This window comes from Anguilla anguilla, chromosome 12 (genome assembly GCF_013347855.1).
Source record: "Anguilla anguilla isolate fAngAng1 chromosome 12, fAngAng1.pri, whole genome shotgun sequence".
Lineage (NCBI taxonomy): Eukaryota > Metazoa > Chordata > Actinopteri > Anguilliformes > Anguillidae > Anguilla > Anguilla anguilla.
In genome coordinates this window covers 10,485,822-10,607,717 of record NC_049212.1, presented here as the reverse complement: position 1 = coordinate 10,607,717, position 121,896 = coordinate 10,485,822, and the positions used below count along the sequence as shown (strand labels likewise).

General features: G+C 44.5%; 6 protein-coding genes and 1 long non-coding RNA gene across 13 annotated transcripts in view; 4 read left to right on the top strand and 3 right to left on the bottom strand.

Moving 5' to 3' along the window:
* The first annotated feature begins 6,959 nt into the window (after window positions 1-6,959).
* Window positions 6,960-13,897, top strand: mmp13b (matrix metallopeptidase 13b). The gene is given in 11 exon segments (XM_035384376.1): window positions 6,960-7,292; window positions 8,092-8,196; window positions 8,198-8,331; window positions 8,985-9,133; window positions 9,578-9,703; window positions 9,826-9,981; window positions 10,505-10,625; window positions 11,218-11,351; window positions 11,877-12,036; window positions 12,303-12,406; window positions 12,887-13,897. Coding segments are annotated over 10 exon segments (1,224 nt in total). The 5' UTR covers window positions 6,960-7,292; window positions 8,092-8,157; the 3' UTR covers window positions 12,988-13,897.
* Window positions 13,898-20,114: 6,217 nt separating this feature from the next.
* Window positions 20,115-39,661, bottom strand: LOC118210100 (alkaline ceramidase 3-like). The gene is made up of 11 exons (XM_035385971.1): window positions 39,505-39,661; window positions 30,818-30,928; window positions 29,867-29,919; window positions 28,949-29,001; window positions 27,748-27,829; window positions 27,277-27,312; window positions 24,131-24,189; window positions 23,893-23,994; window positions 22,814-22,918; window positions 22,297-22,342; window positions 20,115-21,943 (listed from the first exon to the last, which is right to left on the bottom strand). Exons 1-11 carry the CDS (start codon window positions 39,602-39,604, stop codon window positions 21,890-21,892), a joined length of 801 nt encoding a protein of 266 aa, XP_035241862.1. The 5' UTR covers window positions 39,605-39,661; the 3' UTR covers window positions 20,115-21,889.
* A 12,764-nt stretch (window positions 39,662-52,425) lies between these two features.
* On the bottom strand, window positions 52,426-60,508 carry tsku (tsukushi small leucine rich proteoglycan homolog (Xenopus laevis)). Of its 2 annotated transcripts, none has more exons than XM_035386258.1 (2): window positions 60,238-60,508; window positions 52,426-54,376 (listed from the first exon to the last, which is right to left on the bottom strand). In XM_035386258.1, the coding sequence occupies exon 2, from the start codon at window positions 54,368-54,370 to the stop codon at window positions 53,303-53,305; it is 1,068 nt and encodes a 355-aa protein (XP_035242149.1). In that variant the 5' UTR covers window positions 54,371-54,376; window positions 60,238-60,508; the 3' UTR covers window positions 52,426-53,302. The 2 variants fall into 2 exon arrangements, with proteins under 2 accessions (XP_035242149.1, XP_035242150.1); XM_035386259.1 differs by lacking the exon at window positions 60,238-60,508 and adding an exon at window positions 59,526-59,836.
* A 9,654-nt stretch (window positions 60,509-70,162) lies between these two features.
* On the top strand, window positions 70,163-86,358 carry gucy2f (guanylate cyclase 2F, retinal). The gene is made up of 19 exons (XM_035385727.1): window positions 70,163-70,977; window positions 72,023-72,324; window positions 73,043-73,397; window positions 74,328-74,412; window positions 74,581-74,677; window positions 75,144-75,269; window positions 75,390-75,470; window positions 76,449-76,625; window positions 76,995-77,151; window positions 78,688-78,837; window positions 80,205-80,353; window positions 81,461-81,624; window positions 82,366-82,558; window positions 83,116-83,290; window positions 83,708-83,806; window positions 84,479-84,573; window positions 84,744-84,829; window positions 85,388-85,454; window positions 85,858-86,358. The coding sequence occupies exons 1-19, from the start codon at window positions 70,233-70,235 to the stop codon at window positions 85,876-85,878; spliced, it is 3,324 nt and encodes a 1,107-aa protein (XP_035241618.1). The 5' UTR covers window positions 70,163-70,232; the 3' UTR covers window positions 85,879-86,358.
* A 3,895-nt stretch (window positions 86,359-90,253) lies between these two features.
* serpinh1b (serpin peptidase inhibitor, clade H (heat shock protein 47), member 1b) lies at window positions 90,254-96,150 on the bottom strand. 2 transcript variants are annotated; one of them, XM_035384184.1, is made up of 6 exons: window positions 96,023-96,133; window positions 94,982-95,025; window positions 93,196-93,821; window positions 92,738-92,836; window positions 92,061-92,293; window positions 90,254-91,510 (listed from the first exon to the last, which is right to left on the bottom strand). In XM_035384184.1, the coding sequence occupies exons 3-6, from the start codon at window positions 93,785-93,787 to the stop codon at window positions 91,208-91,210; spliced, it is 1,227 nt and encodes a 408-aa protein (XP_035240075.1). In that variant the 5' UTR covers window positions 93,788-93,821; window positions 94,982-95,025; window positions 96,023-96,133; the 3' UTR covers window positions 90,254-91,207. The 2 variants fall into 2 exon arrangements, with proteins under 2 accessions (XP_035240075.1, XP_035240074.1); XM_035384183.1 differs by lacking the exon at window positions 94,982-95,025 and having other exon boundaries at window positions 96,023-96,150.
* Window positions 91,693-93,202, top strand: LOC118209058. The gene is made up of 3 exons (XR_004761671.1): window positions 91,693-91,888; window positions 92,006-92,515; window positions 92,704-93,202. It is a non-coding gene; the product is annotated as an uncharacterized LOC118209058 (long non-coding RNA).
* Window positions 96,151-96,274: 124 nt separating the features above from the next.
* gdpd5b (glycerophosphodiester phosphodiesterase domain containing 5b) overlaps window positions 96,275-121,896 on the top strand; it is a 78,833-nt gene continuing 53,211 nt past the window's right edge. For 2 of the 5 annotated variants that reach the window (XM_035384181.1, XM_035384182.1), the window contains exon 1: window positions 106,567-107,011. The gene's annotated coding sequence lies outside the window, so the exon portion shown is untranslated. Of the gene's footprint in view, window positions 96,370-97,182; window positions 97,286-106,566; window positions 107,012-121,896 lie in introns of those variants that run through there. The other 3 variants (XM_035384178.1, XM_035384180.1, XM_035384177.1) reach the window with 3 other exon arrangements.

Below are 121,896 nucleotides of genomic sequence, written 5' to 3'. Positions count from 1 at the left end.
AGTGTTGATGCATTGGGGTATTTCCACATGTTCTCATGCTGAAGATGCGCCCATAACAACCAGTCCCATAATACACAATACTAATGAGCACATTCTTTGCAGATATGGAGTTGATGAGGTCTACTTTTTCAGCCATCTGATTTAAAAAAAAAAATAATAATAATCCAATTTATGATGCTTCAGAACTGTGGTGTAAAGAACGGGTTAGCGAGCCTTCCTTTACAGAGAGGGGATGGATAATACGTTAAAAATGTGACTGAAAGCATACATTAAACAGTTTCGCTGACTCTATCTAGACCCCATGCAATTCCAACTGTGACCAGTAGGCCCAGCAGAGCTGTTAACCCCAAGATTACCGACGGCACAAGGAGCGCAGACATTTTATGATAAGGTGAGGGGCCGGGAGATGGAGCGCTGTGAGGAGATCACGTTGAGCAACGACACATTAAAAACGAAACATTTCTCTTCTCAACGTGTTGTCTGGAAACATTATAGTCTGTCCACTGACACTGATGTCTCCTAAAGTTCAGAGCCTCTGCACAACCCTATTGTGTGTACGTAGCTTGTTTGCACATTGAAAATCTGTCTATAATGCAGCAAAGCTAAGAGCTATAATAGAAGGCTTTTTTGCCTACATGCCTCCTGTAAGTATATGGCTGAGCCTGACATGGTATGTGCTAAATGGACAGTAATGTGTGCTGCTAGGAGCCAGGAGTTCAGCGCTCATGAATTCCTGTGAAATCGCAGGTCTCTACCTAATCACCAGAGCTGGAGAAATCCCCTTCCATGCAGGCCTGCCTTATAACTGCTACACAGCCTGTCTTAGCTTGACTTGCGCTCCCTCATTCAATCTAATGGCCGTAATGCATTAGAAGGACAAAACTTGTTGCTGGAAGGTGGCGGATTCAGTTCCCAACCTTAATTGACTCTGACCGGCACATCTTTAGTAATAAAAATGTTATATTGGGGGTGTCCAGTCTGATATGGCCTGTACAGTCCATATCCTGATATGCCTGATATGCGTACAGGTTTTTCAGGTAGCCTGGCATTATGACACTTGATTCAACTATTTAGTGAGTGAGTGTAATGGGGCTGAAAATAGTTAAAACTACCATAAAGTATCACAGAGGGGTATATCCAATAGACATCCACCAAATGTGTATTCAAAGCAAGGTCCATAACTACAATAACACAAAATCTGTATTGAAAAAACCCTCAAGATTGTATGAGTAACTTGTATGGGCTAGTGTAGCCAAAGCTTTTAAAAACCCCACCCATTTCTTATGAATTGCATCATTCTTAGGAAAAAGTGTCCTCTATTGTTGTGTATCCAGGGAGGGCACACACATGGGGTAAATGCAGTATGCTTGCAATGGAAACGGAGGCTTCATAACAAAACGAAATGAAATAACGATAACGAAAGGAAAACTATAGATTGAGGGGTAATCCAACTAGTCTTGTTGGCTAGCCAGTTAGGTAGCACCATCACAAAGGGATGTAGAAGGGGGGAGAAAGAGCGGGCTGGGGAAGGAGGGAGATAGGTGAGGGATACGTTTGGTAGAGGGATTAAGAGCGAAAAAAATAGCAAAATAACTACAGCTAACTGTGAAAAATCTTGGTTGATAATGGGAACAATGATTTTCTATGGCAAAGGAGTGTTTAGCTCCGATTCAAAGAGATTGATTTAGCAGGACAGAATAATTTAATTTCCCTCAAACTATGGAAGGAGATATGCAATGAGACAAAATTTTTTTACTGACCATTACATCAGGTCCTTTATGACATCATGAAGGACCTGGACTAGGGGCCGTCTGGATAGTGTAGAGGTATAAGCACTCGCCTACCACCGCAGAGACCCAGGTTCAATCACCGGCAGCAGTACTTCCGGCTTGGTCAGACATTCCTAGATACACAATTGGCAGTGTTCGCGGGTGGGAAGCCGGTGAGGGTATGAGTCGTTGATGATTGCATTAGCGACTCCTACTGGTTGGTCGGGGCGCCTGTTCAGCAGGGAGGGGATCTGGGGGAGATAGCGTGAACCTCCGCACACATTAGGCATTTCCAGTGAAACTCCTCACTGTCAGGTGAAAAGAAGCGGCCGGCGACTCCACTCTCCCCAGACCGACAGAGGATAGCGCATCGACCAGGACCGTGATACACACGGGGAATTGGTATAATGACTAAATTGGGGAGAAATTGGGGCAAAAACAAAAGGACCTGGACCCAATAGCTCAGAGCCCGGTAATAAATTAATAAATGCTTAAACCGATATGAGTCAATATTGCAATGCAATTGATTTCTTGTACTGTTGTTGATGCTTAATACATGGCAAGCCAGAGGAGCTACGAGCCAGGGACAGTCCTACCTGCTGAGACTCTCACTCCTTTAGCTACGTTTAACTATGCACCACCCTGTAACGTTGCCAATCACAAGGGTGGCATGACCAGCATCACTGCACATACACTGCACACACACACGCACACACACTGCACACACATTACACATATACTGCACTCACACTGCACACACACACTGCACACACACACGCACACACACTGCACACACATTACACATATACTGCACTCACACTGCACACACACACACACGCACACACACTGCACATACACTGCACACACATTACACATATACTGCACTCACACTGCACACACACACGCACACACACTGCACACACATTACACATATACTGCACTCACACTGCACACACACACGCACACACACTGCACACACATTATACATATACTGCACTCACACTGCACACACACACACACACACACGCACACACATTACACATATACTGCACTCACACTGCACACACACACGCACACACACACACACACACACACACACACACACGCACACACACTGCACATACACTGCACACACATTACACATATACTGCACTCACACTGCACACACACACGCACACACACTGCACACACATTACACATATACTGCACTCACACTGCACACACACACGCACACACACTGCACACACATTATACATATACTGCACTCACACTGCACACACACACACACACACACGCACACACACTGCACACACATTACACATATACTGCACTCACACTGCACACACACACACACACACACGCACACACATTACACATATACTGCACTCACACTGCACACACACACACACACACACGCACACACACTGCACACACATTACACATATACTGCACTCACACTGCACACACACATACACACACACACACACGCACACACACTGCACACACACTGCACATACGTCTTTTAGCAGGACAAGCCCGCTGGCTGTGATGTACTTTTTTGAAGTACTGCGCAAGGAGCCAGGTCTGTCACTGTAAAATAGCAAATAAAAATATGACATGACTTCACTGAACTCCAGTTCTACTCCTATTTGTAGGTCTACTCCAGTTCTACCCCTGTACATTTGCGCACTTGCACACTTGCACACTTGTACATTTGCACACATTTTTACTTGGTATGAATTTCCATTTTCCTGCACTAGCTCAGTGATTTTATTGTGTTGATGTTGTCGTGATGTTGTCCTTTTGTATTCTTGTAGTCTTCATGTGAACCCTGGCTACAAAAAAGGACAATAAAGATAACCTTGAACATTGAACCTTGAACACAATGAAGCCGTGAAGATGGAGCAGATGTGCCGTCTGTCGCTTTATTTATTTCTGGAAATGAGGCCAGTCAGGCAGCAGACTGCAGTGCAGAATTATCCGGGGCTGAGTCAGACTGGCGTGGATGTTCGTCACAGCCCCGCTCAGTCCGTCGCCCTCATTAAAGCGTTTACCCTGCTGTGATGCGTACGTGTGCGGCTGCTAGTCAGCTCACCTCCAGGACTGTTAAAATGTTACGTAACATTCATATAGCGCCTTTCATCATTATCAATGTTTCGTTTTCCAGTGAAAGATGATTCACCCCCAACTTCACCAGTATTTAGCATCCTTCTGGTCATGCACGACAGCCATTTTGCGCTAAAATACTTACCGCAGTGGATTTCCGTGGGAACGCACACTCCGTGGGGACGCTACAGAAACTGTGAGAGGCCGGGGGACACTGTCTCAGGGCTGTATGAGGCACTTATTAAAGCATCAGATAAACCCCACCTATTCATATGTTATGGAAAAAAGACTTGAGAATTCCAGACAACAAACTTGATTGGCAAAATCATAATCACCAGTTGATGCATCTAAACTTCATCCACAGGACCCATTTCACTCCGCTTAATCTGTTCCATTTGAATCAAAGAGAGACTCCTATTTACTATCTCTGTTCAGGTAACAATAGGTAACCTCCTACATACTGTGTGGGAGTACCTGGGGGTCTCCACATTTTGGGTGGGGGGTCTTCGGAACCCTCTCTACCATAGTGGAGAAGACTATACTGACGTCCCGAGAGCTGCTTCTCAATGATCGAAAATAAAAAAATCATCACACAAAAAATCTAAATCTCACTACACATTAACCGAGGGATTGATTTGTAATCCTGTTAGTTTAGGGGAGGATTAGGCAGCCAGATTAAGAAAGCCAAGTTTGCAGTTTGGTCAGACCGCCAGGGAACCACAGCTCTGTGATAAATATTATGGGTTCTGTATTGACCACAGTTAGTCAGCACCTTGGTTTAATGTCTCATCTGAAATACCGCATTTCCTACAGCGCAGTGTCCCCCATACTGCTCTGGACTGCATTGGTTTCAGTCCAGTCATCTTGGCCACTAGCACCACTTCAGCAATAACATCATTTCCACTGGTGTCTCGTCCAAGTCCAAAGTAACCTTCATATCGACCTGGGCGCAGGGAAACGCCATAGGATGGTATGGCTGACGCAAGTATTTAAAATATTTTCTCTATTCAAAACAGATCATTTTCTGCAAAGATCATTTAAAATTACTAAAATACAAAATGCTGTCTCTCAATGGCGGGTGAGATATTGGGGTGAAATTAACAGCTTTCTACATGAAGAGTTTAAATATAATTTGGCTACACTGTATGCTTCAATGAAATGGAAAAATAACGTACAATTGTACTTGTTTTTGCTGTACAGATAATTTATCAGGGCTGCTTTATAATAACTGATGCTACTGTATGTGTCAGGTCCAAACACTATAACCCAGTGTCCAGACGACAAATATATGAACTATTACTACAGAGACTGAAAAGGTAACATTAACTGCCTCTGGCAAAGTGAATAGTACAGACCAATATTTAAATAAAATATGTTGATAAACCGTTTGTAATGTTTGAACAGATCTTTAATAAAAAAATAATCTCTTTTACGGAGCAGAACACACACAAAGATGGCTTTTGTTGACCTGTCGATATCAATGCTGAATATTCTTTTATTTTAATGTGTTTCTATTTTTACCAGACGTTGCCAATTACTGTATATCCTGTTTTCATTGTGCTTTTCTGTTTATGAACATTCAGCTAAAAGTTGATGTACGAGTGAAGTTTACTCTTATCATTTTACATCTTATAGATGTAAACTCACTTGGCTCGGCCAAGTGAGTTTACATCTGCCATCGCTTAGGAAAGACTGTTTTCCATAGAATTTCACCATTTCACCACAGTGATCCCCCCGCCCCCGCCCCCCCCTAATACTAATAATTTTCCCCCTTTCCCCACGCTGGCTTTCTGTATCAGAGCCAGGAGAGGAAGTGGCTTTTAGATGAATCACTGATGTCACTTGATAGGGAAGAGAGGAGGGGAAAATCCCCGTTTCTCCTATAAATACTGCGAGCGGTTTTCAAAACTGCTACAAGTGGTGACAGAGCTCCCAGGTGACAGGCGCCATGGAAACGACCGTCCTCATCCTCCTCCTGACTCTTGCGCATTCCTTAGCCGCACCGCTGCCTACTGAAGAGAGCGGCATAGAGACAAAGGACTGGCTTTCAGCAGAGGTAAGCTTACAGGCTACCCGAAACCTGCTTTACTTTATGTGGTATAATCTAAAGCTTGTGTGCCTACTATGATATCAACTGTGATATCAACTTATCAAGTTAATACTAAATTTTAACTTCAATTAAGTGCAATAGCAAAATGCAAAAACAAGTTTTTATATGAATACTGAACCCATCAGACTCACCAACTGTGTTTGTACAGAAAAAAACCATGCATTTTATTGAGAGTTAATGTTAAGGGCAGATTAATGTGCGTGGAGTCCATGCTGTGGTGTAAAAAGAGAAATTCAAATGTCCACAAATTAAGCTTGGAAACACTTTATTAAGGTCAAATTAATGGAATATTAGCAAAATATTATCAATGATTATATTGTGGTTTTCTGTTACTATCCAAAAGTATACATTATTCTTTCCTCTTGAATGTTTAAGACATAGAGTATAAAGCAGTTAATGGCTTTTAAGTGCCTGTGGTAGGCTACATTTACGTGTGAAAGGTGAGTGACATCTCTTTTAGCATAGATATAGTAACAAGTGTAGATTTTTAAATTAAATTTGAGGCAATGGTTAACTAATTGGAACTTCGTGTTTGGTGTTACCAAAAATTATTTATTTGAGTGCTGGATCCACTTAGGTACTTCCATGAAATTCTTAAAGGTAGCCTGCATGTCTCCCTATAAATTAACATTATGTTCATTCATTTTCTCTTTTTGACTTGACAATGACTGCAGTCCACAGCACTTTCTTTTTTCTTTCAGATTTGATTCGTACATTAAAAAGGCGTCATATTTTCATTTCTGAAATCAATGGAAGTCTATGAATAAGAATAGTGAATCCAAGGTTCTGCTTTAAAATGCCTTTGAGATACAAAAAACAATCACACAAAACAAACGCTAATGTTTGTGAAAACTTGTCATTTTGAGGCTGTGTGCGCAGTTACAACCATATCCACTATGAACTTTCCCCTGAGAGGCAGCGACTGAAGCTACCTGTTTTACGTGTATCATAAAAGCCAACACCCCAGCACTTTTCCGTCAGCACAGCTGGGATGCTTGGCAGGTTTTTTAAAAGACTTCCTTTGCTGAGACGGTGAAACAGCGAGGATGAAAGACCGCGCGTTGACACGCGGCTCAGCAGCGTGAAAGAGAGCCGCGGTGTTTACTCACCTGCCGAAAAAACCCCGGCCGCAGGATCACTTCCTGTGGAGCGCTGCTTTTAGCAAAGGCCCCGGGGAGGGAACTAACCCAACATCAGGGCACCCAGCACCGGCACAGCTGTGAGAAACGTCAGGAGAAAACGTGCGGTTTGGGGTGAACTGGCTGTTTATCTTTGACATTTATGACTTCGTTTTCGCATCATAAAAAGTGAGCGCTATTATTTTTTTCCTTATACGCTTTCATGGCAGACACATTTTTACATGAATACAATTAGTATATGCCTTTGACTTCTGACAAATATGTGCAGATAAAATTGAATTTGAATGAAGTTATTCAGGCTGTGTGTCTTTCTCAAGGGTGAAACAGCAGTGCACATGGGTACTGAACCAGCAAATGTTTGGTTAGCTGCCTAGTTCAGGTATAATTAAACCACACTGCTATGCCTGGTCTAAAATGTGTTAAGGCAGAAGTGTCCAGTTTTATCTGAGAAGGGCCAGTATGGGTGGAGGCATTTGTAGCAAGAATCTGATTCAATTAATTAGTCAGGTCTTCAATCAAGACCTTGATTAGTGGAATCAGATGTTCAGTGGTGAGCTGCAGCTTATGAAATAAAATGAAACCCCTCTGGCTTAGGTTTTGTAGTACGGGTGTGGAACTCTGTTCTAGAAGGGCCAGCATATACACAGGGCACTGTTTCCATCATGTAGCCTGGCTCAGTTAACAAGTTCACTGCAAACAGAACACAAACGCTGGGTCACTCATGGGTTAGACCAGAGTAAACATCTCATGCAGGGACAGTCTTCCCCTGTCTTAGCTAAAATCTTAGCTAAAACCATGGGTAAATTAAATGTGGGCTAAGTAAACATTTAATGCTGCAAGTGGGCCCTGAAATCCAGAAACAGATCCCCAAGCCCCCCTGGAACAGAGCTCCCTGCTCCTGTTGTACAGGTAGGACGCGGTGACCGGTTGTGATGCGTTTTTTTCCATTTTTCCATTTCCTGTCCAGAAATACCTGCGCAGGTTCTACAACCTGCCCTTAGGGCTCCAGGGGGCTGGAAAGGCCTCGGACACCATGAGGCAGAAGGTCCGGGAGATGCAGGCCTTTTTTTCGGCTGAAGGTGACGGGGAACCTGGACTCCAACACCCTGGAAGTGATGAGCATGCCCCGCTGCGGTGTCCCGGATGTGGGAGAGTACAACTTCTTCCCCAGAAACCTCAAATGGCCGAGCACGAACGTGACCTTCAGGTAGGGCCGCCCCCTGACGCCGTCATCGCCATAATCGCAAGCTCAGAAGAGCTGGAAAAATTTCATCAAAGCGTATTTGCCATCAAAAATATTTTTACAAAAGTTTGCGTCTTTATCTTTACCTTGGAATGTGAAACCAGGTGCATTGGTCCAATATCAATAACCAAGTAGAAAAATACACACTACTGTACAGGCTTGTCCGTTTTCATCCAGCTTTACACACTATACCAGTGTGTGTCTTTAGTATTATTCTACTTGGCCCATCAAAAATATTTGAAATAAAAACATGATAGATTGAATGAATGTTGCAGTCCGGGGGAATGCACGCACATCCAATTCCAACAGGTGCAGGATAAAAAAATAGTTAGTAAGAAGAGAGAGTATATCCACACACTGTTCTTTCTGCTCCCAAAGTGATTTAATGGTACAATGTTTCAACCAATGATGTACCTGACAAAGACCTTTGAGGTCGAAACATCAGAATAGAACTGTGCGGATATACTCTCTCTTCTTACTAACAGATTGAATGAATGTGTCAGTTGCACCCCCAAAAAACATATTTTCTACAATATCACTATCCATGAGTCTACTTTTTTTTGATGATTTGATTCTGCACGTCCTCCTTTTGAAACATCTCTGGCACCGTCTCGCAGGATAGAGAACTACACTCCGGACCTGCCGAAGTCCGATGTGGACAAGGCCATCCGCAATGCCTTCAACGTCTGGAGCGAAGTGACCCCTCTGCATTTCAAGAAACTGCACGAGGGCATCGCTGACATCATGATCTCCTTCGGCGCGAAAGGTGACCTTGCTGCCGTCAACATTTCCATTATCTGCAACAAATATTTATAATTATTTTCCTTCTAGCAGTCATCTTAAATCACTCAGTGATCTACTCAGCTTGCAGTTTCTCCCCCACCCCTCCACCTACGTTCCTCTTTCTGAGAAAGCAGGAATGAGACAGCCATTATGACTATAATGTCCAGTTTTTCCCTTGCATAGACGCAGTGTGTACAGGCTCTATCCCCACTCACACATTTAATTTACCAGATAAAGAAGGTGATTACACTGAACTCGTTTGACCTGAGTATTGGGTCTGAAGTGTTCGCCGCTGATTTTAAACACGAAAATGGAAAACTGTCTCCGCCGCAGTGCGCCTCTGCATGAGCCAGAGCGGAAATGGCGGTCGTACGTATTTGTGTTCTCGTCGTCGCAGAAGTAAGACTGTTTGTTTCGTTGTCTTTAGAGCATGGAGACTTCAACCCCTTCGATGGCCAGAATGGGCTGCTTGCCCACGCCTACCCCCCCGGAATAGGGATTGGTGGGGATACTCACTTTGATGAAGATGAGAACTGGTCAAAAGACTCACATGGTAATATATATATAGTTGACTTATTTTTGTTTTGTATACAGTTTCTCATAGTTTTGAACTTTTTATTTATTACAGTCTACATAAATATGCAAAAACCTTCTCTTATCCCCCCCTCCCTGTAGAGTACAACCTGTTCTTGGTGGCAAGTCATGAATTTGGGCACGCCCTTGGCCTGTCCCATTCCACGGACCCAGGGGCGCTGATGTACCCTGTGTACTCCTACGCCCCTGGGCGTCCCCTGTCCCAGGATGACATTAATGGGATACAAGAGCTCTACGGTGAGTGTCCCAACAACAGGCATGTTTTCACTGGGTTTCAGCCAATGGGCATTGGTCTGTGACTTTGCCTGAAAGTTAAATGTGGTGATATTTCCTTTAATTCATCATCGCAGCGTGGAACGTCCTGAACTGTTTTTAAAGAAGAAATTCTTACATCTGAATTTATCAAAGGTCAAATTTAAGAAAAAATGTGGACTGAAATAAGGACTAAAACTCCACATGTTTGGTGCTCCCCTGAAATTTGAGGGCGCCTTGTTTTTCTAAGATTTGACTTGGGCAATTTAACAAACATCAGAAAATGTGACCCATGGAAAACATCCAGCTGAAGGTGCAAAGGAGGCAGCAAATGGATGGAGTATAAAAGGCCGCACTCTGGACGTCCAAACAAAACCTTCTCTGGGTTTGCTGTTCTCAGAGAAGAACCAACCACTGCCTCTTTCGCAAGGGAGGCATGTGCAAAATAACGGGGAGTCCATAATCTGACTGGAGGCATTTCTGAGGTGTAATCTCCATTTCAAAACAGGTCCAAACCCCAACCCTCCACATGTCAAACCCAAGCCCGTGGCACCAGAAAAGTGTGACCCCATGCTCAGCTTCGATGCCGTGACTGAACTGAGGGGGGAAACGGTCGTCTTCAAAGACAGGTAACGAAACGTAATTCTGTAATCTGTTTGAACGATCACGCGATTATAATGATGTTTAAGCCAATTCAACTAGATTGTCGTGCAGTGTCCTGTGTGATAGAGTACAGTCTCACGTGATCTCGGTGATAGATCGTAATCCCGTTCCAGTGTCCTGTGTGATAGAGTACAGTCTCACGTGATCTCGGTGATAGATCGTAATCCCGTTCCAGTGTCCTGTGTGATAGAGTACAGTCTCACGTGATCTCGGTGATAGATCGTAATCCCGTTCCAGTGTCCTGTGTGATAGAGTACAGTCTCACGTGATCTCGGTGATAGATCGTAATCCCGTTCCAGTGTCCTGTGTGATAGAGTACAGTCTCACGTGATCTCGGTGATAGATCGTAATCCCGTTCCAGTGTCCTGTGTAATAGAGTACAGTCTCACGTGATCTCGGTGATAGATCGTAATCCCGTTCCAGTGTCCTGTGTGATAGAGTACAGTCTCACGTGATCTCGGTGATAGATCGTAATCCCGTTCCAGTGTCCTGTGTGATAGAGTACAGTCTCACGTGATCTCGGTGATAGATCGTAATTCCCTTTGATCCATTTGACAGGTTTTACTGGCGCATACATCCTCAGCTTCCTGACCCTGACCAGATGCTGATCAAATCCACCTGGCCCTCCATCCCAAAGAAAGTGGACGCTGCGTATGAGAACCCCGAAAAAGACCTGGTCTTCATATTCAGCGGTGAGTTTTAGGTCACCCGATCCTGACCCAGGAGGGCCACAGTGCCCAAGCTTTGTTCCCTTTAAGATATAAACCAATTGATTCATCTCATCACAGGTTTAATTTACAAAAAGTGCTTTCTGAGATAAATTTTGTGACCAAATCAGTTAATCTTCCTTCCCTAGTTGTAAGAGTGTTAGCAGATTAAGGAGACCTTGAGAACTTACTGGAACATGAACCCAGTGAGATGGAGTCCTGTTTCTGCCACAGAAAAAAAAAAGTTTGCTTAATTGCGAGAAATAACATCATAATTCTGAGGGGAAAAAAAGTCAATTGCAAGAAAAAAGTCAGATTTCCGAGAAAAAAAGTCGCAATTAAGCAAATCTTTTTTTCTTTGGTGGAAATGGGCTTCCATAGATCAGCTGAGTAGCATATATTTGAATGACATTTGAATCTTTGCGCATTTAGGAACTCCCTGCCATTGTTGTGTATGAAAGGCCCTATTAAAACTCTCCTGCACTCCTCTCCCATGCTCCTCTCCCACAGGAATCAAAATGTGGGCGCTCAACGGATACAACCTGGTGGAGGGCTACCCCAAATACATCCACAAACTGGGCCTGCCCAAAAGCGTTCGCAAAATCGATGCCGCTCTCTACGTTCCGGACACGGGGAAGACCCTGTTTTTCACAGATGAGAAATACTGGAGGTGCGTCTTCCCCCAGAATCTGAAACTCACCCGCGTGCTGTCGGTCACCGTTTCCAAATTTGCGATTTAAAGTCTGGGAAGGAGATGGGCTCCACCAATCGGCAGCTGGTTGCTCGATGCGCGTCTCTCGATTGGTTCATGCGAGTTGGTGATCGACAGCACGCGTTAGCTTCATCTACGACGGGGCTAATGAAGACTCGTTTTCTCGCCCGTCTGAACGCCGCGTAATTAGCCGCGAGGTTTAACGAGCTCTGCTTCGTCTGCAGCTACGACGAGAGGAAAGGACGGATGGACGTCGGCTACCCGCGGGACATAGAGGACGACTTCCCTGGCATCGGCGACGAAGTGGACGCCGCAGCATTTCACTACGGTGAGAGCAGCAAAACCACGGGGGATACATATCGGAAGATTCTAGAAATCCTAAAAATGACTCCATTTCAAATACAGTCCGCATAATGTGTACCACAAATCCGTATATAGGAAAACAAGAGAGAAAAAACTGTCCATTATTAATTTATTCATGAGAGAATTGCGCAATCAAAAATAAGTGCATTGTAATTTGATTGTACATGTCCCTCATAAATAAATACAGTGTATAAATAAGGGAATTCTCGATTCTTGCATATCGTTTTTCAATCTACAATACAAATTATTGTGTGTAGACTAGTCAGATATTCCTTTAACTTCTCACATCAAGCTGGACATTGGCTCTGTCTAATCTAGTCACTACATTTCCATCATCATAAAAAAAAATTGTTTTTTTACTGTGCATACCTACGTATAGCCAGTGGCAGCTCCGACAGCGCATCCCTGCAAATGACTGGTTTTGTCTGTCTGTTCTCCCCTGCAGGACATTTGTACTTCTACCACAACGAAATCCGGTTTGAGTACAGCCTCAGCGCGCGGAAGGTCATCCGAATAACGAGGGCAAACTCCATCTTCAACTGCTGATTCGCTCCTCCAAAGAGACGACCCTCAGTCCCGGCACTTGACCCCATCTTCAGAGATTAAAGCATTCCACTCCGCTTTTCTTTTTCCCACAACGAATGAATTTCTCTCTCTGACCAGGCGTGGACTGCTGAGAAAGCTACATTTATTTCATTTTTATTTTGGTACAAACAGCAGGTCTGATTAAGTGGGTGATCAGAGATCTCCAATGTGGTGAAGTTTCCTTAATATTATTTAATTTGTTAACGTAATAATTTATATTCTATATGTGTATTTTTGGTATGGCTGTTATATTTAAGTTTTGCTATATTTTATTTTATACAGTAGAAGGTTCGGTACTTTGAAACTGTGTCTAAATGCAAGGCAAATGCAGTGAGGCCTGATGGGAAATCAGGTGACTGAACAAAGAAAACAAGGCATTCACTTGATATCAGGATATCAGCCCCTGATATCAAACTAAAATCTGATTGAAATTGGTCACATGATATTGTCAACATTCATTTTTCATTACTAAGACAACTGCAGCCATTTAAATGAATTTGTACTATTTAAGCCACTGACAAAATTAGCAAATAATTGCAGTTAAACTTCTTTATGAGTTTGGCGGTGGCTGAAATAAATGAAAACCACAATGCAGTTAAATAAAATAGAGCCTTGGTGTCATGAACTGTGAATGTCTTTTTTATTTTCTACTGAAATGTTTAATATTATATAATGTGCGTTGAATTGTATTTGGTGGAAGGAGCTATGTCAAATAAAATGTTTTGAGAAGCATATTTTAAATACCTTTTATTTAAAATCATTTTTACATCCAGCTATCACGCATGACATCATTTCACATTGTGTTCAAAGGCTTCAGTGGCAGTTTGGAATGAGAGCTTTAATTTTGATTGACGGGTGTCTTTAGCTAATGAGAACAGGTCCAGATTGGCGAGTGGGGTCCCCCTTCAATTAAAGGTCAGCACAATAGACTCATCCCCTGACCCATTAAGCAATTAAAAGTTCCCATTTAAACTGGTCAAGACATACTGTGTATGCACTTAGATTCTGAGTGAAATGTGTTGGTTTTGTAAAAAAAGATACACATTGGCAAAGGGAGAGTGCACAAGGTACTAAATGTTGGGGTAACTGTGACAGTTTTTTTTTTTTTTTTTGAGAAAAATGGTTTTATAAAGATTTTTTTATCTAAATTAAAACTTAGATTTCTCTATTTTGAGTTTATGACGAAGCTAATAAGCAACAAAGACATTTTCATTCTGGAGGGCTCAGGATGTAGATAAACACAAAATTGTGGGTTAGTTTTTCTGCATCATGTAGTGACAGAATCTTTCATATTTTACCAATATTTCTTGAAGGACAAAGGCTGTCCAAGAAACATTCTTTATATGTGTTTTAAATGAGAGAATTGTATCAAAAGGAACTCTAAGATAATAATCCCATTGATAATAGCAACAGACTCAATATAGGTTTAATGCTGTATATAGTCAGGCTTCTTGTTGATGCAGCTAACTCTATAACAGCACAAAACATAGCTGTACAGTTTACAGAAACAGTTTAGGATATATGAATTATAATATGCGGTCAACTCTGCGGTGCGCTGTTCGCTGCATCCTATTGGCTCCCTGCCGGCACTGTGAACACCAATAGCACTTGCTTGGGGGTCTGGATAGGCGATGTGTTCCTGTAATCTGTGAACTGCTCCACAGGTCCCTCTGAGAGTCCTTCAGCCTTCATGCTCTCTCCTTACGCCTTTCTGACTGAACACCGACAAGGTGGAAAACTACTTTATCCTTCCTTTACAAATGTCAGCTTTGATCGTGCTTCCTGAATGGTGCACACTCTGTGTACAGGAAGACAGATTTCTTCAGAACTGTGAGCTGTGTGTGTTTTTACAATGAGTTCAGTGGGGTATAAAGATAGTTCTTATGAAATCCGGTATACATCCAGAGTGACTGTCTTTATGACATCAGTCGTGACAGGTAGATCTTCTTTTTTCCCTTTAACAAATAAATACAGTGAATGAAGGATATCCACATGAACAACCTGCCTTTTGGAAAATATGGGAAAAAATAATTAAATTTAAATAAAAATAAAATAAACATCTATAAAAAAAGCTATAATATGCTTATTAGGAATATTATATCCAGTGCCCTCAAGAAGTATGGTAACGGTAGAGTGAAATGTATCTGTTTTTGCTGTGTACTTCAGGCATTTGGATTTGAGATCAAAAAGTGACGCAAAAATAAGTCAACTGATGACTGACAAGAGTTAACTGTTGATCGGGTGTTTCCTTTCGTCCTTGTTTTCACCTGTGGAGATGGAGACTTAGACCATCATGAAGACCAGAGAACTGACTGTGGCTGAAAAACTACTCATCCGTAAACTGAAGAACAGAAGAACGCAGCAGAAGAATTCATTTAGAAGGCTCGCTCGTCCTTTTTTATGAACTTTCAAGATGGCTGTATAACGACAACTCAGTTATACTCAATTGTAACTGGTTCTGGAATTTCTCAATGTGGAAATCCTTCAAAATATCATATCTATTAAATTGTATTTGTGTTACAATTAATATTTCAAAATATTTTAACAATATATTGTCCTATAATGCAGTTATTAATGATCATTTAACCCTAAAGAACTAGGACTCACATTTTCTCTTCTAATTGTTTAACTAATTCAGAATTCCCAGGATGAATGAATTAGCTAAAGGGGGTGGGGGGGGGTGGGGGGGGGGGGGGTAGTTTTCCTCTAAGGGAAATACACCTTGGCCAGCAGATTCCACAGTAAGAAAGAAGCAACAGCTGACTGCGGGAGTTCTGGAGCATGTCCAGGCTGGCGCCCGCCCCTTCCAAACTGACAGACTGTTGCAGTCATGTTGCAATAAGGGGTTTTCCCTAAGGTACATTCACCCCCCTGAGCAAGGCGCACGTATGCCACATTTCACAGCACTAATTGTAACAGGATGGTGACTACAGCGCAAACACGGCCATAATTCTTCCTGGATTTCCAATGACTCATTCATAATGGAGTTTAATTCAGTCCGATGACAAAATTACAGATACACCTGATTGGCCAATCCTGGAATGGGATGGGAGATGAGGTGGCTTGTTCAGTTACAGCACAGGGGTCCAGTGTTTGAACAGCCAGTAGTCAGGTTAAGGTTGGGCCAACAGTGTAAGCCTGAACACCATGTGCACTCAGAGAGTCAGCCACGGCATTGAAGATGACAGAGGATGTGGCAGCTTTCCTCTGCTCCTGCTGTCGCCATTTGCATGTGTCATTCCCGGGACGACATTTTCAGACAACCATCTCTTCGCATTGGAAATGCACTCCCTGAAAGCAGTCACAATGAGCCAGACCTGCTCCCAAACGTATCACAATGCAGGCTTTTGGGTCGTTATCTTTCGTTTTGTCTTTGAATTCTTCATTGTCTACCAAGTAGTTCGTTTTAGTGGCCGAGTGTCCATACATCCACCAATTAGGAGCCGACTGATTCCCCCCAGTTCTTAATCGGTTAGTTTTAGTTCTTGCCTTCCTTTGTGTAATCATTTGCAATGCAGTGCAATGTGAATAATGGAGGGCACCGTAATCACTCGAAACACGATGAGTGTAACAAAGAAAAATGAACAGCTTGGTAAAATTCTGGGTTAGCAGTTGTGGTCAGAATGAAAGCCAGTGTACACAGGAGAGTTTGAGAACCGCTGCCCTGAAGTAAGCAAAAAAGAAAAGAAAAGAAAAAAGATAAAAACAATTTAACATGCTTCGGTTGGCAGAAATTGTGCGTGAAGGGCAAAATTGTGATCACGCAGTTTTGAATTTCACCAGTGCAGCCGGGGATTTTCGACTGCGGTCCAGGGAGGGGCCCAGCCACAGGATGAGAACAATGGCAGCATGTTTTCTGTAGGAGGCCAGTGTGCATGTGTGTGTGCGTGTGCGCGTGTGGGGTTGTGTGTGTGTGAAGGTGTGTGTGTGTGTGTGTGCGTGTGGGGTTGTGTGTGTGTGAAGTTGTGTGTGTGCATGTGCGTGTGCGTGCGGGTTGTATGTGTGTGGGGGAGGGGGGGGGGGAACCGTGTGTGTGTACGTGTGCACGCGTGTGTGTGACTTTAGTTTCGCCAAACCAACCTGTCACTCACCAATTTCCATTTTCATGGTATACTACCGTTAAAAAATAAATAAAATAAAAATATATTCAAATAAATAGACTGCTCACAAAGTTCTGTCAAACATGAATGATTAAAATATTTAGCACATAACAAAAGATACCACTTTGTACTGGAACACGTTTCTAATGCATAATAATAAATAAATATATTTTGTCCTATTGCAAAACAACTGTTTGAATTTGTCTATCATCAGTGATTTTGCAGGTAGATGTTTAAATGAGCATAATACTGTGATATTTCCAGTCAAATTCATATTCACAAAATCTCACACCAGCCCACGACAGCTGTCACATTCTAAAGACAAGCAGCTCTCAGATCAAAGGCAGAAAGTGGCTCATATACCGATTTAATACTTAAGGGTTTCAGGGAAATGACTTCCCAAAGAAATACTATGGATTTGGCCCTCTGATGATGACTGGTGTAAGATGGCTTTTTCAAACAGACATCAATTTTCTACCAGTGTACTACACTGCCCCCTGGTGGATGTTTATTAGTTAAATCAGCAAGTTCTGCAACCATTCTCCCACACTTTACATACTTCAACATTAATTAATCAGTAGCCTACATAATAAAATGACTAATGTCGTAAGATAATATGTACTTAAATGACAAATATGATAAGTGAAGTTCAATAGGAAATGTCAAGACTTCGATAAAAGAGAAATTAAGGAGGGTTAATGGTGACTCAGGCTCAAAACATACCCTACGTAAGTACGCAAACACAAATGACAATGCCGGGCCGACGCACTGCAAATGCACGGCCCGGTAGCACATACTCAATGTGCGTTCTTATCTCCCTGTGGAGGTAATAAACCCGACTCCTCAAGTGGGGTATCCAGGACAGTTGCGAAAGACTGACCGGAAGAATGCACAAATGGAAGACGACGGCTTGTTACCAGCTATACCGCCTTCTCGCTGCGATGCTTGATATTGTAGCTAGCGAGAGCGTTGCGTTAAATTCAGGTGACATGAATGCAACGATGCACGAAATCGACTTTGCGTAGCTCGAAGTGTCTGCGTTCGCGTACTTGCGTATAGTAGGCTATGTTTCGAGCCTAAATCTATGGAAATAAAATGATAGCCTACTTAAAACAGAAACATGGTACGTCATTTTTATTACACTTCAATCTGAAATCCACAGTTCGTTAATCGCAGTTAATACAGCCATACAACGTTAATTTAAAAACGTTTAAAAATGATACGTTTACACAACACAAAGCATGTCAGTCTAACACACATCTTTACAAAAGACATGGCTGTAAAAACAACACTTGTCAGTACCTTGGCATGAAGAGAATCTTTTCCTAGTGAGATGCTGACTCCAGTTCGTCATAATAATGTATCAATCATGATCAATGGCAAAAATGAACATTAGTTCAGACACATAACAAACGAATAGGAGGCGAAGCGCTGCGGGATATGATTCAAATTAGAGATGGAAGAACCCGCAGTAATTCACCTGAAGTTAAAACTTTACAAGCAAGACATCGGTATCAGCACGCTTTCAGAATGTTCCGATACGCTTCCAGAGGGATCTTTAAAGCGGCTGTGATGCTGCAAAAACAGCTACTTCCTGAAGAATATTCGATATCAAAGACCAAGGCAACATTAATGACAAATCAAAGGCACAAAACGCTTTCCTCCGAAATGAGCGATTATATGAAAAATAGAGGAGGGGTGCGCCACTGATGGTAAATGACAGAGTATCGTCTTCATTTGATCCTCGTACTACTAATGCATGTCCTTCAGAATCGAGGGTTCAGATACAAAAGTTATCAGCACACCAATGCTGTTGCGCAGCGTTTGTTGGACGGCGACGGCGATTCCCATCACGGCCTCAAATGAAATTAGGCTACAAACACATCGAGCTTATCATTTGAAATTTTCTCATTTAATATTTTCCCACTAATCTACCGATTTAACCCATTTCCCCAAAAAAAAACAATAAAAAAAAAACATCCTTAGTTGTTCCAAGTCATCGTTAACCTTGTTGTGCACTCGTATGGAAACAGCAAATTACATCCTGTCCACAGGGCTTGTGCTTTTCCCCAACAAATGTTTTAGAAGGTACTGGTTTGCACTGTCTTGCAGAACCCAGCTCAGTCTGAATAAACGAATGTACCTGGGGTTTTCCGGAAGAGTCCGGTAAAAGATTCAGATTCACGGTGAAGCCCCGGTGGGGGGGGGGGGGGGGGGGGGGGGGGGGGGGGGGTAAATGATACGAGCAGGTTTCTGACAGCAGCCTACAGCTCGAGAAACTGCACTGTCCCCTCCGTGACTCAAGCTGACTGAGGGGACCCCACGGTAAGAGTAGTAGGCTACTCCGTCACTTTACCCCTCAGGGGTAGGAAAGGCACCAGCCGGGGCATTTCTCAGAGTGGACGATTCAGTTCTTTACCTTAATCTCATTTAAAAAGGTCAGGCTGAAAAATCTCCACCTGACATTTTCGAATTTAAATGCGTTTCTTGAAATGATGTAATTGAAATGGAATGGACTCATACAGTACCAAACAATTCAAGACTGAAAAATCTCCACTTGAACTTTTCGATTCACAAATCGAATTCAAATGCGTTTCTTGAAATGATGTAATTGAAATGGAATGGACCGGGTCACGCACACAAATCAAGATAGCCTACTCGTGCGCATATACAACCTTACAGTCAACGAGCATTCGGCTATAGCGTCAGCGGGAAAGATGCGTATCCGTCGCGTTAAGAAACAAAAAACCGATTTTCTGCGGTTATTTCATTACATCCCAGAATAAACAGGCCTCAGCGGACCAATGGGGGCGAAGGGTAACGGACTTCAGAGGGAATGGGGAGCTGCGTGGCAGTTCGGGTGGATACCTGCTAATGGTGTACGGGTCACCTTTAAACACAAGAGTGTGTTACACGTCAAGCGCTGCACCACGTGCAGAATCATTACAATACGGAAGGAAAACAGGGAAACTCACAACAACTTCCAGAGTTTTGTTCTATAAAAAGGCAACGGAAATTACAACTGAAACAGCAACATTATAGTATGAATAATTTGCGTTGAAATAACACGATTCTGGGAACACAAATCAAGCCAATAAAAGATTAATTTAGCATTAGATTATCTGACAGTGTCAGTGGAATAAATTAAAACATGCCTTCATTAAGAACCTACAATAAAATGTTTGGATCCGCTAAAAAAAAAACAGCTAATTAAATCAAAATCTCAAATTTGAACTCCTAGATTGCAACAGCTTAAATGTATGTAGCATACATCAACTCATCTGCTACAGTCTATAATACTTTTGTATTGGTTAGCAATGTTGCAATGTTAGCAATGTTGCAAGTTAGGCCCTCCAAAATCACTTCAAGCAAAACGTCTTTCTAAATGACTTCACAACTGTTGACTAAAGGGACAATAGAGAACTTTGTAGCATTATGAACATCCCACCTGCCTGGTGAACAACTAAACTTCTACCAGTCGTAGTGTGGTACGACTTACTTCATATTCCCCAATATGTGCAGCTGACAAGTGGTCCAAAAAGAGCCGTTGAATGTGCTTGAACTTATACAGGCAAGCAGGACCCCTTTTGCATTGCAGCCATTAAGACAAATATGAAATGGCACACACACAGACAAAAATCCCTTAACCACAAGCGCAAATGTTCCATTTAGTTGTTTTGTGACCAGCACAAAATACAACCAGTGCTTCCACTTAGAGAATTAATTAGTGTGAGTAGCAACCACCAGGACAGCGATAATTCACTGACCAACTGCACACTTTCAGTCACGCAGCAAGGCATGCTGGTATCTGGAGTAAATGTGTTCCTTTCATTTACGCGCTCAATTTTGCTTTTCATTCTAAAATTCCATAAACATTGACTACATCAGAGAAAAAAGAAAAAAAAAGGAGCCAGGTTTAAACATTCCAAAGCTGTCAAGATTTCCAGTTTTGCCCAAATCACGGCAAGCACGGGGATGTCCGTCACACTACTGGCCCCAGGTATAAGTGCTCGATGCCAAATACCTCATTAGTTTTTAATATCCCCTGTTAAAACATATCAAATTACATCACTAACTACTGTTTTACTTGCATAGTGTTCCGTGGTCTTGATACTAAACACGCAGGCTACCAATAGCAAGCTTGCTCTAAAGTCCATTTTTCACTAGCATAACAACTAAAACCACCCCGAATGCTCCCGTGTGCGTGTTCTGCTGCGGAGTGGGGGGGGCGGGAGGAATGATCGAGAAAATGAAATGTGATCTTACACATATGCAGTGAGCGGGAACATCGGTCACTCGGGGGGGCACCGGGTTTTTGTACGACAGGATCACGAATCGATTTAACACCATGCGCAGAATTTGGAGGGATGAGGCGGGGGTTATGGAAACAAAAACAAGAAAACAGGGTGGTTTGAATGTAGTGTTAGGCCTACACACACACACACACACAAACACGCACACATGCACACAACACCAGGCTTGCTGCGAGCGCATGACTAAAGATGGAGGACATCTCTGGTTTTTAGAGTGCAAGTTTCCAACAGATCCTGACCCTGGCAAACCGCTGTGCTCCCCGTTATCCGCAGTCGGCTAAACGCTACGCTCGGCTAATATGGGAGCGTCCCTGGGGCCGTCAGTCCGAATCCAAAGCAGCCGGGGTGGGGGAGACCGGCCCGCTCCCCCCGTCCGGCCCGGCGGCTCGTTACCGGAGCGACGGCGGCCGTGCCCTCCACACGGGCCCCCCCTCCGCCCCCGCCGCCCGCTCACGTGGTCTTCTGGGAGGCTACACGAATGACAGGCCACACCCCACAGAGAAACTGCAAAGGCAAGCATCACACGCATGGATCAGCACACGACATCACATCCACATACCATTACATCACATTGACTGATACTCTCATCTCATCTACAGATCATCACATTCACATCACATCTCATTCGCAGATCATTACATCACATTCATATCACAATCATTACATCACATTCAGTGATTCTCACATCTCATCTACAGATCATCACATCCACATCACATCTCATTCGCAGATCATTACATCACATTCACTGAGCCCCCTCAGGCTCTCAGCTCCACAGGGTGCAAAATACTGCACAAACATCCAACCACCACTTCCTGGTTTTCAGAAACGTAAAAACAAAAGCAAAGCCTGCTCACCGTCACTTTCGGCCTGTGTTTGAGGTAGGTAGTCCTCGTCTGGAGACTGTGGACCGGGGCACAGGACATTACAGTTAGGCACATGCGCTCAATGTTCACCACGCCACGTCGGAATCAACTTTCCATTCTCACAGAAGGGCCACGGTCCTACCTGAACAGCTGTGCAAGCTTCACATTTCATTACGTTAGCAGATGCTCATTACATTACAGGCATTTAACAGACGCTCTTATCCATTTATACAGCTGGATATATACTGAAGCAATCCAGGTTAAGTATCTTGTTCAAGGGTATGACGGCAGTGTTCTATCTGGGAATCGAACCAGTGACCTTTAGGTTACAAGACGAGCGCCTTGCCCATTACACTACACTGCTCTTCGCCACATTAACTTACACTCTACATTGTAAGTAACTTTACACATGCACCATAGCATTGGGCTAACTTAAGGCATAAGCCGTCACACGCTATCAGTGTTTGTCAGGCTAGAGTGTCAGTGTCTCTCACTGTCCGCTTCTCACCTGAAGAGAATGTGCAGGTAGGATCCCAGCCCTGTCAGAATGTGCCACCAGGCATGCAGCTGTGTGACTGCCCCGACAACAGGGGGCAGTCTCTGCCTGGCACTCCTAAGAGACAAGAAGGGGGGGGGGGGGTTACACAGGATTTATCACCTGTTGTACAGACACATTCATCTGTTATTCACCGAAAACAGCTGGACACACTTACAAAAAGAGAGACAGAACAAAACAATTCGGGTGAAGTGCCACTGTGGATTTGAACTAGCAAATCCAACAGCGCTGCTGGCTGTGACATGCTGAAATGCAACGCTACAACCGAAAACGATACAGTGGAGTGGAGGGTGCTACTGTCCAATACGAGTGACAATGTCAGCACCCAGAACTAAAAGCAAGAGTTTCCAGAGTGTCAAATAGGGACCCCGTCATACACAGAGTTGTGCCTGGATTGAGTCAAGACCACACCTGGGTCAAATACGTATTTGTTTTGGATTCAAATACTTTTCTGTGCTCTGTTGATCTTGCCTGGTGTAATTGAGCCTGCCCATATGACCAGAAGGTGGAGTCTGCACTTTTTGAGAGTATTTCATTGGTTCCAATACACCAGACAAGATCAGTAAAGCGCAGAAAAGTATTTGAATCCAAAACAATTACAATTATTTGACCCAGGTCTGGTCAAGACCTGTATGTGACTTTCCCCCCTTTTCTCGCCAGTTCTGAATGCCCGACCGAGCTGGCTGAGTAGGACTCTGCTGCAGATTCAAGCGAGTGAAAGAGAAGTCGGCTTTTCATCGAAGAACGCGATGTCAGCCGCCGTGTCTCATCACACGCAAGTCGAGCTCGCACAGACGTGGGGCGGAGGATGTGTGGCTCAAACGATTTGGCGCAAAGAGACCCCATCATCCTGTGGACTGAAACCCTCTTGTCGCTTGCTGATGCTACACTCTACCGTGCGTGGCCCTGTGGGGCCGCTAGCCGCAGCGAGCATTAGCATCGCGTCCAGATGTAATACCATACTGCGCGGGACCGTCCAAGCAAAAGAACAACGCCTGAACAGACGGGAATCTCCCGATTGGACATTTTACCTCAGCGTGTCACAGAGATGATTGTCGATGTTCCACAGCAGGAAGCCAATCATGAACACACTTAGGGAGGTGTAGGCGAGGGGGCGGAGCCATGGATACACCCTGCAAGCAAATGATAAAATAGCTTGTTCTCAACAGAGGACTCGGACCCATTTCAGCACACTTTACAGTCGACGGAACTGGGGGGGGGAAAAAAACATAATAAAGATGGTGGTGTCGCTAACACGGAGACACTTACCACGTAACGATGAACACAGACCGCAGCACTAAGCACCCGACCAGTATTCCATACATCACCTAGAGGGAAGGAGACACCAAAAACACCAATCCAAATGTTTATATATTACTTTTTTCCTTTTTGGTTTTATGAGGACAAGTCAGGCATGCCAAAATCAACAGGCCCAGTTTATTATCACTTTCTCATAATTAGCAATTTATCAAACTGTCTGTGTGGATTTTTTTCCCCCCCAATTTCTTTATGCTCAGATGATTCTGATTTCTTGGGCACTGGCTTCCTCTGGCACAGTCAGGGTATTGATGCTGCACTTATAAATGCAATTTAGCCCTCCACTGAGCCTCACCTTTCGAATGGCTTTGCGCTCAAACCAATACCAACTGCTGCAAACAAGGGAGCAACGCTCACAGCCTCCACTGCACGACTGCACTGCGTTAATTAAGATAAAGAGTTGGGGTATGTTTCCGTTTTTTTAATATATTTTTTTAAATAATCCCCGTGTTTAAATGTAAATGCGGACAAAAAACACGCGCTGTTTCGAGGCAGTGCTATGTTTAAATCGTGCTCAGCTGCAGATGTGTAGAGGCGACGCAGCTGTCGGGGATCGTGAGCACGGGCGCATCGCGTTCACCGCCGCCGCCGTGGGGGGGACGTCTTTACGCCGGCGAGCGGATCACGGGTTCAGTCAGCTGACCGAACCGTGAGCCTGACGAGCGGCGCTCGCGCACGGCACGTGCTGTCACTGCACGACGCGTTCGGGAGACGTTCTACCGCACAGAACGATGCCATACAGTCACAGGCACTTTGAGTTTAAACGGCATTGAAGGGTGTAAATGGGGGGATGTAACAGGTGTCACGGAATGAAATGCGAAACATAGATGTGGAGCATCCCCACAACTGGGGGATTTGCTCCTTGTTTCCTGTTTTCAACGGTGCTGTAATGTACAGCGTTTAACCTGTTTGATTGTGTGGACGTGAAGTGCATGACCCGGACAGTGTTTACAAATGTCCAGACACTAGGGGGCGCTACGTCAATACTGAAACGAATGCACACAAATCAAAGGTTTATACCTCAACAATTCAATTCGCAAACGACTTGCTGTTGAACTGGAAACACCTCTGAGCATCTTTGGTTGGACTACTCGTCATGTTTCAAGGAACACATGAAACCAATCTACCAGCTGCTGTGATGGCACAACCCCACAACAAAGAAAGGGATCTGTGTCTCAGACTGATTCAACAGGCCTGCCACACAAACAGAATGGCCTCAGACAGGCGGTAAACAATAGCAGCATTGTATCCCCGAGTCACTCCGTTCTTATCTGGAACATTCATCCATAAATCTACAGTGTCGTCATTCGGAGTTCTTCGAAAACAATTAGAGGAATCAGCCCTTGTGGGTAACTTGGCTAGGTATTTTGAACTTCTCGGTTTCAAATTAAATTTGGTCTTCAGCCGCAGAATAAAACAACACTAATTTAACATGAATTAAGAGCAAAGCGAATTCACAATAACGAACACGTATTGTACAACGGCGGCAAGTTAAAAACAAATCAAACACGCAGGCAACACTATGCTGTAAACGAAAGCTTTTAAATTGTTCCTATTTGCAAGAATAAACACCTTCTAACAGTGATAAAAAACGATCACGAGTCCCTTTTCTTAAAAACACACAGGCACCAGGGTGGCGCCGGCCAGGACACGGTTGTACACGCGCGTTACTACTAATGCATACCATAACAAACCGATTCAGAATCTGGCTCCCAGGAGAAACCTACACTCTTATTGGTCACTGCATTGTACACTCTTGCGCTGTAGACCTGGTGGCATGGGGCCCGTAATTCTTTTAGGAATTTAGGAAATTTATTTGGGTTAATAGGGGTGTGTTAATAAGTAAATAATAAGGATTGATGAATGGTGATGTGCTACATATTTCTCTCGTTCTCTCTCTCTCTCAGCTCCTCTCCTCTGTACTCCACCCACCCATCCTTTGCCTGGGTTACTCCTATTAGCATGACTGAACAACTCCACTCCATGTGAGTCAAATCAAGGGAGGCCCTATTCTGAACCAGCCATACTGCGGCATTCATCACTTGGGCAGATACCATTTTATACACACGCAAGTGATCACTTGTCACAAAACTTCGTTCTAAACATTTTCCATTATGTAGCTTAACAGGAACATTAAAAGCAGGTTATATGTTAAATATTTGTTTTGAATTCATTTTAAATATGCTAGGACGTCTGGGGGTGGGCGTGAAAAAGAACAGATGCAGGGCAAGTCTACTTGGTCACGATTCCAAATGCTGTGTGCACTCCTGAGCAGTTTTAATATTCGTTTTTTTAAAAGTAGCCAGGCTACAGGAGAAAGGAGGACGTGATGAAGAGTTGCCAGCGAGAGAGATGCCCCGAGCTCGTGAACCCCCGGCTCTCGCGAGAGCTTCCCGTTCCCGAAACCTGAGTCACAGCCGGCCGTGATGGGAGACAGATGTGCGAGGACGTCATAGGGCCCAGGCGGTCCCGGGGGAGGGGGGGGGGGGGGGGGGGGGTCTTTTCCTGGAAAAAACGCTATCTGGACCACCGCCGCAGCAAAAGCAACGCAACCGCACCCGACAGCACGCACGCAACCCCGATAGGAACACAGCTGCCACGCGACAGTCTGAGGACAGCGTGCCGGCCACACCGAGGAACACTCCCGCCCCACGTTTCATTAAAACAAGAGACAAGAATGTAATTAATAGAAAAAAAGTTTTTAAAAAAGTTTCATTTTGGCATGCGTGGAGTTTCTAAGGCAACCAAGCAGAATATTTGATTTTTCAGATGGGCTGATAAACCTTAGTAGATTAGCGGCCTGTTTTTATGTTTCAGGAGAGTAGCACTGGAGTGAATCAAGATTTATATATTTTTTATATTTCATAGTGGGTATTGTCACAAAAAATACATGAAAATAGATACTGATTTCTTTGGTGTAAGTGTTCACATAATTCAGTAATGCTGAAATGATTTCATTTCAGGTGATAATAAGGCCTAGCTGGTTTAAACTTTCTCTGTTCTGCCACTACATCAGCTTGGGCTCAGAGAACCAACGGAACATTGATTTTAACCACAGAGAAGATGGGTGAAAATTGCATTCTGGGAACACTACTGACCTGATGGAACACCGGCTCCTTCCACTGTAAATACACCTGCAAATATTCCAAACAACAATTTTAGATAATCAGCAATGGACCCTTCCTTTGAACATTCTATACGTACATATAACAGCACCTGGGAAAGCATCTTTTCTAAAACCACAATAAACACATACGGGTGGCAGAAGCCTGGAGTTTCATTACACCCATATACGCAAAAGGACTTTTCCAAATATTTTCTGTATGAATATATAATGTAAGGCAGAGAAATCGTGTCTGTTCAAAAAAATGAAGAAAAACTGGAATCTTAATGGTTTAATTTCATGAAGTATGAACTATTTTTTGTCAATCTCCCATCGGCAGCAATGTTTCATAATCATAATGGAACAACAGAGCAGAAACTCAGGCATTTTAGAGGCATTTTATTTGTTTTTATCAACCCTCCCTAAAACCACACTTATGAAATGTAACAGGAAAAAATTCACTTACTACAGTGACGGCAACACTGAAGATCAATAAGATGACTATGGGAAAATAATTGACCGCGTTTTCTTGTTTGAAACATTCATATCTGCAACAAAATTGTATGAAAATTAAGCACTCATAAACAATTCATCACCATTCCATTTTCAGCTAAATCTGTACCAAGACATTCCGAGGGGAGGTTAAACTGCTATCTGTGGCGACGCAGGCAGTATCAGTAGGTTCGATCCGGCAAGACGGGGCTACACTGGACCACTCCGAGCCCGTGAGAGAAATGTACGCGATCCTTTTAACAGAGCCCTGCGGAAGACCAATAGAAACGCTTCACTGAGTGCCCCCAAATACCCCCGGTAGAGAACGATAAGACAGGCACAGCCGGGCACTGTTTTTTTTTACCGGAGAAGTTAAGCCGACTTTCTCTACCAACATCACTGCGACTGAGCGATTAACCAGAGAAAAACTGTCATACAGAAACAGTGATGTTTTATCTGAGTCTGGATACGTATGTGTTGTTTTCAACTCATTTTTCAGCCCGGGGCATTGCAGTTGAAAACATATCCAAACAACTATTGAAAACAACTGCGCATGGTAGTTTACTCAAGCAAAATGATGTTTCCGGAAATACACGCCTTCCGGTGACACCTATTTCCTTTGGGCACTGAGACGTGCGCGTGGGTAGTGGCGCGGTTAAGCCAATTAAACCAACAAAAACAAACAGGTCGCGCGAGGCATCTTTCTCAGCTGGTGACTCAGCAAGCACCGCAGACCGCACGCTCTGTGCACCCAGCGTACTGTGATAGAGGAGCTCATCAAACCAGCGGCAGGAAACCTGGGGTTACCCGACTCATCGCAACATTCCCTAAAATGACCATTCTATGACCGCAGACGCTCACCTAAATGACGGTTAACTCCTCACACAAGGGTCTAAGATAGCCTGTAATGGGGCCAAGTAAATCCTCAGAATATTGTGATATGGTAAACATGTCAAACAGAGTTAAAACTCATAACATTTATTATGTGTGTAGCATTATGCTCGCGCACACATCCATACACACACACAGTGGTATTTCATCCATATTTGCTCACCCCAGGGTACACAGACTATGTAAGCAGTTGTATAAGTAAATAAATAAATGCATGAATAATATCTCTGGCTGGCCGGGCTGAGGGATGTGGAGAGGTTGTGCAGGGGACAGGGAGCACTCACAGGCAGTACACAAAGACACAGCAGCTGTAGATCATTGGCAGCTCGTCCAGTAACTAAGAGCAACAGAAGAGAAGGGGGAGGGGGGGGTGAAGCACATCGACATGTCAATCTCTGACCGGGGGGCCTGACAGAATATCTGATCAACCAGACCTGTTAGTCTGTTCTCATCGATCAAATTGATTATAGAAAAGCACTCAAAGACTGCAGAAAAGATCTCTAAACAGTTTCCAAAGAAAATGACAAATAAATGTACTTATAAAACTAATACAATTAAAAAGACTGAATAAAATTCAGTGTCAATTTTTTGGGTATTTTTGCTTTCATCGTCTCAGATTCCTGTGGTGATTTGTAAGGGAAAGTTTCACCCAGGCCACGTACACTGAACACCAGCCAGTCATCGGCCAGAAGTCACTCTTGACTCCCGAAGGTGTGAATGCCCTTCATCCACTTCCTGGTTTTCAGTTACAGCTATCAGGTGCTAATTAGATGTGGCTCTTCTCCCAGGTGGTAAAAGAAATATCACACCGTTCCTATACGTTCAAAATGGATTGAACCTCATCTCCATTTCCCGAGCTATGCTCTTAAACGTTTTAAGCACACTTAAACAATCAAATGCTTATAGGCTGGGGAATTAATTCAGCCCACGCAATGCATAAACCCCTAGTCCCCTTTACGAGTATCAATGCGATTGCTTTCTGCAAACGCATAAAGAGGAAATCAACACCTGTTTGACTTTCAAGTGTTCTGCAATGTGTGCAGAGAGGTCATCAGCTTTCTGAGAGCGAGTTGCCCTTTTAAACGGAAAAGCTGTGATATTACGAATAAATCCTGCGTTTTAATGAAGATCCCTGACAACCAAACTTCCGAGCACGATCTGCCTTCCTTTGTTAGTCTTAGACGCGAGGGAGCGCGACCAACCTGCATCTCGTACTGGAGAGTCATGTGGAAGCACCAGGACCCAACCCCCACAGCTGAAAGCATACAAAAAAAGAAAAGAGAAAAGGACAAATCAAAACCAGCCCTCCTGACTCAGCGACCCAAATACATTTCCGCATGCGATCCTTATCTCCCACGAGCAACACGTAACCATGGGGAGAAACCGGGGAAGAGATCCTGAGAAACACTATTTACAAAGCCACACCCTGGCATTGGGGCCCGACACTGCAGCTCCAGGTCGGACCCGTTGGGTGTCGTAACGCAGCCGCCTTGGCAGCGCTTCACACAATTACACATCACTCTGTCATTATTTACACAGACAGAGTATGAACGGGGTGCCTTCCTTTCTCGCTTTCAGGTTATGAGGCACTGAGAAAGGGAGTCAGTTTTCAACAAGAAGACCTACATTCCTGAAGAGTGATCTCTCCAATAAAACAAATCTTCCAATAAAACAGTTTGACTTCACTTTTATACGGACACCCTAATGGCATAACACTGCATATTTCTAGTGTTTAGGAAAAAAAACATGAACGGTTTAGTTTACAGACGCTTGAACGTTACAGTATCAAGTCACTACAATATCTGCAGGGCAATGAAATGAACAGTTTACTGTATCGCTGCATAGCCCTGGGGTACAGCAATAAAATGAACACCACATTGAGTCCTATCTGGGAACACTGATTACTCAACACACAGTGCATTACAATCAGGCCTGCTCATCTGGGCATGCATAACTAAGCACAGAACACACACCTGTATACACACACACACATACCTTTACACAGCCATTTACACACCAAGAGAAGAATACACACCCATACACACACACCTTTATACACACTTTTGCACACCCATTTATACACCAATAACACAACACACACCCATACACACTCCCGTTTACGCACCCAGCCAGCATGCTTTTGCAGCCCTTACCCGCGAGTCCTAAGAAAGCGAACACATAGCGGATTTCCAGGCCGTCTTTGAGGGTCTGGACGGCACCGTAGATGGGAGGTAGGATCATGATCAGGTTGCTGACGGTGTTCCCTGCAGAGGGAAACAGGGCGTCAGAGCAGAGTGAGTCACAGAAGAGTCACAGCACTACAGGCATCACGACCGTGGCAAAGGCAACTGTGCCCAAAAACAAAACAACATATTACTGTTGCATAGGAAAAAAAGAGTCAAAGGTTTGCTGTTCTAGCTTCAAATGTATTCATGATTGTTGGGAGTTTCGTACACAGCAAAATGTTGAATCAAATATTATAGAGTACATATGTTCCCTATTGGAACTGGACAGATGTACTGTGTATAAAAGCTTGCGAACGCAAATGCACCCCCTGAATAAACCCAGGCCATTTGCAGGGATTTCAAGCAGCCCAGTCCGTAGAGGTGCATGTCCTGAGTACAGCCATCCTGCGGTCCGCAAACCGCCACAGGGTCTCACCCTAAAATCGGCAATCAACTAGTCACACCCAGGACGCCAGGTGAGGTGTGCTCTGGACAACGGTGCACTAAAGCATGCTAAGTTTCCTCTGGTTACTGCGGTTAAACCCCGCCCCCCTGACCACTTTCCAGGCTCGTCAAGATGAGCAGCTGTTTCCAGCTGCTGTGAGAGATGCTGCTTCCCTGGAAATGGTCTCAGGTCCAACTGTGTGTGTGTGTGTGTGCGTGAGTGTGTGTGTGTGTGTGTGTGTGTGTGTGTGTGAGTGTGTGCATGAGTGTGTGCATGAGTGTGTGTGTGTGTGTGTGTGTGTGTGTGTGTGTGCGTAAGTGTGTGTGTGTGTGTGAGTGTGTGTTTGTGCATGAGTGTGTGTGTGTGTGTGTGTGTGTGTGTGTGCATGAGTGTGTGAGTGTGTGTGTGTGTGTGTGTGCGTGAGTGTGTGTGTGTGTGGCTGGTGGTGTGGAGAATAGTCTGGTTTGGCTGCCAGGAGTAGGGGGTCAGGAAGATTCCAATGGCCCTTCAAAAAATATAACTATATTGATTTTTATGGGGTGGTGGGGCCCAATATGAGATCTTTTCATGGGGCCCAAAATCTCTGGTGGCCCCATGAAAAGGGTGTAGTACAGCCAATTATTCCTAATGGGATGGAGGTTTTGCAAAGAAGTTAATCAAATGGAATTACTTCCCCCATTTCTGAAGCTCAGCATCCTCTGACTAATTCATTGGCTACAGTTCTACAGAGGCCAACATAACAGAGGCCAGTCTGCTTTCTGCACAGCCGTGTCCTTATCTGAGCAGCCCTGGCTGCGTGCGATCAGCTGCCACTGTGCCACTTTGCTGACGCTCAGGAAACGGAAATCTCTCCCCACCCTAAGACAGGGGTCACGTCACGCCACCGGCAAAACCAACGCGACGAACTTCAGCTCCTTCTCAGCGCTGGATTGCTGCTTTAACCACAGCGTCACCAAACCTGTACTTTTAAAAGGGTTCTGCTCGCTCCGGGTTCGAGTTTGTGTCATCGTTCCCGCTCAACGCCAGAAGGCGGTAAAGGACTAATTCCGCACCTGTCAGTGATGTAATTGCTGTTCTCACCTGTGCCACATTTGGCTGCGTCTTTAAGTTGGCCCTGTTCTCTCCTTAGTTACTCAGTCCCAGAGTCTCCTACCTTGTGTTTGGTTGCTACTGGCTTTTGTCATTTGTTTCTCAAGTTTCCGCTCTTTTAGTTTCCCTTGAACTGCCTTCTTTTTTTTATTATTTATTATTAATACCGGCGCTTATTTTCGTTAATTAAACAACTGTTTCACCGTTTACCCCGGTTCTTAAGTTTGTGCCTCTGCACTCGGGTTGATGGCCTGGGTCCCCGCATTAGTTCGTAGGCGCAGATCCACGCAGGAATGCGCTCGGAGATTCAAAGGGGCGAGTCGGTCGCCGCTTTTAATGACACCACTGCGCGCGTAAACACAGCTGCGGAGACCAGGCCACGCTGCTCTGGCTGCAGTCAGCTGAACTACACAGCTCTTTAGCGCTGGCCGGGTGCATGTGACCCACTTCAGACTGTAATTACTTCTCAGAACCAAGAAAAAAAACAAGCTTTGTGATCCAGGGCACCCTCGGCAATATTAGCCTACCTGAGAGGCTAAATCAGCCCTGTGTTGGCATGAGACGCAAATCCAGACGGCGCTTTAATGTTGTGGGCGCACCTGCGCAGATGGCGTATCGGTTTCCCAGCGAGGGATACGGAGATCCGGGCTTCGCGGCTCAGTAATCCCCTTTCCCTCTCATTTACCCAGGCCAGACTCATTCTTCTGAGCGTTACGGGAGATCAGCACTTATCCTAAATGACAGCGTACTGTTAACAGCCCTCCACTCTTTGTGTAACGCGATACATCCAACGTTTAAAAGAAAACTGCCTAAGTTTTAGCACCAAGTGAACATAATTTATAGCCTAATACGCTTGTGTTGTTGAAGAGGGGTTTTCCACAATGCAGACCCAGCCTATCAGCGTTACACAAACCCCATTGTGAAATAAAACTTAATATGTAAACACGGTTGGAGGAGAAACAACATAACCTGACCTTATAATACCTTAGGGGGGCTAAACAACATGCCTCCTCTTCAGTAACACAAACGCGCCCGAAGCTCATTATGAATTACAACACTCTAAACTCTTGAACCATTGAATTATGGATTTCCTCATTTTTATTGTCATAGCGTATACAAGCGCTAATATTAACGAGACACCGCGTACCTCCAGCCACGCAGCAGAAACGCAGTGGAGCTTCGCCCGGAGGAGTGAGCTCCAACACAAAGCCCGCGATTCATGGGCTTCTCAGGCCGGCTTTTAGGAATGCAGGTACCCCCGGCTATCAACGCATTAGCTTCCCCTCTCTAGAGCTGGATGAGCGAGGTGACCCCTCTCTACCTCCACTTTAATGAACTCCTCCGAACAAAGATTACAAAGAATTTACTCTCCAACTTCCAGCCTTTCAACGCACTACCCAGCAGAAAAATGTCGTAACGAAATAGCTTTTAACTGGCCAACCCAATTTTTCCCCAGTCACTCAAACTCAAACCAGGAATTCGATTTTACTCCGGCTTATACAAATAATATCAAAATGACACTTAATAAAAAATAAAGATGATGAAAAAGAATAATAGTGAGGTTATGCATTTTTAAAAATGGCAGTCCTACCACTAAATATGTTATTATGACAAAAATAATGCCTGGGTCTACTGGATCAAAAGGGTAAAAAGTAAAAAGAGCAAACACCAGTCACTCATTAAATCCATCATAGCAACAGAGACTTTCTTAATGAAAAAAAAGAACAGAACTGGAATCTTTGGTGTGACTCCCCACCCCTGGCCCCAGAGAGGGAGAACTTCCCATCAATCACCTGCAGGTTTCAGGGCTGCCATTTGCTAACCTCATCACCTGTTTAGACAGGACAAGGGTCTCACTTTCATATGTAATCTTTTCTCGGTGTCCACTGTTTCTGTCTGCCACACTGGTCATGTGAGGCCCTTGTTTTACACATATCATCTAGCATCTGGCCAGTGCACTGTCCACCAGGGGGCAGCACTGACCCTACTGAAAGGCAGGGTGGCACAATCCCAGTTTCTAACCACTGCCTAAACACTGGGCCCAAGGGCCAGGCCTTGGTGGCCAGCCCCAGTGCCGCATCACAGTGGTGGAGAATGCAGGCACAGGCATGGCGGACCGGCACATTCTCCCCCTCCTCGACCACTTTTGTTTTTTTTGGTTTTCTTTTCTGAGAACCATGCCGCACCCAAGGCACCACACCCACAGCAAGCCCAGGAGATTCCCTCCAGGCAGCACCCCTCCCTGCCAGCACTCCTCCCAGTCAGCCCTGTACACGGATGCAGAAGCCTGCCCGCTGGCCTAGACTGACCTCACACGTCTAGCTGCGGCGAGCTCCCCAGCCCCAGCAGGGACTTGGATGGGTGGCCCGCGGTGGACCTCCATCCCTGCCTGGGCCATGTGTAGTACGCCGAAGACCAAATGGAACCCCGGCTCTGGGCTCTCAACGATTCGGATGATGAAGAGGTCTAGGGTGAGCTGGACGGCTCCTTATGGTGTGAATGGTGTGGGAGCCTTTGCCCTGCCAGAGACCACTGCTCCTCCGCCCTGCCCAGAGGGCTGCTGGAGTCCAGTGGAGGTCCCCTCTCCTGGTACCGCTTCGGGCCGCCATGCCGGGCCTCCACCGGGCAGCCAGCTGCTTCCACCTGGCCTACCGGTGCCAGGAACCCAAGGAGCACTGGTGGCTCTAAGCTAAGGGGGAGAGTGTGTGGTGCCAGGAAGGGACACGGTACATTGTCCACCAGGGGGCAGCACTGGCTGCACTAATAGGCAGGGTAGCAGCTGAGGCTCATTGTAATTAGCAGCCCAGCTGCTAGCCTGCTACCCACTACCTAATCACTGGGCTTCATAAAAGGGCCCTGCTTCTAGGCCTAAAGAGAGTTCTTTTTTCTGTTCTTGAAACTATTAAGGCGGTAAGCTGAACATCTTTCCGAGCTGATCTTGTCTGTTCGCCATATGAACACTGGCCACCCCAATTCTGCATCGCAATGTGTGATGTCATAGTCACAGCTATTCATGCCTCTTTAAGAAGTCTGGACTTGTCAGGGATGGAAGCCATTTGGTTTAGCAACATCCGACTGGGTGAGTCACCTAACTTCTAATTATACTGGTCTTGTGACCAACTCACTGGGTATGTACACACACGTACATGATGGCAAGGCAGATTCAGCCCTGCCCTATACCAAGCATTAGAGATGAGTATACATACAGATGAGGGACTGACACATAATATGGCCACCATATAGGCTACATCTTTTTTTTTTGAGGGCCTTGAGACAACCTCTGGAAAAGAGTATCTGCCAAACTATGTTAGACATTAATTAAAGAAGATTCAAAAGTAGAAATGGAAGAATTAACTGTGCACAGCTGATACTAAGGCCCTAATGATGGAATGCATCTGATTTTATTTTATTTTTTGCTTTTACACTGTCTGAATGCTAAAGAATGTTGTCTGTTTTTGCTGATGTTGTGAAGCCAAGGGCAGGTTTCCTCATTTTGTGGACGATAATGTTTCTATTCTAAGAAAGTTAGAGGAAATGAAGTCGTTGAGGCACAAAGGCGAGGGTTTTGAGGGTGACCTGCATGGGTTCCCTGTGGCAACTGGATGTGTCTAATCACACCTGGCACAGGATGGCATGATCACGAGCCACTACAATACCCGAGCCAATCGCAGCCGAGAACCCGGCGCCAAGCAACACCCTGGCACCGCAGGGAGGGTCGGACACAAGGCCAAGGGCACGCGGCAGGCTGCCTTGGTTATAGAATGTGTGGTAGCAGCTCACAATATAACAGACGTTTCTTCCGTCACAAACACAAGGCCCTGATTAATGAGACGCTGATGTCACAAAAATGGCCCAACCCATTTTGGAGTTTTGTGAAGCCTCACTCTCCCATTGCTCCCCTCAACAATGAATCCTTTAGCAATATAATCAACTGACCTTAAGGAAAAATTCCATCTGTACACACTGGCAGAAGGTAGCACTGGTTCCCCTAGCAGAAAGGCTTCTCTTAATAAAATCAGCCATGCCCCTCCCTCAGACCCTGACTCCAAAGCACCCTGCCTGGTGAATGCCATCTCCAGACATGGGTCAAATACGTATACTTTTCTATGCTATACTTGTCTGGTGTATTGGAACCAATTAAATACTCTCAGAAAGTGCAAACCCTGCCTGCTGGTCACATTGGCAGGCTCATTTACACCAGGCAAGATCAATAGAGCACAGAAAAGTATTTGAATCCAAAACAAATAGTTTCACTTTAAGTGAAATATTCTCTGGAAAAGGAACGTATGGGTCCTTAACCCTGTACAGATTGCTTAACATGTAGGCTACACTGAGATGCAGCTGAATATTAAATGCAGTTTTTTGGAGGGGGGGGGGGGGGGGGGGGAGGTCAGTCAGTAGGCAATTCTGAAAATGATCTCCTGAGAATACATTATATAGGGTGTGTCCCGGTACTCAAAATGTATCTTTCTTCCCTCCTCTACCACCTGGTCCCATACGTGCCCTGGAAACCCGCCTCCTTCTGGCAAAGGCTACATCGATGTACGCTACGCTACCGCCGAATTATTTCCACATATCTGGGTTACATCATCGTGCTCACGCCCAGAGATTGCCTCCTCGTTCTCTCTTTTCCTCCACTTGTCTCCTCTCCTCCACATACTTCCGGGTAGGAAACGACTGGTGTTAGGGGTGGAGTGGTGGAAAGGAGGTGAGGAGTGAACAGTAACAGGATACTCCCATAAACTGATCTGCTGAGGCAGATTTATAAATGCCCAGAAGGTCCAAACACACTCTTTCCCTGGATTTCTTTATTTTTTCCTAATTGAACATCCCTTAGTGACTGTTCAGGCATACAAACCATTCTCTGTCCTGGAGGTCTTAGCCAGGAGCCAGCTCTTGTTAAAATAAACTCTGACACGCTTGGCTGAATTGGCTCCATAGAAGTTTTACAATACGTAATATTTTAGAAATATTTTAGTTAAGGTTAAGATTCGCTTGCGGTAACATATATCCATAATGTAAAGTCAGGGTCTCTTCACAGCAAAAATAAATCTGATGATAACATAAATGTTATAAATGTACTACTAAAAATGTACTCCAACAGAGTGTAATGTATTTCCCTGCTGAAAATTCCATCTTAAACTGGTCAAGATGCTTAAAGCTGTTTTAGACACTCTAAGCTGGTCAACTAGCTGTTCACCAGCTGACCAGTCTATAGCTAGTCAGCTAATCCACCAGTTTTTTACACTCACTTCACCTGTTAGTAGCCACTTCAGAAATCATTTAGTATAGATTCGGCAACACTAAGTAATTTGGTATCATTTTTTTTTTTTTTTTTTTTTTAAACGCTTAAGCAGTGGTTTTCAAACTAGGTGCAAGGGATCCCTGTGTGTCCTTGTTTTCGTTCCAAACACAATCCCAGAATTTTAACAAGCGGTTGTTAATTTTTCTTAATCACGCTTTTCATGTTCTGAGGGATTATTCAACCTCTGAAACCTGGTGAGCGTGTGGACACATGCTAGCCATTTGGTTGATCATGAAGAATTCAAACTAAGTCAAAGAAAACGATGACGAGTCAACTCTGCATTGTGTTAACACAGGTTTGCAGGTTTGGCTCATTCATTTGCAAAGCAATTGGGAGCCAATTGATTAATCTCCGTGTTTAATAAGGATAAATTCAAACATTTCTACCTGTCTTTATGTAATCCTTTACAAACTAGCACAATGTGAATATGGGATTTTTATTCTTCATGGCATGCACAGCCATTTTTGACACAATGTGGCTCAAGGGAGTAAATAATTCCTCAAAAATTGAAAAGCTTAATTAAGAAAAATTAACAGTTTGTTCAAATTCAATGCAATTGTGGTTGGAACGAAAATCCAGCATACACATGGGTCACCAGGACTGAGTTTGAAAACCACTCCACTGCCATTAGCTAATGATTTAATAGCTAAACAACAACAGCGGTGGTTATGAGCTTTTCATTGTATACTCATTTTCACATAGTTTCGAAAGTAAGTACGAGAAAGGTTGCCCTGAAACGCAAAATTGTTGACCATCTCTCGTGTAGCGGATTTTCACATGCACTAGTCTATAGCTAATTAATTACCGTTGGGCTAGCCACAATTTCGTTCATTAGTCTAAGTGAAAAATAAATTGTAGGGATATGTGAGCTCTTATCTAGAAAATACAGTCAATTGTGGTTAATGACAGTAATCTAACACTGATCCAATTTTACACTGCAAATGTTTTTAATATCTAAAACTACAACACCTGTAGCCAGATAGCTAAAAAGTGGCTAGTAAGTTGGCTAGCGATAGCTGACATTAGTTTTGCAAAGTTTTATTCCGAACATCGGTGTTTTGTAACTTCTACTTAGTTAGTCAATTAGTTAGCAAGCAAGTTCTCTAGTTAATAATACATTTTGTGTTTCTTAACCGTTATTCTAAAAGAAAATTGCCACAAGTCTGTCGTCCAACAACGTTAGCTACATTTTATCAATAAGTGCAGGTTACAAGGCTCGATTAGCAAACGTTGTCTACTGTGATGTTATTCTTGAGAATGACAGCTAGTGCAACTTACTAATGTTAAGTTAGCTAGCTAGCCTGTTACTAATGTTAAGCAACCGGCAATGCACTCAAGTCAAAGTTGGCTAGGTAGAGTTCAGCTAAGTCGAACTGTAGTCCAATGTATGCAGCTGCTGACCGTTTCAGGGCGTTTATTCAGCAAAGTACGTTAGCTAACAAGCTAGCCACAGATTTCAACCCAGCTAGCTTGTATTTATTCCAAATAGATTACTTTCATTTCGTAAAGATACAAGCTAATTAGCTGTAGCAAGCTAGTTTGAGTACGACGCAGTTTCGCTGTACAGTTTCCTGAACCAACATCGTTGCAGCTAGCGAAGGGACCACATGCAGAACGTGTCACTTGCTAGGTAGCCGGTTAGCTAGCTAACTGTTCCCTGACAGTATAGAGGCCCAGTGCTTACAGCACCACACGTTTGGCATGCTTGCCTTGTTTACGTAGCTAGCTGAAACAGCTGATTTCACTCATCACCGATTATCTTGTTGGTTTACTCACAGAATTCGGCGATGTAAAATGAGACGATGTAGTTGTCCTCGCACCAGTCCAATGTTGATGTTGGGCGGCCCCAGTACCCCGGTCTGTCCGAAGGAGCCATGATGGCGAAAACGGTAGTCTGGCACTAGAGGGAGGGCGTTGAATCACTATGAAAAATAATTTTTCTGAATGACCTAAGAAGTACTGGGTGGTACACCTCACCTTAGGTCAGGACACAAACATCTAGCGTTTCCTTTGCCCATTGTTGTGTTTATTCACTCTTAATGAAAGGAAGTAGTCACAATACTGTTATTCACATATGCACATTCTAGTAAACTTACTTAAATGTTACTTAACTTTTAGTTTTATTCCATTTTGATACATTCAGATGAGTATATTCAAAGCTCTTTTTGATACATTTCTGTTTATGCATTGTATTAAACCAGGACCCATTGGTAATATTGAGACCCACGTCCAATTCAGCCACCCCACGGTCAGGTCCGGTTCCAGAACAAAATGACTACATTAGAAATAGATGGGGGTGCACTACAACCAGAGCCGGGCCGAACAAATAACAGACATAGACGGCCGCTTGGGGCCCCATGACCACCAGGGGAACTCATAATTATTCAAAAATATATGTATTGTTTGTTAGGGTCTACTTGGCAACCTTGGGACCAGAGTAATAGGGAGAATGTGGTTTTGTCCATGCTACCTTGCTACTTGGTTAAAAAATAACTTCACTTGAAAGCCAACTGTTTTCCAAAGTAGGCCCAGTTAAGATACCAAATGCCACTAGGATATGTAGTGGAGCTATTATCTTCATTATATGTAGTTCCACAACTCCCCAACACTGGAAGAGTCTCTGATTGGTGAAGTATGGTTGTCACAGAACTGTGATGGTCACCAGCACTGCTGCTCTCTTCATGTACATGTAGCCATGGAGACGACAAACGTAGTGCGGCTGTATTTTTGTCAGTGAGGACAACAATATAGGTACACTACACCAAATTGAATTATTGAGTCATAGGGCCTACACGCTGCACAGACAGGTTGTGATAACAAAAAAAATGTATGTGACAACTTGTCCTAAAATTGGAGAAATATGAGAGAATTGTGAACACGGGGAATTGAATTTAATAATTTATTCGCCTTTTGAGGAATTTCCTAGCACACAGTGCTACACAGACAGCACAGATACGTACATAAAGCTTGCAGCTGAAATTTTGGGCTGATGAGGGTAGGCTGGTGCATTTGCAGTGCCCGAAGTTAACGTCTTATTGCGCAATCAGCGAATGGTACTGCCTAATATTCAAATTTTGTGTATGAAGAAGAGCTAAAAGTTATAGTTCAACAACAGCAAAAAAAAAAACAACTCCCGTTTTGTGCATTAAATACACAGTAAAATGTTCAGTATTAATTCAACACTTACAGAGTTGATTTAACACTGAACATTGTGTTTCTTCATTGGATGTGGAGAAATAGAAATCTTCTGGTGTCACTTAGGAGTGTAGGCTGTCCAGCACTACGGACAGCGCAGAACAAAACGACTGCCCTGTGTTCCAGCTGTGGTGGAAAATCGCTGATTTAATTTATCCAGATGGGAGAGAGTGTAATGTTGCAAGGGGCTCGATGGAATGGGAACATGTGGGAGGTTCTTGGTCATCTTTTATTTCCCCCAGAAGCGTAGTTATTTCCATGGCTGGGTGTTTATCACGGAAGTGCAAATGCCACGGATTCCATTTTTTGTTTATTTATTTATTTATTTTTTGACAGTGCCCTGAATTTTGCTGTGAGCTCTGTTTGCTCTGTTTCTAACAACGTTCTGTTGAAGGCAAAAAACATGCTCTTTCCGTGATGGACAAACAGGATGCACCAGCCTTTCAATGCATAGCTACTTGTGGCAACTGCCCACTGATTTGTTTGATACTTCAAGCGCTTGTTACTGTTGCTACAGCTGCACATGTTATTTCAATCATTTCCCACATGAAATCTATGGGTTAATTTCATGAATTATTGTTTTCAAATAGGCTGTGATTTCTCTTTTTTATTTCAGTTTTCTGAAATTTTTAACAACTTTGCCATGACTGCTCCATGACTTCAGTTAATATTTTCCATGTCAAACACCCAGGCTTTATTGTTTGGCTGCAAAAAATAATTAATAATAATAATTAATATTAATAATCTGTATCATTGAATTCTTGCTCAGGAAGTTGAAATAATGTGATTCTTATAGCAAAGATTCTCTCAGTGCATTTTCATCTTGCTTTAGCCTTGATTTACGCCTGCTATTTAGAGGCAGATAAATTCCATGCAAAAATCGACTCATTAATTATGCCGACTTTTGTAAATTTTGACTTATAATATCTCACCGATTATTACCTCCCTTGACTCTCCCTTTAATGCATATGCATATGCATTAAAGCAGTGGTGTCAAACTCGTTGCCATGGAGGGCCGTGTGTATGCAGGTTTTCATTCCAACCAATTAATGCTGCCTTAATTGAGTCCAATTACTCATTCAGCCATATGCGTTTAACTGCATTGAAGCACAGAATATAAGAAAATTTTTATTTAGACAATGCGGGTCACCATAGACGTCGGGTCACCATTGTGCACAAACCTGCATCCCTAATTCAGCAAATAATTTAACTAATTATATAATCAAGATCTGAGGCTGGAATGAAAACCTACATACACACGGCCCTCCATGGCAACGAGTTTGACACCACTGCATTAAAGGGTGAGGCGCACGTTGCAATGACTCGTGTGGATCACACGCATCCTGGGCTTGCAGCCTTGTGCGCCTCTGTGATGCCTAAGATGCATGTTTCTGGGGGAAGACTGCGTAAACACAACAGTGCTAGTTCAGTGCCAGCGAGTCAGAATAGTTGGCAGTTAAGCTGTCAGCTTGTTTCTCTTTAGCATTGAGAAGCTTAATGCTCCTAGGCGCTAATGAGTCTGCTGTTCTGCTGGTCTTAGTTCTGGGCCTCGGGTACAGGCGGCCCAATGACATCAGCGCACATGCCCAGTTCACTGTGTGTGGAGTCACTTACAGTATGATCCTCCTTACAAGACTGAGAGTGAACTTCTCTGTCAAAGAAGTGATATATGAGGAATGTTGTTCCTCCTATTTTACCTGCCAGTTTAATTATTTTATTGAGTTTATTTGTGTTCTGAATTGAGAGAACTCCACCCCATGCCTGAATGCTGAAGGATAGGATACTGTGAATAAATTAATGTGTTAAAGAACTAAACCAGGAGAATGTTAGACTGGACTGTATTGAACGCAGAGGAAAAATCTGCAAATAGAATTTCAGCGTATGATTTTGGCACTTGTAGGTAAGTGTATAGTATGTAGGACTGTTACTGTCACATCCTCATCTCTTTTAACCCGATAGGCAAACTTTTTAGTTGTTCCATTTGCATACACTTGGCTTCTTGCAGTAGATGTTTCAACATGATGCACTCATCCGGCGATTTAAGGGAGTCTAATGCGTTGAATGACACCTGCCTAATCAAATATTTAGCCTTGAAAAACGGCAACATAAATGGCTATTCTAAGGTACTTAAGGAACTTTCAGTTACAAAGAAGCATGAGTTTTTTATCGCAGATTCGCCTGGTCTCTCGATGGAGTCGATTGCTGCATTGTTTTTGACTGAACTGAAATGAGGGTGTGGTGCTTGCTTTTTACCCTCGTGGAACCAGCTACGCCCATGCTACAGCTGCATCCTCTTGTGTAGGATACTGCACCTATTTGATTTGGACCCGTTTCATTCGGCTCCTGCTATTGGCAGAGCCCCATCACAGCAACCTTTGACCTTTAATCCTAGCAGCCTGAAACGCACGGTGACGTGTCAATGCTGGAACATCGTTACCTCATACTGGATGATCAGTTAAAGTCACTTCACTTTGCAGACTCCATTTAAGAGTTTACAGTTTACAAGAAAGTCATGTCATTTGTACAAGTGTGTCCTCCCATTTTCTAATTTAATTTATGTTTTCTATTAAAGTTCTAAGTGTGTATTTAATCTTAGTAATGTAAATATCCTAAATGGAGGCATGCAGTATTAGTGTGCCAGTCTACAATCTACTCAAGGAGCGCATTACCCCAAAGGCAGAAGTCATAGTAGCACCTGGGACATTAGCCAGGAAAGGCGTGGGTAGAGTAACTAAGGAGTTTGGGAGCGTCGCGGTCAACAAACAAGGGCATTGGCATTCGGGGCATTAGCTGGCTGAAACCTGATTGTGCTGATTCTGCCCTGGCTGGCTTTCAGAGGGAAATGCATTTATAATCGCAGAGCCTGAAACAGCTAAACTATATGATTATGCTTTATGCACCTACAGTGCCATGAAAAAGTGTTTGCTCCCTTCCTGATTTCCTTTATTGTTGCATATTTGCCACACTGAATGGTTTCAGATCTTTGGACAAAGTGTAATATTGGACAGAGGGAATCTGAGTAAACACAAAACACATTTTTAAAATTAATTTCATTTATTTAATTTAAAAAAAGTAATCAAACACCCATATCACCCATGTAAAAAAGTAATTTCCCCTTGTACTTAATGCAACCAAAGGCCTCCTGTAATTTGATATCAGTATTTAACATTTCTAGGAAATTTAGCCCACTCTTCTTTACAAATCTGCTTTAATTCATGCAAATTGGTAGCTTTTTGAGCATGAGCTGCTTGTCCTGCCACAGCATCTCTATTGGGTTCAAGTCAGGACTTTGACTAGGCAAAAACTTTAATTTTGTTTCTGCCATGCACATGTGGACTTGCTTTTGTGTTTTGGATCATTGTCTTACAGCATAATCCAATTACGTTTCAGCTTGCAGACACATGACCCGACGTGCTCCTTGAGAATTTTCTGGTACAGAGCAGAATTCATGGTTCCTTCAATAATGCTAGTCATCCAGGTCCTGAGGCAGCAAAGCATCCACACACAATCACACTACCACCACCACGTTTGACTGTTGGTATGATGTTCTTACTGTGAAATGCTGTATTTGCCTTACACCAGATATAATGGGACCTGTGTCCCATTATGCCCAGTCTCTCTCTCATTGTCCAGTCATCAACACTGACCTCAGCTGAGGCTGAAGAGGGCTGTGGATCTTTGGATGTTGTTCGCGGATCTTTTGTGACTTCCTGGATTAGTTGTCACTGTGCCCTTGGAGAAATTTTGTCAGCCCGCCCACTCCAGGGAAAATTCACCACTGTTCCAAGTGTTCTCCATTTCAAGATAATGGCTTTCACTGTGGTTCAGTGGAGTCCCAAAGCCTTAGAAATGGCTTTGTAACTCTTTGCAGACATATATTTCAACAACTTTCTTTCTCATCTCTTCTGGAATTTCCTTTGATCATGGCAAAGTGCTCCTAGAAACTTTGTGGTGGCTACTTCACTCTGATTGTTAGGTTCAATGTGAGTGAGATTTAGATTCAACAAGGTTGCCTGCAATCAAGCCTGGCTGTGTTAAATCAGCTTAACCTAATTATCAATTAAATTAGCTTAATTGGTTGATTGAGTAACTTTTTCATATGGATGTTTGATAACTTTTTAATTAAATAAATAAGAATACATTTAAAAAATGTGTTTTGTGTTTACTTAGATATCCTTTGTCTGTTTCTTTTTGTTAAGTCATTCAGTGGGATAAATATGCAACAATAGAGGAAATCAGGAAGGGGCAAATATCTATTCACAGCTCTGTATATGAACCCTTAGTTCCAGTTGGTGCAATTGATACGCATATGCTTTAGTAAGTGGCAGAGATGGTAGGCTTCTCTTTTTTAAAAATGACCAGTGTAAATTACATTTATTTATGAGTGGAAACTCCCTTCTAGAAGATCGCTATATGGGACAAGCTACACTAACTTCTCTTTTTTCCGTTTTCGTGGAACTTGTAGATGATTAATTTGCGGGCAAGATTTCAGTTCACGTTGACTCAACAATTCGTGGCAGAGGAAGAATTGTGCGCAAAGTAATGAACACCGTGTCTCGTCTTGCATTATTAAAGACCGCGAGCGTGTTCAACATGTCCCACGAGAGCCGAAGAAAGAAAGCGGGCTGCCGCTGTGACCAAACCACTTCAGCAGCGAATAACTTTTATGTTCGCTCGCCGCGATTTACGAGACTAGCAGTCGCCTTTAACCTTCCCCTGACTGGTCAAGGAGAATACTGCTACAGTTTCAGTTTCACAGCAATATGCGTCACATGATTGTAAAACCTCACTCGGTTAATTTTATTTAAACTGAAATTCTCTTGTTGATAGGCTATTGGTAGGATGTCCTGTAGTTACTGAAGTATTTTATCGACCAATGCTTATTCCCAAACTTAAAACATAGAACATAAGTGCCTACATTAGTATTCAGATATTAACTAGCAATTTTGTTGCAATACTGAATTGTCCTAGCAATATGCCATGTATTGCTGAACACAGTATAATTACTAGAAATTGCCTAAAAGAAAAAAAAAAAACGAACATTTCCATAGTTGTCCTAAAAGCATAAACACAGCATGCGCTGGGTTCATGTTGAATGAACTGGACCTATAGAGTGAGTTTCAGGATGTTTATTGCAAGCCAATAGGCAATATTTTAGTAATAGGATAAAAAAGAATAGTTGCTGAATTTGAGAAGTGTATGGTTTGTTGTGCAAGCAGCTGGAAGATGACATAGTTGGTGACTGGGGATTGGACAGCTCAAGGGAGGAGTTTTTGGCATGGAGTCTTTAGCAGGATGAACTGCTGCCCATCAAGAATAAATCTTGTATTTTTATATTGGAGAAACATCGGAGGGGGAGGAGACGAGGGGGAGAACTGATGCAGGGGCCGTGGTAGATGAACACGCATCACTCTCTGGTTTGCAGTAGCAGGAGGGAGCAGTGAAGGAAGAGTGTCACACTCCTCTGTGCAAAAGTCCAAGCGTTTGCAGACATTTTCTTATGTTCTTTAAAAATTTTGGCCTTGCCACCAAACTTTCGGCACCACCCTTCTGGACCACCAAATTTGCCAACTGCCTAATTAAAACAGGAAGGAGTGAATTTTTTTTCCTTTTTGCCTCCTGCCCATATCTTAACTTCCTAAAGTTCAGAGATGGTTTGAGGATGACAGAAGGCCACCAAAGACAAAACTAGCTTGACAGTTCCTCCCATTTGGCACCAGATGGAGACAAAAATCTTCGTACCGTATACTGTACACTGCCAAGGAAATTGACAAATATGGTAATGCAGCTGTATAAAGATGACTCCAGAGTGATCGCTGCTTGCTGTGGTCTGTCCTGCATGCAGCATTCCAAAAAAATCAAGCCCGTCTGGCCTGCACAACAAACCGCTTATTGTGTAAAACCTTGCTTGATGCCGTCTAGATCTGATGCGCGTTTTAAACCTTTCCTGTTTAGCCATAAGCTTTGGCTTTGTCTGGGAACGGAGGAAACCTTCTCTCGCCCTCCTCCGTGTGTTTGTCAAAGTTTCCCTTGGAAAAAAGGACACACCAGAGAGAGGAATGTGTTGGCCAGTGATTGGCCCGTCTTCCGTTCTTGTTATTTTTTCTCTCTTAAGATAAAGCACCTCTGTGGGGGGTGGGGGCCGTGCAGTAGGTCCAGCAGTACCCCCCCCCCCCCCCCCACACCCCCACACCCCCCACCCCAACTTCCACCCCTTTGCTTTTAATTACTTTTATTTCTTAAAGGATTTATTTCTCGGTGGGTTTCTAGAAGAACTGTCTGCTGCTGATTAGAGTGGGAAGCTTAAAGGAAGCACGCGGACGAGCGCTGGCAGAGAAATGAGACAGAGAGAGAGCCAGGAGCGCCGGGAATATTCAGCAGATTCCAGCGTGCCTGCGAGACGCGGTGCTGAGGTAGAGCTCGCGTGTGTGCGTGTGTGTGTGTGCGCGTGTGTCAGAGGGAGCCCCGCGCTGTTGTCTGGGGTGCACTTATTATGGTTCATTACATTCCTGGGTTGATTTTTATAGTGCTTCCTGACAGAGACGGATGTCCTGCAATATCCTCCCCTTCTCAGCCCAAGAGTGATGTGCTTGGTGGCGTGATCCGAAGGTGCTGCTAGTCAGGTTTGTGAGTGTGAGAGTGTGTGTGTGTGTGTGTGTGAGTGAGCGTAAGCGTAAGCGTGAGTGTGAGCTCCCCTCCACCCCCCCACCTCCTCCAATGTGAGCCCCAGCTCAGCTCCACACCTTGCCTGGAGTCATTGACTCTCGCTGGGGGGGCCACCCTGGGGCTAACACACTGGGGGGCCTCATGCGTGATTGGCTGATCCCTCCCTCCTTCCCTCCTTCCTTTCCTCCCTCCCTGGGACTTCTGAGAAATCCTTCAGCCTTCAGTTGCTTTACTTTTTCTCTTTCTGCCAGCACACCCCCTCTTTACAATTTTTAACTGCAGTTGTAATTTTGAAAAAAAGAAAAAAACATGATGAAGCCTCTCTGAGGGAGAGATATAACAAAGATGTAAAATAAGTAAAAAAATTTTTTTTTAAAAGAAATGAAAAACAACTAGAGCAAAATCTGTTTAAATTTGAAGCAGTCTCAACCGAAGAGGTATATCAGGCCCAAAATAGCATTGGGCCTCATTCACAAAAATTCTTCTTGCTTTTGTTCTTAATAAAATTTCCTATTTAAAAACCAGCATGGGATTCATGAAACATGTGCGGGGGCTTGATTTTGTGCGCATCCCAGGTGTATGCATGAGGATGAATGTCAGCTGTTGGTAAATTGAATGTCTGTGCCTGTTCATGTTGATTTGCATAAGACAACACCCCTCGGAATCCCGTACACCGTAAGGCATGACAACTTCAGGGTCACGTGCAAACATCAGCCACTCATCGCTCTCCGCAAACACGTCTGCGCCGTCCCTAAAGACATGCTCTCGCCCAAAGTCAAATAATCCAGAAGCAATAAATGCACCCTTGCTAAATGTTTGGCTACGCACCTGTTGGTCTTATGATTATCAATCATCATTAATCACTTTTATCAATAAACAAAATGAATTGCATGCGTTCCCATCAAGGTTATTATTGTAAACTAAAAGACGAAAACTGTTTGAAAAAATATTATTGTATAATGAAATAAAAATAAAAATGAGATGAGAGAAAAAATAAAAACTAAACTATTGAGATAGTTTAGTTAATATACTGTATTTAAAATCAACAGCCTGTTATTTAATTGTCATATAATATTCATATAATAGCTATTGATAAACATTTTGTTGTTATTATGAGGTCTGTAACTACTTAAAATGATTTGGAATGAGTAATAAAGCATTCTAAATAGAAACATCTAACGTGTATGCCTTCACGCCTGGTTCCCAGCATCCATATATTTTTCTTATCAAAGAACATATTCAGATAAGATAAAAAAAATTATGAATGGTGAAATGTTCGCAGAAACGTTTGTAGGCACAGTTTAGGATCAAATCTGTTTTTTATGCATGTTTCGTAAATGAGGCCCAATGACTGCAAAAACTCTGCTGGTCCTGACAGTTAAGATCCTTGCCTTTTAAGACAGCTGCAGGTTTTATATAGCTGAGCCCACTACCTATTTCTTTTTAATCTGAGCCTTACCTTCAACTCCATTCCCACATTATGGAAATCTTCTGTTCCATTACTTAAGAGTCGTGGCCCCTCAGATGTTAATAGTTATCTGTCTGGGCCAAAGTATCAGTGGATCACAGTCAGGCTTTAGGTCATTACAGCAGTCATGCTGGCAGCCAATGACATCATTGATAAGAAGCTGCACTGTGCAGCATTGGTTGTTGAACTTTTGACTGTATGGATCTTGCATAACTTTTATGAAGGATAAATGGCATTGGCCTTAGTGATGATGCAGTAGACTGGTTCAAAAATAATCTGTCAGATAGAACACAATGTGTTCATGAGTCTGAGTCTGAATGAGTCTAAATTTTTAGAGATCACTACAGGTGTTCCCGAAGGCTACATTTTAGGACCTGTATTTTTTTCTAAGCTGTTAGTGATCTCCAAGTTGCTTTTCAAACTCTTGAAGTATGTTATGTGGGATTTTTGTAGATTCTGTGTTTGTAAACCCCACTCACACCTTCTTAGTCGTCAACCCCACCCACAGCTCCGTTGAGGACACCCCCACAAGTACTACAAGCAAAACATCCAGTGAAGAGATGAGGTGGTCAGAGATATTTAAAATAGCATTTTTAGCAACATGAATGAGTCCATATAGATGGTAACAGTAATTATGCAGTGTTATAATCATCTTTGCAATGAGTGCACCCCTGAGTGCATGGAAACATTGTACGGTAGCAACTCTGTAGTGCCGGTGCAGCTATTTAATATTTTTCTTCATTTGGTTTTTAGCTATTCTAGGCCCTGTTGGATAACTGCACTGAGTAAAACTCAGAAATGTCCCAACTCTGGAACATGGACTGAAAAAGAGCTGTTCTGTGTTTTGCCCCAGGCAGTTATCCAGCTAACCCGGTAATCCAGCTTCCTGTTTAGTTAGAATTGACATGTAAACATGGAATCGTGTGTGGAATAAGTAACATTAGACGGCCATAGGTCTATCATAGCTAGCTAATGTACTTCTAAAGTGAATGACCTTTTCATGAAGTTATGCGTAGCTTTTTAAAAAGTTGTTAGGGGCTTTGTTAGTGAAGTTGACACGTACTGTAACAGGTCAGGGCTCTGTGCAGGCCAGTCAAGTTCTTCCACACCATCCTCACCAAAACCATTTCTGTATGGTCCTCGCTGTGTGCCCATGAGCGCTGTCATGCTGGAACAGGAAAGGGCCTTCCCCAAACTGCATAGAAGCATAGAATTGTCGAAAACGTGCTTCTATGCTGTACATTAAGATTTGCTTTCACTTTCACTAAGGGGCCTAGCCCAAACCATAAAAAACAGCCTCAGACCAAGGGGTGTCAGGGATACTTTTGGTCATATAGTGCACATATTGAAAACTTTGTGGGGGGGGGGGGGGGGAACTCTAATTGGGTTTTTATTTTCATTTGAAGAAAAAATAAAAAGAATTTAGTCCAATCTGCATTCCTGTCTGTAACAGACTATGGTGATATCCTGTGCATGCTCTCTCCTCTTTGATAGGCAAGATTGATTCCATTAATCATCCATCTTTGCACTTTATTTTTTAATCTCATACTCATCATTGTACTGTTTATGAGTCATGTGATTCTACCTCATTGGAGCTGCTTTGGGATGCTTCTTATGTAGGCCTGCCTTTGTATCTACAAAGCTATTCTTGGCAAGCTTCCTCTTTATCACTGTGTCATGCTTTCGTGTTCTAACTGCTGCCACATGAGGGGGTGGGGAGGTCTAAGACAATTTCTAATTTTTTAACGAATAACTCAAGGGTTAAAGTTGGCTAAGTCAAAGTGTCCCAAGTCCCTGGCAGTGACATCGATACCAGCGTTTGACATGTCTTGTTTGGAAAACGACAGCAGGGATAGTCAGAGTGTAGGCGCTGCCAGGTTTTTCTAAAGAAAGTGAAGTAGGAACGGGCGTGGCAGAAGAACATGGGAAAGAACGTCTGATGAGTCAGCAAATAACCCTCGGGGGCAGTCTTCAAGGAGGAGGGAAACAGAACAACGTGAGAATAGACGTTTAATCTTTCGTATTAAACATTCTGTTACATACTGCGTGATAATGCTGATGTCCGCATACAAAAGTCGCTGCTCAAAGTGTTGGACAGTTTGTCTGAAGGAACTCCGTTGCAGACATGAAGCTGATTGTCGTATCAGGGTTTCAGAAATGGCACGGCTGCCGAGAAAGCAAAGATGACAGACAGCTGTTTATTATTGCCTTTGTTTTCCTTACAAATATTACACGCATGTGGTTTTTCTGCCAGCAGAAAAGTTTTAGCACAAGGGCTCAGGGTGTAAATGTTTAATTTACCAGTGTTTATTTGTATTGGATTTTAAAACTGGCTTCAGATAGCAAAGTGTCATGTCACGAGTTGCATATGCTGCATTGTTAAGTATGGGCTGACCAATCCTCAAATTATATTTCGTAAAAGAAGTAAAAGATCCATTCTGTTGCCCTGTTGAATATAAAAGCCTGTGTAATATACAGAATTTGTTTTTTTTTCTAGTAATATCCAAAATCATCTTTTTACTTTCTTTCCAGGTGTTAAGTCAGTTATTGGACATACAGCAGCCTTCGGACAGCCAAAACTTGAGACCACATTTGAACAAACAACTGTTCTTGTTCAGTGAAACTTAAGATAATCCAGAGGGGAAAAACTCACTTCACTTTGTCACAGCTAGCCCAGGGTGCAATATCCTTTTCCTCAGAGAGCACAAGGAGGTCTGCTGTGGCACAGTTCACTGCAGCCTCTGACAAATATATGACCTGGACCCTCAGTTTTTGGAAGCAGTGGCCCCATTCAACATTGGTTAAAAAAAGCTAAGCCTCACAGCCTCTCTGTCTCTCACACACACACATACACAAACACACACACACATACATACACAAACACACACACACGCACGCATGCAGTGTACACGGAAACACACAGGCACACACATGCGCACGCGCGTGGACACACACACACACACACAGTATACACAGAAACACACGCTTGAATGGACCATCAGTAACATGACTGTGCTCTAGGAGAGCAGAGGGGAGCAGCAGATTGCACACAGTAAAGCCACTGTCGTGGAAATTGTTGGCTATGAAGCCGTACATATAAAAACCTCTCACCATATCCACCTTTTACAACGTTACAAAGGAATTCCAAATCAACCAGGGGACCCGAAGCGATTTTAACTACGTAAAAATGTCCTATCTGGTCCAAAACAGGCCTGTCTGCCCCCTACACCACAGCCACATGTGATTATAACGGTGTCTGCATTATTCTTGCAACACACTCCATAACCACATGGAAGCTGCAGTGTGTTAACTACTGGTCATTCTCAGATGGGAAAACAAATAAAAACATATTTAGTCCTTCACCTACATGTGGCTTATTCTGCTACGCTTACATTACCATTGTTTTTTTTTTTTCTTGTACAGACCAGTAACCCAATCATTTGTGAAGGAACACTTGCAATATTAACACAGTCCTAAGGCTGGAGAAAGGGTGCAGTGGTTAGCGCTACAAACGGGTATAGGTATGCTAAATGAACGCAAGCAAGCGACTCATACACCGAGTGCTCTTGATATGCCGTGCTTACAGTCGATGCAACTGTAACAAAAATGTTCTGGAAATGCCACAGATTCTTGGTGTTTAGTGCATTATTCACAACTCCCGCTCTTAAACTTGCTTCAGTGGAAATACGCATTTCACTTAAAAAAAGGTTCTGTTATTCTATTTTGGAAGGATTGGTTACATTGATCAAAAAAAAAAAGTTTTTGTGTGTGCACACTGCTCTCCATTGTAGCAAACAAGTTTGATGAACTTGTCAATAAATTAATACTGTTACAGTTCTGGGCTTAATAAACAAACATCAACGTGCGTGTTTCACATTAAGAAAAATTGTGTGCAACCGTGATTGCTTGACATTCAATATTTATGACGTGGGATCCCCTTCCTCCAGAGCGCCCATAATGTGTATTGGATGATTTGTTTTCTGGGTTCAGTGAAACCGTAACTCTGAGCAACACCAGGGAGGTGTGTTGGCCTAAGGGAATATGTGCAAAGATACATTTTTTTTTGTCTTTGTGGAATTACGCATAAACGTTACATCACACAAGGTAATGCTCAAGTTTTGCAGGAATGGAACAAAAAAAAAATAAGTTACTTTCTTCAGCGTAAGAGCGATTTGGGGGAAGAAAAAAGGCACAGATCTGGGTCCCTCTCGTTAGCGCGACCCCCCCCCCCCCCCCCCGTCGACCTCACAAGACGACGGCGGCGGGGGCGGCCACGTTGCAGGTGAGCACCTGGTCGCTCTTGGCCTGGCCGAGCTGCCTGTGGAACTGGCCCTGCCGCTGGGTCTTCCAGCAGTGCACGTCGGCCCCCAGCGTGACGCTCCTCAGGCTGGGCAGGTGGCTCAGGATGCTCTCGGGCAGGGAGGCCACGCCCGAGCGCGACAGGTTGAGCTCCTGCAGGGCGCCCAGCCCGCCGAAGACCTCCGGGTCCAGCTCCGTCAGGCGCGGGGCGCCCGACAGGTCCAGGACCTGCAGGTTCGGGAGGCCCCGGAAAGCCCCGGGCCGGACGGCGCGCAGCTCCTCCAGGCCGGCGAGCGACAGGTGCGTCAGCTCCCCCAGCCCGGCGAAGGCGCCCTCCCCGAACTCGGCGACGGGGTTGGCGTCCAGGTTGAGGTACCGGAGGCCCGTGCCCCTCAGGGCGTCCGGCACGGCGCTCAGCCGGTTCCCCGCCAGCGTCAGGCTCTGGAGCTCGGGCGCCCCGCCCCCGGCCCCCCGCGTCACGGCCGTCAGCTGGTTGCCGGACGCGTCCACGCTGAGCGGGCGGCCCCCCTGGCCCTTGGCGGAGAAGACGGCGAGCCGGAGCTCGGCCAGCCGGTTCCCGCTCAGGTCCACCTCGGTCAGCGGCAGGCCGGAGAAGCAGCCGTCCCGCAGGCTCTCCAGCGCGTTGTTGCTCAGGTCCAGCGTCTCCAGGTAGCGCAGCCGCGAGAAGGCGTCAGCGTCCGCCGCGCCGATCAGGTTGTAGCTGAGGTCCAGGCTGACCAGCGTGGTGTAGCCGGGGCCTGAGAGCAGGGCGGCGGACAGGGAGCGGATGGCGTTGGACGAGAGGTCCAGGTGGGCGGTGTCCAGCGGGATGGGGACGGGGCGGGCCGCCTCCCCCAGGCCCAGCCCGGAGCAGTCCACCCTGGTCAGGCTGAAGCTGTCGAACAGGCCAAAGCTCTCCACCTCGCAGCGGCAGCCCGGGTGGCAGTTCCGCAAGGCCCCGCCCACCTGCGCCAGCAGCAGCAGGGACACGCCCATCCACAGGAGGGTCACCATGGCGCCCTGGCGGGGACAAGGGCAAAGCTACAGCGTTAGTGCCCTCAATTCCATAATCAGAGCTGCACCGTACAATTCCAACCAACTAACGACAGCAACACCAACAGACATTCATGCAGATGTACAAATGTACGTAATTCAGAGCAGTATGTAGAGCTGGTACTCTGCTCTCGGTGTAAAAGCGACCCTACATCAGTGACTAACACAAGTTCCTCGGATACACCAAGACTACTAAAGGTCTGCATTATATAACAAGCAATAAGACGGTGAACTGAATACACAGCAGGCACACCCACCAATCCCAAGCACGGTTGAGAACAAGTTCAGCTGGCTTAAAATTCTCCGAAACATAGTCTGGTATATGACTTGTTTACAACTAATGTTCCGCGAAATTTATAGTTGGAGCAGGTTTTGCAAACTGTTTTGGAGTCTGAATGCAACTGTCGAAATTGTCATGAACCCCATTTATAAAGTTCAAAGCAGGAATTATCAACACTTAAAAATTCTGCAACTCTGGACCAATAGAACACAGTATTTATTTCCTGCGTTTTGGCTCTTTTTGTGTATAAAAAATGCAGCACCTCAGACGTGTCGGACAGAACCTGGAATGGTAATGTCTTAGACACGTATTACTCAGTGAGACCCGATCGTGATGCGTGAACCCAGCCTCTCAAAGCACGGCAGTCGGACGCCTGGGCGGAACGCTGCCGGGGCGGAGGGTTCCGGTTGGAGCGTTCGGAGCGGGATACTCAGCCGTGAATCAGTCGGCGAGGCTGATGTAACGCTCTCTGGGAGGGCAGAGGGCGAGGAAATGCCACGCTCACACCGGATACTCCCCGCGGGTTCCAGCCGGTTCTGAAACTCTGCGCCCTCACTTTAAAACGCGATCGCAGCGCGTTGCCATAGCGCCAGCACAAACACACGGGTGGAGGGTGTATTTTCCCCCGTTTGTTTAGTTAAAACAAAAGAAAAACAGATGTTCTGCAGATTTAGTTAGTTCTCGTTGCTGCTTCATGAACATCTACGTGATCCTGTTTAATTCTCTCTCTCGCTCTCTCTCTGACTGTAGTATAGCCTGAATTATTCATGATTGCTCCGTGCATCTTGATCTTTTTTTAATTCTTCTCTTTCTTTCATTATTTCATTTGTGCCGTGCAGTGGACATCCTTACTCTGGTACCTTTTAAAACATTTCTTTGTTTCAGTTGGGTCCAGGGGACTCAAGGCACGGTGTAAAAAAGGCCGTCGTTGCTGAAGCCCGTCGTTTGCTGTCCCGCCCGTTCCCCCGTTCGGTTCTGCCCTGCGCAGGTACTGGGGTCAGCACTCTGCTTTTCAGCACGTCCAGCAGAGAGGACATCTGACCCCAGGGCACTCGGCCAGCTCCCCAGACTGATCCACGATCAGTTTTATACGTCTGCGTGTCCTCGAATGACCTCGGGCAGAATGAACCATGGCGTGCTTGTACCTGCCCGGAGGTAAGTGCAGCATCGGGGGGGGGGGGGGGGGGGGGGGGGGGGGTGTGAAGCTCACAAACGGCACCTCCACACCCTTCAATTCTCCACGTGGCAGGGACAGTTTTTTTTATTTTTATAGACTTGTTAGATCTGTAACTGAATTTCACTCTTCTCTGTAAGTCATGCACACAGACTCTTCCCACAATGCTTCTGAGCCCTATTTTCCCATCATGACTCCCCAGGAAGTTTAACCAAATTCTGTTGATCAAAGTACACCCCACTGCTTTCTTTACAGTTTTCCCCCTATGTTTCAACACACGTAAACTGTGGTGCAGTCTTCATGGCTAAATGGGAAAAATGCAGAAATTCCCAAAATAAAAAGATTAATAGAAAACAAATGAAACCCCACAATATTTATGCGAACACAGTACACACACTGAACTGTTACTGCACACTGCAGTGCTGTTACTGCACACACTGCACTGTTACCGCATATACTGGAAATGTAAAAAGCAGCTTTCCGACTGCAGTCAATTAACCTCTCTCTCTCCCCCCCCCCTCACCCTCTCTCTCACTTGCTCTCTCCCCCCTCTCTTTCTCACTCTCTCTCTCCCTGTCTCCATCAAAAGCATGACCATGCGCTTTTCTTTTACGCTTACTAACAGCTTGCTTTTAAACCTCCTATGACACTTTTTGACCTGGCAGAAAAAAACAGTCTGTACAGAATACGTGAAAAAAGGACAGAAAGCCTTAACAAAACTCATTTTTAGGCTGATACTTTAGAGCAGTTTTGGACAGTGTGGGCACAAGGGACTATGTTCAAAATCGATGCTTTACTGGTGGTCAAAGTCTGCCTCCTTCCTGACCTGTTCTGCAATCCCATCGGAGAAGTCTCTCACATACTGTTAATCATGCACTGCCGTGTACATAAGCCATTAACTTATGTAGCAACAAGTTGCATAATATAAAAACCAGCTAAAAAAGTTTTTCTGGACTTTGTAGCAAATTCCATGTATTAATTCCACGTCAGGTTCACAGAACACTTCAATCTAACATAAAAGGTTTTATGAAACAAGCAGTGTGGTCTCCTGTAGAGGTGGGGCCTTGTTTGTCATTTTATAATCACAAATACAGCTAATTTTGTAGTTTTGACTGAAATGCATCAAATGCCATTGAAAGAACACTAGTAAATGCTCTGTTCTAATTCCATACATTTAATTTCTTTCTCATTGACTGATTTCAAATGGTAAATCGTTCGAGGCAGAGAGTCACTGCATCTTGCTTTGTGTCTGTTTCAGAGAATGGCATAATTTCTGCTGTGGTCTTGTCAGATGACCGGCCAGGCAATGATTCTTCCATAAAATTTTGTTTTTCTCCAAATCAAAGAATACTTTCATCAGACAAACTACGTCCTGCATTCTGTTTGCGGTCGTTACACCTTTTTAATGCCTTGGTTGGCATTCATGACCGAAGCAGCTTCTGGAGTTTTGGGATCCGTGGGCTTTACTTCAGCAGGAGAAATGGGGGGCGTTGGTTCTGTTACTAAAGTACAAAAAGAACCTCGTCTTCACCTCTGCTTTTTGACCAGTGAGTTCCACCATCATCTTACCGTATCTTCATCACTTTTGGACCTCTGTCCTCAGACGCTGACCTCTCACCTGTGTTATAAGGGGTCATAAACCCAACAGGTGTTCCCACACAATCACTCTCCTTGACACCTTGGTCGGCTCTTAGATGTTTTGACCCTTTGCTTTAATTGGCTGGTATTACACCTAGTCGTCAAAGAAACACACCATTACACCTTTTGCAACTGTCGCTATTTTTAACACCACTTTTCTTCCGCTCAGACTGTTGTTACTGTGCAATTTCCACCATTCCTCCCCCTCCAACAACCAGCACTTCTCCTGCCTTTCCGAAATGGCTTTATGCTGGACTTAGTCCTCGTACAAAAATCTGAATAATGCAACTTTTCTTAGGACTGGTGTTCACCACGGCCTACTCCTTGGACCTCTCATTTTCAGATTTGCCAGGTCCTTCATTTATCCTCACATTTTTGTTTGTTACGGACAGTGATGGTACTACATATTTTACAGCTACTGTTTCTTTGTGACCGGTCTATGTAAGCAGCAATCCCCTGGGGCCAAAGTGCTTCCCATCGGAGACGGGCTCTTGGCCCTTTGATCATTGAGAAGGAAAAAAGTAGAATTCAGATGCATAAAACTTGGGACCAAGACTGCACCTCCCACTCGCGACAGAACATTTCACAAAGGAATCTAGTTTGTTTATACACATTCTCTGTTCAATGTGTTTGGCCTGTAATGGAATACGCATTCCAGTAGTTGAAGAGGGCTTTTTGACATGCTTCCTTTGGGACTGTTATGTTGCATAATAAATTAAAAAGTTTGTGCAATACTTCAGTTGCTATATCATAAATATTTCATAATGTGACAAGTCTGCACTAGGAATGTAAATATACTACATAAAGACAAGTGCGCAGATAACAAACGACCGATAAATTCAATTCCATTGGGCAACTTGGAAATAATAGGTAAATAAATGTCCAGTTAGTTAAAGTTAGTTAACTAATTTCTAGGAATCATATTTTAAAGACTCCTACCATCTGCCATGGGCATCTGTAACGGTGCCCAATTGTCACAACCTGTAATCAATTAACCCTGCATACAGCGTGCGCTAAACCAATCTGGCAGATTGAATGTGTGCTGTTTGGAGTGGTTGGTTTAATGTGGTTATGGCAAATGCAGATTTGGTAAACCGGGGGGAATTACTGGAATTGTGTTGTGTTGAAAACTCAACTTTTTAAAAAACTTGGAATCAACCTCAGAACACATAAAAATGTTAATGCGTTTATTTTTATTTTTTTTGCTCTGCATAATTCTAGAGCGAAACTAGAATTTCCAGGTCTCACAGCAAACTGATTTGATGCAGAATTGCGTGGCTGACCCCAGGGCATACACACCCTACAAGCCAAACCTCTTTTCCAAAATTCAGCAGTGAAACAAATCTCTGCATGGGGAAATATTTAATTTCCCACCAAGCTTTGTATGGTGACCATATCAATGCTAATCTGTCTGATTTCTGTTACTTCACATTGCAGAGCAATGATTCTTACTGTTCTAGTGTCTTGCATTATTCATATCAAGACCGTAGGTTAAACGAGCACCGTGAGAGGTTGACAACCTCTATAGTTTATGATTAAGCCAAACAGGGGTGAAGGTGAGAGAGCCGCGCGGGTTAGACTTGTATAAAGTGATTAAAATAAAAAAATTTAAAAAATAATTTTCGACATAATTTATAAACTGCTGTGCGATTATTACATGTGGTGAACCGCAGTTTAGCCCTTTCAACCAAATTTGTAATCTTGTGAAATAAACTGCCATCATGTTTTGGCTGGAGCATTGCCACCGTATGCAGTCAAACTCAGTTTCCAGCAAAGCAGCAAGCAACAAATTAACAGATAGCAGTGCTACTCCCGCTGAACTGGGCTAATCTCTAATTTAAGTGGAAACATTCAATAAAACGAGTCACACTGTTTATTATTATTATTATTATTATTATTATTATTATTATTATTATTATTACGGAGAATACATGACATTAGGGCACATCATCGTCAACTTCGTCATGCCCTTATGCTTACTCTTTTACATGATACATGAACTACAAAAATCTGCAACAACTCACCAGACTGTGCGATTCTAAAACGTCAGTTCCTCAGTCCGAGAAATGGCTGAAGTCGCCTTGCTCCGAAATTGGTCTGCAAGCTCCATAATTAAAAACCCACAGAGAATTTTATGACGGCGGGCAACACACAGACGCGTAGTGCAGGATTACGGGTACCTCGCGCAGATCGCGAACGACGTCGCAGGGTAGAACTGCACGTGAAGGCCAAAACCCTATAACTGAGACGAGACGCTGTTTAAGTCTGCCTGACCCAAGGCGAGTCGGAGTTTGGAGGCGGGCAATAGGACTCCCCGGTGCCGCAACAGATCAAATTTCTTGCAGCCGTGGCAGTCTCTATGCCTCGCTGCTGTTCCGCACTCACGCACGCAGGCGGGATACTTCACACCAAGCATCCACTCAGTCTCCTTCTCCAGCGAAGCATGACACTCTCATACTTTAAAGTCGCATCTGAATTTTGTCTCCCGTGGAAGAGTAAAAAAATCTCGTGAAGTTTGCTCTCGCCGGGGCAATGCGACTTCGTTCACCACGAAAGTGTTCACCCAAGCGCCGAAACATTTGCGTTATGTGAAATGATTTTGTCAGCTTCCCCATGAATAAGTAAAAACATACATTCTCCTTACCAGCTGTGATTATTTCCCACACAAACTAACAACATAACTTTATATGCTGTCATAGGTTATAACTATTTTTCTTACTTTCTTCACAAGCTTACCTTGAAAGATGAACGGCAGTGCGCTGAAAGTTCGCTTGCTCGTCCAAAATTTTAGTTTTACTTTATCAAGAGGCTACTGTATTTGCGCTGTCCGCTCCAACGTTGGTCCTTCTCATGTTTGTACTCTCGCTCCGTCATACATTTGTAGAGCATAACCTCTTGCCTGCAGAACAACACTGAAAAAAAGAATATCGCCAGACGCCAGTCCCCTTTGTACACATTTCGTGCACACGATTCCGACACGATGGCTCTCCGCACCCTTTGACGTCTTGTTTGATATTCTCCAAACGCGCGCACACACACACACGAGCAATGCGCACTCTAGTGGCAAGACTGTTGCGGGGACCGGCTGGAAACGACCCAAAAACAAATCAAGCCTACTTACAGTATATTTGCTTGAATTAAAGTCATATTAAACAGTGAAAAGGGCTGCGTTCAGTAGACATATTTAACTTTCTCCCATTAATCTGTTGTTATAAGTATTTTAATAAGGGCCTTGAAATTAAAGTGATTGTAAAGGTACATATATGAATAGCTTGAGGCTATATTGTATGGGGGTTATTATGGTATGTCTTAAGCATCAGCAACAGTACGTTATGGTGTCATTTTTTTCAGTTTTGTTAGAATGATACAATTCAGAAGAAATTGGTGGCATTTAAAAAAAAAAAGTTGGCCACACAGGCACGATCAGTGCGAACACCCACTTGCGCAGGGACCATTTCGCAAAAATTGACATCTTAAAAAATTATAACCAGACTTTGGCTAGGCCAAATTCCTGTAACTTGTTGCTGGGGCTGTTGCCGGGTTGAGCCAGTTCAGGCTCCTCTTCTGGCGCATAGTCTACATATACGGCCGTATTTACCCGATTGCACTCAACCGTGCAACCGTGAGGCCCTGAGTCTCTCATTCTCGACAGATAGATGCAGCCACGCTAGCCACGTGTTTAATGCTATGTAAAAGTTGTGTAAGTCGCGAAATACCTGTTATGTAATCTAATGTAATGTAATGTGTGTTTGTTTAATTGTGCGTGGTACGTGTTTGGAAGAGTTGTGGACCACGCCCATCAGATTTTATGTCTGACTTGAAATGTTTGTCATTCCAGTTATTGAAATAGATATTTGAATAGATATTTGGTGGGTGTGTAGCAGATACATCCCTCTGTCATAATATATGGTAATTTTAACTATTTCCAGGCCCTTCACAGACATTTTAAAGATAAACTGTGAATAAAAAAGTTACTAATTGATAGACAGGACATATGCTCTGACTGACAGTACCGATAAACATGTTGAAATATACCTCACTTTTCTGACAACAGTATTTAGTCAGTTTATATGTGTGCACTGAAGAACACAATCATTTATTGTTCGAAGTTATTTGGAAAGCTCAACCTTTGGTAGTTCCTCACATGTACTGTGGCACTTTTATTTCACTAGAGCCCTTAGATCAGGGACCTCCAACTCAGGGTGTGCACAACAAGGGCCGATCCATTTCAGGATTTTGTGCCAACTTCTCTTCTTAATGATTCAATTAGCTCAATCATATCTTGATCTGAAAATTGCATAAGCAACAGCTACCACTGCACACTGCAAGCGTATCCTAAAGAGTTCACTGTGCTCAAGTCCAGGAGTTAACCAACCTAGTTTTACAGAGCTGTCAAAAAACTAAAACTAAGGTAGTTGGTTGGAACAAAAACCAGAATGCGCACCGGCCCCCCAGGACCGGAGTCGTGCACCCCTGTCTTAGAGGGTTTCTGTGTCTGCTGGGTTTTGGTGGGTTCCTGCACTTAACTGTTTAATTGAAGTCACTGATTGGCTAGTCTGCACACCTTGTTTCCAGTCCTAAAATGGCTGCTGATGGAAAGGAAATACTAAAAAGTGCAGAGATTGCAGCCCTCCAGGAGAGCAGTTTGAGACTTCTGCTTTAGGTATTTAAATTATAGTACCTGTAGATATTAAACACAGAAACTAGTTTTGAAAGGGATAAGCTGAATACAAAAATGTATTAACAATGATGTGATGAAAACAGTTTGAAGGAACTCTTGATTTTGAAATTGAAATTACAGTTCAGCCATTTAGGTGAGAGGAATTCATTTGACATCTATAATTGTACAATACCAGAGACTTGACTGCCTCTCTCTTTGCGTAGACTCTGGGGTGTTCACCCAGACATACACACCCAGGTGTACATATACTGTACTCACCCAACCTGACACACACACACACTCACACACACTGTACACTCCCAGATGTGCATATACTGCACTCACCCAACCTGATGCATACAGACTGTACACACCCACTCATCCACCTTACTCTGGTATGCAGCCCCCCCCCCCCCCCCCCTTATTCTCTCTCTCCTTTTCTCTCACACACACACACACACACCACTCTCTGGCCCACCCATACTTATTGTGTCTTCCAGAATTGTTGGCAGCCCTGTTTAAGATGGGCAAAAATTATTAATTAATTAATTAATTAAAAATCCAGTCCTTTGATTGTGACACCGTGTGCTCATAGAAACCGTGGTGACTTCTTGTTTCTTTTCATTAAGTAAATTAAATAATAATAATGAAGAAATGTGTTTTGTGCTTACTCAGGTTCCCTTTGTGTAATATTACATTTTGTCAAAAAAAATCTGAAACTATTCAGTGTGACAAATATGTAATAATAGAGGAAATCAGGAAGGGGGCAAACACTTTTTCATGGCACTGCACATCTGGGCATTTTGTGTACTCTAAATGAATGGAGAGTAGAATGCACATGAAGCATACAACATACTCGTTTTACATCACATTTAGCATATTAAATGTGGATATTATGTGGTTTTCAAACGCAGCTCCAGTCATCTTGTAACATGGGGAAGGTGGTTAGCCTTCGTAAATCAGGCAATGGTGATTAAAAAATAGCTGAATGCCTCCCAATGCCCATCTCCGCAAGTTTAAAACACACAGTGAGGATAATGGTTTGAGAGCCAAAATATTTTTTGACCCTAGAATAATCAAAGTTTTGCCATGACCGTCATCCTAATCTCCTGGCATTAAGCCCATGGAGAGAGCTGAAGTGTCTTTTTTCAGAAAGAAAATAATTTTGTAATTTTTCTCTGAGCAGTGGTGTCACAATAACTTATTATTATAAATGACATTCTCACATTGCTGAGCATGGAAAACCAGTCAAGTGAGGTTCTTCATCCTTTGTTGACTCTGACGGTTTGTTTCTTCTGAGATTTAGTTCTTCTTTACATTACATTACATTACATTACAGGCATTTAGTGGACGTTCTTATCCAGAGTGACTTACACAACTTCTACATAGCATTTACATTGTATCCATTTACACAGCTGAATATATATACTGAAGCAATGCATGATGAGTACCTTGCTCAAGGGTACAATGGCAGTGTCCTACTGGGGAACTGAACCTGTGACCTTTAGGTTACAAGACCAGTTCCTTACCCACTATACCACACTGCTGCCCCAGTGTAGTGGCAGCGGACCTTCCCTTGGGCTTGTATTAGGTGCGGTTCAGAAAACATCTGCTGTTGGATTTCCCAAAACAGAGCAGTCTTTTCTTGCCTTCAAGTACAGTGTCAAAACGCTGTTTTTAAACGCACAACTAAATTGGAAGGTAGGCCAATCTTTGGGGGTCAATTCTAGATACATGCAGCTGCCAATTTTGCGCTGGTAACACTGCTATCAGTTTGCAAAAAAAAGTCATGGTGGTGCTTGTTCAGCGTTGAGAAAATAATTGTACAGTTTGCCCCGGGCCAATCTGAGAGTCAGACTTGAGTGCATTCTCACCCCTGCTTTACTGTGTGGTGTTCATTTTTTTTGTTTCCCTTATAAAAGAAAATATTCCTGAAGTTTATGACGTGAAAAGGACAGTAACACGGGCGTGGCCTGCGTCTTTGACATGGGTAGAATGGGGGAATACCCATCGCAGTGAGGTGTGTGTTGTTGTGATGTGCACTGTTTTGATTGCTGCTGGTTCACTGTGCCGCCATGCAGAGATCACAGGGTTGGGCCAGTTCAAAATAGAATTGCTTATGATCAATTGTTCTCGTGACCTGTTTGCGAAGAATGCACAGTATTTCCCTGAATGCGTGTAGATGGAGCGCTTTATATAACTGGCTGTCTTTGACCAAATGAACAGAACCACTTTCAGGACAATTGTGATTATTACTTCTCCATCGCTGTTGAGTCAGACTTAGTCCAACTGCAGTAATCATTATCAGCATTATCTGATTATCAGCAATGAATTCAGGGGAAATGTTACGCCTACTTAGTTTCAGTACATAACATCCTAAGCTTGGCTGTAAAATGGTCTTTACTGTAAGACCATAAAAATATACCGTGCGGTGTGTAAGTATTTGAACAGTGACTCGTTTTTTGTTTTGGCTCTGTACTCAAGCACCTTGCACCTGAAAGGAAACAATGAATATGAGGTTAAAGTGCAAAATGTCAGCTTTAATTTGAGGGTATTTAGATCCTAATCGAGTGTAGGACTTGCAGCCCTTTTTATACGTAGTCCTCCCAATTTTTGGGGAGCAGAATTAATTGGACAATAGGCTGCTCAGCTGTTTCTTGGACAGCTCTGTGTTGTTGCATAATTATTTAATGCACTAGAAAGCAAACAAAAGGTCTAGAGTAGATTCTAGGTGTGGCTGTTGCTGTTGTCTCTCAACATGAGAATCAAATAAGTGTCAATGCCAGTAAAGCAGGCTGTCACGAGGCTGAAGAATCTGGATTCATCACCAGGGAACATACCCAGCGTGTTTGATTGCAATCCAAAGGGTTTGCATTCAAGTACTAAACACGATGACTTTATTTCAGATTGTTAATTTGTCCCATTATTTTTGCTTCCCTAAAATGGGTGGACTGTTTATAAAACTATCTATAACTATATAGGCTATCATTCATACACTGGTCACCTAATATTGATGTAAACACCTTCTAATTAAAGCTGCACTTTAACCCCATATTCATCTCATTTAAAATTCAATATGCTGGAGTAAACAGCCAGAATGATGAAAATCGTGTTGCCGTCCGTCTAGTTACGCACTGCGCTGCACATTTTGCTCAAATTCTTGACATAAATTTGCGAAAAAAGTTTGAATTCAAGCTCCAATTTCAGATCGCTGTGGAATCCTTATATGAAACACAACTAACAACCCCCCCCCCCCAATATGGATGAAGGCCCAGCTCCATAGCCACTTGTACACTTACTTGGTGTCAGCACTCCATACTCTGTGCTGGAGAAGGATACCTCATTTTGAAGGGCTGAAAAAGGTTCCTTGCGACTGAGAAGGAATGTAAGTTTTTATAATCCTCTCCGTAGAAAGGTCTGAATCCCGTAGCTGAAAATTATTGCATTTTTTTTTTCCCCTCCTTTTTGACCTTGTCCTCACTCCCGTGGATGACCATCACAAGAGGTGATTCACGATCCTGTTAGGGGAAAACAGGAAAGTTGTCATTCACGCAGTCTTTCATCCCTTGTTCCTTTAGACATTTTTGCAATTTAAAATGTTTCCACTAGATGGTGACACACGAAGACCAAATAAATACACTTCTCTCTACCCACAAAATGTTGTATTACATTCCTGTTCATTAATCCATACAATCAGGTTATTATTATTATTATTATTATTAGTAGTAGTAGTAGTTTTAGTTGCTATAGGCTGTAGTTGTTGTCGTAGTAGTTGTTATAGTTGTAGTTATAGTAATTGTAGTAGTTGTACTGTCACCACCACAAAGTACAACTACTACAACAAATAGCCATTATTATTATTATTATTATTATTATTATTATTATTATTATTATTATTAATACTAATAATATCATTAAAACACTTTATAATAATGCTGATAAATGCAGTTTTTTTGTTTTTGTTTTTCATTACTATTATTATTATTATTATTATTGGTAGTAGTAGTAGTGATATTCATACACTACTTGGCCAAATGTATGCGCACACCCCTTATAATTTGTGGGCTCAGCTACTTCAGGTGTTGGCTGGAGTGGTGTAAAGCACATTGCCATTGGACTCTGGAGCAATGGAAACGCATTCTCTGGAGTGATTAAACACTCTTCACTATCTGGCAGTGCCAGTAAAGTTTGGTGGAGGAGGAATAATGGTCTGGGGCTGTTTGTTTGTGGTTTGGGCAGTTAGTTCCAGTGAAGGGAAATCTTAATGCTACAGCATACAATGATGACATTCTAGAAAATTGTGCACTTCCGACTTTGTGGCAACAGTTTGGTGAAGGTCCTTTCCTGTTTCAGCATGACCATGCCCCCGAATACAAAGCAAGGTCAATAAAGAAATGGTTTCCCGAGTTTGGTGTGGAAGAACTTGACTGGCCTACACAAAGCCCTGACCACTACCCCACCAAGCACCTTTGGGATGAATTGGAATACCGACTGTGAGCCAGGCCTTACTGTGTTGCCAAACATCAGTGCTTGACCTCACTAATGCTCTTCTGGCTGAATAGAAATGAATCCCTAAAGCCATTTTCCAAAATCTAGTGGAAAGCCTTTCCAGAAGAGTTTTGGAATGAGATGTTCAACAAGCACACATGGGTGTGATGTTCGGGTGTCCACATACTTTTGGTCGTGTTGTGTAATTGTTATAACATTTTAGAATTGCTATTTAATTACTGAGAGGGATAAACAGGACATAGGCTCCAGTATTATGGAGCCTATGCGCTCAGAAAAGCAGCCTCAAAATGCACCATGATTGCCGGTAGGACTAAACACAATTTTCATTCCGATTACTGTATATTGTCAGTCAGACCTATACTCGACCATAGTAATGTAACATATAATTGGCAGGTATTTGCTGTCGAGCGCTACGTGCATACATTTATGGAATATACGGCTGAAAACGCAAGTGATCTGTCCCGTATTAACGATGACGTATGGAGCGGCCATAGCAGCAACGATGCCTTCAGATGCGCGGCAGAAATCCGCTGAGCAGTCGCGCCAAGGTTCTCCATCATACGAAATATCAGTCAGCATAAAACTATCAAACCCAACGCATTCTCCCACTGGGGCTTCCTAGTAGTCAGAATTTGAGGTCTCAGTAGGCCTTCTTCTCGGAAGATACGATTAAGCGTATGCCCTAAAATGAACCTACTGGGAGGACGGCACCAATTGCTTAAACCTGCACAGTAAAATGTCCAGTGTTAATTCAACTCTAATAGTGTTAATTCAACTCTAATAGTGTTAATTCAACTCTTAATAGATAACATTTGGCCCCGCTCTGAAATGCGGGACCAAATATTATCTGTTACGAGTTAGACTAACATGGGACATTTGACTGTGTCGGAAGGGAAGCATCACAAGTTGAGCAAGCTGCTGTTAGAATTACTATGATTTTGAACTTCTGATCTTTTAACTTTTAAGATTTTATATAAATATTTTTTTTGACAATTTTCAATTCATTTCTTTGATTCGTAAACTTTTTCATGAAATTATAGCCTAAACTTAATTGTCTAACCTACTGTAATTCACGTTTTTATTTTGTACTTTCGAGAGTGAAAATATGCGGTCATTGCTGTTAATTAATGACTAACTTAAGTAATTTAAATGTAGGCTGTTATGTATTTAAATGTCGATTCATTTAAATGTATTATGCCTTTTTTGGTGGCGTGTTATCTGCCCGTCGCACAATCGTCCAGTAGAGTACCTGAAAAGGCACGCGCGATCAAAACAAGGCATATAGCTGACGCACGCTATCGTGGGTGAGCACCGGGGATGTTCGCTGTCGTTAAGTTTAATTATTCCCTGTACACCTCGGTGCAAATTCAATTGAACAGTAGAGGCTGTCGCCGTGATGTCAACACATTACCCCCAATTACAGCCATGTGCTATCGTGCAAAGCTGTCTCCATGGCAAAACCGGTCAAATTCCATATTGTGTGGTCTACAACTGAAAGTTCGGGGTTAACACCCCGAATATTAGGCTCGACAGGTACTCTGATTTGTATTACGTTTCCCAACGCGTGTTACCAAATCCAAAATTATTAATATATGTTAAATGATGTTTTCAGCTTGTAAATAACTAGCCACTGGTTGATTACAGTTGTACACTAACTTCTCTGTCTGCGCGAATCCGCACAAAATGCACTATTAAAAATGGACGACACGGAACTTCCTTAAAAAAATGAAAGACATGAAAATATGGCAAGACGTACAAAGTAAACTGTTCAGTGTTAAATCAACTCGGCCAGAGCACATATGGTAGCGCATGCGCAGAGTTACGGTCAAATTCACACACGGCATTTTACTGCGCAGCAGTTTGACCAATCTAATCACTATATTGAAGAAACGCGGTGAAGATTACACTTCATCGACGAGACAAATGTCGAACAGCAATTGCAGCAGACACACTACATGGGGAAAAGTATGTGGACACCTGTCATCCAACATCAATCAAAATGATGGCCATTAATATGGAGTTGGTCCACCCTTTGCTGCAATAACAACCTCAACTGGAAAGGCTTTATAGTAAATGTTGGAGCATTGCAGCAGGGATTTCTTCCATTCGGCCATAAGAACATTAGTGAGGCCAGGCACTGATTGGGCGACAAGGCTTTCCAGTTGATCCCAAGAGTGTTGGATAGGGTTGAGGTCAGAGCTCCGTGCAGGCAAATCAAATTCTTCCGCATCGATCTTGACACAAGCTTTTCTAATATGGACCTCGCTGTGTGCCCAAGGACACTGTCACGTTGGAACAGGAAGGGCCTTCCAAACTGTTGGGGAAACACATAATTGTCTAGAATGTATTTGTTTGCTGTAGCGTTGCCTTCACTGGAACTAAGGAGCCTAGCCCAAACCATGAAAACAACCCCAGACCAAGGGGCGTCCAGATATTTTTGGTCATAGGCTATACTCTTAATTTTCCTGATGCTCGTGCGAATAAATACAACTTCCCTGTATGTATTTCCAAGTTTCAAAATTTTCCACACCTTTGCGATCGTGCGTGCTTGTCCAATAAATCAGACTTATATTATAGAATTAATAAAACGTTATTAAATTTAAATAATAATGTTTTAAGCATTCATTCGATTAAGCTAGGACTCGCTTGACAAGCATATCGGAAGCTACTTTGCTCTGATTACTGAAATCATCTTCAGTCAAGGGAAATGTACATTCAAGGTTTAAACTTAATTTTAACAAGAAGAAATGTATTTACGTTGTGGTCTGACAAAATAATGTTATGGGATTGCCTCGAGTAAACATAAATGGTCGCGCGGCGAACTCTTCCTCAACAAACTCTGGGACGGCTAAGTAGCTCTCCAGAGTGCTGAAGTTGCCTCTCACCGCAGGCGCCGAGGACGCAGCGCGGCTTCAACCTCGCCTCCTCCCTTTGGAAAAAAAAAAAACACTGCGCAGATAATGAGCTACTCGGTCTCGAAATCTCGCAAGGCAATTAGTTTTAATTTCAATTCAGACAGAAGTTTAGAGCCGCGCTTTTTGTCTCGGCGATTTCGTTGTTTAGTTTAAATGTAGCGTTGACGCAAATTGCTGAAAATGTGTCGGTTGTAGTAAAGAGAGGACAAACCAAGAAAACTAACGAAAAGGGAATATGATAGCAAATTTGAACCCGCCAGTGCACAACACTACCAATTATGGACTGATTAAAACGGACGGTGAGCAGAATCAACTGTATAACATTTTCTCAGTCATAGGGCATTTATTAATATTGTTGTTTGTAATACAGTTAATTGACTTTGAAGGTATTCACACAATTCTCAATATTGGCGCTTATATAAAATATGTAAATGCTGACAACATTTTTCGTAAATTTTTGAGACGAGTAACTGCTTGAAATCTCGTTTTGCACGCTGGCGTTTCACATCAGACTTTTAAACACTGCGAAGCTAATGAAGTGAAGTACATATATATATTGTGACCGTTCTCACAAAATGTGTGCTTTGCGCTTTATTGTCTCACTTTAAAAGATTTAAATTGAGATCTGCATCTGACACTCACGGACAATGCCACACATTGCTCTGCAATTCAGAGGCTTTCGGTGGGACTCGTGGAAATATTTCCGTTGCCCTGTTCTCAGGAATAAACGCCAGTCGGCGAGGCTACCCTCTTATCGCTGTACGCTATGGGTCGTTCTGGGGGCTTTGGTGTTCACTTCTGGCGTACAGTGTCAGGTCTTTAAAGTAGGAGTCTTGGGGCCGTGGAGATGCGACCGGCTCTACTCAAAAGCCCTCCCTGCGGTGGCAGCACAGCTGGCAGTGCAGCGGGTCAAAAACGACCCAAGTTTAGACTTGGGCGACGGACTGGACTTCATAGTCCTTCAAGAGACGTGCGAAACGTCGAAGGCCTTGGCCAAGTTCGTGCAGCTGGAGAACGCGTCCGAAGCCTTCGTGGGTCCCGCGAACCCGGGCTACTGCGCCGCCGCCTCGCTTTTTGCGCGGAACTGGGGCAAGCCCATGTTCTCCTGGGCTTGCCTCGATTACCAACTCGATCGGTCCCAGGGATACACTGCTATCGCCCAGACTTTGCCTTCGGCCATGCGGGTGCTTTTCAGCGTGCTCAGGTACTTCGGCTGGGCGAAAATAGGCATAATCTCTTCCAGGGAGGAAATATGGATGGACACCGCCACAGAACTGGGCAACTCCCTCCGGAGTGCGGGACTTCCGGTGCGCCTGGTGTCGTCCGTGGGGGAGAACTCCACAGAGATGGAAAACACTCTCAGGAAAATCCAACAAACTGGAAATATAAAAGGTAAATATTTCTGTTCAGTATGGCTGACCTGCATATTTAAAAGTCACCGGTTGAGCCCTGACCGGTGGCAATGCTGTAGTGGCCGTGTCTGGTGATGACCCAGATGGCTGGCGATTTCAGGACAAATATGGTTCAGTTTAGGCTTTTAGGGTCAGTTATGGCAGTGGCAAGTGTATTGTGGGTCAAATGCAACCAATCAAATCAACCAGTCGATCAATGTGCAGCATTTCAGTTTTGACCCGAAAGTGGCCCAGCTGTAACCAGTCGCATCAAAGATTTATCGCAGCATTTGGATTCTGGGCCAAACGTGGCCCAAATGCATATCACGCCTGAGACGTGGTTTCATCAAGGTTGAGTTGTGGTTGCATTCTGGCAGCCCGACTCTGACAGGTTCCTCGCCGTCTTTCCCGACCGGTATGTGGGACAAGTGAAGTGGTCTGTGTGGGCCAGCACTGGTCCGTCACTCACCTGTTATTCGGTGAAGCTGTAGTGCCTGATGTTGTCAATGCTGTGTCTGGTCTGCCCTGGAGAGCTTGCTCTTTCCCCTACTGCAAACTCCCCAAGACTGCAACCTCAGCTAATTCACTGGCACGCACCATTTTAAGACAGCTGATTCAACTGCTCCAAGTGGCATTCACAGATTTGCACTGGTGTGGTTCAGAACATCCGTCAATGCTCCATGCATAATCTGACATTACACACAGGGGAATCTGTATACTTTCTATATATTTAGTATTAAATTTCTACATTTACATTTAGCATTCAACAGTTACATTTAGGCTATATTTAACATTTACATGTAACATTTATATTTATGTATAACACAGAATTTTAAAATATCTGTAATGCAGAACATTACTCTTGGAAAAATGATTACAATGTTTTATATGAATGACGTCTCCAAACAGTTGAAAAAAAAAAAAATTTGCCAATGCTAAATGTGCAGAAATGTACACAGGGCACCCCATGAGCCGCTGGTCCTAAAGACACCACGCTGTGAACCTGACCACAGGCACGCTCTGCCACCGTAACCTGTGTGTTCCAGTCATAATCATGTGCATGCAGTCCGTGCTGATTGGCGGAGAGCAGGAGGCGGCCTTCCTGCTGAAAGCCAACGAGGTGGGCCTGACGGCCGGGAGCCACGTCTTCCTGCCGTACGACACCCTGCTCTACAGCCTTCCCTACGCCAACGTGACCTACCGGCGGCTGGAGAACGACAGCGCGCTCCGCCAGGCCTACGACGCCGTGCTCACCGTTACCGTGGCGTCGGACATCGCGTCCTTCACGGACGCCTTCGACGCGGCTCAGCGGTCCCGCGAAATTCCCGCGTCCTACGACCCTCAGCAGGTGAGCGCTCACCCCATCAGCTGACTGATCTGTCCTGACATCAGAGCAATTGATGAGGATTTTAATTGGCAAAATCCATTTTCATTTGTGAATGGATTTTGCCTAAATCACATTGCCTTCTCTCTGTATTTTGTAGAAAAAACAATCATTCCAGTTTTAGAATCTTATCATTGATCAAGTTGGCTTTTGATTCTGTAGAAGTTTTCAGAAATCCTTTCTGGATTTTGTCAAGTTACTTTAGCCATTTAAAGAAATCCCTTTTAGCTTTATAAGGGTATTCAGACCCATTAACCTTTTCCACATTTTGTTACGTTACAACTTTATTATAAAATTGATTTAATTAATTTTTATTCTCATCAATTTACACACAATACCCCATGATGACAAAGCAAAAACAGGTTTTTAGAAATTTTTGCAAATTTCTTAAAAATAAAATACTTAAATATTTGTCTACAAAAACTGAATACCTTCCAAAGACGCTGTATATATAGTGTGCCAGCAAATGTCTTACACTAGCAAATCTTTACCCTGAAAAGCATAGTGCAATGCAAAGCCCTGAATTGACTGCTGATTGAAAGGAAACTGCAAACGGCTGCAGATACCGCAGCCTTCAGGTCTAGAGTTTGAGATCCAGCGATGTTCAAAGGTTTGGATTTGTGGATGCCATCCATGCCAGTCCATGTAAATTACCCATCGACCCTGTGTGCATGCGTTTCAGGTTTCCCCAATCTTCGGAACGGTGTACAACAGTATTTACCTGGTTGCCAAGGCGACGGACAGCGCCAGGAGGGCGGGGCAGAGCCTCTCGGTGAGCAACCTGGCCTTCTGCATACAGAACCTGACCTTCGCGGGGTTCAACCAGAACGTGCGTACGGACGGGCTGGGGAACGTCCTGACGGACTACGTGGTCCTGGACACGGACGGGCTGAGCGGCCAGCTCTACCGCACCCACCGGGTGGACCTGGGCGCCGGCACGCTGTTCGTCACCGGGCCGCCCGTTCACTTCCCGCAGGGCTCCCCCCCGCCCCAGGACTCCCGCTGCTGGTTCAACATTTACATCCTCTGCGTGGGAGGTGAGGACCCACGCCCCACACTGCCTCCTCACGAAAAGCCCAGCACCACATGTACAGAAGATTAGACCCCACATGTACAGGATATTAGAACCCACATGTACATGAGATTAGAACCCACATGTACAGGAGATTAGAACCCACATGTACATGAGATTAGAAACCACATGTACATGAGATTAGAACCCACATGTACTGGAGATGAGAACCCACATGTACATGAGATGAGAACCCACATGTACATGAGATTAGAACCCACATGTACTGGAGATTATATCCCACATGTACAGAAGATAAGAACCCACATGTACAGGGGATTAAAGCCCACAGGTACAAGAGATTAGAACCCACATGTACAGGGGATTAGAACCCACATGTACAGGGGATTAAAGCCCACAGGTACCAGAGATTAGAACCCACATGTACAGGAGATTACAACCTGCAGGTACAAGAGATTAGAATCCACATGTACAGGAGAGTAGAACACTCAAAGCTGCACCTCATTTTTGAAGCAAAGCTGCTCGTCATATTTATGGGAACCAAAGGGTTGTTTACTTTCTGAAAAGTATGCTCCTGAATAGACTCTATTAGAAACCCTAGAAATAAGTATATTGTCCTGGGATTTTATGTACACTACATTTAATATGGGCTAGTTAACTTTCTCATCCTGTGTACTTAGCAACTATACTCAATAGAAGGCAAGTGCACCAATTCAGATACATCCCTAGAAAACTCATCAGATCTCAGCAAAACAATCTAGATGGATAGATTGCACTCCAGGTAAGTGGAAGTATAGCTCCATTTTATTTTTCGGTGAACTGCCCCTTTAACGGTACAACGGCAGTGCCCTACCTGGGAACTGAACCTGCAACCTTACGGTTACAAGCCCAGTTCCTTAACCTTCCTGATATTTTTGTCTTTCCTCTCACGCAGGTGTGGATCTCACCTCCATCATTGTGGCATTCGTGGTCATTGCTGTTCTGGTCGTAATTTCTATTGGTTTGGCTTTCATAATAAGGTAATATCTCTTGATATTTCAATTCCGAATAAGGAAGAAAAATAAATAAAAATCCTTCAGCCAATAAATAAATTCTTTTTTTTTAAATTGTAAATAAAAACATACCTTTTTATGATGATACTGTGGCGGTTAAATTGTTTGTTAAATTTTTATGCTCCTGATTGACAGGAGGCGGCTCCAAAGGATTCAGCTTTTCAAAGGGCCCAACAGAATCCTGCTGACTCTGGAAGACCTCACCTTCATCAACCCACAGCACAGCAAGAGGGTGGGTCTCCCCAAACCTGTAAACGTTACAGAACGTCTGTTTGGATTCTGTTCTTACACCTGTGAGCCCCAGAGTACTGTGAAAAGGGGCCTCCTGAGCTGCTCAACCAATAAAAATATATAACAGAATGAGTTATCATTATCCCCGGAAACTCTAAATTCAGATTTAGGTTTTAAATAAAAAATTACTTCTCACCTTGTTATCTTTCCCAAGTTGAGATATTTTTTTTGCAATTAGACCCAAGGAGAGTTTTTCTAGTGTTGAGTGAGTAAATACATGCAAAGCAGTGGTACATTCAGGTAGATTAATCAATCGTCCATCCAACACAAATACATTCCTTTGCTTTTTTTAAAAACCGAATCGCACTGTCTGAAAACGTAACTTCCCTTTTGAAAAATTACTACCGGTATCAAAATGTATGAATGTCTCTTTGAAGTTTGATTTGGTTTTTATTTTTTATTTTTAGCAAGTCACCATTGAGGATCTCAGCGACTCGAAGAGCGCGCTGGAGGGAAAGTCCCGGGGTCGAAGCCATTCCATGAACAGCACTGCCACGGCGACGCACGAGACCTCCAACGTGGCGGTGTACGAGGTACGGCGCGCGAGGCGACGTGAACTCCGCCCCGCTGCGGCACGCAGACCCTAGCGCCGCCCCTGTGTGGGACGCCGGTTCTGCAACGTCTCATTCAGGGATCACCTCTCTCACCCTCAGGGCGACTGGGTGTGGCTGAAGAAGTTTCAGGAGGGGCAGTTCAGGGAGATAAAGTCCAGCTCCACAAAGATCTTCACCAAGGTGAGTTTACAGAGGCTCGCTGCTGGTGTTCTTTTATTTGTAATATAATATAATAATAATTAATATAATATAATACAATACGTTCATCAGACCTGCTTTAAAGGGTCGTGTGCCCTTCTGGGTACCTTTCTGCAAGAACATCGAAACTCACAAAGACTTACAGAATATGCCAATAAGGCTGGTTCCAATGTATAGGCTATAGAAACTTAAATGCATTTAAGCTCCTCAGTCTTGTTTTTCCACACAGAGCGATATTAATATTTTTTTATAACAATACTAACTAATTATTCTCATGACCATGCTCAGCCAATCAGCATTGGGTAGCCACAGTGGTAGTGTATTTGCTCTCAAAACTCATGTCGTGTGAGGAAACTAAGATCTGTCATTATTACATTACCATTCATTCGACATCAGTGGACAGTAGCATCTGGTTAACCACAAAGTATTTAGGGGTACTTTTAAGGCTAAATTACATTTATACATAGCTTTTATTCTTACTTCTTAAACAAGTACATTTATTCAATTCATGAAACTTCTCTTTCACTTAAAGGTAAATCTCAAACGCTTTATACATATGCCGTTTTGTCTCCAAGTGGCAAACATACCAAAATTGATATCATTCAACCTCCTGGCAACTTGTCATCAGAGAATATCATATCATATCATATCATAACATAACATAACATAATGACAAGAACAGGCCATTCAGCCCAACAGTGCTCACCATTTTCCTAATAAAACTGTACCTAGTGCTCTGATTACCTACGGACTAGATAGTGTCTAACACCATATCAAGCCTGGTCTTGAATGAATATCATGCCTATAATACAGGGGTATGCCCCCACCCCCCCCCCCCCCCCCGCTCTGCTGATTTTTGTTTTTGCTTTAAAAAACTCTCCCCGCACATGCCTGAGCGCACGTACGCATCATCAGATGACGCTGATATCACCGGAGCCCCGCCTCTTTCTCTCTCTCCAGATGAGGGATCTCCGAAACGAGAACGTGAACCCGTTCCTGGGGCTCTTCGCGGACGCGGGCGTGTTCGCCGTGGTGACGGAGCACTGCTCTCGCGGAAGCCTCCGGGACCTGCTGGAGAACAGCGACGTCAAACTGGACTGGATGTTCAAGTCCTCCCTCCTCCTGGATCTCATCAAGGTCCGCCTTCCAGCGTACTGTCCTACTTTGGCCTGGGAACATTAGCGTTAGCCACAGCCCGCCTGTACGTGAATGCTATTAAAATAATGCCCTGTTAGTTGGGCCAGAAACGTGGTCTCCAAATGACCAATGCCAAGTGTCCTGTTGTGGGCTGTGCAAGAAGTTTTCTGCTTTCAGAATAAAAACTCATTTTCAATCTCATTTTAAGAATATAGGCTTAATACCAGTACTGCTTTTCTTGGGTCCTTAATATATAATTATGCGTAGTGTCATTTGTAAAAAGTGTCCATGTGATGATGATGGTTTGGATTGCACAGATTCTTATTGGGTTTGAAGGGGGTGAGAGTGATGCCCCATCTCTGCCCGCAGGGCATGAAGTACCTGCACCACCGCGCGTTCGCCCACGGGCGGCTGACCTCCCGAAACTGCGTGGTGGACGGGCGCTTCGTGCTGAAGATAACGGACTACGGAGTCAGCGAGCTGCTGGAGTCCCAGAAGACCGCTCGGGTGGTGCCTCCGCCCGAAGGTGAATGACCGCGTTCGAAGGAGAGTGCAGGGGCAGTTAGTGCACTGGGAGAAGTGTGCTGGGGCAGTTAGTGCACTGGGAGAAGTGTGCTGGGGCAGTTAGTGCACTGGGAGAAGTGTGCTGGGGCAATTAGTGCACTGGGAGAAGTGTGCAGGGGCAGTTAGTGCACTGGGAGAAGTGTGCTGGGGCAGTTAGTGCACTGGGAGAAGTGTGCTGGGGCAGTTAGTGCACTGGGAGAAGTGTGCAGGGGCAGTTAGTGCACTGGGAGAAGTGTGCAGGGGCAGTTAGTGCACTGGGAGAAGTGTGCAGGGGCAGTTAGTGCACTGGGAGAAGTGTGCAGGGGCAGTTAGTGCACTGGGAGAAGTGTGCAGGGGCAGTTAGTGCACTGGGAGAAGTGTGCTGGGGCAGTTAGTGCACTGGGAGAAGTGTGCTGGGGCAATTAGTGCACTGGGAGAAGTGTGCAGGGGCAGTTAGTGCACTGGGAGAAGTGTGCTGGGGCAGTTAGTGCACTGGGAGAAGTGTGCTGGGGCAGTTAGTGCACTGGGAGAAGTGTGCAGGGGCAGTTAGTGCACTGGGAGAAGTGTGCAGGGGCAGTTAGTGCACTGGGAGAAGTGTGCAGGGGCAGTTAGTGCACTGGGAGAAGTGTGCAGGGGCAGTTAGTGCACTGGGAGAAGTGTGCAGGGGCAGTTAGTGCACTGGGAGAAGTGTGCTGGGGCAGTTAGTGCACTGGGAGAAGTGTGCAGGGGCAGTTAGTGCACTGGGAGAAGTGTGCAGGGGCAGTTAGTGCACTGGGAGAAGTGTGCAGGGGCAGTTAGTGCACTGGGAGAAGTGTGCAGGGGCAGTTAGTGCACTGGGAGAAGTGTGCAGGGGCAGTTAGTGCACTGGGAGAAGTGTGCAGGGGCAGTTAGTGCACTGGGAGAAGTGTGCAGGGGCAGTTAGTGCACTGGGAGAAGTGTGCAGGGGCAGTTAGTGCACTGGGAGAAGTGTGCAGGGGCAGTTAGTGCACTGGGAGAAGTGTGCAGGGGCAGTTAGTGCACTGGGAGAAGTGTGCAGGGGCAGTTAGTGCACTGGGAGAAGTGTGCAGGGGCAGTTAGTGCACTGGGAGAAGTGTGCAGGGGCAGTTAGTGCACTGGGAGAAGTGTGCAGGGGCAGTTAGTGCACTGGGAGAAGTGTGCAGGGGCAGTTAGTGCACTGGGAGAAGTGTGCAGGGGCAGTTAGTGCACTGGGAGAAGTGTGCAGGGGCAGTTAGTGCACTGGGAGAAGTGTGCAGGGGCAGTTAGTGCACTGGGAGAACTCCCTGAAGACTCACACTGAGCGGAGATGTGTGGGTTTAAACCTTAGAGTACAGTATATATCACTTTTTCTATTACATAAATGAAATAATAATTTTTAAAAATGTTTTGTGTTGGAAAATATGCAGTAATAGAGGAAATCAGGAAGGGGACAAGTACTTTTACATGGCATTAAAGTGCTGTTAATGTGTTGGCAGATTGAATGCTTGGAGTGCTTGTGTGATGTCACTTCCTTTTCCTTTAGAGCTGTTCTGGACAGCCCCTGAGCTTCTCAGGGACCTGGAGAACTCAGAGAGGGGAACACTCAAAGGCGATGTGTACAGCTTTGCAATCATACTGCAGGAAGTGGTCGTCCGTGGGCTGCCCTACTGCATGCTGGGACTGAACGCCGCAGGTATGCCTCCAGTTGGTGAATGCATTTGACTTTAAAAGCCTTAATTAAATTGCCCTGCAACATTGTATAAAGTAAGGTTCTGTAATGTAATAGTGGTGCAATGAGGTTTTGTCAAATGTGTATGTATATACAGATATAGATACAGAATACAGATGTGAATAATTCCTTAAAACATTGTTTTAACAGTGTTGACACTGCCGCAGAATACTACCATGCTTTGGTTGACGCTTTGCGTGGATATACACAGTGATGAAAGGTTGCATCTCATTGGCTGGTACATGGACTCCCGGTGCTTCTGGGCTCTGGGTTCATAGAAGGTGCGGTGATGGTGTGACCACCAGCAGTCAGTGTGGATCTCCTCTTGGGTTAGGCCACAAAGGGAGACGGGAGGGTGGTTAGAATCGTCCCTTTTTCCTAAGACTGCTGTATTACTTTTTAACTTTTTGGAACAGAATGGTCCGAATCTTCAGTGGCTGACTGTCTCGGCAGTCAGGCCAGCTGTAAATGGGCAGTGCATGAACACTGTCTGTGAAGAGCTTCTTCAGAGTGTTTGAAGCGTGTCCTTTTGAAGTCAGACTGAGTTGTTCCTATCAGCGCAAATTGTGTAAGTTTTACAGGGGTTTATACTGAAAATTGATGATGTGACAGGACCCCACGTGGGAACCAGAGATTGGGGCTGGTAGGTGAGTTTTTGGTGACACGTGCACATGACTGGTCTGTTAAAGTGCAGATGTCATTCAGACGTGGACAGACCCCCATTGTCACCTTGATATAGGCCAGTGTTCGCTGTATTGCTTTATGAATTTCCAGGGCCGCCATTTTGACACCACAGTGTCTGATACTGGTGGAGCTGCCAGCCCAAGTGACATTCCCTGCTGCCAATTCTAAGGAGTTACAGCTGTGAGGCAGTGGGACTGTGGGTGTGAGGCAGTGGGACTGTGGGTGTGAGGCAGTGGGGACTGTGGGTGTGAGGCAGTGGGGACTGTGGGTGTGAGGCAGTGGGGGCTGTAGGTGTGAGGCAGTGGGGACTGTGGGTGTGAGGCAGTGGGGGCTGTAGGTGTGAGGCAGTGGGGACTGTGGGTGTGAGGCAGTGAGACTGTGGGTGTGAGGCAGTGGGGACTGTGGGTGTGAGGCAGTGGGGGCTGTAGGTGTGAGGCAGTGGGGACTGTGGGTGTGAGGCAGTGGGGACTGTGGGCATGTGTCTTTGTGGGTACATACACATGGAGAAGTAATCTATGTGCTACATTGGCTTTAATATAAAGCCCTTAACTTTAACCTTAAGTTACGTAAGTACAGTAGCCACAACTCTGCGCCCGGTGCAGTCCAGTTCCGCCAGGCTGGCTCTCAGTCGTCCTTGTCTCTGGCAGAGATCATCCGTAAGGTGAAGAAGCCGCCGCCCATGTGCCGGCCCACGGTGGCGCCTGACCAGGCCCCGCTGGAGTGCATCCAGCTGATGAAGCAGTGCTGGAGCGAGCAGCCCGACCGCCGACCCGCGTTCAACGAGATCTTCAACCAGGTGAGAGCAGAGATCACAACTACAGACCGACGTTCGATGAGATCTTCAACCAGGTGAGAGCAGAGATTACAACCACAGACCAGGGTTCAACGGGATCTTCAACCAGGTGAGAGCAGAGATAACAACCACAGACCGACATTAGATAAGATCTTCAACCAGGTGAGAGCAAGGAGATCACAACCACAGACTGGCATTCAATGAGATCTTCAACCAAGTGAGAGCAAGGAGATCACAACCACAGACTGGCATTCAATGAGATCTTCAACCAGGTGAGAGCAAGGAGATCACAACCACAGACCGGCTTTGATGAGATCTGTAACCTGGTGATAGCCAGGACATTACAACCACCGACGGCGTTTGAAGAGATCTTCAACCAGGTGAGATCAAGGAGATCACAATCACAGACTGGCATTCAATGAGATCTTCAACCAGGTGAGATCAAGGAGATCACAATCACAGACTGGGGTTCTGTGAGATCTTCAACCGGGTGAGAGCAAGGAGATGAGAACCGCAGATCAGCATTTGTGAAGATCTTGAAGCAGGTGAGAGATCACAGACAGGGCAGGGATAAGGGCCTGTACTCCAGCAGCACGGCGCAGCATGGGTAAGAAACTATATTTGGCAACTGGGTAGGGATGCAGCTATGAATTCTAAGACCTGGGCCAAAATATTGAAATGAAAAATAGTTACACCCCATATGCTGGGCCTGAGAGTCCTAGAAGATGCAATAAAGGATGATGGAAACAGATTTTTTGAATAAATTATGATGCGACAGGGACCTGGGTCATATACTTCTGCTCCAGAAAAGACCAAAAAATGCCAATCATGTCACACAGCATGTAATACAACCAAGAATAGCCTAGAGAGGGCTGTTATGATCGCTCTTCCAAGAGTGATTATGTCTTGCAAACTCTCCAACTGCTTGGCTGGCACACTTTTGATTATGTAATCGTGCTGCGTCTTCTTCAGAATAATTGCCCAACAGTAGTTGATGGAAACGCGCACTGACAACCTTTTTTGAAATTTGCTCAACATTTGCAAGAGATTTGGACGAAAGGTTAACTATAAATAATCGATGGATCAATCATTGTGGTTTTTTTGCACCAGTTCAAGATCATCAACAAAGGCAAGAAGACCAACATCATCGACTCGATGCTGCGCATGCTGGAGCAGTACTCCAGCAACCTGGAGGAGCTGATCCGCGAGAGGACCGAGGAGCTGGAGGTGGAGAAGCAGAGGACCGAGAAGCTGCTGTCCGAGATGCTGCCGCCGTGAGTCTCTGGTCCCAGCAAACAACGAGAGGCTAGCGTCTGCCGTCGCTTCGCAATCCACACAGGTTTTATCATTTCAGCTAGCGTCTGCAGTCGCTTCAAAATGCACGCAAGTTTTATCATTTCCATTCACAGAAGGCTGTTATTCACAATCCTGGGCAAAGATTTAAAAATGCCGTTTAGATGTATTCAGGTATATTGTATGCTAAAAAATGCAGGAATCTGCAAACTTACAAAAGCATGTTTTATTAATAATACTTTTCTTCCATTTTTCTTGTGATTTCTGGATCACAATTTTTCACACCCCTAACTATTCTTTTGAATACTATCCAACAAACATTTGCACGTATACACAACCTGGATCTGGAGTTCATTGGAAGATTAGGGAACTATATAGTGGCCTACAATGGTTTCCTGTTTCCTTAGGGTATAAAAAGGAGAGAGCACACATGCTGTACTCAGCCAGTCCTGATGATGAAATCCAGAGAATTAGACAAAAGGTTATGGACCTCTACATACCAGGAAATGGCTAAAACGGGAGACATGCAGGATACATATTTTAAGAAGGAATTTACTTCAATACATACAATATATTTTCTTGATGCTTAGTCTGTAAATGCTATCTTTCAGTGGGCCAAATGCTATTTGGCCCACTGAAAGAAGCAGCTAAGGAACGGTACTCTGTCTTTTCAATCCTGATTTTCCTGTTTAAAAAAAAAAATATATTTTTCTTGTCTATAGCTCTGTAGCTCACGCTCTGAAAACGGGGGGTGTGGTCGAACCCGAGTACTTTGACCAGGTGACCATCTACTTCAGTGACATCGTGGGGTTCACCACTATCTCCTCGCTCAGCGACCCCATCGAGGTCGTCGACCTTCTCAACGACCTCTACTCGCTTTTTGACGCCGTACTGGCCAACCACGACGTGTACAAGGTAGTGTGAGAAAAACGCAGCAAAAGATTATGGTTTATGGGACGAACGCAGAGGTTGACTGGTGTTTTACAGATAAGATACTTCACTGTGAAGAATTAAGTCACATAATGTATTTTTTTACTTTCTCTAAAGTGGGAAACCTTAGTGATGCAAAGTGTTTTTTTTTTTTAAATAAAATTATTATTGTTTCATTTTTTTAAGTTCTTTGCCTGAAAAACTGTACCTGTAAATATCTGTATACAGAGGTAGTGCGTAACAGCATCTACCAACCAGAAACAGTGTTTTAAAGGTAAGGTTTATAGGTGTAGGTCAGATGAGCAGATACAGTGTTTTAAAGGGAAGGTCAGTGGGTGAAGGTCATCCCAGCAGATATAGTGTTTTAAGGGGAAGGTCAGTGGGTGGAGGTCAGCCAAACAGAAACAGTGTGTTGAAGGGAAGGTCAGGGGGTGGAGGTCAGCCCAGTAGAAACAGTGTTTTAAAGGGAAGGTCTGCCTAGCAGACAGTGTTTTAAGCGGTGAGCGACTGGAGTTCGGGGTTACTGTCTGTGCCCGTCCCAGGTGGAGACCATCGGAGACGCTTACATGGTGGCCTCGGGGCTGCCGAAGAGGAACGGGAACAAGCACGCAGCGGAGGTCGCCAACATGTCCCTGAACATCCTCAGCGCTGTGGGCTCTTTCAAAATGCGCCACATGCCAGAGGTGCCCGTCAGGATCCGCATCGGCCTGCACTCAGGTGAGGGGCAGGGCTTCCTGTGAACCACAGGGTCATGTGACCCACACATATCCAATCTGGTGAGAGATAGGGGTGGGGCTTCCTGTGAACCACAGGGTCATGTGACCCACCTGCATCCAGTCTGGTGAGAGATAGGGGCAGGGCTTCCTGTGAGCCACAGGGTTATGTGACCCACACATATTCAATCTGGTGAGAGATAGGGGTGGGGCTTCCTGTGAACCACAGGGTCATGTGACCCACCTGCATCCAATCTGGTGAGATGCAGGGATGGGATTTCCTGTGAAGAGCAGTCAGATGACCCATCTGCACCCAGTCTTTCAAATGCGATTAAGTGCGTGTGTATGTGTGCGTGCGTATTTGTGTATGTGTGCGTGTACGTGTGCTTGTGTGTGTGCTTGTGTGTGTGTGTGCGTACAGGTTCCTGTGTTGCGGGAGTTGTAGGTTTGACCATGCCTCGGTATTGCCTGTTTGGAGACACAGTGAACACCGCCTCCCGTATGGAGTCAACTGGGCTGCGTGAGTCTCAGCTTTTACAACTACACAATACTGCACATGTATATCACACACACGCAGTACTGCATGTCTACAGTATATCCTGCACACACAGTTCTGCATATCTATATCACGCACACACTCACTCACACACATACACACAAATGAACACGCACTCATACAGGCACATACACACACACATATACATAAACACAAACGCACATTACATGTGGTGTGCCCCAGGGCTCAATCCTAGCACCTATCCTGTTTAGTCTGTACTTGTTCTTGTTAGGGACTACTATCCACAGTTCACAACATAAGTTTCCACTGTCATTTGGATGATACCCTGTTATATATCTCAGTCATGCCAAATGATCTTTGTCCCATTGACACTCTTTTAAATTGTATGGCAGACATAAACATGTGAATGACTCAGAAGTCTCTAAAATTGAACCAAGATAAAAACAGCGGTCATGATAATTGGTGATAAGATCAAGACAGAAAAAATTGTATCTCACCTTAAAACTAGAGCGTCAGGTATAACTTATCAGGTGAAAAATTTGGGCCTCTTATTCAACAGTGACCTGGATATTGATGCACATATCAGAAATGTAACCAAAACTGCTTTTTACCATCTAAGAAATATTGCACAATATTTGGAAAAATTCCTTTCCAAAGAAGATTCCTGCCTTCCAGCCTACAGAATCCACGTGAATCTGAGCACGGTGACGATCCTCCGCTCCCTGAACGACGGCTACCGCATCGAGATCCGCGGCCAGACGGAGCTGAAGGTGAGCAGCCCCCCGCGTCTTCACCTCACAGCGCGGCGTTCCTGCTCCTGCTCGCACGGGAGGGGGCGTGCGCCCGTCTGCACTGTCCCCCGTTCAGACTCACCGAGGAGGGGGCCAGGAGCACGAACCGGGAGGAAACGGGGGCGAAATAAAAATGTGTTTCTGTGCAGGGTAAAGGCTTCGAGGAGACCTATTGGCTGGTGGGCAAGGAGGACTTCACGAAACCCCTGCCACAGCCACCCGACTTAAAACCAGGGTAAGAGTCCCCAAGCCCCAGTGTTACCTTTGGCACCATAGAAGATAATGGTTTCTTATTCTTTACGTTGTGTGATTATTCCTTTCTTTTAATCTGTGTTTTTGTTAATATAAATCCAGTTTTTGCCAAGACATAACGTATGCCCATATAGCATTTCTACTGATTACAGTCTATATAGATACACTCGTGTAGGTCACTGAGAATTTTTGAGTGAACACGTTACAAACTAAAATGTCTGAAAAAAGAGTATTATTCTAAAGACTGGTGAAAATATGGCTCTTTTTGATATGCTATTTATTTTTCTCATGTGTAAAGGGTATTTCGTTTACAGTTATTGCCTCAGGTCTGATCCAAAACTGTGTTTCCAAATAAGGAACCAGTAATGAGAGAAACGTATGTTGCACTGTCACAGGCTAATTCATAACAATTTTGAGTTTATTGTGGCCCAGTGTACTGACGCTCAGCTTTGCAGTCCTGGCTGTGTCACAGAGCGTTTCCGCGGAGACCGCGGGTTTCCGCGGAGACGGGAATGAGACCTGTGTGCTGTGTCTGCTGCAGGGCGGACAACCACGGCCTGTCGCAGGAGGAAGTAGCCGAATACAAGAGAAGACGAGCCGAGAAAAAAGTACGGAGACGAACCTGCATTTCGGGGGAGAGGGGCGAAGAGGGCGTCACCGGGACGCCATGATGCACTGTCGCCTGGCGCATTGTGGGATTCCTGCCTGTGAAACTATCTGCTGTTCTGTTCAGCTGAGCCACAGATTCTCTATACTAACAAGATAATCAACTCTGTAAATTTGTTCTCCTCCTCTCTGTTTCCTAAGTCCTAACAGGTTCTGCCTGGGAACAGGCACATGTTACAGTTAAGGGAATATTCGCAAAGCGATGTTGTCCTTGGTCACAGCCTGTCATGAATATCCATATTTAGGAAGCTTCTTTGGTAGTGAAACGGAGCATTCGATGTCCAGAGGAATATCTGGTTGGTCCGTTGCATCTGTGGCTGTCAGTCTCCTGTGTTCTCTTTTCAGGCACAGCAGCTGAGGAAATGAAACCCGAGGTTTCTGAAGTCCAGCAGGAAGGCGGGGGCAGGCCATAACCTGAGAAGAAGGAAGAGGAAGAGACCGAGGAGGAAGAGCCGGGCTCAGCCCTGTGGCATGAGGGAAGTACCACTCACGGCAGCAGAGGACCAATCAGATCGGGGCAGCTCATCTGGACAGTTTTAATGGGATTTTACACTGTGAGTCTAATCTTGATTCCCCAGCTGGCTCAGCAGTGAACAGAAATGCTGTGACTTCATTTAATGTGTGAGAGATGTGCTGCAGTAATTCATTTAGACTGTTGAGCTGTTTGGCCACCAGGGGGCAGGCTACTGCATCTAAGAATGGCTGTTCCTCAGTCTTTATTTGCATTGTGGTCCTTTTTGTGAAATGAATAACACTAGTGATTTTCATTTTTTCAGTATCATCAGTGATAATAAGTTGCAATTTCTCAAAATGAAAATATGTCTTTCTTAGCTGTATTTACATTACAGGCATTTAGCAGACGCTCTTATCCAGAGCGACTTACACAACATTCTACATAGCATTTGAATTGCATCCATTTACACAGCTGAATGTATACTGATGCAATGCAGGTTAAGTACCTTGCTCAGGGGTAAAACAGCAGCGTCCTACCAAGGAATCGAACCTGCGACCTTTAGGTTACAAGACCAGTTCCTTACACATTATACTACACTGCCGCCCTTTAAATAATACGTTTAAATAATGAATGGCTTTCCTGGTTGAAAGCTACATGGGGTAGAAAAATGTCAAAAAGAGTTGGACAGAAACATTACCGGTTTTAGTCTTCTCATCGGATATGTTCACAATGCTGAAAAAAATAATAATTACTGGTGTTATGCTTTAAGAAAATGTTGCTGTTTAATGAAAGACTGCATATTTAGATATTTAATATTTGGGTTTGTATACTATAGTGTGTGTGTGTGTGTGTTTATTTGAAAAGGGCAAAGAAATCTGGAAGGTTTTTTTACCTTTTCACAGTTTTATTTCCATTAAATGTTGATATATGCATTGTATATGCCCAATAAATTACTCCTGAAAGTTGTGAGAAAGTGACAGTAAGTCAGTGCTAAAAGCTGAGAGCAATACTTATATATATATATGACTGACAGAAAAAATGATGCAGTGCCTGCCATTTAAAATATTTATTTTTTTATTTCAATGAATAAACATTCCATAAAATGCCTTAATTCCCCCTTTGCAGGTTTTTCTCAGTTGCAAATGAAAACCGGCGAATGCAATTTTTTTTTTTTTTTTTCTTGTGCCATTTTTCTCCCATTTTCTTCCCAATATAGTCGTTATACCAATTCCCCGTGTGTATCACAGTCCTGCTCGATGCGCAATCCTCTGTTGGTCTGGGGAGGGTGCAGACTACCACATGCCTCCTCCGATACATGTGGAGTCACCAGATGCTTCTTTTCACCTGACAGCGAGGAGTTTCACTGGGAGAGTGTAACGAGTGCGGAGGTTCACGCTATCTCCCCCAGATCCCCTCCCTGCTGAACAGGCACCCCGACCAACCAGTAGGAGTCGCTAATGCAACGATCAGGACCCTCACCGGCTTCTCACCCGCGAACACTGGCAATTGTGTTCGTAGGAACGTCTGGCCAAGCCGGAAGTACCGGTGTATGCAATTTGTGTTGAGCATTGGGTGCATTTTTTGTAAGGCCTCCTGTAAAGATGGGGTTTTATTTGTACATATTACATAGAATTGCTTCTAATTTAATAGAATTGAAGTATGATTTTGCACAAGGTTAAATGAACTTATAGAATGAACAAATTTACATAATACATTTATTCAGACAGTAAGGTCAGACTTAGATAGGCCTATCACCTAATTTTATTAAGCTTACACGGATTGATTTAACTCAAATCTTAAGTGCACACTGTTTGACTTGCAAGAAAACCAAGTTGAAATATATGATGTGTATAAATGAGTATATGATAAGTATAGTTTTGTAATGACAAGGTAAAGATATTTAAATAAAACCAAGAAGACTGTTCCAAGTTTTTTTGTGAGATCTGTTGATTTTCTAAACTTTTACAGTTGAAATGTTCATAATGCATTATTGAACTAAACTTGCATTTATAACTTTTTATTATAAGGATTTATAACTATCTAACACCATGCTGAAATTTGACTGGATATGATCTCCTTCTGCAGATTAATGGATCCGTTATTCATGCGTTACTATTGCTTGAGTACTTTATTCCATAATTTCGTCACATTTCCCGATCCTATTTTTCACCAGATGATGGCACTAAAGTTACATGACATCTGGAGAAAGTGAGCGTGCCTGCCTGTTTCATCAGAGTTCTTTTTGGCTGGACTGCAACAGCGGGGCCAGCCCTACAAACGCGAATGTCTGTGACTGACTGAGTGACTGAGTGATGAAGTTACACCATTGGTCGGCCGAGTTATGAAGTTACACCATTGGTCGGCCAGATCACGTGTGTTCGATCCAGCCATATACTAGGTTTCCTAGGCTTGTTTGGTATTATCTGCTCTCTGTCCTTTGGGAAAGATGGCAGAATTGGAGTGAGCTCATACTGAGTTGGGTGTGTGCACTGTGCACCCTCATTGGCCCTTTCTGGATAAGACTGGGGACCCCAGCTCTAAAACATAAAAAGCACCTAATTAAGACATTATCAGCTTGTTAAAATTCTGGGATTATGGTTAAGGTTGGAATGAAAACCAGGACTGAGTTTGAGAATCACTGGTATAGATAATGGATGGATTAATTATTACGTGCAAGGGAATGTGTTTAGTGAGGCGGTGGGGGTTGGGTGGTGGTCTGCTAGTGAATAGTAGCAGCAAATGTGCTTTTAAGACTTTTGTGTACACAAAAGGGCATACATGAAATACGTTAAGTTACACGAAATGATTTAGGAAACATTGGGTAGCATTAGCAATACAGCTTAATTTATGTGAGCTAAGATATCCAATATTGTTTTTTGTAACTTGGCTTCATTTCAGTATCAGTACTTTTAATGGCCTAGATTGAGCAAGTTTTTATATATAACTTAGCATCTTTGTACGTTGAAAACGTGCTTTTATTTAGATTAGACATGCACTGGCTCTAGACAGCTGGATAATCATGTCGGTACGCTAAAAAAAACTATTATTGTGTAATCAAGTGAAAAAAACAAATGTGGCCTTGATGTTCACCACATTTTGTTTTATTAATATTTTCTTACAATATACTGTAGCAGTATGCAACACAGAAATCCCTATTTTCCCATCGGAAGGCGATTGCCGTTTGGCGTATATGGAACACCTGTTTAAGTTTTCTAATAGACCGTGAATAGCAAAACGCAAAAAAAGTAATGGATTGCATGTATACCGGCCTGGAAACACACAAAGTTTAAAGTTTGTTTTCCACGAGCCCTTGCAACTGTTATAACAGTGCTGTCGCTAATCCTGGTGGGCGTTTGTGCGCCTTCCGGGAACAAAACGTCAAAACGTGATATTTCCGAGCCCTCAGGTAGGACGCAGTGTTCAGGCAGCGGGTAAGTTACCAGTTACGCTTTGTTTTATCAACCGACGAAAGCAAGCAGCCACTTCACTGGGAAGAGAGTACTCAAATACATGTAGCCTTTCCCATTGTGTGAGTCGCCGGCCAGGGATTCTCCACTATAGTTTGTCGGAAATTAAAAATACATGCATCAGTAGGCCTACGTATTATTTTAAAAAAAATTGCAGTTTATTGAATTGATAGCTGACTCTTACATGGCAAGGTGTGATCGCACTCCGTGTTAAAGTCGCTGTTTTATGCTTCGCTTCTGTGTGCTGCTCACCGTATCATCCTTGCGCACCAACTGCGCCAGTCGTCCGCCCAGAACGCCGTGGCCCAATCCAGCTTTTAACAGTACTCTTCATCCTATAAATTTCCCACCGAAATCTTATCTGGACCAGTTTGGAGTGATTTAGGACAGCTGAGAGCTCCCTGTGGGCATTTGCTCCACAGAAGAAGTGTGTCTAATATGCTCATTCTAGCCCTGGATTTTCCGATCTGCACACAGGAAATGCTGGAAATTTATCGGTCTATGTGCCAGTGCCTGCCTTAAAGTAAAACTTTTTTTTTTTTAACTCGCCAGAGCTAGCTACGTGGCGACGCATATCATACATGTCTTTTTACTGAAAGCATTTCGCGGCCGTGGATTGTAGATTATGATTTTGTTCAGTTGTCCTAAACTATATTGTAAAAAGTAAATAATATACATCATATTATGTATGTTTTCCTGTCAAGTAGTAGTGTGTTCGCAACTTACAATTTATGGTATAAAATACGATTAAATTAAAATATATTTTGGTAATTAAAATAGTTTGCTGTAGTCCTGGAAGAGAAAATGGCACGTGAGACAATTCATTGAAAAATGATTTTATTGGGAAAAAAAACTGAAAAAAATGTAACAATGTTGCATTAAAGTTGATTCCAAAAGAGATTTTTTGCCACAAAAAAAAAGCACTTAGAAACATGACTTGACAGCATGGGAACACGACGTGTAGTAGATTCAGTCGTACACTCGATACAGATGTAGCCTTCTGCGTGCAGTTAGTGCAGAACAGCCCGTTCAGTGCGGGGGTTTCGCCGTCAAAACCAAACGCGAAGGAGAAAGGAATGTGTTTAGTGTGGGGGAGGGGGAGGGGGTTGGGTGGCGGTCTGGTAGTGAATGTTAGCAGCATACATGCTTGCAAGACACCTGTGTACAAATCCTTTGACTTTAAACATTAAAGATATTTCTATAAAACCCACACACATTTCACACACTCGACACAACCGTGGATACTCATTAAAAACCTAATAACCAAACCTATGCGTCACCCAGACCCCTGAAAGAAACGATGACCTCAGAATCAAGGCAAATACCTGAGAGATCATACTTAATATAAGCATGTTGTCAGTCATGTCATCTGCCATTCAATATTAAAAACAAGGCACTTGGTGGTCATTTTGGACTATGTCCAACTAGTATTTGGCTTTTTTCCCCTTTGAAAATTCAGAAATCTTACGTGTGGTGTTTTAAGTTTCTGAACTAATCACATTTGAGACAATGACTCACTCCCTGCTGAAGATGAATGCGATTCTGGAGTTGCACTCCTGGAAACGTTAACCCAGCTATCCAGCCACCGTTTGTCTATTGGAATGTGCTTGTGCGTCACTCCAGTCACGCCCACGTTAACGAAAGCCGACACAGCGAAATGCTCAGCGTTAAAATAACACTGATATAGCCCAGCACATTTTTACCCTTGGGGTGGATTCGCAAACCCATAAGTTTAACCCTGAGCATTTGGCTGTGTCGCCGCAGCCGGCGTTGACTATAACTCGTCCCTCATCTTGTCGCCCTTGGGCCGCATGAGCCTGCCGATGAAGAGGATGGAGTTGGTCTTGTTGTCCTTCACCACGAAGATGAAGGGGTGGTCGGCGTAGAACAGCTTGGGGTTCTTCAGCTTGTCCGAGCCGAAGATGCTGGTGTCGAACGGGTTTCCCTCGGTGTCCCACTCCAGGGCCGAGGCGTGGAAGACGTTGGCCAGGTAAAGGTCCTTCTTACCCGAGATGTTTGACAGGTCGGCCTTGGCCTTGTCCACAGCCTCGGTCAGACCCAGCTCTGCAAGGTTTTTCTGAAAGAACCAACCAGGTTGTTTATTTCTGTGCCCAATAAATCAACGATAGATTATCAGGATGTCCAATCCAGGCGATTGTAGAGGAGGGGCTTTACCATTAGTTTGCACATTCTAAGCTTGGCTCTCAGTTTGCAGATACTCACTTGCAGATTGATCAACAAAAGTTCTGAACCTAACTCTCCAATGACAGGAATGTTTAAGTGAGTTAACAATAGGCTGTAGGTTCTAAAGTAGATTTTTCAACAGTTGATACTGCAAGGTGATCACCTGTAGGTTGTGAGTCCTGACCCTGACTCTCCTGCAACCTGGGGACCTTTGATAGATTTACCTGATTCTGATTCCGCAGTTCTCCAGAACACACTCAGATCCTCTCAGGTACTCACTTACAGTTTATGATTTTTGCACCTGACTTACACTTTGCACACTATCCCCTCAGGTGCTCACCTGAAGGTAATGAGTTCTGAACCTGCCTGTTTTTTCTGTGGCTCGCAGCAGGTTGTAGGTTCTGAACCCGGCACACGCGTGCGGGTTCCCCTCAGGTGCTCACCTGCAGGTTGTGGCTGACCTCCATGCTGACCTTCGGCAGAGACACGGCCACCGCCCGCTCCTCCGTTTTGCTCAGCCAGGTGTCCAGCTGCTTGGGGGTGAGCAGCTTCTCCAGGCGTTCCAGGGGCTCCACGTGGTAGGGCATGATCAGGATCATGCTGGACTTCTTGTGGGCCAGCGGCATGTTCAGCACGTACAGCTTGTTCTCAGTGTCCTCGTGGAAGTGGTACAGGCCTGGAGGAACAGAGGGGAAAAAACAAGCCACTTTCATTCCCCCTCTGCCGTTTTCACAGGCCCAGTGTCTGCACTCCTAATAAGGCTCAGAAGTTTCTTTGCCTGTTCTTGGCGTGGGGAGCAAGTGGCACAAACATCAACCTCAAGCCGTCATCACTGAAGCATCTTCTACTTGCATCATTTTGACGATGACTAATTTTCATGGCGGCGTAAAGCAAAATGGTCTGTGTTACATACACTGGTGTAATACACTGAATCCCTTTTGTACTCAAATGAACACTATTAGAGTTTAATTAGCACTGACACTACACATTAGTTATGTTATATTATAAATATGTTTTATTGTGTTTGGGAGGAACCAGAGATTTTTGCATCCATTCTTTGAAATGTTATTTTTTGCTGTTATTCAGTTGGCTTTTGGATGATATCGTCAAGGACGCTCACCTGTACGGTGCATCATGGGAACTGAAATGGTGAAGGACCGGGTGACGAGGAAGGCACGGTTGTCCACCATCTTGTGGTGAAACCTCTCGTCCCAGTGAGCTGTGAGGATTGGAGTGCAGTGTTAACTTGGAGCTACAGCACGTTCTCAGACATCACAACGTGAAATGAAAGGGTTAAAGGCCTTTTCTGATCTGTGCAACACAATAACGTCCCCTGAAACAATTCTTGGTCTGGAATGGGACTGTCCTACAAGTAATTAGAAAGTTTTCAGAAGTACCTCAACATTATCTATCATGTGAACAGTCCAGTGGGAGACCTGGAAAGGTTGTCGAGTAATAGCTGCTCATAAAATCGATTGTTATGTGGTCAAACCTTTCCACAGCTATTTGGTGTGAGAAGACCCCTTTCCTTACCTGCCCCAGAGGTATACCCCAAGAAATTGTGGAGGGTCTACTCACGTTTGAAGAACATGGCGTTGACGATCATGGCGCCATCGGTCTTGTCCACGTCCTTGGTGACCTCGGGCAGCTTTCCGTCGGTGGACTTGGCCGCCCACTCGTTGATGGACTTGAGGGCGCTGCGCTTGTCGCGGAAGTTGATCTTGGAGTGCTCGTAGTTGTAGTGCTTCTTGCTGCTCTTCACGAAGTCGTCGGCGAAGTTGACGGAGCTGGGCCCGTACAGGCGGCCGCTGATCTTCCAGGTGACGTTGCGGGCGGTGGAGTTGCTGACCTCGGTCAGGAGCTCGGCCAGGCCGGCGTGCAGGTGCTCGTCCTTGACCGCGCCGGCGGCGAGCACCGTCTTCACCTGCGAGGCCGTGGAGGCCTTCCCGCCCAGAGCCACCAGGCCCAGGGAGGAGGCCACCACCACGGGGGAGATGGCGATGTTCTCCAGGTCCTTCTCCTTGGCCACGTTGTGGTAGAGGTTGAACGCCAGGTTGGCGCTGTTGTCCGCCAGGGCGGTGGCGTGGCTGCTCAGCTTCCCTTCCTCCCCGGCCGCCATTCCCGCCAAGATCGCCAGTAGGCACAGAGCCGCCATGTTTGTCGCCCGCATGCTTTTGAGAGTGGACTCAAACCAAGATGGAGCTCTGGAAGCGTGATGGACAGACACAGAAAAAAAAGAGAGAGAGAAGTGTCTTAATCTGTCCTTCCTGCTGTGAAATTTTGCACAGTGTTAATTTTGAAATGATTATTACTTTTGGTAAGGGTATTCTTTTTAAAAAAATGCCTAAATCCTTAATTTTACACTTCAAAACAAAGCTTTTGAGGTGTTTCCTACTCCAGTGCTGAGAGAGTTCAGACAGAAAGCTTTTGTAGCATTTCCACCTGAAAGCCCAGAGCTTAGTCGACTTCCTGCTCTCTATATTTAGCAGATTGAACTGAAGAGGCTGGAGGATAAGTGTAATTACAGGCTGCGTGTCCGTGCTGAGCTCTGGAGCCACAGTTTCCGAGCCAGTGGTGAGCAGATGTTTTGTATAACGGCCACGTCAGCTGCTGGAGGGCACACAACCCATGCAGAGGCCAAACGGCTTAAGCAAAAATAAACGACTGTATTTAAAAATGTTTCTGCTTAAGAGAGGATATATTTCCCCAGCACTCGTAATCAGAGCCACACTCAGCTCAGAAACGTCTGAGAAAGTTAGTAATTTTTTATAAAGACTTTATGTGACTCACCAGGATTAGCACATAAAACAATCAATAAAACACGTTATAAGCAAAGCAAAAACCATTTACAAAGCATATTTCGTGAAGAGGGCTGTTACTTTCCTTGTTTTTCGTGTGATGTATTTTAAAACTGTATGAATGGATTGTTTAAATGCAAACCCCCAGGTGTGGTTATACACAGACTGCTATTGTTTAAACAACCTAAAACAGTGTTGTTTCTTCTGTTCCGTTAGATATGAGGGTCGAATTCTTATTAACGTGTACATGTCCCGGAGGTGTCAACGTCGCCCCCTGGAGGCGGCCCCGAGACATGTAGCTGCATGGTACGCACGTATGCACAGCTCACAGCCTAAACAAAGATACGGTTGACTATCACACACCCATAAGGCACGAGTCCTCCAGACGTGGCCGATGGTATCTGTGTACTTCAGAATAACACCTTGCAAAGTGTATCTCTTTGCTCTCTCAGTTTCCAAACAAAAAAAACCCCCAAAAAACAAAAAATCATTAAAAAGCTGCTACGGCTGTTTATCGAAGTGCCTTTTTTTGTTCATTTATAGTATTTTTTATCATCATGGGATACCTTTTAAGGTTTTCATAGTGCTGTGAAGTTTTGCGATTTTCATTCTGAAAGACAAGAGGTGCATAGAGTAATCTCCACAGAGTAAGTTGCAAAATATTTTACTGTCAAAGAGCTGGCTAAGAAATGAACGGGTAACAATGGCTTCCTGTGTCGCCCCATGAATTCTCTCTTCATGCCACTGAAGCCATATTTAGACAAAGTTCATAATGTTCAGAAGTACCAGGTCTAGAATACATGCACATACGCAAGGGGGATGCACAAGCAGTTCTGATTGGCCAGAAGTGAATCTGAGCGAATCTTTTGTCCAATAAGCACTGCCACAGTGGCTCAGGGTCGGAATTCCAGAGAGAAAGAGAGAGAGGGAGCTCTGATTTCAGAAACCACCTCCTGCCACTCCCTGAACTGAAAATTAGACATACAGCACTGTGTGTGCAGTCTTTTCTATTTTCAGGTCAAATACTTAGAAAGTATTATAGAAAGTTTAGTCCATACTTTCAGAAAAATGCATTTGCTTAGAGGTGTTAAGAGATTAAGGAAAAGGCATTACAATTCTTGATTCTGATACAACACAGTTCTTGAATTGAACGAGGGCAGTGTTTGAGTGCAAGTAAAAGACAGTTAGGTGCTGTTGCCAGGCAAAACCGTTACATGTGGCAAAGCAGTTAAGATAAGGAGAGCAAACAAGTACCAGCGATTTGGGTCACTTCTCTGACCTCAGAATCTCATGCAGCGCAGCGAAAGTGACAAGAATAAACAGACAGTAGCAAAAATGAACCAGGACAAGGCAACACACTCAGTATTATGCATTTGGAACAGCTTGGACTGCTTCTGCAGCCAGAAAAATAGTGTGCACCTTTTAGACTGCACAAAGATATGCAGCTTTGTGTTCACCGGCAAATTCTCAATAGCTATACTTAGATCTTGATGCAGTCACCACATCCTGTCCATTTGGAGGTATTATAAAACTGAGAACTGACCCACACTGCATTGCTGTATACACACAGTCTTTCCCTCTCTCCCCATTGCTGTGGTTGCTCTTACCTCACAGGCTTGGAGCTTTCAGATGCTTCCGCAGCTTATGTCTTGTCGATTCGCAGTGCGGCGGAACCTTTCTCCTGGACTATATACCGGTCAAAAGAAACTTCTAGAAGTTGGGTAGAGCATATTAAAATGAGGGAGACCGGGAGTGAGGCTGACCCCTCCCACCCGAGGTTCGCACTGACGGGCCTCCCGCGGGACTCCGAGGTTCTCCTCAGGGTCCCAAAGCCTGCGTGAAGCCATCCCACAGCGTCACGCGTGCTTCTGAAACCCGACCGGGCCGGTCCGGACCTCACTTTCACTGCGACCTGTCAGTGACACTACCTGTGAAACTCTACTGTGTGCTGGAGGTGAGTTTTGGTGCACAGTCAGCCGGAGGCTGGGGGAGATGCTGCAGTGTACAGGGATGTGAGAGTATGCCCAGTGTAACAGTGTAAGGGCTGCACCGAGGAGTGGAGATAACCCTGCCCAAGTGTTGATTTAAAACAAAATGCTACTCTGGGATTGAAAGTAAGTATTCGTGTTAAAGAAACTATTTTGCACTATTGTAGCACAGGATTCCTTCCAGAAAGTTCTGTTAGGCTTTTCCCTCTCTGCCCCCTCCCATATCTCCCAATCCCCCATCCCCCACCCCACTGTGCCACGTCTCCACCGTGGAGGAGAGAGGCAGGCTGGCTGATCCCAGGTCAGTCTGGGAGAGTAAGCGTTCTGGTTTCACTGGCTGATCCCAGGTCAGTCTGGGAGAGTAAGCGTTCTGGTTTCACTGGCTGATCCCAGGTCAGTCTGGGAGAGTAAGCGTTCTGGTTTCAGAGCTGAATGAGGACACATCGTCAGGACGTTTTTTCTCTCCCGCTGATTTTATCAGCTCCAGGCTTTTCGTATCTGATCAGCCACAGCATAAAATCACTTGATGGCGTCTCTGATAAGCAGGAAAAGCAATGCACCTTACGGAGAATCTCAGCCCTGATGTGGATTCTCCCTGTGTGCTTGCGGATGAGTTCTCTGCTATGGTACTTCCTGTGCTGTTATCCCACGTCTCTGTAAGATTTAAAAGCACACAGGCAGGGCAGGCGACCTGCTCTCATAATAGTACAATGATAATACATCACGTATTTGGCCACGGATGAAGCTTTTCTAACGTTAACTCTCTTCGGGTTTTCCAGTTAGGCCATCCTATGGACTCTGTCTAGAAGGGGCAGTGCCCCACAGCAGCATTTTACACAAGACAGATGTCCCGGACTCCACAGTGGCCATTTTGAGATACAGGTAGGCTTAAATGAAGGATAAAGATTGTGGAATGTAATTTGTACTAAACAAACAAAATTATGGATTTTGCAGCTTGCCAGTTTCATAATGCATGAAACAGTAATTTATTAGTAAAAATATGAATAATTACAATATCAGTGGGAAAAAAAGTTATGTCACCTGGCATACCAAGAGTAAATTAAGAAAACTGAAGGAAATTTAAAATCACTGATATAAGGGATCCACACGTGAGCGGTCACACACACACTCACGCACACACACACACACACGAACCACACACACAAACATGCACACATATACAAATATAGGACTTTTTAAACAAGGCCAGGAAGTTCCCATCATTACGCCCACACACAGGAAGTGTCAAGGCCCTCTGTGAGCAAGCTCCACTGCCCTTGCCTTATCTAGGCTGACCCAGAAATACTCTGGTCCTGTCCACTGTGTTTCATTTCCACTGAGATGGAGCGGGGCGAAATGGTGTGGAAGGAATGTAAAACGTGCTCAGACATTGTTCCGCAGTTTCAGCACGATTTGATCTGTGTGTGTGTGTGTGTGTGTGTGTGTGTCTACCTCCCCATCTCTGTCTGTCTCTCTTTGCCCTCACACGATAGTTGGCTTGTCCCTGTAAGGCATCTACAGACACGAGTATTTAAGGTCTTATGCAAATCCAACCTCCCCCCCCCCCCCCCCCTCCTCCACACCCCTCCCGCCCCACCACTTACCCTTCACCCCCCAAACCCACAGGCCATATTTTTAGTCTCTCTGTGGTAAAGGCTGAGATTGCTCTTACGCATTAACCCCGCGGTAAAGGGGGCGGGCACGTGGAGATAAGCTCCGCCCAGGAGACGCGCGCCAGGTCAGCTCAATCAGGCTCTGAGGCGTCCAGCTCCCTCTCACAGCCGTGCAAAAACAAGGAATCTTTCAGAAGAGACTTTTGAAACTTTTGAGCAGTGAGGTAACTGTCTAGAACAGAAAACTGTTTTTTTTTTTTTAAAGAATGGACTTAAGCTGTGAGATTTCTGCGCAGAAGAAGGACTTTGAAACACTTGAGCTGTAAGATCACCGTGCCATCTTCACTGCACTCTCTCGTTCTTCCCTGTCTTGGCCTAAATGTGCTTTATTTTGTGAAAGGCTGGCCTTTAAAATGAAAGGGGATAATTAACAAGACTGAAGGGGAGCTGTTAGTTGAAAGCACACCCACCCAGGACCCACCATCATCATTTTCCCTTCAACTCTTGTCTGAAAGTTAAAGCAAGTGTACACTGTGTAGTCAAATACGGGTTCTCAGATTACTTTATTGCCAACGTATGAAAGCTCAGTAGTTTATTTGATCCTCCTCTGTTGTTTAGTGATTTTTTTTTCCGCATGTGGCGATGGGGGGGTCTGATAGCAGGCGAAACAATGCTTATCCGTTTTTGGAGCGCACTGTGACTGTGTCAGATTTCATGAATTTTCTCGTGAACGGTGTTTTGTGGAAGGCGGGCGCCTGGGTTGCCCGGGAACGCAGCCTGATTGACGGGTGCGAGGAGGCGCCCGGCCTCAGCCCGCGTTTTGGGCAACCGTCGAACCTTTTAGACCGGGCGGGCGACCATGGACTCTAAAAATACACCGGTCACACGTGAAAGGTGGGGAATAGGTCAAAAAATGTTAGCCATAATCATACTGTTCTGCAGTGCCACAATATGGCAGCATTTGGATGTGGCAGATGGCTGTAAGATCTTTGCCAAACTGAACCCGCAGTGGCTGCTGGGGGTCTGTGATTGAGCACAGACGGGCAGATCAAAGGATTGTTGACTTTTTTCTCCAACTTTGAAGTTGCCCAATTCTTTGATGTTCCCCCAAGCTCTCCCAGGGGGTATTTTTCTGGCTTGATCCACCCCACCATCACCACCACCGCTGCAAGGTTTGGTTCAGAATTTCACCATAAATAACCCTTCAGATACCAATAGAATTCTTGCAACTCGATTCAAAACGAGCCATTTATTTTCTGCAATATTGAGAACACAATTCTTATTCTTCTCTAATGTGATTGTTACAATTTGTTTGGTGATAGATCTCTGAGAATTTTCAGGAATCTGCAGGTATGCTTTTAACAACATTTTTCAGCATCTGCAAGAGTCAAATTAAAGTATTTCAAAGGAATATATTAAATATGTGGTCTGATGTGTATATGAATGTGTACACGTGTTAAAGTTCGTGTCTGCATATGTCTGTGTAAAAGGCAGAAATTATTAGGTATTGCAGTATGTGGGGTGGGGGTAGGGGAGGGGCGGATTGCGTGTGCACGCGCGGAAACTGCTGGATATGTTCTCCAAACAGAAGCCACCACGTCGAGTCTTTCATCAGATCGTTTCTGAATAAAAGACGTGAAATACCTTTGCCTTTTTCATCAAAGGATGGGGGGCTTCTTCGATATCTACTCTTTGCTTGTTATATAGTATTCCTAGAGAGGGGGAGGTGGGGTGAAGAGACAGATTGGTATTCAGTCCAGAGGAGGTTTGGAATCCAGCCTACAGTCCGTATGATGTAAGACTTCAGCCATCTTACAGTCGCTGATGTAAGTTTTAGCCATGTTGCAGGAGCTAAGGATTCAGGGGGGAAAAGCAAACTTAAAAAAAAATCGCCACTCCGAAAGATTGCTCTATACATGATCTGTACTTTAGCACCCTCAACATTTCAAAGATGGCTAAAAAAAACTTTAAAAGCTGAAAAACTTATAGAATCGGGTCACCAAATAAATATTCAGATTATTCCACTGAAAATAAGACGATTCTGCCTCTGAAACATTTATTTTCACGAGCTGTAGAGGCTCCCCATTTCCCCAATGACCCATTAAACATTAGGTCATTTCTAATAAATACATGACCCTTTTAATTACCCCTTAATTCGTTTTGTGCATCGTAATGTTCACTGCTGGTGGTCGGAGTGCAAATTAGTTTTTAGTTTTAATTAGAGGGATTATAGAATTTGAACTAATCTTTGCAAGTAGGACAAAGACGATGGTTCCATTTCAAGGACTATTTTCCATTAACAGAAATAGCCCATGAGCACCGTTTTCCTTTTCTAAAACTTTTAGACGGGTTTAAATTGGTGATCGCTGAGCTCGCAAAACTGCGTTCTTAAATAAAAATTTAATCGCGAATCAAATGGCTTGTTGATAGACTCCTGGCCTGTAATTCTACATAGAACTCATTTACCAAACAAGTTTCTGTATTTTGCCCTATTATACTGCAACTATGATTTGTCTGGGTTCCATATGGGCCGGCCATTGCGCTATAATGATGGCGTGGCCAAGATAATATTACACACATTCTCAAAAAGAATCTGGGGAGTTTTTTCTTTTTTAAAAAAAAAGTTTGTACAGAACAACCATTGTGCTTTAATTGCGATTTGTCTCAAGCCATGCTCGTTTTAATTGAGGTCAGCTCGACAAATTTAGAGAACGAATTTTCATTACAGATAAGCACTCTGGTAATCGCTAAAAGGGGTCTTAAAATATCTTTCTTAAATGTTCTTTGGATCCCTCTTGAGTTGTTCCTGTTTAAACATTTAACTCTTTAGCTTGGTTGCATATGCCTAGATGTTTCACAGACGCTATTATCAATTCCTACAAGTACATTTTCATGAAGAAAATTAAATAGCCTACTCAAAAAAGAACTTGATGACATTTACGTGTTGGAGTTACACAACATGTTTCTGATAACGAGAATGGCCACGTACATAATCCATACTAAATTCATTTTTAAATGACGCATTTACCAAAAGCATTTCCAGATAACACCGCTAGATGGCCGACGCGGCAAAGAAATGCTGACCATATTAACGCTCATGTTCCTAATAATGGAAGATAAAATGTGAGTATTTAATCCTTAGTCTCTGCAATTTCCACCGTTCCCTCACAACACACTGTAAAGAAAAAAAATCTGAACCATCCGAACCTATATAGGCCTACATGAAAAATGGCAACTCCAGCTGGATGTGCCTGAAATAAATTGTGTGTAGGTTTGTCTAACACCCAGATTCATTACAATTATTGTTGGGACCTGTTCCATTTGACCCCAATGATCCCATCTGTATTGACAAAGGGAAGTCCTAGAGATCCAGCACATTACACAGTAAAATGTTCAGTGATAAATCAACTCCTACAGAGTGCATAGCAATGGTCCCTATTGGACACGTATACTCTGTTAGAGTTTAATTAACACTGGAATTTACACTGAATTAGCACTGCGTAACCTATGTGACAGCATGTCACCCAGTAGGCTGACTCAAGTTCAGGCATGGGACTTTATTCTTCATGGCGTGCGTAGCCATTTCTGACTAAACGTGGCTTAAGACGGTAAATACTCCCTCTAATACATAAAACTAATTTAGAAAATCAAATTGAGAAAAATGAGCAGCATGTTAAAATACTGGGGTTGCAGTTGTGGTTGCAGTGAAAGCCAGCGCACGCACAGTGGCACCCCAGGACCCCGTCTGAGAACTACTGCCCTGTCACGCCCCTGCAGACTCTGGGGTTCCACAGTCCTCTGTTACCCCCCCACCCCCACCCACCCACCCACCCCGCTGTCTGACATTTTTAACAGAGAAGTTCAGAATGGATAAACCAGCTGGAGCCGGTGACTCACTCCGGCAGTGGGTGAACAGGGGGTCCAGTCACCCCCAATCCCAGTTAAATGTCAGGGAGGGATTAGGCCTTGTCAGAGCTGGCTGTCTCCCCCTCCGTAATTAGGCCCGGGATGGTAGCGTTTGAAATGCAGATGAACCCATTCGAATGCATGATTTCATGCGATTAACCGTTTAATTAAATTTTTGTTCATTCTTATTCGTGTCTGGCTGATATTTTTTTGTTCCTCGCATCATCCAAACGCACAGACAACAGCTGTTCCCAATTAGCGGGCCAGTGTATTCTGAGCATGCCCTAAAATAACGTTCATACTCTTTGATGGGAATGCATTAATATCCGTACTGCCAGACAAGATCGCAGCGTTATGTTATCTTTGTGAAGCGTCGGGTTTGATTTAAGATTTTTCTTCAGTCAGATTAAATTGTTGTCACAGGTTTAAAAATATCAGCTTTTATGTTGAAAAAATATATAAGTGCATTCATCTTAAAACAAATGTGTTTTACCATTGATATAATTGGTAGCCACAGTGTGTACAGATTCTCACTGTTACTCAACACTTAATTGGTTAGAGCAGTTGGATTTTTGCTGATTTTATCTGGATCGGTTGCTGATTTTAAGGGTGTATTCACATATTGTTATTTTAAAATGAACCAAACTCAGTTCTTTTGAAGTGAACCAACTAACTGCAAATTAATTCTTTTTTTGTGTTCACACTGTAAGTGGACTGAAAGAGGACTCAGTTCTATTTCTGTTCCGCTTGAGCACTGATGAAATCTCAGACCACTTGTTGTTCACACAACCTGCTCCTACAGAACTCAGACCCCACTGCTGTAGCATTGCATTATGGGCAGGGGTTGACGTAAGTGATACGCAAGTACACATTAACGGCAAAAAGGTTTAAATGCATAGCAGTTGTATGTCCTGACAGCATTGTGTTCCTGAAAATAGTCAGGCACTTGCACCATTATGGCATAAAATTGCTGTGCATTTGAATGTTTTTGCCGTTAATGCGTACTTCTGTACCACTTACGTCAGCCCCTGATTACGGGTAATTTTCTTCAAGATGGCCCCTGCAGATGTGTTTATCGTTTGGTCGTGCTACATTCTGAGGAAGCTGATGCAAGAAGAGCGCAGGTTACTTCTGACCACACAATCCCCCCGAACACCACCAGCAGCCGTTCTGCTGTTTCTTCTTTTTAGCCGGGTACGCTCACAAGTCACTGCAGCCGTGTAGAATGTCTGTACGGCAAGTCTAGAGGTAGGGTGCGGCAAAGCGGACTGGGGCCACTTTGTGTTCACAATGTACAAACTAACTGGACCTCCGAAAGAACCACAAACCAACCGTGTTGAGACCACCATACAAAATGCACACAAAAAAACGATGAGTCATCGATCCGAGTCCACTTGAGAGGCTGAAAACACGCTAAGTCAAAAAAAATAAAAATAAACAGATCCACCCTATGAGTCTCCAAGGGCAAGGGTGAATACCAATAAAGCAAAGTAGAGTTGCTTCGACCAACCACTGAAGTGGGCCTAGGCTAGATACCTACCAAACGCGTGCTTTTCCATTCACCTGACTTGTCCCCAAATTCAGCTTCAGGTAAAGGTAGGAGAGAAAGACGGGATTATTTAAGAGCTGTTTAAACAATCGCATGTGCGGGGCTGTCAGCGCATGCCAGCGTGTGCTCAGACATTCCGTATTAGTGAACCAGATAAATTTAGCATCAGATGAACACGGCACACGGATCGCCCAGACACAAGGCAAGTCTAATCTGACGGAGTCTCTTGTAGATAGAGAGGAGGGATTTTAAGCGGTTGTTGGCTGTACTGTATAGTGTTTCATTTTACAATCATGAGATAGGTATTCAGTCCCAGGCTTGTGCAACTTTATCCAGAGTTATCATGCATTTCTCAGGCACACGTCCATCCCTTTGGTTAACTTGGCTTGATCGCTTGATTGTAACTGCCACTTAATAATCTCGATTGAAAATGCAACTTAATCCTTAGGCTGCATTACTGAGGATTAATTGCTACATTATTAAGGATATGATTGCAAAAGCACTTTGTACTTAAATGTCTATTCTCTGTTTCGTATCCTCATTAATAATTTGTGACTCGTGTGACTGATTGCGGACTTGCACATTCAAAATATTCAAAGCTGCAGGGTGGCGCATTCGGTTAATGTACCAGGCTGTGGTGCGTGGAAGAACCTCATGGTTGCAGACCGTGCCGGTACCGACTGGCCAGTGGCTCTACGGGGTGCAGCGCGTTCGGCGATGGCGTAGCCGAGGGTATGGGATGGGACCCGTAAAGTGGTTCACAAACGCAAGCCTGAATTATTGAGGGAATTTGCTCTTTCTAAAAATAGACCATTTATTGCGTGCTTGTTTTAGAGGCATGCAGGAGGACAGCAGGACACTTGGTGAGCTCGAATGCAGCCGTGTAGTTTATTGCATTTTCCAACAGCGTCGAGACGAGAGGACAGCGCCAGAGAAGCCGTTTAGACTTTAGGGGAGTTCAGTACCGTTGTGAAGCAGGTTGTTTCACTCAGAGTGCCTGGCCAAACCGCACCAAGCCACGGTATAGAATGTGTATATTCCCATTTTAAGGCCTACATTTGTATTTTACTAACACAACTGCTGAACCCTTACTTACGAGTACAAATCAGTGAACCGCCTTCCCATTAATTTAATCAAATATTTTAGTTTAAGTAGTTCAATATATCTCAATTAAGCTAGCATGAAACTGTGGCCTTACAGTAGCGTCACTGAGTGAAATTTTGTGGATACCCCCTGCCCCCAAAATATGAAAATAAACACGATGAAAGACTACAGAAGGGAGGTGTGGAAATTCTCGTGAGTTACCAGTGTGCAACAAAGGTCAGAACCCTTCTAGACTTCCCTGCTGAAAATTCCAGCTAAGACCATCTGGGATTCTAAGCTCTTTTAAGATGGTTAAAGCTGTGTTTTCGACACTACTAGCAGGTCATAGCTGGTCTGTGGCTGGTCAAAGCTGGTCTCTAACTGGACAAAGCTGATCAAAGTTGGTTAAGCTGGTACAGTAAGCTGGTGGTCAAACTGGTGGACTAGCTGATTATATAGTCTTGTCAGCTGGTGAACAGCTGGTCTGCCAAATGAAAGTGTCGAAAACACAGCTTAAACCAGCTTGGCCAGCTCAGGCTGGTTTAAACTGGCATTTTCAGCACGGATGAGCCAATGTCAATCAGAGAAATCCTTGACAAATTGGGTAGTAGTAATTAACATGCTCAGAATTCATAACATGAATATTCATTCCCATACAGCTCTCCGGAGGTGTGTTTGATTGCACTTGCAATGCTAATTTACAAAAACTGTTGCCCAAGAAATTTCCAAATAACAAATATGATTTATTCAATACCAAGTGGATTTTGGAATACATTCATATGGAACACTGTAAAGCACCCTAGAAGAGCATTCCATTTTATGCAAGCATTCACTTTTTCTAGGTTATCAGAGCAGTGAGTGTTCATAATCATAATCTGGACAATAAGGCCGATTGCCTGTTCTTGTGAACAGTGAATTGTACCCTTCCAGAAGAAAGTGTTCCAAAAGGCTCCTCTGCGTCTCCATAGAGGAACCCCGTCTATTTAAAGAGTTCTTTTCCAGGTGAAATGGTTCAGTCTGGGAGCTTTCACATTTTTCACACCTAACATTGAGGGTCCCATAAAGAACTAAAAAGGGTTCCGCTATGGCAGTGGTTCTCAAACTCGGTCCTGGGGGCACCTGCGTATGCTGGTTTTTGTTCTAAACACAACTGCAATCCCAGAATTTTAACAAACTTGTAATTTTTCTTGATTAGGTGCTTTCATGTTTTAGAGCAGGGGTCCCCAATCTTCAATAACACATGATTCTACTACTCAAGGGCTTTAGCAAGAGTGGTTTATTAGTAGAATCAGGTGTGTCACTGCTTGGTTGAAACAAAAGTCGACACCCACACTGGCCCTTTCTGGAATCAAATTGGGGACCCCTGCTCTAAAACATGAAAGCACCTAATCAAGCAAAATTAACAGCTTGTTAAAATTCTGGCATTGCAATTGTCGTTGGAATGAAACCCAGCAAATACAGTGGTCCCCCAGGACCGAGTTTGAGAACCACTGCCCTACGGAGACAAGTTAAAGATAATGAAGCAACGCTATCTTCCTGAAATAACCTACGGCTTAAAGGCAAAAGCAAGACCTACCACATTGCATAAACAATTATTTGAAACCACTAGTCGGTATTGCAGAAAATGCATGGGGTTTTAAATAAACAGCCTACTATATTAAAGATCCTGAACCAGTAATAAAAAATATCGACACTTTCAAACGCTATCAGATGTTTTCCTCTTCAAAAAATGGCTATAGATATTGTTGCCTTGTCGACCGAGTAGGATATTTTGGCATGATAATGTAATAATATATCACCATTACACGCGGTGGTTTGTGTTAATTCTCACTATTCCCGGTGCTAAAGTGCACCATTGTTTACAATATGAGTCGGTGTCATGTTACCGGTTTAGAAACGCCACAGAGGGATGCGGAGATGGCGTGTATTATGCACAAACACTAATCGAGTCGCACTTTTAACGCGTGCCTGGTGGTGTGAGCTGGTGATGGCAATTTCGCTTTAAATACCCGCTACTAGAAGGGAATAGCGGTAACGACTCCGCCCACTGAATCTTCCCGGCGGGGTTACTCGCCCGTGCTGTCACAAAGCGCACTACAACCTATGCGAAGGCACAGGACCAGGAAGATGAGCTGGAAGCAAAAAGGGTGAACCCCAGAATTTAGTCACCACTTTGGATACAAACAGAAAAAAAACTACTTAGACTGAGAGAGTTTCTTCCCTGGCAATGATCTGAATTGCGCGTTCGCACCTGTCCATTTATTTATTTTAAAACCCTTTGTCCTCGTTATTATTTGACTAGCAGAAGGTATCCACCTTGGTACTTTTGACAGAGCGCAAAACCTGCTGTGCTGACGCGTGCGAAAGCTATTTTAACCCCGGCGCAAAACCAACAGAACCGGACCGCTCTCGACTGCATCCCTCTCAAGAGCCGAAGAACTTAAATAATTGGCGAGGGTAAGTGTGTAATGCGCGCACGTTAAAGGGTCAACCTGGCTTCATCAAAGTCCAGCAAACACACCATTTCAGCGTCTTCAACACAATTGGACTATTTTCCAGTGCACTTTACTCAGTTGTACATGACCTTCATTCGCGATGTCAAATAGATTTACGGGAACTGCTACCTGTACTTGTCTGTGGGGGTACTCGCCCCGTCGCAGCTTTTACTGGACCATATTGTTTGTCGGCTGTTTGCCACACACTTGCAACATAAATAGCGAATATTTAACAGATGCTCGTGGTTAATTGGTATTCTTGAATTACAGTAAAAAAAAAAAAAAAACATTGCATATTTAATCCCGGCGAGTGTGAATACCTGACGGACCCAGCGACTTTTTTTTATTTGCCTCGTGCTATATTAATGTATTTCATTATCCTCTGCCCCACCTACGTAAGGGGGAGGGGTGTGGTTATTTATGGACACGTGCTGGTCACATCGTAGATCATTTGAACATTTTATTGAGTTCTTCCGTTCTGTGGTACAGGCTGAAAGGAGTTAAGTGTATAAACTGTTACCTTCTAAAGACGCCGGCCAAGCAATGCTTTTTTTTATCGATCAGCTGGCTTTAGGCTTGCGGAAACGGAATGCCTGATGTGAAATTGCAATGAAACAACAAATATCATCAACATAGATGGTACACCTGCTAGCATTTGATTAACGAGTCCTTGAAAAAGCAAAGCAGAAACCAGTACAATTTAGGGTGACAAATGGCATTTGTTTGCTTTCCAGTTGCCATCACGGCACACCAGGAAATCGTATTTATATATTTAGGTCGCTTTGCTAACTACCAAAGCATTTTGGTGTGTTTGTTTTTACAAAGAGGTCAACAAACCACCTTTGGTTTTGTAAAGAATTCCTTGAGCCATCTTTCTTGTGGTCCAGTGCTGGAATATGTTAGCGAGTGGGAGGGCTGTCCAGAGTGCATCGGGGGAGAACTGAGCAGTTTCCTGTCACTGGGGAGGCAGAGGTCTCCCAAGGGCCATGCCCACTCTTGCTTTTGTTCACGAGGTGGGTGGGGGTGGAGGGGTGGAGGGGGGAGGTGGGGGGCGGCAGGTCTGCATTGTACAGTCATGACTGTAATGGCAGTGTAGATCATGTAGCTCGCTCTTGAATTCACAGTCTTTGTGGCCTACAATATTTTTTACCTCCTGTGTTGTTTCCCACCTTCCTCATGATACCTGTGTGGTTTTACACCTGTGAATTATTGCAAGACCTCATTGTTACGCACATTTTTGCCTGGCAGTTTTTTGATGAGCCAGCCGACCAGTTGGACTGAAGGAAATCTGGAAGCAAAATCTGCGTGTTTACTTAAAATAAGTGACATCCTCTTGTAATGGTAATGTAAGCTGACAAACTACAATATCCACCGTGCAGCTCTTTCACGGTTTTGAAAACACTGATGGATATTCAAACAACAGAAAGTTCAGTGTAAAATCAGCTGGGTGTACTTTTAATGTAAACGGAGTACATACGGTCCCTGTTTGTCTCGTATGAACCCTGCTAGACGAATTAACACTGCAACGTTAATCAGAAAGCAAGCTTGCATTAGTGTTGAAAGATAGCAGAGACTTGCAGCCGTGCCATTTCTTAATAAAACAACAATAAAGCTGAAATCCAGACTGGTTTCACCTGCCCTCATTTAAATAAGGCCTCTGCTGTGATGGGTTCCCTGTGTAATGGGTATCAGCTGAACGGAGATAGCACTAAAGCACTTAGCAGCCTCTATTAAAACCGCTATTGCATTTATCGGTTCTGTTAGTTCTGTGCTCTTACCCGAAGGGACCTGAATAACTGACATTCTTTCCCATTACCCCCAATTACGGATGGATTTGTGCCGAAGAGCCTCAGGTTAATTAGGGCGCCAGAGAGAAACCCCGCGGTCTGACTCAGAGTGCGGAGTCGAACCCGCAACCCCGCCGCCCCCGCGGCCTTTCCGCGTTAAACACGTCTGCGGCTCGAACGCACGCGCACACGCGCGGTTTAGCCCGTCTGTAAACAAGGTGGATTAACCTAAATATGCCGAAACCCGCAGTTTTTCTCGTGTCGCAATCGCCATTGCACGCCAAAGCTGTGAGTCAGAGTTCTCCCGGTTTGTGAGTGGATGACACGCCCACTCTTTTGTATGTGGGCGGGGTCCTGGGAGGCTGAGGGTCCTTTCCCGATAGCATCTCTGGCATGTCAGAATTAGTCAGGGTGAGCTTTATTTACCCATATCATAATTATCTGCTTTTTCCAGATTCAAGACTTATAAACGTCTCTGGGACATGATGTGCCCGCATTACTGAACAATCCTTCCTGTTACAACCTGTCAGAAAGTGCCAAAGATGGTGGTGTGTGTGTGTGCTTATGACACACCTGAGTTCTCTGTCTCCGGTTGAGATGTTTTGGGTCCGAAAAATCAGCATTTTATTTTTCGAGTAATTAAAAAAAACAAAAACTGGGACGAGCAGGTCTCTGGCAGTGCGTCTCTTGGTTAGCATGCGTGTGGGACACCGAAGCAAATCGAACTCCCGGGGGTGTTCCCGCGGTCGAAGGGGGGGCCTCGTTCGCACGCTGTGGAGACGTGGGGATTTAATAGAGCTTTTTTTTTATTCAGCTGGCAATGCCGTCCCGTGCAGATCTCAGTGGGGCTCTGCATGCATGCGCAAGTATGGTGCACTGTTGTTGCTCCTGGCGATGGTTGCCAAGCGCTACATGTGTGTTGAAATGATTGATGTTGCTGTCTGCTTATTTATTTATTTATTTGTTTTTGCATTCCGTGTTGATGCCTGGTCGTTCAGTTTTACACTCTTCGGTGTCTTTGTTTTTGCTTCTTCTGTTTGCCCCTGTGGCATTCCTCTAATCAATCTTTCCATGATACCATCTGCCAAATAAAGGAATAAAAAAAAAAAAAACAGTAGGACTTTTTTTGTAGACGTTATGCTCGACTTCGTTTGTTGTCTCTCGCTAGGGGCTTTGGGGAGCTAACTGCCAAAAGTCTGCTCGCCCTCCTCCTGTCAAAATCCAAAGTTTACTGAGACAGCGCCTTCGGGGAGGGGAGAAAAGAAACAGCCAGGCTGTACTTTCAGATACCCATAATAAGAGCCATCGCTACGGCAACCGCACACATCCCTTAATTTAGCATGCGTGGTGCGAGCCTGCGTTATCTTAATTGGCACATGCGAGTGGGCGGTCATCCAGAAGAGCCACCTGTGGCTATTATTATTATTCGCCGGTCCCACAGGAACATAAACCTGCAAGAATGAGGCTCCTCCCCCTTTAACGCCCCTGCTCGAAAACAGCGAACCACAATTTCCCAACGCTCCCGCCAAGCCCCGCCCTCTTTATTCTCCGCTGGGTGACAGAGCACATTGGGAGGCCTCCTAATGTTAGGAGATGGGTATGGACCCGGTCATTGTCCTGCAATAATTCATATCTGGAAAAAAAAATGCATTGTGTTCAGGTGTGCAGGTGCACTGCAGGTGCCGGGCTAGCCTGGGCGGGGCCTGGCCCCTGGGAGGGGAAGCCTCAGAATTTTGGAACCGTTTTTAAATAACAACGGGGACGCCCTGTGGTTGGTCGCGTCTCAGGTCAGGTGATAGTGACAGCCGCTTCCAAACAAGGGGGGGGGGGGGGATGTGTCAGTCAGCACACAGTGAAACTGGCAGCTGACGGAGCCTGCACAAGGACAGGACGCAGAGCTGCTGTTTTTCGGGGGAACGGAAGTAGCATGCTCGCTGCTTTCGGCGCGTGATATGTCATGGCGGTGATGGAGGCGGGGGGGGGGGGGGGGGGGGGGCAGGGCATGTTCACGTTGCCCTTGGGAGCGACGGGAGCGTGTGAGCGATGTCTCTCTAGATACGGTTGGACACCTTTAGTCCCTTTAGCAGCTGGCGATAGAAACCGGCCAGTTATTGGAAGGCGGTGGCGTTGTCTCGCGTAGCGTGGGGGTGGGGTTTTGGGGGGGGGGGGGGAGGCGCAATGTAGGATGTGCTCCGGGCTCGGAACGCTTGCGCTTCTGATCAGGAATCCACTGCCCTCTGGAACAGCAGACCGAGAGACCTACCTGGTGACTGTGGGATCAGCGGTGGGATCAGGACACAAGGTGGGATCAGATTTGGAATCCGAACACAAGGTGGGATCAGCAGTATTCTGGCAGGGCTTGGAAAGATGTAAACAGTTTCTCAGCCAACCAGACAACATGTGATGAAGTCCACCTGAATGATTCAGTGCTGGAAGCGATCTATGCTTTTCTGTAGATTTGGGGGGTTTTTTTACGGGGGGTGGGGGTAGAGGATTCACCCTCAAAATTTCATAATACATACACCTAAAGTGATTATTAAATGAAAATGTGATTGGCTTGTTTGGGTGTCAGTCACACAGATAAGCTTTGATAGGCTTTGTTGTGTGGCTGAGTGCAGTCGCTGTGAGGTCCCTGAAGCATGGAGTCCTGCTTATCCTAGTACTCTGTCATCCCTGTGTGTTCTGTGCCGACGATTTGGGCCATAGCTCCAGGATCGAGCTCTCGAGCTGCACCCGGTTCCCACCTCCCATTTACACATGCCAAAGATGTCTTCCACAGCTGTTTCCTGTCTGGCTTGTAGCGCCAGCACCTGTAATTACAAGCCTACCTTCATTTAACCCCCCCCCCCCCCACCCACAATCAGCTTAATCTGACCACAGTTACAGCCAATAAGATAATGCAATGTCGTCACCGCTATTGTTTAAGGGGTTCGCCGTAACAACAAATGATAAAACCAAGGGCTGGGTTTCAGAGCCAAAGGAGAGATGTGAGATGTGAGGGGAGGAGCGATGTAAGATGGGTAGAAAGCAGCAGAATGGGGTGATTCGTTTCATCTGGAAATCTCTTGCCTCAGTCTGAAGAAACTTTAATCCCTTGGAGAGGAGATTTTTGTGGAAAAGATTTTTTCCCTTGAATTCTACATCAGTGTACTAGAACTCCATTGCTTTCAGTTACCGGTAGTGATTGTTGTTACATCAGCATTAGAATGTTCAGTTAAGAACATTCTAATAACATATTTGTGATCTCTCACCTTAAAGGATTAAGGCCATATGCTGCTGATTGTGATGTCGTTTGTGGTGTTTCTGAAGCGGATGGAAAGGGTCGTGTTGGCCGTTAGCTTGTCTTGCACTGACGCCCCCTGTAGGGAGGTAAGAAATGAACCATCCAGCACTGTACGTTACTGAGCCATGCACCATTGTTGTTTGGAACCTGTTCTGCGGTTTCTTGCTAATAGCAGAGACTGACCTTTGTGTCAGTATGTTAAGGTCTTTTTGGGAATCCCGACAGGTGCTGCATTGACCTCTATGGAAAAGAGAAAGCCATTAAAGCCATTCAATCCAACATCCAATACGACCCTATCAGATTCCGCACAATATCCAATATCCTATGTTTTTCATTTAATTTTTCCATTGTGCGATGATGCTGATTTACTTCATCGTTGTTCCCGCTGTTAGGCTATCCTTGTGTTCTTGCTGTAGCACTGACACCCGAAACTTATCGTAGTCGTGCTGAATTGTCCCGGAATATGTGAGTTACTCCGGGAAAGGCAGAACTGTGGGATCAGAGGAAACGATGGGGCCGTGGTGATGTCATGTGACGAGCCGTCTCATCTTCATCCTGCACAATAATAGTGCTGAGGATTAAAGCAGGCAATCAGCAGAACTGATTATTATTATTATTTTATTATTATTATTATCACTCTTGATCTTGTTCAAGGGTACAATTTGCGGTGTGACTGATCCTCAGAGGAGAGTGGGCTGGGCCTCGATCAGCGAATCGCGCAGCTGGTCACATACAACGCTGGCCAATCGTGTGACAGACTCGCTGAGCTGTGGAAAGTGGGTGTGTGATGACACCGCGCACATTCTGCTACGGCTGCTCCGAATCAACCCGGCAGCCATGTTCATGAAGCGCGCGAGCAGGAGGCAGGAGCACTGAACTGGGATCAGTTTCACTCGTTCATCATAGAAAAAGGTCAACAGAAGGGGAATGCCAATCCAAACTCCACTCCTTTTTACTGTATGTTATACTAGCACTGGTTTCCACGGGGATGACCCCCTTCCGTGCAGTAAGGCTGTTCATTGGCTGAGGAGAAAGGGCCTCTGTGGTGATTGGTGTGGCTGCCTGGAGAAAGAGCAGAAGACTGGAGGCTGTGAGCAGGTGGGGATGGAGAACACAGTGAATAAACTCCTCGGTGGGATACCTGTATGGGTCCTACCCAGGATGCCCGGCAGCGGGGGAAAGACAAGCTAACGGCTACTGCGGACAAATGAAGCATTGACAGCAATTCAACAGGACAAACAAACACTCGCAACGCTTCGACAGGACAAATGAACACTGATGAACACTGAACTGAGCACTCGCATTGATTTGTGGGTGTTGTAGGAAAAGCTTCTCTTAGTTGTCGGTACAAGTCACTGTTTAAATAATGATGTTCTTGGTCGGTTACTAAAGGTCATTGTGAGGTGTGTTTATATCTGCTGGAGGCAAAGTCGTATCGTGAGAGCTGAAAAAAATAAAAGCAAACACTGAGTTGGTTCTGATTCTGAGTTTGTCTGAGCGTGCAATACACAGCACACTACACACCTGAAACACACCTCAAAGTCTGGGAGCATGGGTGAATCTGGCAGGTGATTGGAGAGTGGGAGTTTCTCATGAAGGGTGGAGCTACAGTGAGCTGTCAATCAGGGGCTAGTTTGAACAAATCAAGATGTTGTGCACCCCGCAGCAAAACTGGCAGAATCGCTGGCAGAATATTGTAGCTCCGTCCAATTTTGGCCTTGTGAAGCTTCGCTCCCATCCCTAATTGTGTGCCACCCTGCTGGCCCTCCCTGGCACTGCAGGCTGACCTGTGGTGTGGGTAGCAGCAGACAGCGGTGGGGCTGTATGAAGCGATGGCGGTAAGCTCTGGAGTCTGTCCTGAGGTCACACACCGCAGAAATGCACAACTACGGTTCGGACTGCTAGAGCAGCTTAAAATGCCCCCCCAACACTCCTAGCAATTGCCACCTCTTTCCTTTTTTGCCCCTCTTCTCCATCTCGATCCCCCTCCATCTCCATCTCAACCTGAAGCAGCTCTTTCATCCAGTGCAGTTCAGGCATGTTCCCCTGTGGAATGCGTGTGTGTGTGCGTGTGTGTGTGTGTGCCTGCATGCGTGCGTGCGTGTGTGTGTGCCTGCATGCGTGTGTGTGTGTGTTTTGCCTGCACGCCTCTTCAAACTGCATCTAAGCTTCCCCTTTCTCACTTGTTTGTCATGTCTCAGCACTTTGGTTGCATTTGTTTGCTGGGATAGTTGAGTGTGCAAACAGTGTAGCTGATTCGGGCACTTCTTGTCCAGGATGGAATGTTGAGGAAATGTAACATTTCACCCTTAAACAAAACTCCTTTAGCAAAGCTGATTAACTTTTGTCAAGATACTCAACTGTACGTGGTTGGTATGTAAATTGAAAGCTGTGAGATTTGACCTGTGGGAGAGCATCCGCCAGGAAAATACATAATGAAATGTAAAGAGCCTATTCACAGCACAGAGGGCCTGTGTGGGTGGAGAGCATCGCTGGCTAGGAAGCTTTTTAATAAAATGGCCATGGTTTCAAAACAGAATATCTTTGGAACTTCCTGTCAAGCACAGGAATTAAGTGATTAAACCGGAATGAACATTTATATTAGAATTCCGGAGTGTTGTTCTTCTTCTTTTGCGTGCGAAATCGCACGGAGATGTGCGGTGCGGAGGCGTGAGTCGTCTCAGGAAGACCTTGGCAGTGCGCGGTCTGTCTGCCGTCCCATTCAGGGGGATAAATATAAGGTGCTATTCAGCTTTCGTGATGTCTTCAAAACACCTCATGCCCATGGTTTATACGGTGTCACCTGACATATGCGTTCATGAATGCCTTGACACGTGTGACTCCTGATACCCGCATTGTTGCGAAGTCGTCATGAATACTCATTACCGTTGAATTATGAAAGCCTGACATTATCCAATTCAGCGGATGCTGTTCTCCTGTGTGTCCGCTCAATGGCTAGAACCTACAATGTAACGTGAAGTTCACGGGTTACGTTCGATTAAGCCATCCGGTCATACAGCCGGATCTTTACTGGAGCTGTTCAGGTTAAATAACTTGCTCAAGGTTGACTACAGCAGCACATCAACATCTTTGGAGCTGCAAGCACTGTTCTCTGTCACCTGACTGACACATACTCTGGCAAGGTGTTACGCTGGCAGTAGACAGCATGTACAATGCAGAATCATTTCTAATAATACCCTTCTAATGAAATATTACCAAGTTTGTCCAGTATTGGATATGACATCTCTGTCGAATGCCACCTGTATTCAGAGGCCACTTTATTCAGACAGCCTGAATTCTCTGTGGCGTGGATACAACAAAGTGCTGGAAACATTCCTTAGGGATTCTGGTCCATTCTGACTCGATAGCATCCCGCAGTTCTATTGGATTACTCTATTGGATTGAGATCTGGGGGCTGTGCAGTCCACTGGAGTAAATTGAGGTCACTCATGCCCATGGAACCAGCTCTTGATGATGCGTGCTTTACATAACATTACAGGCATTTAGCAGACGTCCTTATCCAGAGCAACTTACACAGCTTTTACTTAGCATTTACATTCCATCCATTCACACAGCTGGATATATACTGAAGCAATGCAGGTTGAGTACCTTGCTCTGTGGTACAACGGCAGTGTCCTACCCAGGAATCGAACCTGCGACCTTTCGGTTACAAGCCCCCTCCCCCTGCTTCTATCACACGTTATCTTGCAGGAAATATCCGTCTGAAAAAGGATAAACTGTGGCCTTAGTGGATGCGTGTGGTCAGCAACAACGCTTAGATATGCCTTGGCATTCAAATGACACTCGCTTGGCATTCAGGGTATTAATGTGTGCCAATAAAACATCACATTCTTTACATCACGACGAGCAGCCTGCACTGTTGACAAAACCATCGCACATCCGTGGATTCCTGCTGTTTTACCAGATTCTGACCCTACCATTTGCATGTCGAGATTGGTCAGACCAGGCAACGTTTTTCCTATCTCCATTCCTCCAGTTTTACTGATTAGGTGCCTACTGTAGCCTCACCTTCGTGTTCAAAACTGACAGGAGTGGAACCGGACGTGGTCTTCTGCTGGTGTAGCCAATCCGCTTCAAGGTTCTACACACTTTGTGTTCAGACATGCCCTTCTGCACAGCACTGTTGTAAACCGCTGTTATTTGAGAATTTGTAACCTTTCCGCTAGCTTCACCAAGTCTGCCCGTTCGCCCCTGACCTCTCTCATTAACAAACTGTTTTCGCTCTCTCTCACTCACTGGAATTTTTTTATCACACCATTCTCTGCGAACTCTGGTTTACATTAGGGCCTGAAATTCCCAGGGGAGCAGCTGTTTCTGAGATACTGAAACCTGTCTGGCACAGTTATACTACAGATAATCTTACTTATGTCGCATAGGTCATGCGTGCTGCACATTCTAACGTTTTATTCAACCACAACTAAACCTCTTCACCATGACTGGATGCTTTACATGTTGAGTTTCATCCACATGACTCACCGTTTGGAAGAGCAGGCTGGTTGTGTTAATGAGCAGGTGTACCTAATAAAGTGAAGCAGAGTGCTGTCTCTCTTTAAATTAGTTTCGCTCCTGCTGTGAAATCTCCCTGTTCCTTTTGGTGAAATCACTCTCACTAAAATTAGGCATTTTTACTGGTTTCATCATGGCACAGTGGCCCAGGTTTAAGACTATAAGGAACTTTTTTTTTTTTTTTTTTAAAGGAGGGGACATTTGGTCCCTGTGGTGTGTGTTTTTCTGAGCCTCTGCTGGGGTGTGAACAGTCTGCAGCAGTGGGGAGAAGGAGCTGGGCTTTTGATCAAAGGACTGACTCCCAGGGACTGCTCACAAAGCTAACCTAACTTAAATCTCCTTCACTGATTTCCTCTTCCTCCTCTTCTACCTCCTCATACTCTTCTTCCTTTGTCAACTTCAACCAGCGATGCAATTTGTCATTCAGTGCTGAATGGAGATCTGGGACTGCGGTGTGTGTGCTTGTGCGTGTGTGCGTGTGTGTGTGTGCGTGCGTCTGTGGGAAAAATGGATGGAGCGTCACGGTCATTGTAAAGTATTTGTGTATTTATGGGAAATGTTGAATGATCGCCGTGTCTTGTGTTTGATGCTCAGTCAAGTTCTTAATGACCATGTTTGTGTTTGTAGCGCATTTTCTTGAGCAAGATAATAAAACGCAGAGAAAAAAAAAGACATTCAGGCATAAATCACTTCTCTGTACTCCCAGTTTATTGGTGGCATTTAGTAGCCTGTGCACTGTAGGAGTGACAGCTAGTTAATAATCTGTGATGAAGGCACTGTTGATAATTCACTTCAGCCATCAATTTATAATTCTCTTAACCAGACCTGAAGTTGTACAGGTAGCTATTTCAATTCAGTTTTATTAAATAAATAGCACTTTTTAGAGAGACAGTGTCACAAAGGCACATTACTGTGGAAACAAAAAGGAACATTTGGCAAAAATGCAGGCCTGAACCCCCACAAAATTAGGTCAAACAAAAAAACTCCCCAGTCGGAAGACAAACACTGAAACGCTGGAGGAAAAAACTCCCCAATGACAAGAAATCTATAGCCTAACCCGGCTACAGAGGGGGCGGCCATCTTCTGTTGGCTGGCCCAGGGCAATAGTAAATATCAGAGGAATGGTAGCAGAAATTAAATGAAAAATCTATCAGAGCAATTCATTAGTTGGGTTGGGCAGATCATAATCTAACATCATAACGGCCATAATGACTCGACGCCTTCAACACTCCGGTTACCTTCTCCTCCCTGTAACGTACTTTTCCTGCCCGTGACATGACGATATATCATACTGTGTAAAAATAGCACCACGCGTTCCGATAAGATCCAAATTATGAACGTGTTTAATTTATGGCGTCGTGAATAAGAAATCTGCCTTAAATATTTAATTCAGAGACATTAATCTGGAAAGAAACAGTTGAGCTCTTTAAAACAAATGTATGACTACACGGTGGAGCTATTTATAATACATGTATGCACTGCGGAGCTAATTTAAATGCATTTATGGATACCCTGCCGCAGTAGCCTATACTGTGGTTTTCGATGACTCCCAACTGGTTAAAAAAAAAAAAAGAAATAGGGGGGATAAAGCCAAATTCAGGTAAATCTAAATCTTTCAGCCTCCATGTCTAATCAGTCACTCAAGGAATCTGGTAGCTGCTACGTGGTGTACAGTAGCCTGTACCTGCTGGACCCTGTGCTAGATCCCCTTCTCCGATGAAGGGGCAGGAATGTTCTTGCGTGTTTAAATGCCGGAATCAGCTGTATTCGCTGCGTTTCTGACTTAAGCGTTTCTGATAATGAAATAATACCAGTTTTTTAAATATTATTTTTTATTTTATTAAAGCTGTGAAAGGACGACGGGAAAAAAGCTAATTCCCCCTGACAGAAACAGCAGTCACGGCCAACGGTTCTGTTATAGCTGCAGGGCCCTGCGTAGCTCTCAGACGCGCTGTGTGTTTTGTTGTGCTATGCCTTGTTTGTGCAGTCCTCTGGTGTCGTTTCTCCTGCAGTCGTCAGCATTTTACACAGCGAAAGGAAACCGCACTTCTGTTCCGCGTCCAGATCTCTCCCGTGGAGATCGGACTGCGCTGCCATTTCTGGATCAGTCTTCGCTGTTGTTTCTGCGGCTGCTTTTCGGCCATTACGATACCGGTGGAGCACCCTGTTCATTTATCTTTTGTCTACCTGAAATAGCACCCGTCGGGCATGGGCGTGACTCCACTTCCAGCGTCTTTTTTAGCGCTGATTTCCACGTAAACGGGTCCACGCTTTCAAATTCCCTGGTGTGGAGAGGCAATTTCCTGTGTGTCAGTGAGAGTGCTTGCACCTGTCAATCACTCAGTCATACAAATTTTTATTATCCAGAACTCATTGAACTGAGCTAAAATTGAATCCTGCTATTTTTTTTGCACAATTTAAGGGATTACATTGGCTACTGTATTTTCCTGAAACCTTCACTTTAGCTCCAGTAAGACTATGCTAAACTGGATGGAGCAATTCTCATTAGTAGAAAGTCTACAGTTGTGAACTCATAAAATAAAGAGAACTCCAGCCTCACTGAGCAGAAGCCGATGTAGACATCTAGTGGGATGTGAATGTAGGTTGAGGCACGTTTTGAGGTAAACAGACTAGGCTGACTCCAATATAGCTCAGGTTCTACCCGGATATAGCCTGGCCCAGTCTGCTGGAAAACTTTCACTTTTCAACCACTTGTAGCCGGCTTTTCACCTCATAGGCCTACATTGCTTAGTGATTTTTAATTACTTACTCAAGATCATTGACTCAATCTTTTCCCTTTCATTTTATACACACAACCAATTATGTGGTTATTGTCAGGAGCGTAATATCTGCCTGCTGACACTACTGTTTTTGGTCCATTTTAATTTTAATTTTATTTATTTATTTATTTATTATTTTATTTATTTATTTATTTTTGCTTTTCCCCACCACCTCCTCGTAATCCTCTTTGGTCATTATTGTTAATGATGAGCTACACTATAGTACAAATCTTTTGTGTTAAAAATATATCAGGCACACATTTTGCATTTAAAGAGTTGGTTCATGTATTGTTGGCTTTTTCAAGAGGAAGTATGGCCTAGCATTTGTTTGAAAAGTAATATAGCAACACACTGCTACAATCACTGGATAACAAAATGGTTTATGTTAATCCAAGTCTGCTGGTGTATATTCTACTATGATTGAGTGTACTTTTAATCCTTTGCCAGGGGTTAGAAAGTAAAAGTCCTGTGTTTCTTCCACCCATGAACACAGCCAGCTGATATAGCTAATTAATTCTTCCTCCTAGCTGAACTAATTGTACTAATGAGTGAATCCAGGTGATTGGAAAAAAATACGGAGGACTTTTACACAGTGCACAGTAGAATTAATGCTGAAAATTGTTGTGTGGGCCTGTGGACGGCATACGTTGTGTTGCTGTGGGAAATGACAGGCCTGGAGCAATTACTGAAACAGACGTTTCTGTATCAAAAAGGGACACCTTTCTTCTCCGTTTAGCAGTCTGTGCTAACTGAGTCTGTAGCCGTCTGCGGAGAACGCGAGGTTTCCGGTAGCTATTCTGGCCTCGCTCATACGGACATGGATATTTCCCCCTGAAACGTCTCATGGGAAGACCAATCCTAATTGGTACTGGAAGGGAAATCGTAAAAGTTGTTATGATTGCCAGCTGGTTTGCCCGTGAGGGGTTCTGTTATCCGCGGCATCTTCAGATAAATAGAGCCCACGGAATAGCACAAGTGCTGCAATAGCAGTAGCTGTTATTCAGAAATTTAGTGGTGGAAATGCTCACCACACCGGTTCAGCTGTCCATCTGTCTGTGATTCCAACCTGAGTTTTAGTGGGGAAGGGGGGGGGGGGGGCGGGGGGAAGTGCAGATTTTCCTCTTACTGTACGCAGCTGTCTGTGTGTCATCTTCCTGTCACTTTCAGCTAAGACGGCCGTGTCCTGTCCCTTTTATCCGAGCGGCTGTGGTAAGTGTGGCCTCTGCTGTGCTGGTGTTTTCAAGTGCTGCTGTAATTACCCCTGGGGTTCTGCAGCCGTCTTTCCCAGCAGCCTGTGTGTTAACAGTCCCGCTGCAGCAGAGTGTCAGCAAGCTTGTGTGTGTGTGCGTGTGTGTGAGTGTGTGAGTGTGTGTGTGTGTGTGTGTGCGCGTGTGTGTGAGTGTGAGTGTGAGTGTGTGTGTGTGCGCGTGTGCGTGTGAGTGTGTGTGTGTGTGTAATGTATGTGTATGTGTATGAGAGACAGAAAGATCTAGAGAGTCTGTGTGTATTGTTGACTGTGAGTGCTTGCTTGTTTGAATGTGTACATGTGTGTGCCTGTATGTGTATGTCTGTAGTGAGTAAGAGAACGTGTGTGTGTGTATATGTACACAACTACACATGCACGCACGCAGTCCAGAGCAGCCCTGCTGATTGGCCAGTGAAGGGTAGCCTAACCCCCCCATGTCTGTGTGACCTGGCTGGATGGGGCTATCAAACCCAGCACAGAGACTCATATCCACTAGGGCTCTGGATGGGGGTATCAAACCCAGAACACAGACCCCTATCTCCCAGGCCCAGGGCTCTGGATGGGGGTATCAAACCCAGAACACAGACCCCTATCTCCCAGGCCCAGGGCTCTGGATGGGGGTATCAAACCCAGAACACAGACCCCTATCTCCCAGGCCCAGGGCTCTGGATGGGGGTATCAAACCCAGAACACAGACCCCTATCTCCCAGGCCCAGGGCTTTGGATGGGGGTATCAAACCCAGCACAGAGACTCATATCCACTAGGGCTCTGGATGGGGGTATCAAACCCAGAACACAGACCCCTATCTCCCAGGCCCAGGGCTCTGGATGGGGGTATCAAACCCAGAACACAGACCCCTATCTCCCAGGCCAAGGGCTGTGGATGGGGGTATCAAACCCAGAACACAGACCCATATCCCCCAGGCCCAGGGCTCTGGATGGGGGTATCAAACCCAGCAACTGGCCTGCGTGTGCTCTGCCACCGCACTGACCCCTCCGGCCGGGTCGCAGCTGGCTCAGCCGTAACGTGTGTGTGTGTGTGTGTGTGTGTGTGTTGTTGCGTCTCTGTAGCCGTGGACTCGTGCCTGTCTGCTGTGTGCTGGCGGGGGTCACAGAACTGCACGTTACGCAAGCTCCCCCCCCCCCCCCCCCCCCCCCCCCCCCCCGTCACATGGTGCGAATGCCTCTGACTGCATTCTTTGTGTCCCGACCGGTGAAGGACGT

What these genes read in the sequence shown, in the direction of transcription:
- gucy2f (XM_035385727.1), top strand. Translation starts at nt 70,233, where the DNA reads ATGCCACACATTGCTCTGCAATTCAGAGGCTTTCGGTGGGACTCGTGG. An exon ending in GGTTTGGCTTTCATAATAAG is followed by an intron (nt 74,413 to 74,580) that starts GTAATATCTCTT and finishes CCTGATTGACAG; the next exon opens with GAGGCGGCTCCAAAGGATTC. An exon ending in ACCCACAGCACAGCAAGAGG is followed by an intron (nt 74,678 to 75,143) that starts GTGGGTCTCCCC and finishes TTTTATTTTTAG; the next exon opens with CAAGTCACCATTGAGGATCT.
- LOC118210100 (XM_035385971.1), bottom strand. Translation starts at nt 39,604, where the DNA reads ATGGCTCCTTCGGACAGACCGGGGTACTGGGGCCGCCCAACATCAACA. An exon ending in CTCTCCAGTACGAGATGCAG is followed by an intron (nt 29,002 to 29,866) that starts GTTGGTCGCGCT and finishes TGTTGCTCTTAG; the next exon opens with TTACTGGACGAGCTGCCAAT. An exon ending in TGTGTCTTTGTGTACTGCCT is followed by an intron (nt 27,830 to 28,948) that starts GTGAGTGCTCCC and finishes ATTTTGTTGCAG; the next exon opens with ATATGAATGTTTCAAACAAG.
- serpinh1b (XM_035384183.1), bottom strand. Translation starts at nt 93,787, where the DNA reads ATGCGGGCGACAAACATGGCGGCTCTGTGCCTACTGGCGATCTTGGCG. An exon ending in TCCCATGATGCACCGTACAG is followed by an intron (nt 92,294 to 92,737) that starts GTGAGCGTCCTT and finishes CTGTTCCTCCAG; the next exon opens with GCCTGTACCACTTCCACGAG. An exon ending in AGGTCAGCCACAACCTGCAG is followed by an intron (nt 91,511 to 92,060) that starts GTGAGCACCTGA and finishes TGGTTCTTTCAG; the next exon opens with AAAAACCTTGCAGAGCTGGG.
- tsku (XM_035386258.1), bottom strand. Translation starts at nt 54,370, where the DNA reads ATGGTGACCCTCCTGTGGATGGGCGTGTCCCTGCTGCTGCTGGCGCAG.